The 144,179-nt window shown below is 43.2% G+C and overlaps 1 long non-coding RNA gene across 1 annotated transcript; it reads left to right on the forward strand.

Moving 5' to 3' along the window:
• Positions 1 to 5,036: 5,036 nt before the first annotated feature.
• On the forward strand, positions 5,037 to 66,095 carry LOC117357766. Its single transcript, XR_004538855.1, has 3 exons — positions 5,037 to 5,200; positions 21,654 to 21,819; positions 66,002 to 66,095. It is a non-coding gene; the product is annotated as an uncharacterized LOC117357766 (long non-coding RNA).
• Positions 66,096 to 144,179: the final 78,084 nt, after the last annotated feature.

Here is a 144,179-nt window from a genome sequence, read left to right on the forward strand (position 1 = left end):
AGGATCAGGGCACTCCCCGCAAGTGCCTCACTGCGCCACAGGCAGAAGGACCCAGACCCAAACAGTGAGCTAAGCTGCTTCTGTACACCCCTTCCCTGCCGCGACCCAGCACTAGGTGTGACCGTGCCAGAGTCCTGATCCTGCACCTGCTGCCAGTAGCAACCGCACGGGTATGGCGTCTCAGTGGGATGCTACAGTAGCAATGTCTCCAGACTGATATGGTGTCTAAGGATGAGGAAGGATCTATACTTCTACTAAGACTAAGTATCTTAATAAAAAACTTGGCCCTTGACTTAGCCTGTGTTTTAGATTTCGGCCGCCTATGCAATTGAGTTGACACTCCTGCTTTAGACAGTCGACCCAAAAAGGCAAGGGTGGTGTCTTTTCAACCGGTAATACAATCTTTATTCACCACATATAGTCCCAACAAGGAACCCTATTTCGGCGTATGGGAACGCCTTCCTCGGGGGACACTGGAAGAGATATCGCTAAAGTCCACTGAACCCGTGAGTGGTGAGTAGCAGAATAAACAGCTTCACTGCCTTGCCCTTTTTGTTTTGACTGTTCTTCCCGGATGCTATGAAGCACGGGAAAGACCACGCAGAGCCATTATGTGCACTGGAAGCTAAACTATTTTGACGCTAAACCGGTTAGAACGGGTTTAGTGTCGATCGTTAAAGGCACGGTACGTTTAGAACATCAGGGCCTCCGTGCTGGTACGTTTAATAGCACATTAGACATTGGCATTGGCTCGGGTCTGTGCTAATGTCTACTGCATGGTCCAACCCACACAAGCTGCTTAGCTCAGCTTAGTATAAGGGTTCTTTTGATTACATGTTAATATGAGCACTTTTCCCAGGTGTCTACATTCAACACTCAATAAAACCCAACATTTTCTAAATTAATCTTTACTTTTCCTTAATGCAACATTTCCTTTTTTTATCTGCAGCTTTATAATTTTTAAATTACAGCTCTAGGGATTTTCTATTACTTAATATTTTTCCTTTTTTTATATTTTGCAGGAATGAATTCCTTTTAATCTTCCTAGGAGTCCTTTTACAAACCTGAGGTAAAAAGTGGTCTTATCGTGCCCTTATGCAGATCTTCCAAGCGCACTTAGACCATTTTTTTATTACAACTCTAAAATGGCCTATTTTCTATTTTTTGGTATTAATGAGCATGCACTAATGTTGCCATTAGCACATGGTCATTTTAAAAAAATTAGTGTGTGAGCACTTACCACTAGTGCTGCCCGATTCAGGAAAAACAAATTTGATTTGATTCAGCCTATTGAATCGATTTTTCGATTTGATTTGATTTTCCTGCCCAATTGGGTGGTTTTTTTTCCAAACATCCTGGTGGGTTTATTTTACAGCCTCTTCACCCCCTTTGCCCTCTCCTATCCATACTGGTCCTGTGGTGTAAACAAAATAAACAAACAAAAAAGACTTTTCCTCTCTCTGTTAAATCCTAGCTCACGTTCGTGGTCTAACACCAGCACTGGAAGGATACACATTTCAAATCTGACATATAATCACAAAACAGAAAATAAAATTACAGTATTTTTCCAACCTTTTGTTGTCTGCTCATTTTTCAAATCATGTTGGTCCCAGGCTCTGATTGACTTCTGATGAGGCTCTCGCTCTTTCTTCTTTCTCCGTGCTAACCATCTATCTGCCATCTCTGTCCTCCCTTTCTGTTTCCCTTTCCTCCTCCTGAGGTCTGGCATCTTTCCTGTTTTTCATCTCCATCCCCCCGCAGCTGCAACGATGGACCCCACCATCCACAGATCCACCATCTCTCCTTTTCTCAACTACCCTTTCATCCAGCATCTCTCTTCTGTGTCCCTGTCCCTATTCTCCTCTCAAGTACTGTCCCCCTTGTGTCCCTGATCCTATGCTCCCTCCATTCCCAGCATCTTATATCTCCCCATATCCAGCTTCTTCTTTCTCTTTTCCTTACTTCCTGTATCCCCTTCCCCAGGTACAGGCTTTCTCCTACTATCTCTCCTGCCACCCTGCACCCTGCCCACCTACTTTGGAGCAGTATTTGTCCCTCTTGTCCCCTTCCCCTTGTGGTCTTGAATTTTTCTCTCCCTCTCTCCATTAGTCCAACACCTCTCCTCTTCTTTCCTCCCCCTCTTTTTGGTTGGGTCTCTCTCTTCCCTTCACTTCACCCCAGGTCTCCCCTCACCTGTCTTACTCCTTCCTCCTCCTTCCTCTGCACAGTCCTGTCTCCCCACCACGAAGGCACTCTTCCTCCTCCTCCCTGTGCACAGGCCTGCCTCCCTGCCACGAAGGCTTGCTCCCCCCGCGGAGGCACTCTTTCTCCTAAAACGGACCTCCTACTACAGCTCTTTTACCCACTACCTCCAACACCAACAGCCAGCTAAACTTTTCAAGTTCTCTGCCAAACTCAGACACTCACACTAAAATAGCCAGTTCTTTAGATGCATGCGCAATAGCTAGAGGCACGTGTAACCACTAGAGGCACGTGTAGCTGTCAGAGACATGTATAACTGTTAGAGGCATGTGTAATTATTAGATGCATGCGCAATCGTTAGACAACCGGTAGACATAGTTAATTATTAGAGACATGTGTAATGGTTAGATATATGTGAATGCGCTAGATGGGGAGATGGTGAATGCGCACTCCCGCCGCGAAGGCACTCTTTCTCCTCATCCCTCTGCACAGGCCTGCCTCCCCGCTGCGAAGGCCTGCTCCCCTGCGAGCCTGCATGTTCCCCCAGCTTTCCTGCTTTTACCTTGAGCTAATATGGCAGCCTGCAGGATCGCTGGTGCTAAAGCAATCCCTGCAGCTGCCATCGTCTTCAGTGGCATTTTCTCTCTGCCGTGATTCTGACCCGGGGGGAAGGGTCGGTCATCAAATCGGGAGGCTAATTTATTTTTTAATTGAATCAATTTGAATCAATTCACCTGACTGAAATTGGTGAATCGATTCAAATTGTGAATCGGGCAGCACTACTTACCACTACACATTTTGTAGGAAGTAGGGTCTCACGCAGTATTCCTGCAGATACGTTAACTGGTTAGTACAGGAATGCCCACTCTCTCCCCGACATGCCTCCTCAAAACAAAAATTAAACATATTTTTTTAGCGTATGGTTAGTGAGTGTACATTTGGTAGTTAATGTAGAATGACTGAGTGAAACCCGTGGTACTCCATTTTAAACTGTTTCAGGCGTGCATTAGCACTTAACCCAGCTTAGTGCAAGGGCCCCTTAAGTAAGTATGTTTCTTGGCGCCTACAGTTATGCACCAAGGGGGAAATTCTGTAAACAGCGTCTACATCGGCAGGCGCCTAGCAAAATGGCGGCCGCCACATGTCAGTCAAATATAGATGCTGTTTGCAGAATCATGCCTAGCAGTGTCTACACTGAGTTAGGCGCAGGTATGTTAAGCCAGTGTTTTCCTGGCCTAACATACCGGCATCTAGTAACTCAGATGCCTGCATGCATCGCCTACGCTCTGCCTCTAATCACACCTACTTTATGGGTAGATGTGGGTAGGCACTGCATGGATATCTGTGCACAATTTAATGTTTAATTTTTTTTTAAATTAGATTTCAATGGCATTTTCAATTAAAATGCCAATTATTCTAATATTTTAAAAATTAAGTTGCGAATGAAAATCGGCTAGGCGCCATTTACAGAATTTCTCCTCCCAAGTGTTATATAAGCTGCAGAATTAAGGCACATACATATGTGGACGCTAACTAATATTCCATAACTTTAGCATGAAACTTACTTAAGAATAAGAACATAAGAATAGCCTTACTAGGTCAGACCAATTGTCCATTAAGCCCAGTAGCCCATTCTCACAGTGGCTAATCCAGGTCCCAAGTACCTGGCCAAAACCCAAAGACTAGAAACATTCCAGTGTCTCAAAGAGTAAGCAAGACTCTGGAACCCCAAAGAGTAGAAACATTCCATGCAGAATCCCCAAAGAATAGCAAGATTCCATGCTACCGATCCAGGGCAAGCAGTGGCTTCTCCCATGTCTTTTTCAATAACAGACTATAGACTTTTCTTCGCTATATTATATTTACCTAGTATTATCAGAGGATGCTACGAAGCACAGAAAAGACCACGCAGAGCCATACATTCCATAGCATGGAATGTTGCTACTCTTTGTGTTTTGGCCAGGTACTAATGACTTGGCTTGGCCATCGTGAGAACGGGCTACTAGGCTTATGAGGGCACTGGTCCTAAGGGCCGCCGCGTGAGCGGACTGCTGGGCACGATGGACCACTGGTCTGACCCAGCAGCGGCAATTCTTATGTTCTTATGTACATTGGAAGCTAAAATATTTCGACGCTAAACCGGTTAGAACTGGTTTAGCATCAATCGTTAAAGGCACGGTAAGTTTAGAACATCAGGGCCTCTGTGCTGGTACGTTTAATAGCACATTAGACATTGGCATGGGTCTGTGCTAATGTCTACTGCATGGTCAAACCCACGCAAGATGCTTAATTCAGCACATAAATGCATAAAAGGGACTTGTAAACAGGGAGGTGCCTGGGTGCATTCACCATTTAAGCACATAATGTAGGTCTGAATTCTTTAAATAGCACCTAAAAAAATCATCGCCAAATAAAACCCATCTAAGCACTATTTTATAAACAGGTCCTAAAGTTAGATGTGGCTTATGAAATAGCACTTACACCTGGGAGCCACACCTAATTTTTGGTGTGACCATATTGTGGCAAGCCTAGGGTCGCATTGGTCTTGCCACATGGTACAAGCAGGAAGAAATTTCCCTAGGTATGAGGCTGCCTATCCCGACACAGAGGCCCTTAGCTTTAACTCCGCTCAGTATGAACAAAGTGGCCCTGTAGAAAGAGCCCATTTTGGGAAAAAGAAAACCCCATTTAAACCTGCCTTTAAACAGCCTTAGGTTCCCTAAGTGCTATTTTCAGCCTGGCCAAAAGGGGGAGCCAGAGGCAGTTTTGGTCCATGCCTTTACCTGAGAGCTTGGGGTTGCTAGAATATAAACCCCAGCTGCAGCCAAGGAGCGGAGGAGGAAGGAAGACAGCTTCACAGGGAGGGACAGAGAAGCATCAGGCTATGCAATGGGACAGACTTCAGCCTAAAGCCATTCCTGGAGAGGAATTGATGGAGCTTGGAGAAGCTGAACAACCCACACAGGCAGATTGGTCTGGAGCAGAGGAATGCATGGAGGTTGGTGAAAGTTTACCTTTTGACTCGGAACCAGCTGAGTCTATGGAGATCAATTAAGATAAAGCACTGCTGGGTTGTTGTTGTTTTTTTTTGTGTGCTATGAAGAGGATTTTCTGTGCTGCCTTGCTGGAAAAGGAACTGTGGTGTGTTGCAGTTTGGGTATGCTTTATTTAATACATAAACCTCAGAAAGAAAGAGAATTCTCTAATGGCCCAGCCTTTCATTGCTAGCTGTCAGCTGTCACCTGAACATTAAGAGGGTTTTTTTTTGCATTTTGTATTTTGGCTTGTTTATTGGAATCACTTTTGGGAACTATTGAATGACTGGAACTGAACTGCTATTGAAGTGAAACCCTTTTCTGTCATGGCTGCTGGAGTAGTGCAGGAACTGTTTTAACTACAGATGGGTTTTTTTTTAAATTTTTCCTGCTGTTGAGTGAAACCCCGTATCTCAGCATTTTTCTTGTGGGGAGACCTGATCAAGAACCATCAAGCTAACATTATTAATGAATGGAACTGTGAAATTATACTTGGGTTTAAACCCCACTGAGTGTTGGGGTTGTTTTTTTTTTCTGGGTTTCTTATGACCTTGAAACAAGTCCCCAAAGCAAAGGCAGGGCCTGATGTTTCAGAAAGCTGAAGGAAGCCAAGAAAGCAACTGTTTGCAAGCTGATAATTTATCATCATACTTACCAGTCTGAGTTGTATTGAACAAAAGTACTGTAATGTTTTGCTGATTACCTGCCTTTTGCATGGGTTGTTTTTTTTTTTTAACTGAACTTACTTTTGAAAACCTATTGCATTTTGAAGAACTTTGTGATAAAAGCTTACTACCTTTTTGATACCAAGGTTCTGGCCTCGTGTGGTTTTTGTGTGTGATCCTGGGTTGTCTAAGGAAGTGCCAGGGCAAGTTATCCAAAGCCCTGTATGACCCATCCCATCTTGGAGGGCAAGCCTAAAGTCATTCAGTGCCACCTAGTGGTGGGTGCCCGCAGAGCACATAGTGGACCCCCTGGCAGGCGACAATATGCACCAACAGAAATGTGGTACAAATCCTTGTGTATAATCAGGCGTGGAGGCCCTGCATTCTATAATTGCTCGCGTTTTGTTTATGTTGGGTTGTCTTTGTTATAAAGTCGTGTATGGTATCCAATTTATATAACTGACAGATTCCTTATAGCATCTTGTAAACACAGAAGAGGATCACATGCTCTGTTTCTTTTTCCATCTGTTCAGGGTTGTGAAAGCAAGAAATCTTTGGATCATACGTTGGCATGCCAAGCTGCTTCCTACAATAAGGAATTTCGACCTTTGTGGAGTAACGCTTGTTCTTACAAACATTTTAGAGCTCAATGGAAAACTTACCTTTTTTCAGAGTACCTGGTGAATTAATGTATACACTTCTCCCTCCGTATCCGCGGTTTCCGTATCTGCGGATTCGCTTATTTGCAATTTTTTGGCTGCTGACTCTGCCCCCCCCCCCTAATTTTCATCACTGAACCTGGCGTTTCACATTGGAAATCGCTGCTCCTGGTGGTTCATGGAGGAAATCGTTGCACGGAGCAAATTGCAGGTCGGGTTATTCAAGGTTTATTATCTTTTTTAGGTCTATTTTACCAAAAAAGTGTGAATAACATGCAAAAAAGTTATTTGCGGTTTTTTGATATTCACGGCTATGTTCTGCCTGCATCCCCCAGGAATACGGAGGGAGAAGTATATGTTTCTTATGTCATTTTATTATTAATCTTTTGTTAACCGCGTTGAACTTATGCAGTTTATAAGTACGATGTTATGTTATGTTAAATGTGAGAAATGCCCCTGATAAACCCCTGGCACAGATGTTATGCCTAAATTTATGTGCGTAAATTTAAATTAAATCCAGTTAACGCTGCCAGTTGCTTGTTAAGAAGCCAATTATAACACTAACTAGTCTTATAGCCCGTTACATTAACGGGTGCTAGAATATATGTGTGTGTGTGTGTCTGTCTTTATTTATTTTTCTCTCTCCTTAGCCGCTTTCTGTGTTTTTTTTTTTTTTTTGGGGGGGGGGGTTCCTTGGCTGTCCACAACCACCCCTTGCCTGCTCCCCATCCATTATCCCTTCCTTTTACCTCCCCTGTGTCCTCCACCTCTCCATCACTGCTCACCTTATCCAGCTGCAGCCCCTTTGTTTTACATCCCCCCTGTCCATCATCACCTTACATCAACGGGTGCTAGAATAGATTAGTCTTATCCAGTATGGCTATTCTTCTTATGTCTTACCCCCTCTATTCAGGCTCCCATTTCCCCTTTTACCCTCCCTATTTCCACCTTTTTTCACCAACTTAAAAATCTGTCCCTTTTCTCTGTCCTTCACCTCCATAGAACTCCCTCTTCATTCCCCCTTCACTTATTCTTCCAGCTCCTGTCTTCAGCCCCTTTCTCTCACATGCCCCCTTTTGTAGCCCCCCCTTCTCCCATCTCATCCTTTTTTCATCCCCAGCTCCCTTCTCTCACACATTCCTTTATAGCCCCCAAACCCAACCCCCTTCTCATACCTACTCTTCCAGCCCTCAGTTCTCCTCGAACGGTTGGGAGTGATCTATCCCTTCCCCCTTTTCCGGGCATCCGATCTTGCTCCAGGGGAGGTTACTTGGGGTGGGGGGGGTCACAGCCGCAGGCATCGGGAGTAGTTTTTGTTGTTGTTTGGGGGGAGGGGGAGGCGGGGGGTTCGGGAAATCGTGGGTAGTGCTGGTCTGTTACATGTGGGTGTCGTCCGGCTCCCCTGGAGCAAGTTACTGTTCCATCCGAAGGTGAACGCCAGTCCCAAGTCTGAGCGATCCTCCCAAACTGATTCCCCGCTTGACCTCCCTTACCCGGGTTGCGTTAGCCAGCGCTAATGTGCGCGAGCGGCTCTAGCACCGGCTTCTCCACCTGGACCCTGAGCACGCGCCGCGCTCCGCCCCTTAGCCACCTGGAAGTACCGGGCTTCACTCGCCTGCTCCCAGTAGGCCAAGAGAGAGAGGGGGGGGGAGTGGCTGCCGTGGTGATCTGGCCGACTCCCTGATGACAGGAGCCGCGGCGGCACCTTTAAAGTGAAAAAATAACTGTGGCAAGGGAGCCGGCCAACTGGCAGTTCAAGTTGGAGCTTTGGTCTGGCCTGCTCCCTGCCCGCCTTGCCATATTGTATTTTTTTATTTGAAAGACGCGGCGGTGGCTCCTCTCATGATCCCCACCTGCGTAGGAAGTCTGACCCAGGCGGGGATCGTGAGAGGAGCCACCGCCGCGTCTTTCAACTAAAAAATACAATACGGCAGGGAGCAGGCCAGACTGAAAAACAGCAAGGAGCAGCATAGTAAGGCAAGGAGCAGGGCAGAGGGAAGAACAGCACGACTGACAGCTGCCGCATCCGACATCAGCCTTGGGGAGGAGAGAGGACTTCAGGCAAGGAGCAGGGCAGAGCAAAAAACAGCACGGGCTGACAGCCGCACGGAAAACGGACGCACGCTTAGGAACTGCGCATGCGCGGCTTACCATTTTATTATATTAGATTGGCTCATTTTCAATTAAGTTGCACACGCAGTGGTTTAGTAAGGGTGGGCAGGGGGGAGTGGATCGCCCTGGGTGCCATCTAAGGGGGGGGCACCGGCACCTCCCGCCCCCCCCATGCCATGCTCGTGCCCTCTCTTCCCCGTACCTCTTTAAAATCTTCGCCAGTGCGAGCAACTACTCTAGCCTGCTGCTCGCACCGGCCTGGCTCCCTTTGAAATCACTTCCTGGTCACGGGGGCCAGATGCATTTGCAAAAACCTCTCTGTTGTTGAAAAACCTATGTAGTATGGATCAGCATAGAACCTGGCAAAAGTGACCTTCCAGGTCAGGTACTTCAGAGAGCAGATATAAGTAGCTCAACATGAGCTTTCATCATCTAGGTTACATCTAATGCACTGTAGGAGGCTTGATGGGAGGTTTCAATAGAAGCAAGCCTCTTATAAAGTGAACAAATGAAGACTAAGCAGAGATGATTTACCTTCTACTTGTAATCATATGCACCTGATGTACTAAAGTGAACATAATGGGGTTGGCTTTGAGACCTGTCTTCAAAAGACGTAGATGGTATACAAGCAGTTTTCGTATGAAGTAGGAAAATGGATTTAAGACCTTGCCTTCACACCAGATGTAAACTCCTTCGAAGAACTCCATACAAGATAGCCCCAACTAAACTTGTAAAAGTGGAACAGAAAAGCAATCCCTGGTTCTCGGACAAGCTATTAGCCCTAAGGACAAGAGTAAGAAGACTAGAGAGGGCCTGGAGGAAAAACCACTATGTCAATTGGAGAAGAGAAATACCATACCTACCATATCAACTCTTGTGTCCTGCAAATGTTAGCTAGGAATCATTGCGACTTGCACAATATTGGAATTGCTACAGAGACATAGATATTACAAAGAAATTTCATGGAAGATATCGTGCAGGGGACTGCATGGGAAAGTGTCAATGCAATGAGGAAAAAAGATGAGTTTTCAGTGCTTTTCTGAATTGAAAGTATGTGGGTGTTTGTCGAAGGCTGCCTGGGAGGTTGTTCCAGATTCCGGGCCCCTGAAACTCGAAGGTTGTCTCAAAGAGAGCCTTCCTTTGAACATGGCATGCAGAGGAGGGTGGTAGTTTTCATCGTTGGATTGTCCTTGAGTTGTGGAAGGGTTGTGTAATTTGGATGACGGATGTGGATCCAGCTGAATTTTCACCGTATTTGGCCTGCTACCTTGAAATGGACCCTGCTTCTGACTGGCAACCAGTATAGTTCCTTAAGGAGAGGTGTAACCCTCTCATATTTGTCTTGCATAAGATTAACCTTGCCGCTGTATTTTGGAGCAGTTGTAGTCTCTTAAGGTCTTTCTCAGCAAAACAGCAGTAGAGAACTACAGTAAAGCAATACAACTGGCAGTAGCTGAAGCTGGAAAGAATTCATTACAATACCTTGATTAATTAGTCAAGGAACTCATCCAAAGGTCTTTTCAGGATCTTTAATTCACTAATATCCACTAGGGATATTACCTCGCAGCCCTTTGATGAAGACAGCTAGACAGCTGTTTCCAGGGCAAGGTCAGGACAATAAGGGAATCATTTACCCATACATTACCCTATAAACCAGGGGTCTCAAAGTCCGTCCTTGAGGGCCGCAATCCAGTCGGGTTTTCTGGATTTCCCCAATAAATATGCATGAGATTTATGTGCATGCACTGCTTTCAATGCATATTCATTGGGGAAATCCTGAAAACGCGACTGGATTGTGGCCCTCAAAGAGGGACTTTGAGATCCCTGCTGTAAACCAATGAAGAGGAGAATGGCACACATCCTTGTGTAATAACAAACTGTGCAAGCAAATCTCAAAGGATCCCACAGTCAGCATAAAGGGATCCTTCACATGTTCATCTTCTAATGTGGTAGACATCGGTGAAACATACCAAATATTAAGAATTGCAATACCAACCAGGATGTCATCTCTGTCGGACAACGCTTTGGAAAAACTGACCACTGCACCAATGTTTTTATGGTGAGAATACTAAAAGGGAATTTAAAAAACAATCCAAGAACATAAAACCTTTGAAATCAAAACGATAAGGTATTTTGACACCTACTAGACAAGACTCAACAGAGGTCTGGGCTTTCTTTCCCACTATAAAGACATTTAAAATTGCTGCCCACCCACCCCCTCTCTTTTCCTATCCATAAAACGTTTTCATGTTTTCCTTACTTGTCTCCTTTACTGTCAAAATATTGTATTTCTTCCCTCATTTTCCCTTAGGGTCTGTTTTGTTTGTTGGTTGGCCTACATTAATGAGGTCGTCTCCCTGTAATGAGAATTGTACTACATGTTTTTAAACTTGTTCATCGCTTTGTATTATGATTAAGCGATCCATCAACTTTTATTGAAACTTGATATATACTATTTGTCAACATTTGCTTATTTCTGATCTGAAGAAGGGTTACCTTCGAAAGCTCGTCATAAAATGCATTGAGGTAGTCCAATAAAAAAGGTAGCACCTTATTTCCTTGTTTTATTTCTTTATACCACTCATACGTTAGAAAATTGCAGAGATGAGTGCTATACATGCCAATGTGAAAGAATGAATAATTCTGTACTGTTACCACTGTTACTGAAAAGGCTCTCAACGAAATGTTGCCATGGCTGCTGAAAAAGCAAATAGATTAGAGGTTATCCAAAAAAGGACACGGAGCAAAACCGAGAATATTATTGTGCCTCTTTTTAGGTCTCTGGTGCATCTACACCTTGAGTGTTGCATGCAATTCTTCTTGTCTCATCTCAAGAAGGATATTGCACAACCAGAAAAGGTTAAAAGAAAAGAACATAAGAATTGCCGCTGTTGGGTCAGACCAGTGGTCCTTCGTGCCCAGTAGTCCGCTCCCACGGCAGCCCTTACGTCAAAGACCAGCGCCCTAACTGAGACTAACCCTACCTGAGTATAGAAACATAGAAACATAGAAAGATGACGGCAGAAAAGGGCTACAGCCCATCAAGTCTGCCCACTCTTCTGACCCACCCCATCAAGTCTGAGTGCTAATGACCCAGATCCTTAGCTCGACCCCCATAGGGATCCCACGTGGATGTCCCATTTATTCTTAAAGTCTAGCACGCTGGTGGCCTTGACCACCTGCACCGGAAGTTTGTTCCAGTGATCTACAACCCTTTCTGTGAAGAAATACTTCCTGGTGTCACCATTAAATTTCCCTCCTCTGAGTTTGAGCGGGTGCCCCCTTGTGACCGAGGGTCCCCTGGGGAAGAATATATCGCTTTCCGCCTCGACACGACCTGTGATGTACTTAAATGTCTCAATCATGTCTCCCCTTTCTCTACGCTCCTCAAGAGTGTATAGCTGTAGTTTGCCCAGTCTTTCTTCGTATGAGAGACTCTTGAGTCCGGAGACCATTCTAGTGGCCATTCGCTGGACAGATTCAGCTCGAAGCACATCTTTTTGGTAGTGTGGTCTCCAAAATTGCACACAGTATTCCAGGTGAGGTCTCACCATGGCTCTGTAAAGCGGCATTATGACTTCAGGTTTGCGGCTGATGAAGCCTCTATTGATACATCCCAACATCTGCCTTGCCTTGGATGAGGCCTGCTCCACCTGTTTGGCAGCCTTCATATCTGCACTGACGATTACTCCCAAGTCCCGTTCTTCTGAAGTCCTAGCTAGTGTTTCCCCATTTAAGGTGTAAGTTTTGCATGGATTTCCGCAGCCAAGATGCATGACCTTACATTTCTTAGCGTTGAAGCCCAGCTGCCATGTCGAGGACCAGTTTTCCAACGTGATCAAATCCTGCGTCATATTATCCTTGAGATTGCTTTCACTTACTATATTACACAGTTTGGCGTCGTCGGCGAACAATGTTACTTTACCCTGAAGCCCTTGGGTCAAGTCCCTTATGAATATGTTGAAAAGGGATGGTCCCAGGACCGAGCCCTGCGGCACTCCGCTAGTCACTTCCGATGTCTCAGAGAGGGTGCCGTTGACCACCACCCTCTGAAGTCTTCCACTCAGCCAATCGTTGACCCATGCAGTTAGTTTCTCACCTAACCCCATCGACTTCATCTTGTGCAATAGTCTGCGGTGTGGGACACTGTCAAAAGCTTTACTGAAATCCAAGTACACTATGTCCAGAGACTCTCCCGAGTCTAACTTTCCCGTCACCCAATCAAAGAAGCTGATTAGATTGGATTGGCATGACCTACCCCTAGTGAATCCATGTTGACAGGGATCCCTTAGGTTCCCCTCGTCCAAAATCGTGTCTAGTTTACCTTTAAGTAAAGTTTCCATGAGTTTACATACTACTGATGTGAGACTTACTGGTCTGTAATTTGCAGCCTCTGCTCTGCAACCTTTTTTGTGCAGAGGAATGACGTTGGCTGTTTTCCAGTCCAGGGGGACTCTCCCCGTACTTAGGGAGAGATTGAAGAGTACTGCTAACGGTTTTGCCAAAACATCGCTTAGCTCTCTGAGCACTCTTGGGTGCAAATTGTCCGGTCCCATGGCTTTGTTCACCTTAAGTCTTGACAGTTCACTGTAGACATCAGCAGGTGTGAACTCAAAATTCTGAAATGGATCTTCCATGCTTTGCTTCATTTCCAGCCTTGGCCCGTGCCCTGGTGCCTCGCAGGTAAAGACCGAGCAGAAGTAATCATTCAGCAGTTTGGCTTTATCGGAATCTGTTTCCACATAATTCCCGTCTGGCGTTCTAAGGCGTACTATCCCATTTGTGTTCTTCTTCCTGTCACTAATGTACCTGAAGAAGGATTTGTCCCCTTTCTTAATGTTCTTCGCTAGAGTTTCTTCCATTCGAAGTTTGGCCTCCCTGACTGCTGTTTTGACCGCTGCAGACTTTGTCTTGTATTCAATGTTTGCTTCCTTCTCCCCGGTGCGTTTGTATAAGAGAAATGCTTTTTTCTTCTCCTTGACGCGGTTCGAGACCTCATCAGTGAACCATTTGGGTCTCTTGTTTCTTTGTTGTTTATTTACCGATTTAATGTAGCGGATAGATGCCTCATGAAGGGTCGACTTCAAGGTTGACCACATAGCTTCCACATTATTAGTTACTTCTTGAACCTGTAGTGTCTGATGAACGAAATCTCCCATGCGTGCGAAGTCAGTGCCCCGGAAATTGAGTACCCTTGTTCTTGTTTGAGATCTAGGGAAGCCTTTCCTAAGGTTAAACCATACCATGTTATGGTCACTGGTGGCTAGCGTTTCTCCCACCGAGACCTCCGAGACGCTTTCCCCGTTCGTAAGTACCAGGTCCAGGATGGCCTGGGCCCTAGTAGGCTCTAGCACCATTTGTTTGAGCTGTACTCCCTTCATGGACGCTAATATCCTCCTGCTATCACAAGTTGTCGCTGAGAGTGTGTTCCAGTCTACATCAGGCATATTGAAGTCTCCTGATAGAACAACATCCCCCCGCAAGGTGATATTCTCAATGTCTTCGATTAATTCTGCGTCTTTGTCCTCCGATTGTCTAGGAGGTCTGTATACCACACCAAGGTATAGGCATTTTTCTCCGCCTCTGGCCAGGTTTACCCAGATAGATTCCCCAGTATACTTGACATCCGTGATCCTGGTTGTCTTAATGTTCTCTTTGATGTAAAGTGCTACCCCTCCTCCTAACTTACCCTCTCTGTCTTGGCGAAGCAAGTTGTATCCTGGTATAGTCATATCCCACCCATGAGAGTCCGTGAACCATGTTTCGGACACAGCCACCACGTCTAAGTCTGCATTAACCATTTCTGTTTCCAGTTCTAGAAGTTTATTCCCCAGGCTGTGTGCGTTAACATACATAGCTCTCCACTCTTGGTGTTTACTAAGCTCCTTATGAGTTAAGGTGTCTCCTAGCGAATCTGTTGCAGTAAGGGTATTTACCTCGGACTTAGAAGCGGAGTTTTTGTTCGCCACCTCAGGATTTTTACTTACTGCTCCGGTGTAAAAGTGGGTACCCACCCCCGACTTACCTAGTTTAAAGCCCTTCGAAGTAGGCGGGCTAGTCGGTGTCCGAAGACGTTCTTACCTCTGTTGGTCAGGTGGAGTCCGTCTGGTCCCTGTAGTCCCTGTAGTGCCTCACCGTGATTCAGGAATCCGAAGTTCATTTCCCGGCACCATCGTTGTAGCCACTCATTCGTCTTCAGGATACGTTCGTCCCTGTCCCTGTCCCTGTCCCTGTCTAACTTTGTCTTGAATCCCTGGAGGGTGTTTTCCCCTATGACAGACTCAAGAAGAGCGTTCCAGTTTTCTACCACTCTCTGAGTGAAGAAGAACTTCCTTACATTCATACGGAATCTATCCCCTTTCAATTTTAGAGAGTGCCCTCTCGTTCTCCCTACCTTGGAGAGGGTGAACAACCTGACCTTATCTACTAAGTCTATTCCCTTCAGTACCTTGAATGTTTCGATCATGTCCCTTCTCAATCTCCTCTGTTCGAGGTAGAAGAGGTCCAGTTTCTCTAATCTTTTGCTGTACGGCAACTCCTCCAGCCCCTTAACCATTTTAGTTGCTCTTCTCTGGACCCTCTCGAGTAGTACTGTGTCTGTGTAAAGGGGGGAGGGAGGGGGAAGGAGCACCATCAGAACCAATTTTGTTTCCCTGTAGAAAAAAAACCCAAAAACCCTTGCCTTGATGGATCCCAAAATAGCATCTGCCTGCATCAGCATTGAAATCAAATCAGATAATCATATTGCCTAATCTGTAGTTTGCTGGCGTACTCTTGGGTTTCTTAAACATAGTCACTGATATCACTGTGCCCCATTAATCTTGGGGGCATGAATTGTAGTAAGAACATAAGAATTGCCGCTGCTGGATCAGACCAGTGGTCCATGGCACCCGGCAGTCCGCTCCCGTGGCGGCCCTTACCTGTTAAAATCTAAGCACATCACATCTAGCACTCTTCCTTGATCCAACTAGTGAAACCACACTGGATTCCAAAAATCTCACTAGTCTGTTTAGAAGCATTTCTCTTAATTTAACTACCACAGAGGGGCCTGTAGTTCCCAAATATCCTCTAATAATAGTAAGCTTCTACTCATTATGACAGATAACGAATAATTGGAAAAATTGGGATAGGCTGAGTTATAGCTTTTGGTGGAACTCTTTGTGTCACATATTTAAAATGGAAAGGGTAATTGCCATGCAGCAAGAAAATTTTAAGAAATTTCAGGATATTTGGGAGCCATTAACAAGATACTGTAAAGATTGAAATGACTGCATAGAATAAATATTAGTTTTTATTTTCTTTTTGTTCATACACGTCCAGGGTGGAGGGTGGGGTGTGTGGGAATATTTTATGATTTCTTTCACTTATGAATAATTGTTGGGTATAAGGGAGGGGGGATAATTGACGCAAGTTAGAATTTGAAGATATATTAAATGATGTTAAAGTATAAAATGTATGTATTTTATGTTAAAAATTAATAAAGATAAAAACAAACAAAAAAAAAAACTACCACAGAGGGGCCTTTAGTTCCCAAACTCCTCCTTAATTCTGCATTTGTGGAGAGGGACCACATTCACTCTTCTCCAGTCCTCAAAGACCACTCCCGACTGCCCATGGATGTATGCTATCCATCCCCATCGCTTTGTCTGTATTTAGTTCAGCTAACTCTTCACGAACACAATCCTCAGAAAATCATTCTAGTGATTTGGGGTTGCTGAATTCAAAACTGACCTTAATTTTTTCAGTATAACCCTCTGATATATGGCAAAAGAGCACTATAAAGCAAAAATGAACATTTTCATTCTATTTTCTAATGCTTGGAGTAAATATTACAACAATCTCTGAAATATTAAATCTAACAATTCATTTTCTCCACTCGCATCTGGATTTTTTTCCTTATTTAGAATATTGTGTACAATTCTGGAAACCGCACCTTCAAAAAGATATAAAAAGGATGGAATGTAGTCCAGAGGAAGGCTACTAAAATGGTATGTAGTCTTCATCATAAGGCGTATGGGGACAGACTTAAAGATCTCAATCTGTATACTTTGGAGGACAGGCAGGAGAGGGGAGATATGATAGAGACATTTAAATACCTACGTGATGTAAATGTGCATGAGTCGAGTCTCTTTAATTTAAAGGAAACTCTGCAATGAGAGGGCATAGGATGAAGTTAAGAGGTGATAGGCTATGGAGTAATCTAAGGAAATGCTTTTTTATAGAAAGGGTGCTGGATGCGTGGAAGTGTCTCCCGGAAGAGGTGGTGGAGGCAGAGACTGTGTCTGAATTCAAGAGGGCCTGGGATAGGCACATGGGATCTCTCAGAGAGAGATAGAGATAATGGTTACTGCTGATGGGCAGCTCTATGATCTCACAATACAGGTTCAAAGAGCCTTAGCCTATAGGAAGAGGAGATGCAAATATTAAGAACCGTAGCCAATAGGGAGAGGAGGAGATAATGGTTATTGCAGATGGGTAGACTAGATGGACCATTTGGCTTTTATCTGCCATCATGTTTGTATGTTTCTAATCTTAATAGTGTTAGTGATGAGCACGGGGAAAGGATTCACCAGGACATTGCTACAATGGAGAAACGATATCAGGGCAGATGGAATTCATCAATGCTGGCTAACTATTGTTGGACATTAATTAGAGGTGTTCCTAATCTCGTTTATCTAAACGCACTTCAACAGCAAAACGATTCTAGAAAATAATATTTATAGGAACTCTTAAATCAGTGCAATGCATTACATTATGACTTCTTGTGCTATAAATATTTGCGATTTGCTCAAAAACTATACGTGATAGGAGAAAACTGAGGCTATTTTCATACACAGGAGGTCAAATTCTATACAGTAAATCTCATTTTCTTCTTGCCCAAGAAAAAAAGTTAAAAGTTATTGTGCAGTGTTTACTGCAAACACAGTTTTCTCTGAAAGTGACGGGCACAATTTCAGAAGCTCCAGCGTTTCGGCTCTAAATATTTTCTGCGGGACCTGAGTGACAGATGGAGGACAAGAAATCAAACCTATTTTTGGCTGTTTTTACCAGTTTATTAGGAAATGAGTTTGCATAATTCACTCAAGAGAGTAGATACCATTCATTTATTTAAAAGATTTATAAACCGCTTTATAATCAAATCGTGTACATCATATACCCATTATTGAAAAATACCGAGGTCCATAACATAAACAAAAGTTTACATTAATATTTCATAATTTATAGGTTGGCGTTCTTACTTTGTCTACTTCTGCAATGTCATTCCTTAAGGATGGTGCATAGCCAGAATATCAATATTTCATCTATACCAGGGGCATCAAAGTCCCTCCTCGAGGGCCGCAATCCAGTTGGGTTTTCAGGATTTCCCCAATGAATATGCATGAGATCTATTTGTATGCATTGCTTTCATTGTATGCTAATAGATCTCATGCATATTCATTGGGGAAATTCTGAAAACCCGACTGGATTGCGGCGCTCGAGGAGGGACTTTGACACCCCTGATCTATATGTATTTACATAAAGCCGCCAACAAATAATTCGGATTTCAGTTGTTTCCTAAAATTCATACGATCTTTACATTGTCCCATAACGCCAGGAGTGAATTCCAAAGTTAAACCCATTATTGAAAACATGGTATCCCTCATTTTCTTACAGTGAATTCTGGTTTCTTTGTCATTCACCAGTCTCATACCACCCTTGGATCGTAACCTACAATTAGGTTGGTAGACTTCTCAGAGGGATTGAAAACATGCTGGAGCAGAAGAATATACCATAATATAACATAAGAAAATACACATAAAATAGGGTTACCGGACATCCAAGAAAACCTGGACATGCCCTCTTTTTAGAGGACTCTACGGGGGCCTGGAGGGATTTCCAATACCTGACAGTTTGTCCTGGTTTTGGAAGTCTCCAACCTCAGGGCCACATCTGGAGGGCATCTGCGCATGCATGGATGTTGACGTGATGAAGTCATAGGCATGCACGCAAGCACATGAAATTATCGTGTTGATGTCCAAACGGGCGCAGACGCCCTCCAGATGTGGCCCTGAGGTTGGGAACTTCCAAAACCCGGATAAACTATCAGGTATTGGAAATCCCTACAGGCACCCAGAGAGACTCTGGGCTCTTTTGGGAGGACGGGCTAAATAATAGAATAAAAATAAAATTCTGTAAAGCGGTGCCTAGAGGTAAGTGCAACTTAGGCTCCTCAAAAGTACCATCAATTGAGAAGTAGCCACCTGGGTTCACTAGGCGCTGTACTGTAACGTAGGGGTCTTTTTATTAAGGCGCGTTAAGTGATTTAGCACGTGCTAAATTCTAAGGCATCCGTTATATTCTATGGGCGCCTTAGCATTTAGCATGCGTTAAATCGTTTAGCACGCCTTAATAAAAGGACCCCATAATGCTTAACTGCAAGGGATTCCACCCATGGGCATGTTTTCCAGGTACATGCATAGTTTATAAAATACTATAAATCATGAGCGTTATTTGTTGCGCCCAACTTATGCCTGCCATTGGCATTGGCATAAAAGGGCACATCTACACATTGACACATCAATGGCAGCCTTATACCGATATTCCGTAATGGAATCTTGGTGCCAAGATGCCATTAGAGAATTGGTGCTAAGTGCATGGCATTGGGGTGCCTACGCCAAAGTGCCAGTTTATAGAATTGCCCCCTTTTACCCTTTTCTAGAATTGCCCCCTTTTACCCTTTTCTTTTCCATCCTAGTCCTTCCTCCCTCTCTGCGGAAGATGCTTCAATTGTGTTTTGAAGAGCAGAAAAAAAAGGGAAAAATGTAGCTGAGGTTTAGAGTAAATCCAAAAACAAGATGCAACATTGCGGAGAGGTAGGAATAGCATAATTATAACAACAATCTATATATATAAAATCGGAGGTGTGTATGTGTGTGTGTATGTGTGTATGTGCCGCGATCACGCAAAAACGGCTTGACCGATTTGAACAAAACTTGGTATGCAGATCCCTCACTACCTGGGGTGATATGTTCTGGGGGTCTCGCGGCCCACCTGCACACGTGGGCGGAGCTACAAACAGTAAATCAGATTTCACCCATTCACGTCAATGGAAAAAATGTAAAAAGCTGTGGGACCGATTTGAACGAAAATTGGTATGCAGATCCCTCACTACCGGGGGTGATATGTTCTGGGGGTCTCGCGGCCCACCTGCACACGTGGGCGGAGCTACAAACAGAAAATCAGATTTCACCCATTCAAGTCATTGGAAAAAATGTACAAAGCTGTGGGACCGATTTGAACGAAACTTGGTATGCAGATCCCTCACTACCTGGGGTGATATGTTCTGGGGGTCTCGCGGCCCACCTGCACACGTGGGCGGAGCTACAAACAGTAAATCAGATTTCACCCATTCACGTCAATGGAAAAAATGTAAAAAGCTGTGGGACCGATTTGAACGAAAATTGGTATGCAGATCCCTCACTACCGGGGGTGATATGTTCTGGGGGTCTCGCGGCCCACCTGCACACGTGGGCGGAGCTACAAACAGAAAATCAGATTTCACCCATTCAAGTCATTGGAAAAAATGTACAAAGCTGTGGGACCGATTTGAACGAAACTTGGTATGCAGATCCCTCACTACCTGGGGTGATATGTTCTGGGGGTCTCGCGGCCCACCTGCACACGTGGGCGGAGCTACAAACAGTAAATCAGATTTCACCCATTCACGTCAATGGAAAAAATGTAAAAAGCTGTGGGACCGATTTGAACGAAAATTGGTATGCAGATCCCTCACTACCGGGGTGATATGTTCTGGGGGTCTCGCGGCCCACCTGCACATGTGGGCGGAGCTACAAACAGAAAATCAGATTTCACCCATTCACGTCAATGGAAAAAATGTAAAAAGCTGTGGGACCGATTTGAACGCAAATTGGTATGCAGATCCCTCACTACCTGGGGTGATATGTTCTGGGGGTCTCACGGCCCACCTGCACACGTGGGCGGAGCTACAAACAGAACATCAGATTTCACCCATTCATGTCAATGGAAAAAATGTAAACAGCTGCCATTCTCACAGTAAATCTAAAACGGCTTGACCGATTTGAACGAAACTTGGTATGCAGATCCCTCACTACCTGGGGTGATATGTTCTGGGGGTCTCGCGGCCCACCTGCACTCGTGGGAAGGGTGGGTTCACCCAAGAATGTATATGTTCTTGCTCCTGGAGGTGAAACTAAAAATGTTGTTTATAATCAATTTTTGTGTTAGTTGAATTGTATTCATTTTGTCAAATATTTCACATTATACTTTGAATATTTTACTTTTTATAAAGCTGAAACAACATTATTTCATTCACCACTATAAAGTATCTTTATTTAAATCCATTTACAGTGTTATTGCTATAATTAAATACCCGTGCAACGCCGGGGCATCAGCTAGTAATGAACTATTTATTTACATTACTAGATATGCTGAGATCTTTTGTACACTATATACACTTCTTCCTCCATATTTGCTGTCATAGGGGACTAACAGAACCGCGAATACAGAAAAACCGCAAATAACTTTTTCATATGTTATTCGCTGTTTTCTATTAAAAACCATTGCGAACACGGTGAAACCATGAATAACAGGGTGGGAGACCTGGCCTGTTCCTGTTGGAGAGGCAAAACATGGTGAAGAAAGTGCTGTGAAATCAGCAATTTTCTCTGCAAACGCTTGAAATCGGCGATTTCTCTATGCAAGCTGACGTAATTGGGGGTGGAAGGAGAAGCCCGCAAGCCCGCAAATAATTGAAACCGCGAATGCTGAAACCGCGAATACAGAGGGAGAAGTGTAATCCAGAATGACAATGCTTAGGATGCCATACTTGTTAAATTTTGTACTGAAAAGGGTAATCCCCCACCCCCACTGACTGTAGAGAGAGAAGAGTATTAACAATGTTGATCTGGAACATTAGTACGGCAATTACACTGCATAACTTCTATGTGTTTACCTTGCAGACTTTTAACACCATTATAAAACTGAATTAAGTACGAGTAGAAGCTCTTCAGTGCAGTACAATTTGCACAGGAAGCTGTTAACCTGATAAAACCGCCAGAAATTGCGGGAAGAGACTTAAGCAGCACAGCTTGTAAGAGGCTAAGAGTATGAGCTTCACCAACTTAGGTAATGTACTTTCACTTAACTCAGCAGCAGTGAAATGCGAGAGTGATAATAATGTTTCATGGGGAGAAGCAATGAGGCATTCAGTCAAGCCCAAAATAACTTAACTGAATTCGGAGAGAAAAAACAAAAAAAAAAGCGTGGGTTAGTTGACTAAAGAATTCTATCTACAATGACTATGTAGAATGAACTGGGCATTTTTTTTTTTTAAATCATTTATCTAGTTTTATACGTAATTGAATATGAGTATCTGAAGACCCTTTTCATATTCTGCCTTTTTCACATACGGTAAAGTAGCATCTTTGAAGACATAAAGGACAAAACAGATTGTTGTCAGGGCTGCGGTGATATTGAAGCAAACGAGGCAACCATTTCTCATGGGGGGGGGGGAAGGGGGTGCTGGCATCTCTACTCTTCCTTTTCCGTAGCTGATCAGCTGTTTGAACTGTACAGGGCTCTAAAAGCTGGAGTAAATGGAAATTTGAGGTCTCATGAGAAGAATGGAAGCGTTGTCCTCAAAATCTCATACCTGAATAAACTGGTCAGTCTATAAGGCATCATCAACATTGTTTCCCCTAAGCCAGGGGTAGGGAACTCCGGTCCTCGAGAGCCGTATTCCAGTCGGGTTTTCAGGATTTCCCCAATGAATATACATTGAAAGCAGTGCATGCAAATAGATCTCATGCATATTCATTGGGGAAATCCTGAAAACCCGACTGGAATACAGCTCTTGAGGACCGGAGTTCCCTACCCCTGCCCTAAGCTGAGCGGCAGTCCTTCACCTACAGTCCTGTCAGTGGATGGTGCTATTTCATTATCACACCTTCAGTAGTGAGGGACAGGCAAGTTCTGCAGGACTCCTAGGAACATGCCTGTCCCTAGTGATTGAAAACACAATATTAAAGTACCGCCCCCTACTGGCAGCAATGCTGTTGAAGGACTCCCACTCAACTGAGAAGGAACAGTGATCATCAGCCTTTGTTACAAACTGGATTAAGTTACTCAGACAGTTTTCTGATTATCTGGACACAGGCAGTTGAATATTGACATCATAAATGTCTCACGAAATCATGGCATAATCGCAAGAGATCATGAGCCTCTGGGAAGCAAAGGTAGAATCAGAAACCAAGTAGACTCTGCAAACTTCTTTGGAGAACATAAGAACACAACAATAGCCTTACTGGGTCAGACCAATGATCCATCAAGCCCAGTAGCCAATCCAGGTCACTAGTACCTGGCCAAAACCCAAGGAGTAGCAATACTCAATACTACCTATATAGGGCAAGCAGTGGCTTCCCCTATGTCTTTCTCAATAACAGACTATGAACTTTTCCTCCAGGAACTTGTCCAAACCTTTCTTAAAATCAGCTACGTTATCTACTCTTACCACATCCTCTGGCTTAACTATTCTCTGAGTGAAAAAAAATTTCCTCCTATTGGTTTTAAAAGTATTTCCCTGTAACTTCATTGAGTGTCCCCTAGTCTTTGTAATTTTTGACGGAGTGAAAAATCGACCCACTTATACCCGTTCTACTCAACTCAGGATTTTGTAGACTTCAATCATATCTCCCCTCAGCCATCTCTTTTCCAAGCTGAAGAGCCCCTAACTGTTGTAGTCTTTCCTTTGTGATCTGTGAAGCCCCATTTTGAATAAGATGGCTAGATAGGTATATGGTTGTTTAAGTAGGGCTATTTTTTAGGGGTGGATTGTGAAACAAAATTGGCCTGGGCAGGGGAATCCCATTCCTGCCTTCTCCTTTCCCCTCAGTCTTTCTCTCCCTAGCACTCTTCTGGAGGCATATGTGAACTCCCGTAGTCTGGAGAGGAAATCCTTGTCGAACAGGAGCTGATAAGTTCAGAGAGTGGTAGAAGGTAGAGGAAGAAAGTTGAGGAAGAGAGGCTGCACGCCTATGGCGATAGCCACCCCAGTGAAGGTGAAGAATGCTTCGACTTTCTTTGTCTATGTTAAGCTGTGATAGGTCTTTGGGGCACACTGTCAGGAGCAATCATTAAGGTCTTCATAACTTTTAACCTTTCTCCCAAAAGGGAGCAGAGAAAGGGTTATCCTTTGATTATATTCTGGTCTATGGGGCGAGGTCAGGGTTAAGTTAATGGCAGCTCACTTATGGGTCCTTTTACTAAGGCGCCATAACTGATTTAGCGCGCGCTAAATGCTAATGTGCCCATTATATTCTATGGGCGCGTTACCATTTATCGCTTGCTAATCTTTAGCGTGCGCTAAATCGGTTAGCGCGCCTTAGTAAAAGGACCCCCTAGTTGTCATGCGCTTCTTCAAAGAAGAAAAATATATCCAATCACTAGTCAGGTCAATACTACCGGGACTTATTTCTGAAGGCATTAATTTTGGTGTTTTCTGATCCCTTGATCAACTCGTTAACACTCAATGGCTCTTATTTTAGAAGCACAACAACCCACAGTACCATCGATCCAACGGAGAGCAAAACCAGCCTGTGGATAAGATGTTCTTTTTTTTGTGTTTTGAAATCATGTTTATTGAGGTCATCCAGAGCAACAAAGGACATACAAGAAATACAGATGCCAACAAACACAAGCGGCTGGAAACAGATGTTCGGAAAATGATTTTTTCACTATAAAATCATAAAAATGTATTTGGATATATAATAATAATAATAACTTTATTTGTGTACCGCAATACCACAAGCAGTTCAGAGCAGTTTACAGAGGAAGAGACTGTACATATACATTGATGTTACAGAAAATATTGTCAAGTACATTGGTAACAAACTTCGATTACATTAGTACGCCTAGAGAGGATAGGTGTATCCGGAAATATGTCAAAGATACAGCTGGTAATTCAGTGATATAACAAGGTGGGATGGAGTCAGAGAAATTTATCAAAGAGATAAGTTTTATTTGATTTCCCGAAGGATTGGTAGGAGGGAGCACTTGTAATGATAGTCCAACCGGACCCTACACGGTCCGTGTTTCGGCAAACACGCCTTCCTCAGGGGTCCAGTTGATGTAAAAACACAAAACATAACAATAAAAAGGTCTAAAAGCAAAGAACTTGTCTTCCGTTACTTTCGGCTATCTGCACAAAGACAAGTTCTTTGCTTTTAGTCCTTTTTATTTTTATGATTTGTGTTTCTACATCAGCTGGACCCCTGAGGAAGGCGTGTTTGCTGAAACACAGATCGTGTGGGGTCGGGTTGGACTATTATATATGCAAATGAGTTTTTATGATTTTATTGTGAATAAATCATTTTCAGAAGATCTTAGCCACAGTCTGGTTTTGCTCTCTTATTTTAGAAGCTCCATTCATATTTTGCTTATCTGAAAACTGGCATTTAAACATCCATAGTGCACAGACATCGAAATCTGAGTTTTATAAAGCACAGTATACTGGGGCCCTCTTATACAAAGATGCGCTAAGTGTTTTAGTGCAGATTTAGCGCATACTACATCAACGTGTGCGCTAACCGCTAACGTACCCATAGGATAACATGCACACATTAGCGTTTAGCGCATGCTAATATTTATCACGCGCTAAAAGGCTTAGCACACCTTTTGTAAAAGAGGGGGTGAGTGTTGGGCAAAGTACTTAAGTAAAAGTGAAAGTACAGTGAAGAGCACATAATCTCTGCCTCAAACTGAAATCCTGTAACTGCACCTTGGATCCTTTCCCCTCCTACCTTAACGAGAACACTCCCCCCCAGGTCATCTCATCTCTTACCATTCTCACAAACTCCGCCCTCCATTTGGGTCTCTTCTCCCCAGAAATGGGCCATATCACTGAAAAAACCTGAGCTAGACCCCGCTCTACCATCCAGCTACCGTCCAATAGCTAACATTCCCCTTCTTACCAAGATGCTAGAGTCCATCATATCCACTCAACTCTCCTCCTACCTTGAGAAATTCACCATTCTTCAACCCTACCAATACGGCTTCCGTCCCAATTTCAGCATCGAATCCCTTCTGACCTCCTTAATCTCAAAAGTTCAATATCTCCATTCTTGCAACAAATTCTCCGTCCTTCTCCAATTCGACCTCTCTGCAGCTTTTGATGTTGTACATCATGATATTCTAATTTACCAACTCACCGAAATAGGCATCAACTCCACAGTCCTTGACTAGTTCTCGAAGTTCTTATGCTCCCGCTCCTACATAGTCAACATGAAGGGCACCTCCTCCTCCCCCTGGAACCCGATCTGTGGAGTCTCGCAAGGCTCACCTCTCTCTCCTATCCTTTTCAACATTTATATGTCCTCCCTTAAACTCCTCCAACTCTCCCCCCTCGAAACACTCTACACTTACGCAGATGACATCTTTGTCCTCCTCGAGACCGACCGAACCCTCACAAACCTCTCGGCGAACATAACCTCATGCATATCGAACCTTCAATCCTGGGCTCACATTGTGCAGATGAAACTGAACAAATCTAAAACAAAACTTATCTGGCTCGGCCCAAAACTGGACCAACTGCCCACCTCCATCTCACTGTCCTCGGGCCCTACTTTACATCTGGAATATTCAAGTAAAGTTCTGGGAGTCATCATTGACTCTACACTTTCCTTCAACGATCACCTCAACACCCTAGTAAAAAAATGTTTCTTCAGCCTCCACATGCTACGGAAAGTGAGATCCTGCTTCCATCAAAAACACTTTGCCGTCCTAGTACAATCCACCATCATTTCCAGACTGGATTACTGCAACTCTATCTACCTAAGCCTAACAAAGAAAAACCTTCAAAGACTCCAGCGGATTCAGAATACCGCTGCCAAGCTTATCTTCGCAAAAAGCAAATTCGACCATGTCTCACCGCTTCTGTCCAAGCTCCACTGGCTGCCGATAATCTCCAGAGTCCACTTTAAATGTGCCTGCCTCACTTTCAAGATCCTACACGGCATCCTCCCTCCCCTAATCCCTCTCGCTTGGAACTCCTCCAACCCTAATTCCACCAAAAATCCACCCAAAAAATGAAACTTTCCTTTCCCTCGCTAAAAGGCGTTTCCCTTGTAGGAAAACTCGGCTCCTCCCTCCCTTTCAGAATCACTGAGCTCTGGAACAACCTTACCTCCCCTCTCAGGATTCAGAGCTCTCTCCAACTCTTCCATAAACATCTGAAAACCTGGTTATTCTCAAAAATGTAACTCCTCCTCCCTCTCTGATCATTTTAGTCCTCTAATTCTTTTTCCCTCTTTTGCCCCCACTGGAGTTCCTTTCTACCCTAACTCTTGTTAACCGTGTCGAGCTTTACGAATGTAGAGATGATGCGGTATACAAACCTAAGGTTTAGATTAGATTAAAAATAGAGCTGCATTTCGATAAAAATTTTAATTCATGATTATTCGCTCAACTAAAAAAAAATTTTATCGCAATTCATCATACAAGTAATGGAATTGTATTTTTATTTATTTCATAGTTCCTAATACAGTTCCTTGCGATTCTGAGCAAATCACTTAGGACTCCTCTTACAATTCTAACTGCAGTATTTTGTAATGTTTGAAGGCATTTTAACTGAAATATCGGTAAGCCTAGATTACATTGCAGTAGTCCAATTCGGAGTTTATAAAAGCATAAAGTTTAAGTAATGATTCTTTTGTAATAAGGTTATGGATGGCCCTGAATTTACAAAGTGCAAAAAAGCCTAATTTTATCACAGTGGATTTTTATGTGGAGAATCAAAGAGCTGAGTCTATAGTTATTCCAAGATAGCAAAACAAATTAAATGCCTGTATTGATTTATTGAAAAGGTTTGGTGCATTAGATCGATTGTGAGCCCACCGGGACAGACAGGGAAAAATGTCTGAGTACCTGAATAAATTCAGGTAAACTGTTCTGAGCTCCCCTGGGAGAACATAGGGTGACAAGTTTTAGCCTCTGATAACCAAAGCTGGTATTGTGACATCATAAGACCTCATTCCACCAATAAGAGCCAACCTCATCAGTGATGTCACAATGGCTTCATTGTCCTATACTTGGCTCACTTTTACTACATTTTGATTTCTAGAATGGTGCAGTGGTTAAAGCTGCAGCCTCAGCACCCTCAGGTTGTGGGTTCAAACCCCTGCTGCTCCTTGTGACCCTGGGCAAGTCATTTAATTTCCCCATTGCCCCAGGTACATTAGATAAATTGTGAGCCTGCCGGGACAGACAGGAAAAAATACTTAAGTACTTGAATAAATTCATGTAAACCGTTGTGAGCTCCCCTGGAATAGCAGTAAAAAAAAAAAATTGAATAAATAAATTATTACAGTGTACCATAAACACACATATATGAACTTATCTCACAGAGGTGCATACTTTTTGAAAAATACATTTGTGCAATGATTAGCATTTCAAAGATGACCACTAGTTCTTGTAACTTCACGGTCGTTTCCTCGCAGAGTTGATCTATGAGCACAATTAAATAACTTTAAAAACTTTTATATTTGAATTGAAATTGTGAGATTAGGTGATATTTATTTGGCAGTTTTATAAGCTTTGTTGGATCAGTTCACTAGGAACACACTTGGGCTAATATGGGGGTCCTTTTACTCAGGGTTCCTTTTACAAAGGTGTGCTACCGCTTCCTTTTAAGCAGGTGATAATTTTTTGGCTAGCACGCGTTAATTTTGTGCGTGCGCTAAAAACACTAGCGCAACTTAGTAAAAGGAGCCCTAAGGCGTGCTAGCCATTTTAGTGCGTGCTAAACGCTAATATGTTCATTATAGTCTATGGATGCGCTATGGAGTCCTTATACTAAGGCGCGCTAACTAATTTAACACATGCTAACTGATTTAGTGGACGCTAATCAATTTAGCGCACGCTAAAACGCTAAGGCACCCATAGACAATAATGGGCGCCTTAGCATTTTAATGCTCACTAATCTTTAGCACGTGCTAAATTGGTTAGCGCCCCTTAGCAAAAAGGACCCCTATGTTTTTCCTATGTCACGGGTTTAGTCTTCAAAATCCACCCTTGGGAGGGTATGCTACATTCGGTGACGGGACAAAAGCGCGCCGACATTGTAGTGCTGACAATTCGGCGCAAGACCCCAGTGTGCTGCCGAAAAAGTTACTTTTAAAGAGCTCTGACGGAGGGTGTGGGGGGGACCCTCCACTTTACTTCATACTCTTTGCGCTGCTGTTGGGGGGGGGATGTGTGCAACCCTCCCATTATAGAGAAAACTTAACTTTTTCCTAAAAAATCGGGAAAAAATTAAGTTTACTCTATAATGGAGGGTTCCAATCCCCGCAACGGCAGCGCAAAGAGTATGAAGTAAACTGGGGGGGTTCCCCACTCACACCCCGCGTCGGAGCTCTTTAAAAGTCACTTTTTAGGCGGCGCGCTGGGGTCTTGCGATAAATTGTCTGCGCTACAATGTCAGCGCGCTGAAGTCTCACACGCGAATGACTATGAACCGCTACATTCCTACCGCCTTTTCATTAAAAAAAAAATATTTCCTAACATTTTCCATAGTCTTCCACCTTGCGATCTCATATTATGCTCTCTTCTAGAACCATTTTATGCCTGAATAGGGTTAGCAGATTTTACTATTGTAAAATCCGTACCCATAGCCCTGTCTCAGGCCCACCCAGTTCCACTCAGCTCTGCCCTGTTCTGCCCGTCATGCCCCGTTCCGCCCCCAGCCTCGCCCCCCCCCCAGCCGCACCCCCTCAACCTTTTCTCGTGCTCGGAGCTGTGTCGGGAGGGCGTCTACACTCAGACAGGTGTGACACGATGACATCACAAGCTTGCGCACATGGCCGTGATGTCACCACCTAGCATCTGCGCATGTGCAGATGCCCTTCCGATGCGGTCCCGAGGTGGAGGCTTTTCAACACCCAGACAAAGTGCTGGACGTCTGGTAACCCTGCCCCTGAAACTAAGATGTTTCTTGAGCATTAATAGTATCTTTCAGAAAGTTGAATATTTCTGTACCATCTCTCTTATTTCTGAACTTCCTCTTTCTCTCTCGTATGCATTCAGAATCTGTATAAAAATAATAAACCCCAAAACAATATCTCCTCTCTCTTTTTTTTTTTCTAATGGATGGTCATTACTCTATAAATGAAACAGTCATTAGTATTTTGCAGTTTCCAGAACAGACAGATTTATTAGCCACGTTTCACTTCAAAACATCTCTTAATGCACTGTTATTTAATAGGACATAGAAGGGCTCGGTTTTAACTGCTCAGCACCGTTACTAAAACAATAAATGCATTTATAAATCAGAATGGATACTGTTGTTGTCAGGATTGGAGATTCAAACAGAAGGTTGTGGTTAGAAACCTATAGTAGGTACTATTACAGGTCTATCAGGTCATCTACGTGTGATGGCCAAGTAGAAGCCTATTTCAAGTCTATTTGACAGACCAGGGTTCTCAAGTCAATTCTCTGGACACATCCAGCCAGTAGGTTTTCAGGCAAATCACCAAGTATATGGCTGAGATAAATTTGCATTTACTGGCTCCATTCAATACAGATCTATCGCATGCGTGCTCATTGAGGATATCTTGATAACCAACTTGGCTTGGTGTGTCCTTTGGACTAGGGTAAAACCCCTGTTTGGTAACGTGTGAGCAGTATGGGAGCAAAGCCTTCATAAAACACAGTTAGGCCAGGAGATTGAACAGACAAAAGAATAAGAACATAAGAATAGCCTTACTGCAGGGGTGTCAAAGTCCCTCCTCGAGGGTCGCAATCCAGTCGGTTTTTCAGGATTTCCCCAATGAATATGCATGAGATCTATTTGCATGCACTGCTTTCAACACATATTCATTGGGGAAATCCTGAAAACCCGACTGGATTGCGGCCCTCGAGGACCGACTTTGACACCTGTGCCTTACTGGGCCAGACTAATGGTCCATCAAGCTCAGTAGCCCATTCTCACGGAGGCCAATCCAGGTCACTAGTACTTGGCCAAAACCCAAAGATTTATAGAATTCAGGGGATCCACACCTAAGTTAGGTACGAGGATTTAAACCAAAGTTTGACGCAGTTCCTGGAACTGCGCATTATTCTATAAATGTCACTCAACTTGGAGTGCTGATTATAGAATAATGCTCAGCACCCGTTTTTTTTAAGTGCCCAAAATTTGTGCACTAAATTTAGCCCACACTGATTTTATAAAACTGTCACTTAGGCCCTGTTTTACTAAGCCACAGTAGAGGCTTCTACTGCAGCCTAGAGCACTAAGGCCCTGATTCTCTAAAAGTGCGTCCCGATTTTAGGCAGCTGTATGCGTCCTACAGCTGTCTAATCAGCCAATCGGGATGCACGTTTTAAAAAAAAAAATGCTCCCCAGGCAGGCCGCCTATATTGAAGGCAAGGCCCGCAAGACACCTAGGCCCTGATTCTGTATAGGATGCCCGGGAGAGGCGTCCTATTCAGAATCGACCTAAACTAAACCCCGATTCTGTAACCGGCGTCCATGTTACAGACACGGGTTAGAGAATCGGGTTAGATTAGACACGGCCAGCTACACTTATCGCGGCAAGGGATCCCTCCTGCCCGAAGACGCACCCCCCTCCCCGACACTACTGACCGCCCCCCCCGACACTACCGATCGCCCCCTTCCAACAATATCGGTCGCTGGCAGGAGGGTGCCCAATCCCTCCTGCCCGAAGACGCACCCCCCCCGGCGCTAACAACCCCCACTCCACCAAACCTGTTCTTACAGATGGGTCTTGCACGTCGAGCAAGCCATGGCCCGCTATACTTATAGCGGCAGAGAGATCCCTTGCCGCGATAAGTATAGCGGCCGCGTCTACTTACAATGTAGACCAGCATTTTGCTGGCCTACATTTTTAAGCTTCTCATCTACTAGGGAGACGCGTAGGGCCGCCTAGGTTCGGCCTAAGGCCCGCCTAAGGCCCTTAGACGAGCTTAGGCATCTTGCGGGTCTCCCTAGGCTCCCAGAGGCGCCTTCAGGCCTGCCTGGGGAGCATTTTTTTTTTAAAAACGTGCATCCCGATTGGCTGATTAGACAGCTGTAGGACGTCTACAGCTGCCTAAAATCGGGATGCACTTTTAGAGAATCAGGGCCTAAATGCTCCGATGCTCATAGGAATTCTATGAGCATTGGAGCAGTGTAGGAGCATTTAGCACTCTGGGCCATGGAAGAAACCTCTACCATGTCTTAGTAAAAGAAGGGGGTGGGGGGGTGTTAGGAGGTAATTTTATAAAATAAGCACTAACATTTATGCTGATGACACATGTAAATGAGTAGAATACCACCATATGTGGATATACATATGGGTATAAATGCCAGATACAAACCTATGCCCTATTCTGTAACTACATATGTACCCCCAGAATCTATATTTATTTATTAATTAAGATTTATTTACCGCCTTTTTGAAGAAGTTCACTCAAGGTAATTGATAGCAAGAAAAAGTCAGATATAAGAAACAGACAATTTCAGCAGTAAAAAACAAACAAACATTTGGATTACAATACAAAGTATGGCATAGTATATTACATTACAATGTCAACACAATGAGCGATAAAACATTTTAATAGACAGCATAGGGTGTAAGCAAAGAAAGAGTATTTAGATAGAAGAGATAGAGTAACAGAGGTTAGAAAATAAGGGACTGATTTTAGGAAAATTGTACATTATGTCAAACTGGTGCTTGAAGATGATCTCATCTAGTGTAGGAGTGGATAAATGTGTCCTATAATACGAAGGTAAATCAAAAAGTAAAGGCAAAATCAAATCGGGAAAGATTCCGGAAGACTGGAAGGTGGCGAATGTTACACTGATCTTCAAAAGAGGTTTGAAGGGAGATCCAGGAAACTACAGACCGGTGATTCCGACCTCGGTACCAGAAAAGATGGTAGAGGCGCTGATAAAGGACCACATTATTGATCATCTTGACGGACATGGTCTAATGAGGACCAGCCAGCACGGCTTCAGCAAGGAAGATCTTGCTTGATGAACTTGCTGCACTTCTTAGAGGGAGTAAACGGGCAGATAGACAAAGGAGACCCGGTCGACATTGTATATCTGGGTTTTCAGAAGGCGTTCACCAAGGTTCCGCATGAACGATTACTTCAAAAAATTGTGAGCCATGGAATCGAGGGTGATATACTCAAGTGGATTAAAAACTGGCTGAAGCATAGGAAACAGAGAGTGGGATTAAATGGACAATAGTCGGACTGGAAGAACGTCACCAGTGGGGTGCCGCAGGGCTCGGTGCTTGGATGCTCGGTGCTTGGACCCTTGCTCTTCAACATCTTTATAAACGATCTGGACATTAGTACGATGAGTGAGGTGATTAAATTTGCGGACGATACAAAGTTATTCAGAGTAGTGAAGACACAGGGGGATTGTGAAGATCTGCAACGTGTCATAATCAAGCTTGAGAGATGGGCATCAACATGTCAAATGAGGTTCAACGTGGATAAGTGTAAAGTGATGCATGTCGGTAACAAAAATCTCATGCATGAATACAGGATGTCCAGGGAGGTACTTGTTGAGACCTTCCAGGAAAGAGACTTGGGAATTCTGATGATGCTCTCCGTGTAATGAGCAATGGCGGCGAAAAGGGCAAACAGAATGCTAGGAATGATAAAGAAGGGTATCACGAACAGATCGGAGAAGGTTAGCATGTCGCTGTACCGAGCCATGGTGCGCCCTCACCTGGAGTACTGCGTCCAGCACTGGTTGCCATACATGAAGAAGGACATGGTACTACTCGAAAGGGTCCAGATAAGACCGACTAAAATGGTTAAGGGGCTGGAGAAGGTGCCGTACAGCAAAAGATTAGAGAAACTGGGCCTCTTCTCCTTTGAAAAGAGGAGACTGATTGAAACATTCAAAATACTGAAGGGAATAGACTTAGCAGATAAAGACAGATTCTTCACCCTCTCCAAGGTAGGGAGAACGAGAGGGCACTCTCTAAAGTTGAAAGGGGATAGATTCCGTATGAACGTAAGAAAGTTCTTCTTCACTCAGAGAGTAGTAGAATACTGGAACGCTCTTCCGGAGTCTGTTATAGGGGAAAACACCCTCCAGGGATTCAAGACAAAGTTGGACAAGTTCCTGCTAAACTGGAACGTACACAGATGAGGCTGGACTCATTTAGTGCACTGGTCTTTGACCTGGGGGCAGCCGCGTGAGCAGACTTCTGTGCACGATGGACCACTGGTCTGACCCAGCAGCGGCAATTCTTATGCTCCTATGTAACTGTGAGCTATTGAACATATCACTTTTCTACATAGTCATTATGCAAGACAACACATTTGTTGCATCGTTCGACTAGTTTCTCCATTCCTGCAGAGAAGACATTTTTCGACTGCTCCTGATGCTAGGCGAGCACCACTTCCTTTACTTCATCATGCTTTGTCTTTTGCTCGCAGTGATGCACCCATGTCTTGTTGTCGATGACAGTTCTCTCCAGAATACTCATATCTTCTTCATACTCTCTCAGGAACTGGGTCATTACCGCCACACGCTGTTGCTTGTGCAGATCAGTAAGCTGTTTGGGAAACCAACATGTACAGACTTTCCTATATCCCAAATCATCATGCATTATGGCAAATGCAGATCTATAGCTGATATCCAAATTTGCAACCAATTGAGAAACTGTTATCTGTTGGTCTTCTCTAATCAAGCTTCCACCCTATTAATTTGCTCTTGTGTGGGTGATGTTGATGAGCAACCAGAACGACCTTCATTGGTTATGAGTTCTTCCCTCTTTAAACCTTTTTCCACCACTCATAAACCTTTTGTTGATTCATGGTGCTATGACCATACTGAGTCAATATATGATGGCGAATTTCCATAGGTTTCACTCCCTCTACCTATTGAAAGCATGTTGTTCTTCGATGGTACAATCTTGCAATGGAGTGTCCATGTTTCTGACCTTGGGCTGCCACACAACTAAAGGCCAAGTGCTCCACTGTGTGTGGATGAACTATCCAACAGGCAATGTATGAGTACATAAGAACATAAGACTTTGCCTCCACTGGGTCAGACCAAAGGTCCATCGCGCCCAGCGGTCCGCTCCCGCGGCGGTCCATCAGGTCTATGACCTGTGAAGTGGTTCCTGACCATTTCTATAACCTACCTCTACTTCTATCTGTACCCCTCAATCCCCTTATCCTTTAGGAACCTATCCAAACCTTTCTTGAACCCCTGTAATGTGCTCTGGCCTATCACAATCTCTGGAAGCGCGTTCCATGTGTCCACCAACCTCTGGGTAAAAAAGAACTTCCTAGCATTTGTTCTAAACCTGTCCCCTTTCAGTTTCTCTGAGTGACCCCTAGTACTTGTGGTTCCCCACAGTCTGAAGAATCTGTCCCTGTCTACCTTCTCTATGCCCTTCAGGATTGTGAAGGTTTCTATCATGTCTCCTCTAAGTCTCCGCTTTTCCAGGGAAAACAACCCCAGCATTTTCAACCTGTCAGCGTATGAAAAGTTTTCCATACCTTTTATCAGTTTAGTCGCTCTTCTCTGGACCCCCTCAAGTACTGCCATGTCCTTCTTGATGTGCGGCGACCAGTACTGGACACAGTATTCCAGATGTGGGCGCACCATTGCATGATACAGCGGCATGATGACTTCCTTCGTCCTGGTTGTGATACCCTTTTTAATGATACCCAACATTCTGTTCTCTTTCTTGGAGGCTGTCGCACACTGTGCCGATGCTTTCAATGTTGAGTCCACCATCACCCCCAGGTCTCTTTCAAGGTTGCTCACCCCTAGCAATGATCCCCTCATTTTGTAGCTGAACATTGGGTTCTTTTTCCCTATATTGTGGTATGCGAGACAAGCCTGCTAAGATTGGGCCTAGTACAAACCCCATGCCTAGAGCAGGTAATCCCTATGCTGTTCAAGATAAAGAACATTTTGCCTTCTTGCCTGACTTTCCCACTAAATCCAGCAGAGGGAGCTTAGGGGTTGAATTCCAGACTTCCCCTCCCCCTCACCTTCCCAAGGTTGATGACCGGAAATGCTTTGCACCTGGGAAGGTTGGGCGGGGCTGTAAGTTGCTTAACCTCAGAGCTGGGCAGTTGGAAAGGCAGAGGGAGAACTGGAGAGCAGGAGAAAGGTCACAGGAACAGCACTGGCAGTCTAGCTCAGGACTGAGAGCTCTGCAGGATCTTCAAAGCCCTGAATGCATGGAGATTACTGAAGCTGATACTGACCTGACTTCTGACATCTCTGCAATTCCACAAGCCATGGAGTTGGGACCGGAACCGTGCTCAGAGGTACCGCTGGAAACACAACCCATGGAAATATGCTACTCCATGCCAAGTAAGGAAACTACCTATTGAAGATTTCCATTGCTAAGGAGTTTGCTGAACTGTTTTGTTTTTTTTCTTTTTGGGTCAAGCTGTGCTTTGTTCTCCCTGTTAAGTTGATGCAGGGAAGCACAGACTCTTGTGACTGAATGAACCTAAGTACATTTGTTGGTTATGCTTATTCCTGTTTCTGGAGAAAATAATCCTTTTTTTTTCAGCCAGTGTGGTGGGGGGATTTAGCCCCACGTTTTTGAGGTGGGATTGAGGGCTCGTTTGTGTAGCAAATATTTCAACACGTGGAGCACACCACCTGGCCAGCATTTCCATTTGCTGCAGGAGCACAGTGCTGTGTCACTGATTTATAGACCAGTTTCTATGAAAAGGAAGAGACTGTTTATTTTGGTTAGTTTTATTTTTGGTAAGAACTTTAAAGCTGAGACTCATGAATACAGAGTCCTTCTCACTTTACCTGTGAGTTTGAACTTTAAATCAGATAATATTGAAATTGAGTTTTTGAAGACTGCATGATTTTTGTTTGGAATCCTGATGAAAAGTTTGTTTTTGTTTCTTGTTTACTGCTATGCAGCAGAATAAAGTACATTCCTGATTTGCAAGAAAACTTACCTGACTTTTGGCAAAATCCTTGCTCTAAACCTGGTGTCTTTTTCTTTCCTTGTGGAGCCTTCCGCGGCTCACAAGGATACAAATCTTGCTCCCGCAGTCCAGGACCCATTGCCCTGAGAGTGCGGGTGACAATATGCATGACCTTGCATTTCTCTATGTTAAAACTCATTTGCCACTTTTTTGCCCATTCTTCCAGTCTCGTTAGGTCCCTTTGCAGGTTTTCACAGTCTTCCGTGCTTCTAACCCTGCTGCAGAGTTTGGTGTCATCAGCAAATTTAATAACCTCACACTTCGTCCCCGTCTCCAGGTCGTTAATAAATATATTGAACAGGAGCGGTCCCAGCACCGACCCCTGTGGAACTCCGCTCGTGACCCATTGCCAGTCTGAGTAATGGCCCTTTCTTGCATTTTGCTAGCTCTGTTCCAGTAATCGCGCAATATAACAATTGCCTTTAATTTTTGATTCATCATCGCTTGTACAAGAAGTGTACAGAGTTGAACACACAAATTTGTTCATGTGTCCAAGATGCATGCATAATTTAATTGAGAAATGTGCCCTGAACTAGCAATAATTGGACGCTACACCAATTACCGATGCTAATTGACACTCATTAAAATTTGCACATGCATTTGTCTATGTGCTATTCTTTAGGACAGGGCATCTAACTCTGCTAGTGAATAACTCAAAAGGAGGAATGGCCATGGGCATGTCGAAAAGTTGCATGTGAATTGATAGAATATGGTTTCAGTGCGTCTAACTTGGGCATTGGTATTTACACCTAAATTTAGGTGTAGGAATCGGCACATACCCTTTATCCTTTTAATTGGCCAATGGTGAAATGGTTGCTTTATGTAACTTGATGCTGAATGAGAGCAACAGCTATGGCAACAGGCATTTGGAGATTCAGATCCCCCAAAATAGCCATATAAAACAAATGTTGCTTCTGAGCAACAATGCCAAATAAAGGGTTATAGAATCATGCTTAATGCCAATGTTTTTCCGCCTCTGGATTATGAGCACATTTACAGATTCTGGGCCATAGCATGTACAAGGGGCCCCTGAAAAGTTCTCAGCCCAATCAAGAAGAGAATGACGTGGAGTCATGAAACTTACAAGTTATTCCACACTTTTCTTGTTAATGATATGAAATGAAACAAAAAGTGTCGAGAAAAGTGTGGAATAACTTGCATTGTGATGTCATAATGCCTCATTCCACTAATACCTCATTCCACTAATACCTAAGAGGCAACTTCATGGATGATGTCACAATGATTTGGTTTCCCTATACTTCTGCCCATTTACCAGATGCATTTGCCTCATGGAAACAAAAACTGTCAAGAGAAGTGTGGAATAGCATATAAGTTTCATGGCTCCACGTCATTCTCTTTTTGGTTGGGCTGGGAACTTTTCAGTGGCCCCTCATAGTTTGCAGGTGGGAATTCACATGGGTGGTCGTATGATACTTATTTCTAATGCTTGAACGTCAATGCCTTTCTTGTATCTTCTTTGTACTCATGACCAAAGCACTGGATGGGCTGGGCTCTCCTTCCTCCTCACTCCTTCCACATGTTCAGTTTATTCTATTGTGTTCTTCCTATCAAGTTGTTGATTTTTTTTGGCTAAGTAGTCTGTGAGGAGGATGGTCTTTATCCTTTTCTTGAACTTTCCGGTATCTTTTTCTAATTTTAGTTCCTTCGGGAAGGCGTTCTACCACCTTGGAGCCATCACTGAGAACATTCTTTTCCTGACGCTTTTGTATTTGATGTCTCCGAAGGAGGGAATTTCCAGCAGGCGATTTTGGCTAGTGCGCGTGTTGCTGTGTGCCGATACAGATTGGCCGTTAGAAATTGTGGTTCAGAGAAATGAGTGATTTTTGTGCGTCGGCAGTAGGATCTTGCATTTCACCCTCCTTTCAATCGGGAGCCAGTGCAATTTTTTCAGTAGCGGAGTGTTACTCGGGTGCCTCGATTTTTCCCAGCAGAAATCTTGCTGCTGCATTTTGTACCATTTGAATCGGTTTAATCATATATTTTGGAACACCCAGTAGGATTGCATTGCAGTAGTCAAAAATCGACAGTGCCAGGGTTCCTAATAATTTCAATGCTGCTTTTTGCATTGTTTGCAACCTCCTCAACTCTGCCTTCAAACAACCCGCATATACTACATTACAATAATCTAGTTTAAATACTTGTATAAATATAGAAACATAGAAACATAGAAATAGACGGCAGATAAGGGCCCACGGCCCATCTAGTCTGCCCACCTTAATGTCCCTCCCCTACCTTTGCCCTGTGAAGAGATCCCATGTGCCGATCCCATTTGGCCTTAAAATCAGGCACGCTGCTGGCCTCAATCACCTGTAGTGGAAGACTATTCCAGCGATCAACCACTCTTTCAGTGAAAAATAATTTCCTGGTGTCACCTCGTAGTTTCCCACCCCTGATTTTCAACGGATGCCCTCTTGTTGTCGTGGGACCCTTGAAAAAGAAGATATCTTCCTCCGCCTCGATGCGGCCCGTAAGATACTTGAACGTCTCGATCATGTCCCCCCTCTCTCTGCGCTCCTCGAGTGAGTATAGCTGTAATTTGTCAAGCCGTTTTTCGTATGGTAGATCCTTGAGTCCCGAGACCATCCGGGTGGCCATTCTTTGCACCGACTCCAGTCTCAGCACATCCTTGCGATAATGTGGCCTCCAGAATTGCACACAGTATTCCAGGTGGGGCCTCACCATGGATCTATACAATGGCATAATGACTTCCGCCTTACGACTGACGAAACCCCTTCGTATGCAGCCCATGATTTGTCTTGCCTTGGACGAAGCCTGCTCCACTTGATTGGCAGACTTCATGTCCTCACTGACGATTACCCCCAAGTCTCGTTCTGCAAAGCTTTATCATCAAAAATACCTTCTTTTCTTAAATATAACAAGGAAAATATCCCCTTAATCGCTCTAGTCCCCAATAATTAAGATCTAAAAGGTAGATAGCGGAATCAAGTACAGAAATCAAATAACTGAGGATTACATGATTGATCAGGCTGAGATCCAGTTGAAATAAACACCTCCATAAACTTAATTAGGGCATTTAAGTAGTATCTTTATCCTTCTCCAATCGCGACAATGAAAGGAAAGTAGTCAATTGGAAAGGTTAAAAACAAACAAACGAATAATGAATCACACATTTACAAGGGTAGCATAGGAAAAAAGTTGCCCCTAATGCCAGAACCCCAGGTTGAAGTAAAATAAATTCTTTCCGTCTTCTTTGGGTATCCCTAGCTAGCTCTGGGTACCTTTGTTCTTTTAAACCTAAAAATTCTTTCTTGAAGTATTGGAAATCTCTGAGGAACCTTCTTTATCTCAAGTTTATGACCTACCGGGAAAACTCATCAGCAAGTTGCTACTTCTGATATGGATGTAACAGCATTACTTGAACTTTCTGATACAGAATCAATTACGCCTGCTACGTTATTGACGGTGGCTATGGCCCCAGCTTATGAAAAATTTCTTTAAACATATGCAAAATACCTTCTAGCACAGTGGTTCCCAATCCTGACCTGTAGGACCACCAGGGCAGTCGGGTTTTTGGAATAGCCCTAATGAATATGTATGGGGCATATTTGCATGCCTGCCATCTTCATAATATGCAAATCTCTCTCATGCATATTCATTAGAGCTATCCCCAAAACCTGACTGGCCTGGTGGTCCTCCGGGGCAGGGTTGGGAACCACTGTTCTGCCAGAATGCAGCATTTCTCAAAGTAGTGAAGCCTTTTATAAAAATGTAACATACACTTATTTCTACTCCCACAAAGGTCTTTCTTCTGGGACTCAGATCAACATTCTTTTTCCCAGAAAAGACAAGCCCAGAGTGAGTTGAACTCCCTCGGAGATGAGATTTTCTCTACTCCACTGCTCGGTCCCTCAGGAACAGTGGCTTTCAGTGAAATGCCAGAAACACCATCCAAGGGACTGTACTATGTGGTCCCTTGACACCCACTGAAGTTTGCTTCTTCCTTCTGTAGCTCCTTTCTCAGACTAAAAGGTAGGAAACAGATGAAAAATATGCTTGAAGAACCCCTTTGCTCATATGCTACTTGGACAATACTTATACTGTTCCACTTTGTTAACTCCCTCATGAATGAACATATTCTGTTCTGTCTGACTACCTAGCATTCTTTTCTGTTTCTTTTATATTTTTAAAGATTTATCTTTTGTCAACCGCATTGGCCCACTGATTGGATTCGATGGTATATTTACAGCGTTCCCCTGCAAATTTGTGATTCGCGGACTCAGTTATTCACGGTATTTTCTGACTGCCTCTTCCGGTCAGAAAATATAGGGAATGAGCCAATGAATCAGCCAGTCAGCCTTCTGCACAGCCGATTCCTCCTCCTCTCCTCCCTGGTCAACCAATCAGCCTTCTGCACAGCCGATTCCTCCTCCTCTCCTCCCTGGTCAGTCAATCAGCCTTTTGCACAGCCGATTCCTCCTTTCCTCCCCCGGAGCATACCGGGTAGGATTTACTGCACCCGCCAGCACCCCAGCTGCCCTCTCCTGCCTTTTTACAGACTGAAAACCACATTCGCGGTTTTTTGAAATTCGCGGGGATTCCTGGAATGGAACTCCCGCCAATTTCGGGAGTGTACTGTATTTTTTTTATTTAAAAATTTATTAAAAATTATTTATAACCCCCTATCCACAAATCTAGGTGAGTAACATACAAAATAAGCTAAAAAAGAAACACAAACCAGCAAAACAAACATATATAAAAACAGAGGAAATCAAGCAATCTTAAAGCTCGAACCGAAAAAGCGCTCAAACAACAAAGTTTTCACTCCTGTTCTAAACTATAAAAGCATGTTAGATTGGCGTAAAGATAAAGGAAGGGCGTTCCAAAGCATCGGGCCCTGGACAGAAAGCATCGGCTTGCGGTTCCTCGTAAGTCGCACCACGATTTCCGCACAGTGGTTCACGCGATGGTGTTATCTAGACTTGACTATTGCAATGTCCTGTATCTTGGAATAACTAAGACAAGATGCAGGGCGTTGCAAGTTGTGCAGAACGCAGCAGCAGGATTGATAACAGGCGTATCTAAATACGATCACATCTCGCCCTATCTCCAACAATTGCACTGGCTACCTGTCGTTTTTAGATCTCAATGTAAAGCAATAATGATTTGCCATCAATTCTTGTATGGAACCAAACCTGAGTTGTTTAAAAATAAGATGTCAAACTATTTACCATCTAGGTCTCTGCGTTCTGAGAATTCAGCGTTATTAAAAACAAATGCTAAGACCAATAAAATGGTCTTTTGCTGTGCGGGGGTCAAACTGTGGAACTTACTAGTTGGTCAATTACGAAAATGTTATGACGAGGGTAATTTCAGAAAAAGGAATTTAGGGAAGTTTGGGACCCACTGGCAAAATTTTATAATGAATGAATATATACACCTTATCCTGTTAGTTATAACTGCTCATCCAGGGAGGGAGTGAGGGGTGGGAGATTATGATATGATTTTGGGATTGTGATGTGGGATGTGTGATGTGGTTTTCATGAGTGTGCTATAATAGGGGGAGGGAGCGGGGAGAAAATAATTTTGGGTGGTAAAGTATCAGTGCTGTTTTTATAAATGTTTTTGTATGTATTCCTATACATACTGTTTTAATTTCTTTAAAAATGAATAAAGATATAGAAAAAAAAGAAAACTATTAAAACGCAGTTATTTTTTTAATGCATTTTTCTAGGAACTGATCTTTGCGGTTGTTCTTTTAATTTGCATTTTGTTTGATTTTCTGATGATTATGGGCTCCATTTACGAAGCCGCATTAACGGCTTTATTGCACGCAGCTAAACCCTGCGCTAGCCAAAAAACTACCTCCGGAGAATTAGCATGTGCCATTACATGCGTTAAATCGCTAATGCGGCTTCGTAAAAGGAGTCCTATATGTTAATGTTTGATTTTATTTGTCTTACTGAATTATGTATGCAACGATATATAAATCGTTTTAGGTTTAAACGGTATATACATTTTTAAAATAAATAAATAATGACAGAACTTCTAAACAGATTTTGTTGGAAGACCGTAACTCACGTGAAGGACAATGCCACTGAAGCAAAGCACGAACACTTGACAGGCAGTTGAACTGAAGCGCCTTAAATATTGTGATATGCAAGGTATGCCTGCTAGGGCTGTTCCTAATGTAAAGCCCATTTCTAGAGCAGATAGTGCCCAAGCTGCTCTGTTTAATCCCCAAGGTAACCTTTTGCCTGCCATTACTCCTGGGTCCAGCAGAGGGAGTGCTAGTGCTAAACTGCAGGTTTCCCTTCCCCCACTTAGTCAGGGAAGGAAAATCAGGATATCCGGCACACCTGAGCATTTGGGGGCGTGGTTCCCAACTTCTAAACCTTAGGTCTGCTTGGCTAGAGGGGGAGGAGGAAACAGGGAGTGAAGCCAGGCAGTCGAAAGGCTCAGGGCTGGGAGCTCTGCCTAGCTGTTCAGTTCCTGAATCCATGGAACTGGTTGAGGCTGGAGCAGATTCACCAGTAGGCCCTTTGGAAGAAGTCCAGGGTATGGAACTGAATTTGGAGCTCCGGAGCCAGTGACAGAGTTACCATACAGCGTGCAGCCCATGGAAGTCAGCTAAGCCAAGGCAAGTGTTCAAAGCCTCTAAACCACAGGTGTCAAAGTCGGTCCTCGAGGGCCGCAATCCAGTCGGGTTTTCAGGATTTCCCCAATGAATATGCATGAGATCTATTAGCATACAATGAAAGCAGTGCTTGCAAATAGATCTCATGCATATTCATTGGGGAAATCCTGAAAACCCGACTGGATTGCGGCCCTCGAGGAGGGACTTTGACACCCCTGCAAACTGTGGATTATAAATATCCGTGTGTTTGCTGAATGGACTATTTTTGTTTGCATTGCAACTGTTTTGTATCATAGTGGATTACAAGTGTCCAGGTTTTCCTGGAAGGCCTATTTTTGAGCAGGTCGGACTGTGTTTGTTTGAAGGTGGTGGGGTTAGCCTCACGTTACATGTGGTGGGAGAGCTGGCCAATATTTGGCAAAATTTAATCACGTGAGGCACACCACCTTGCCCAGCACTTTAGATGCTGGGGGAAATCAGTGCCGTAGCACTGGTTTAAGTCAAGTCTGCTTAGAAGAGAAAGAAGGACTTGTGCTGCACCTTTTTCCTAGCCAGGCTAAAAGACACTTTACTGTGTGGAATTCTTTCTTAACAGAAAAGAACTCCTTTTGGACGTGGAGAGTTCAGGATACAGATTGTGGAGTTTGATTTTTCTCTTTTCTGTTTTGGCTGTGTTTTTTGTTTTTTTTAAACTCTCTGGTGGGAGAGATTATAAGACTAATGAATTTGTTTCTTTTGAACATTACAAGATTTTCCTATTGATGGTCATTTCCTGACAAGTTTAGTTTGTGATAACTTTGTTTTGAGGACTGATATTCAAGCTGGAGAGTGAAGCAACTATTTTGTTTTTGAATATTTCACATTAAATCCAGTCCAGGTTTTGGTTTTCTTACTTTCCTGTTTGCAGTGTTTTTTTTCCTTTTTGTGCTAATCCTGACTTATTTATCCTTGTGTCGCCAACCGCAGCACACAAGGGCCAAAATTTCTGTGTCCCAGTGAGACCCATTGCCCTGACCCCGCTGGTGACAATATCAAACAAAGAACTTTAAACAAACTGGACGTCCAATTTTTTTTTTCTCTAAATGACCTATTTGGACATCTTGTCCTCAGTGACAACTTGCCGTTGTTGTCGTCATAGGTGAAAGCAACACTTCAAGCCAGAAAATAAGTGAATAAAGCAATATCCCTTGGATTCTGTGAAGGCCCAAGTTTGGATACGCAGAGCAGATGCGCTTAAAATTAATTTGTACACGAGCCATTAACATTCGGTTACTAGTGTTAGTTAATACCAATTTGGGATTTACACACACCTCTGTCTATGCACTATTCTAATGTATAATGCTGCATGTCCAAAACGTCTTGCGTGCAAACCAAAAATGGGCATGGCAAACGGAAGGAGCATGGGCAGAGCAGGGGAGTTACAAACATTTAAGTACAGTGTCGCAGAATTCCTGGGTTGCATTGCAGGTCACAATGTAGAGAATGACATGGGAAATTTGTCCCCATCCCTGTCCCATGGATAACTGTGGGAAACCATCCCATGTTATTCTTTAGTGTCTAACTCAGTCCTTCTACACCAGCATTCTTCAGTGCAAGGCTTGAGGGTCAGTGGCTGAGCCCATTTATACTCTGATTCTTATGTGAGCCAAGTATAGAATAATGGAGCCATTGTGACATCACTGATGAGGTTGGCCCTTAGGCATTGGTGGAATGAGACATTATGACATCACAATTTCTGCTCTGGATACCAGAGACTGTCAGTCTTTAGTGTCTATCTCAGTCCTTCTACACCAGCATTCTTCAGTGCAAGGCTTGAGGGACAGTGGCTGAGCCCATTTATACTCTGATTCTTATGTGAGCCAAGTATAGATTAATGGAGCCATTGTGACATCACTGATGAGGTTGGCTCTTAGGCATTGGTGGAATGAGACATTATGACATCACAATTTCTGCTCTGGATACCAGAGACTGTCAGTCTTTAGTATCTATCTCAGTCCTTCTACACCAGCATTCTTCAGTGCAAGGCTTGAGAGACAGTGGCTGAGCCCATTTATACTCTGATTCTTATGTAAGCCAAGTATAGGATAATGGAGCCATTGTGACATCACTGTGACAATATACAACGATGAGATCTGCTGATTTAATAATAAATACCTAACCAAATGCTGTCCTGAAGAAGCTCTTGATAGTTGGAATAGAGAGAAATAGAGATCTTCCGTCGGGATGAAAGCCGGGCGTAATATTTTAACCCAAGCTAAGTATCATACAGCAACAGCATTAGTGTTATTGTGTGATTAAGTTCCTATTTTAAATAATAGTTCACAGATAAAATAAGACAATTTAAATTATAGCTCACAGAGAAAATAAGACAAATATCAATGATAGCCCAACTATAAGTACAGCAACTAAGATATGCTCCGGTGGCTGACTTTGGGCACTTGAGATATAAAGTCTTCGTCTCTAAGGGTGAGTAAGCTGTTCCTTTCATTCAACAGTCGGCCTTTATTTAGGGTATTTGAGTATTTATAATATTTATAGATTTGGAATGAGACATTATGACATCACAATTTCTGCTCTGGATACCAGAGACTGTCAGTCTTTAGTATCTATCTCAGTCCTTCTACACCAGCATTCTTCAGTGCAAGGCTTGAGAGACAGTGGCTGAGCCCATTTATACTCTGATTCTTATGTGAGCCAAGTATAGGATAATGGAGCCATTGTGACATCACTGATGTGATTGGTTCTTAGGCACTGATGGAATGAGGCATTATGACATCACAGTATCTACTCTGGATACCAGTGACTGTTATTCTTTAGTGTCTATCTCAACCTCAGTCCTTCTACACTAGCATTCTTCAATGCAAGGCTTGAGGGTCAGTGGCTCCATTCATACTCTGATTCTTTCCTCTCTCCCTAAAGAATGACATGGGGATTGTTTCCTGCGGTTAATCACGACGACGAGGACAAATTCTGATCCTGTGTCATCACTCATAAGTTTCTAGCAGGATCACAAAAGATAGATGCCTTGCTGCTTTTCCCATGGATAAGCTGCAGTATCCATCCCTGATGGAATGTTTTATTATCTATAGCTTCTAAGCTATGAAATGCAGACCCATGAATAATCCTGGCAGGAGAAAGCAAACCTCGATCCCCTGAAGCATGTTGTACCTACTCAAAGCAAAGCCAAATGAAATCGAAGACACTACTGTATAGACTGTTATATTAGAAGCAGTTCCTACATTTTTAAACAGGATGTACACTACATATACAAGTAATGTGATCTTTTCATTAGTATTACAATTATATTATTACTATTAATAATGGTACTGCAAGGTATTCCCTTGATTCTTCACTTTTCAGATATTACTGGTTCATATATTTCAGGCCTCGTGAAATTAAAGCATTTTAAGTTTCTTTTTAAAATCTCTTACCCTCCTAGTGTTCTCACCTTTTATGTCCTCTTTACTTTTAAGGATCAAATCAACTCTGTGGTCAAAAAATGCTTTTTAAACTTGCGTTTATTGAGGAAGGTTAGACATCTCTTTCATCATTGACATTTTTCCATATTAGTTCAGTCAATTATATTATCTCGCCTCGATTATTGTAATGTTATCTACCTCAGTATCACAAAAACCTGTCTTCACAGATTACAACTGATTCAAAACACTGCTTCGAAATTGATCTTTGGGAAACGTAAATTTGATCACGTGACTCCGTTGCTCCAGAGTCTCCATTGGCTCCCGGTTTATTTTAGAGTTCAATTTAAATGTGCTTGTATTGTTTTTAAAATGCTATATGGTATCTTTACTCCTCTCCTTCCTTTATCTTGGAACATTTACAGATTTTCCTTTGCAAGAGGTAATCAACAATTTAAATTATCTCTTCCTTCCAAGAAAGGGATAAAAGGAGTCAAGATTTTTGTTCAATCTTTTGACTTTTAAGCTTTCTCAACTTTGGAATGATCTCCCACTCCTTTTAAGGAGTTCCGGTTCACTTCAACTTTTTCGTAAATCTTTAAAAACCATTTTATTTGCTAAACACTTAGAAAATTAATCTTCCGAAACTTAGTCTCATTCCTCATGGTCTTATTCAGGGGTGGGAAATTTCATGGTGACACCAGGAAGTTCTTCTTCACCGAAAGAGTGGTCGATGGTTGGAATGAACTTCCGCTTCAGGTGATTCAGGCCAGCAGCGTGCCGGATTTTAAAAGGAAATGGGATACACATGTGGGATCTCTAGGGAGGTAATAAAATGTAGAGGGGATACACATGTGGTATCTCTAGGGGGGTAAATTCAAGGGGGTGGGGTTGTTAGAGTGGGCAGACTAGATGGGCTATAGCCCTTTTCTGCCGTCATCTTCTATGTTTCTATGTAAGTTAACTATTGTAACCGAGTCAAGCTTTCTTGGAATGATATCTCGGTATATAAAACCAAGCATTAGATTAGATTATTGTAGTTCTCCCTACTTCCCTCATGTATAAGTTTGTGATGTCCATGTTATTGTTGTACTGAGTTAATAATTGGAACCCCATTTTTAATTGTAAATTGCTTTGAATTTGTGATATTGCAATACATCAAAATTTTAATAAAACTGGAAAACTTGAAACATGTTTATGGTTTTTCAAAACCAATTCAGAACTGCAGAAGCAAGGGCTAAATGGTACCAGCTTTTGCACCAGGCCCGCATTAACCTATGAACCAGGGTGAGGCTTTGGCTCTGGGCGCCAAACGCCCAGGGTCATGATGTCACAGGCCCATAAGTTAAACTACCCTGCGGCTTTCTTCCCCCCCCCCCCAAAAAAAAAAAAAAAGAAATACGCTGACAGAATCCTCCAGGACCCCCCACTAATCCATTTAAACTAATAAACCAGTATTGCCAAAGTATCTATAGAGTTGAAGCCCTTTAATTGCAAACCTCAGTGATAATTCCAGCCTCAATCTGGAATACGGCGGAGCGCAAACAGTGTAGGAACAGATATTCTAGCTCATAAATGACAGCCAGTCAGAGGCTGCCTCTGATAAAGATAAATAACCTGTGCTCAGGGAAATTTTGTGCATCATTAAACCTGGCGAGCATATTAGCTAGCAGGGGGTGGAGTTGAATCCCGAAAGAGATAAATCTAAATTATGTTCTCTGCGGTGATCATAATGGGAAGGCTCCATATTGGCTAAGTAGCTGACATCAACAGGGAAGGAAATTTCAGCTTCAAATGAACCAGACAAAAGAACGCTGCAGCATGCATACAGATTACTAATTAATTGGAAAGCATTTGATATGAACTTTTCTGCCTTTATGTTTTTTCATTTTAGTTTACTTTTTGAGGAGTTCCACAAACATAAAAAGCTTAGAATATGCACGTCAGGCCTTGGATTTTCAGCTTCTCTTGCTTTAAATATCACCCCCCCCCCCCATACACACACATACAGCTTGATTAATTACCCTCTGTTTACTTTCCATTAATCTCCATCCTCAAGCATAGATTTTTGTTTGCCCTTTTACTTCTGAAATTAAGGTATAACAGTGCACAGTACATTAGGGACTGATGAGAAAAAAAAAATCCTTGAATATCTCTGAAATGTAGAAAAAAAGAAAGGTAAAACTTTTTCTGTGCCAAGTTTATTATACATTTGATATAGAGAATGACACGGTGACATAATACCATTCCTGTCCCCGCGGATAACCGCGGGAAACAATCCTGTGTCATTCTTACGTGTCTATCTCAACCTCAGTCCTTCTACACCAACATTCTTCATTGCAAGGCTTAAGGGTCTGTGGTTGAGCCCATTCATACTCTTGATTCTTCCCTCTCTCCTTGAATAATGACATCGAGATGGTTTCCCGCGGTTATCCACGGGGACGGGAACGGTGATGAATTTTGTCACCGTGTCATTCTCTAATTTGACATCCCGCCTTTCATAACGTTTAGGTGGATAACAATATAAATACACAGTCAAAACCAAAGGGGGACCCCCCAAACCTCCCCCCCCCTCAATACATACCGATATATCATACTGTAAACGTCAATAATAAAAGCAAAAGACAAGAACATAAAAATAGCCTCACTGGGTCAGACCAATGGTCCATAAAGCCCAGTAGCCACCAGTCCAGGTCACTAGTACCTAGCCAAAACCCAAGGAGTAGCAACATTCCATTCAGAATCCTAGAGAACAGCAAGATTCTGGAACCCCAAAGAGTAACAAAAGATTTCGGAACCCCAAATAGTAGCAACATTCCATACAGAATGCCCAAAGAGTATCAAGATTCTAGAATCCCAGAGGGTAGCAACATTCCATGCTACCAATCCAGGGCAAGCAGTGGCTTCTTCCATGTCTTTCTCAATAATAGACTATGGACTTTTTCTCCAGGAACTTGTCCAAACCTTTCTTAAAAGGGATAGGGAAATAATACAATATAAAAAAAGAAAAAGGAAAACAAAGGCCTGACACATTGGGAAGGGGTAAGAGTGATGAATTGCACTACCTACTACTAGGGAATTTCTTAAGAGGTAAAGGCATACAGAACTGACATTTATTTGATAAATACAGGGCTGGATTCTGTAACCGGCACTGATATCAGTGGCTGCCTTAAAAGCAGCTGCCGATCGCGTGCCAATCATGCATCAGCGCCAGGCGCTGGAAGTGTAGGCCTGGGTTTTCCATGCCTACATTTCCGGCGCCTACCTTTGTGTGAATCACACCTATGTAGGCGCTTTAGGCCAGATAACACCACTTCTGGTATTGGCCATGCCTACTTTTGCCTTTGGCAGCCAAAAGCACCTATATAGGTGCAATCTGGTACATTTACTTAGGTGCCGGTAGACACTTCTACCTCACCATTTTTGCTAGACAGGGCTGCAGTATCCTCTGAACTCCCCCCCTCCCCCCAATTCAGCTGAATATAAAGCACACTGGAGCTGAGCATAATTTTTTTTTCTTTATTTAATATAATAACCTGTGACTTCAGTGACTCCTCCGCTTCCTTTCTGGGATCCCTTGTTTAGGGTCTCCTCTCACAGGTAACATAAAGTTCATATCCTCCAAGCAAATAACAAGGAGGAGAGTGTGGCACAATGGTTAAAGCTACAGCCTCAGCACCTTAGGGTTGTGGGTTCAAACCCATGCTGCTCCTTGTGACCCTGGACAAGTCACTTAATCTCCCCATTGCCCCCCCCCCCCAGGTACATTAGCTAGATTGTGAGCCCGCAGGGACAGACAGGGAAAAATGCTTGAGTGCCTGAATAAATTCATGTAAACCGTTCTGAGCTCTTCTGGGAGAACGGTATAGAAAATTAAATAAATAAATAAAAATTCCTGAAGTACCCCACTGGAGGGTTATAGATATAGTAGAGTTAGAAAAGGTACTGAGTGGAGTGGAAAGGATAGATGGGAATCACTTGTTCACTCTTTCCAAAAATACTAGGACTGGGGGGGGGGGTCATGCGATGAAGCTATTAAGTAGTAGATTTAAAACGAACTGGAGAAAATATTTCTTCACACGACGTGTAATTAAACTCTGGAATTCGTTGCTGGAGGATGTGGTAAAATCAGTTAGCTTAGCAGGTTTTAAAAAAAAAAAGGCTTGGATAATTTCCCAAAAGAGAAATCCATAGGCCATTATTGAGATGGTTTGGGGAAATCCACTGCTTATTGCTAGGATAAGCAGCATAAAATCTGTTTTACTGGATGGGATCTAGCTGGGTACTTGGGATCTGGGTTGGCCACTGTTGGAATCAGGATACTGGGCTTGATGGACCTTCGATATGTTCCAGTGTGGTAATTCTTATATATTCTCTCGGGTCTCCTTTTATATTTAAATAGTGATAAACCAAAACTTTATAGCATAATATAGTTCAAGAAATCTAAATCTGAATACAAAAACAAACAGTTAGTGCTGAAAGTCCAAAGTCCAGTCACCCTTAGGCATTGTACCATTTTAGATAAACATAAGAACATAAGAATTGCCGCTGATGGGTCAGACCAGTAGTCCATTGTGCCCTGCATTCCGCTCCCGCGGTGGCCCTTAGGTCAAAGACCAGTGCCCTAACTGAGTCTAGCCTTACCCGCGCACGTTCTGAACAATACGGATGACAAGTCACCAGGCCACCCTTAGCACCCTAACTGGAACTCCTGGAGGGGTTTCCTTAAAGTGTACCTGCGATCTGCAGCGATGTGGCTCTGGTGCCGCATCATGGAACAGACAGGACAAAGATTGATCGGTAGATGATTCCATTGTCCCTGCACAGCCTGGAGATGTACTTGTAAGTCCTGTGCCTCGGGCAACGGCCAGATAGCACTGTCAGAATTCACGGTGGAGAAAGCAGATCTCAGGGAGCCCGAGTTTACTCTCGGATGCCATGCTGGGTGTTGGTTGGACTCCTCCTTTTACTCATTTGCTCGGTGTTACATTACATTACATTAGGGATTTCTATTCCGCCCTTACCTTGCAGTTCAAGGCGGATTACAAAAGAATTATCCAAGATGTATTACAACAAGAACTTACAAAAAAAAAAAAAAATTGGTCATTTTCAAAAAGAGTGAGAAATGGGTAAGGTTATTTGTTTGGGGTAGTTGGTTTTAGTGAGAGTTGGAGTTTGAGACTTGCGGTATTATTTCTTTTTTGAGAGTTTTCTTGAAGAGTATGGTCTTTATTTCTTTTCTAAAAGTCTTGTTACAGCAGGTTCAACACTGGAAGGTGGTGTTTCTGGATCCCCCAAGGACACCATAGCAAGGCTTTTGGGCAATAGGAGGATCCCCGCCACGGTACTAGCCTCACACCAATCACCCTGGGAGGCTGTGTGTTCCTGCTCTGATGCTTCTCCGGCTGTTGAGGGGACCTCTGATGGAGGGCCCTTCAACGTAGAGCTAGCTGGCTCGCTGTGGCTGGTTCCTCTCACTGGTTTCAAACAGACTTTCAGAGCATTTCTGGCAGGTCGGAAAAATGGGCAAGGGCTCATAGCAGTCTTGCAGTCCGGACAGTGGAACTGTCCCATTAGTTGCCCTCCCTCTAGGGCGAGGACATTTTTTCCCCTTTAGCTAGTATGCTCCTTGATCCTCCCTATCGCTGGCTTGGTTTGCACCCTTTAAGCTATAAGGCTGGAATCCAACATAATTATGTTATGTCACCAATTTCTATATCCATATATCAACTCGGTTCCACTTAGAACCCAGTGGTAGAAATGTCTACTAGATCCTCAGATGCACCACTCCACGTTCAAAAGCCTTTCATAACCAGATCCACTCTAATGGATATCTTATTTTTGATTTTGATTTTAAAGCTTGTTACTTTTTGAATTTATACTTGTTTAACATAATAAGTTATAATAAGCTAATTAATAAAGTATTCATAAGACTTATCTTATATGATTAGTGGTCTCTCCGTTCTAGGGACTTTCTGCTGCCAACATGTTTCGCTGGAGAAAGCTTTTTCAAGGCTGGGTCCCTGTACAAAAATTAACCGTATTTTAGACCAGACACACATCATCTAAAAGTTAATCTTTGCAGTCTAACCCATATTACTTACAAACCTATCAAGGAATAATGTTTTACCTAATTCTTGTACGCCATCCTCTAGTCTAGACCACTTCTTCTATGAGCATAAAGGTAATGGCAGTCGGCATTACTCCCCTTTTATCTAAATTTGTAAAATGGGACAGCTGAGTGAGGCGTACACCCCCATACGTGGTGACGTCATCACTAGCGGAGCCGATAGAGCAAATGTAACTCCATTAGTCTTGCCTTACTGAATGAAAGAGCACTCATTCACTGTAACTAAACCTATATAAACATCTCAAAAGAAAAATTAATTAAGATAAATACAAGTTTAATAGATTTTAGATCAGAGAGCCCCATTCCAATTCCTCATTTAACCCTTCTGGAGCTACCGTTTTCAATTGGTAGATCCATCTTTGTTCTTTATAGTTTAAAAACTCAATTATATTCCCTCCTACCCTGCCCTGTACATTGTCAAGAATCCTCCATCTTATATCACTGATGTTATGTTTCTGGAGCAACCAGGGTTGCACTAAGGGAGCTTTCATATTTTCTGTAGAGCAGGGCTGCCCAAGTCCGGTCCTCGAGATCTACTGGCAGATCAGGTTTTCAGGATATCCACAATGAATATGCATAAGAGAGAGATTTGCATACCAAGAAGGAAGTGCAGGCAAATCTCTCTCTTGCATATTCATTGTGGATATCCTGAAAATCTGGCCTGGCAGTAGATCTCGAGGACTGGACTTGGGCAGCCCTGCTGGAGAGAGTCTCGATTTATGCTCATTTAAATGCAAATGCATCGGGCGTTTAGTACGTCCGACAAACTTTTGTACATGGGCAAATGATAACATATATGACACTAGCTGTCTTACAGGTGGTGTTATTCTTGGCTTTAATAGAAGTCTTGATATTGATATCTATCCATTCTTCTCCTTCAATGGTGAATTGGCACCATTGACAATTTCCAGATTTCATATGAGAACCTGTACCAACCGGTTCATCCCTCTGTTGTTTGTGTTGGGTTAGAATTTGACCTAAAGATTTTCCCCTAGTAAATGTAAATCTAGGTATTTCCTCAAAACCTTTATGGAACTGGACTATATACCAATATTCTTTTATCCAACCAATAAGTGATTTTGCTGCTTCTGAATATGGTAAAGACGCAGGTCATTCTTTGATCTTCTTTTTGGATAATAGATTCTTTCAAAAGAAGTTGTCTCTGAGCAAATTTTGACCTTAAATATGCCAACTTTATAGCTTTATTCGGATATCCACGGTCCAAAAACCGACGTGTTAAATCATTGGCTGCTAATTGGAATCTCTCTTTTGTAGAGCATATTCTTCGTGCCCTCAAATACTGGCTGATGGGTAGGTTAAATTTCAACTTATAAGGGTGATAACTTGAAAAATGAAGAAAAGTGTTGCGAGCGACCGGTTTCCTATAAAGATCTGTTGTTAATTCCCTACCTTCTCTCTGGATGTGAATATCCAGAAAATCTATAGAGCTTTTACTATAGGTGATAGTGAATTTTAAATTAGAGGCCCTATTATTCAGCCAGATCATGAACTCTTTAAGTTCTTCTTCGGTGCCCAACCATATGAAGAAGATATCGTCTAGGAAACGCTTCCATATCTTAATTTTTTGATAGTATGTTGATCCATAATGCATTTGGGCTTCAAATCTACCTACATACAATGTCGCTACCGATGGAGCCAGCGTAGCTCCCATGGCTATGCCCTGAGTTTGTCTATAGAATTTCTAATCAAAACAAAAATAGCTATGGTAGATCACCCATTCTGCAAGTTTAGTCAAAAAAGTAGTGGTGATCCAGGGATGACCCTCCCTCCCTTGCAGGGCCTCAACAATCACCGACATGGCTCCCTCTTGGGGGATCAATATCTAGGCAACTTTGCCCTAAACTGCCTACCTAAACCCTAACCCAAAAGGATTGACAATCTAAACCCCCAGCATTACAAAGACCAATTCAGAACCCTGACCTAAAACAGAATAGCAGAAAATCATTGAACAAATTAATGAGGTAGATGAAGAAATTATATTGGTAACAGCTGATGTTACCACATCCTATATAATAAAGAGCTAGCCGCGCATGCGCACTCCTATTTGCGTGTTCTGTGCGGTGTAGGTCTGTTGCCGCAGGAGTGCGCATGCGCGAGTCCCCAGCCTTGTCCGCGGCTTGAGGTGTATGCGCCAGTTAGCTGCATCGGGCGACAGGAGCGGCTCTGGCAGCGGATGGCGGGAGGAGGGCTCATGGTTCTGCCGTCGCTGCCGCTCCTGTTCACAGCAGCCTGCACGTCGCCGACTCACCCCCTCCCGCAACAACCGCTACCGCTCTTGTTCTTCCCCTCCCTCCAGTCACTGCTGCTATTCCTATTTAAAACGGCCTGCTGAGGTTCGCGGCCGGCTGTAGCGAACCTCGCAGGCCGCTCTCCACGTGGTAGCACGTTACCTCTGACACGATCGCGTTAGAGGGAACATGCTACTGAGGTGAAAAGTGGCCTGCGAGGTTCGCTACAGCCAGCCGCGAACCTCAGCAGGCTGTTTTAAATAGGAATGGCAGCGGTGACTGGAGGGAGGGGAAGAGGAAAAAGAAGGGCCATGGAGCAGGCAAGAAAGGGGGCTGTTTTGGTGGGAGGGTTGTGCTGAGTGCAGATAGCGGAGAGTTGGGCCAACCTCTCCTTCCCACCGACACCAAAGAAGCTGCAGGCCCCGCTCCTTGTTGCGCTCTGAGCACTCACGATTGGCTAAAGGGTGTCGTGCCAGTGCTGCAGGTACAGGGGGATGCTTTTGTTGGAGAGGTGTGCTGGGGGGTAGACAGCTTTGCTCGGGGGAGAGGGGGAAGACACAAGGGGGTCAGGGAGAGGGAAAGGGGGCTGCTTTGGGGGAAGGGGTATGCTGGAAGCAGACAGCTTAGCTCTGGGGGGGGGGGCAGGGGAATGACACAAGGACACAGACACAAAGAATGACACACAGGGGACCATTGAGACAGACAGAAAGGAAGACATTCAGGCAGCGTCCAAGGAGAGACAGCCAGTGTCCATGGAGAGAAAAACAAATAAACATAGACAGACAGATAGCGGCCAAGGGGAGAGAGAGAAAGAAAGAAAGACAGACACACACATATATTCTAGCACCCGTTAATGTAACGGGCTTAAAGACTAGTTATGTACTAATATCCTCCAACAGTCTGCCATTGAGTTAGTATATGATCTTCTGGGTTCAACAGGAGTGATGGATAAGAAGAGGGAGTTTATTAAACAATTGGTGGAACTTGTTATACAGTGTAACTATTTTCATTTTGAACATCAGTTTTATGTACAGGTGAAGGGGGTAGCCATGGGGTCTGCAGCTGACCCATCTATAGCACGTATATACATGACCTGATTTGAAGACATGTTTGTGTATAATTCCAAATATTTCGGGGGGGTTTCCTTATGGAAATGATACATTGATGAAGATATTTTTTTTTCTGGAATGGATCTACAGATCATTTATATGAATTTATGGATGAATTAAATTCATATGATTCAAATATTAATTTAACATTTAACATTTAATAAACCTAAAGTTTCATTCCTGGATATTATGGTGGTTAAGAATCAGACATACTTAAGTGCAATCATATTCACTAAAACATCCGATAGAAATTCTTTGTTGCAGTCCCAGAGTTTCCATCCGAAACCCCTCCATCATGGAATTCCAGTAGGTCAATTCCTTTGCCTTAAAAGGATTTGTTCCAATGAACAGGAATTTAAGGTTGAAGCACAAAAACTGTATTATAAGTTTAGATAAAGTGGCAGGAGAGATTGGCTATCTCTCTTGCCGCGATAGCGATCCGAAGTGCCGCAGTTGACGACACTTTGGGATCGTTTTTGCGGCAGGGGAGATGAACCATTTCTCTTGCCGCCATCGTTGCTGGGATGGGGTGGATTCTGTTGGGCGTTTGGGACTTAGGTTTTTTTGGGGTTCATTATATGTGGTAAGTGTAGACATAGTGGTGATCAGGGAATTTAAACAGCTGAATGTAGAGGCAGGCCATTATCAAAAGAAACCTCCCTTTGGACTTTTTTTTATAATGGACATTTTCCTTGCTTCCACTTTCAACGTTTAGGGCCTTAGGCCAAAAGGGGACTTAGATGTTTTTTTTTTTATTATGCCCCTCCACGGCGCTTATTATATTCTATGGGCACCTTAGCAGATAGTACACACTAAATCGGTTAGTGTACCTTAATAAAAGGTCCCCATGGTTAACTCTGATGATAAACTCCTCCCTAGCAAGAGGATGGTTTTCAGAAGCATTCAGCAAAATCTTATTCATCCCCATCCAGAATGGATCAGATATAGATCCATCCCTAGCAGACAATATACTGTATAGACCGATTGCCAGTATACCTTTCATAACTAAACTGATCAAATTCATAGTTGCAGCCCAACTAAAAGATTACATTGCATGATGGAACCTGCTACCAGGAACTTACACAATACAGAGACCTGTGTAATAGGTTTGGTATCCAGAGCAAGAATGGCACTAAGTAAACAAGTGCTATTAGCACAATTTGATGTCTTGGCGGCATTTGACATGGTAAACCACATCCCTTTTACTAAACATAAGAACATAAGAAACGCCTTCACCGGATCAGACCAAGGTCCATCTAGTCCGGCGATCCCATTTAGGTGCTCCTTTTTGGAGACCCGGTTTTCCCGTATCCCTCAATATGATCTGCAAGAAGGTGTGCATCCAACATGTGTTTGAAACCCAGCACAGTATTTTCTGCCACCACCTCCTCCGGGAGAGCATTCCAAGCGCCCACCACTCTTTGTGTGAAACGGAACTTCCTGACATTTGTCCTGAACCTACTGCCATTCAGTTTTAGGCTATGACCTCTTGTCCGCGTCACATCTGAAAATGTCAGTAATGCTGCTTCCTGGTCAATGTGATCAAATCCCTTTAATATTTTTAAAGTCTCTATTAGATCCCCATGCAGTCTTCTCTTTTCGAGGGTGAACAGTCCCAGTTTTCCGAGGCGTTCCATGTAGCTTAAATTCTCCATGCCTTTGACTAGTTTCGTGGCTCGCCTCTGTACCCTCTCCAACAGAATTTTATCCTTCTTAAGTTATGGAGACCAGTGTTGGACACAGTATTCTAAGTGTGGTCTGACCATTGTTCTGTAAAGTGGCATTACAACATCTTCCGACCTACTCGTGATCCCCTTCTTAATCATGCCTAACATCCTATTTGCTTTCTTCGCCGCCGCCGCACATTGAGCCGATGGTTTTAGGGTTCTGTCTATCAGCACCCCCAAATCCCTTTCTTGTTCGCATTTGGCTAATGTCACCCCCGACATCTTGTATTCATGTTCTTTGTTTTTCTTTCCCAGATGCATCACCTTGCATTTGTCTATGTTAAAACTCATCTGCCACTTTATCGCCCACGTTTCCAGCTGATTTAGATCTTTCTGAAGATCCTCACAGTCCCTCTGAGAGCCAACCGCCCGACATAGTTTTGTATCATCCGCAAACTTGATTATATTACAAGTTGTTTCCTCTTCCAGGTCATTTATAAAAATATTAAACAAAATGGGACCAAGAACCGAGCCCTGGGGCACGCCGCTGGTCACCTTTTCCCATTCCGAGAATTTCCCATTTATGGTTACCCTCTGCGTTCTGTTCTCTAACCAATTTCCGATCTATCCGTGCACTTCTCCTCCTATTCCATGATTTAATAGTTTACTCATAAGCCTTGCATGCGGAACCTTGTCAAACGCTTTTTGGAAGTCCAAGTAAATTATGTCCACTGGATCTCCACTATCTATTTGCTTGTTAACCTTCTCAAAAAATTGAAGAAAATTTGTCAAACATGACCTCCCTTTCCTGAAGCCGTGTTGACTATCTCTCATTAGGTTGTGCTTATCCAAGTGTTTTACAATGCGGTCCTTAATTAGTGTTTCGATTATCTTCCCAGGAACCGATGTGAGACTCACCAGTCTGTAGTTTCCTGGTTCACCTCTTGATCCTTTTTTGAAAATTGGGATGACATTTGCTATCCTCCAGTCGTCTGGTACTTGCTCGGTTCTAATTGACATGTTAGCTAAAGATTGTAGTAGTTCCCCAATTTCTATCTTAAGTTCCTTTAAAACTCTCGGGTGAATCCCATCCGGTCCAGGGGATTTATCACTTTTTAGTTTGTCAATCTGAAAGTAAATCTGATCCAACTCCACATTTATTGATGTTAGGCTCTCCTCTATGCCTCCGGTGAATACCCTCCCAGTGTCTGGCATTGTTGTAATGTTGCATTGTCTGGCATTGTTGCAAAGAATGAATTTAACCTATCAGCAACCTGTTTGTCTTCTTTGATTGACCCTATCATTCCTTGGTCGTTGAGAGGGCCCACAGTTTCTCTTGCTGGTTTGTCTGATCTAGGATTCACTGGACATGTCTTACTGGACATGTCTTACAATGGTTTTGAGGGTTCCTCACTAACAGATGATACAGAATCCTGAAGGATAAAATCTACTCCAATTACTGGACCCCACCATGCAGAGTACCCCACCAAGCAGAGTACCTCTGGACCCCACCATGCAGAGTACCTCAATGATCCCCTATCTTACCCCTACTGTATAACATCTTTGTGACCACTCTTAACTCGATTAAACTAGACCCTCGAAAGTGTCCAGAGAAGAGCGAGTAAGATAGTTAAGGGGCTAGAGGAGTTGCCGTATAGCAAAAGATTAGAGAAACTGGGCCTCTTCTCCCTCGAACAGAGGAGATTGAGAGGGGACATGATCAAAACATTCAAGGTACTGAAGGGAATAGACTTAGTAGATAAGGACAGGTTGTTCACCCTCTCCAAGGTAGGGAGAACAAGAAGGCACTCTCTAAAATTAAAAGGGGATAGATTCCATACGAACATAAGGAAGTTCTTCTTCACCCAGAGAGTGGTAGAAAATTGGAACGCTCTTCCGGAGGCTGTTATAGAGGAAAACACTCTCCAGGGATTCAAGACGAGTTAGACAAGTTCCTGCTGAACCAGAACGTACGCAGGTAGGGCTAGTCTCATTTAGGGCGCTGGTCTTTGACCAGAGGGCTGCCGCGTAAGCAGACTGCTGGGCATGATGGACCACTGGTCTGACCCAGCAGCGACAATTCTTATGTTCTTATATGCAGATGACATTCTTCTGCTAATCCCCGTAGATCTAAATCAAATTAACCTAAATATAGTATGAAAATGGACAACAAAACACCATCTTAAATGTGCTACTGTACTGGTGATTTTTGCTTTTCCTCAGGACCGGGACCATGTTCTGAATGCACAACCCCAAACAAGAACAATCAATTAAGAATGAACTTCAATAATCAGAACATGTTCCAGCAATTGGTGGCTCTGTAGTTTCTTCAATCCATTCACCATTATAATATGCTACTTATCAGTACAGGAACTTTACTAATACAGATGAAAGAAAACATATAAATAAAAAGTAAAAAGCTGTATACAAGAAAAATAAAAATAAAGTCCGACCCACCCTCTAATGGAGCTTATTATCCACAGAAGTAAAGAGCTCGGAAATTATTCTTGACTAACCCAATATGTTTCTCCCTCCAGGAATGATAGCTAGCCCACCGGGCATGAAATTTAACAATCTTACCACTTAGACACTGCTAGGCGCTATTCTATAAATGGCAAGGTTAAATTGTTTCTAAGGTCATTGACCCTGGTATATGATCACTACCAGGAGATTTTAATGATAGGCTTCCAGGACTGTTCTTCAAATAACACACCAGAAATTGTTTAAGCAATTTCACTGGTTTAAGTATCAAAAAGAACAGATGTGGAGATTCTGATACTATATTCAGGTGAAGTGATCCTATCATTATATCTAATTGGCATAATCAATGAAGTGTTTTATTCCTACAGCGCCAATTGATGAAGCTTATAAGTAATGAGTAATGGGTTAAAGCACATCCTAGCAGTTAATACCCTATTGGGAGCCCCTGAGCGTGGGGTTCCCATAACAAAGCTAAAGACCATTAATCTAATAAGAAATAATTAATGACCTGAAAATGTCTAACAGAAAACTCATCGTTGTGGTGATTATGCCGAATACGACAGAATGGTAGAAATGAGCTGAAAATAATGAATTGTTAATGTCCTTTTTTAGAGAAAGGTTAGACTGCTGAGACAATGAGTTTTCCCCATTGATACTCTCTCTTCGGAAGATCTCATTCCGTCAGTCAGAAAACAGCATTCTAATTTGACTCCTAAAGTTTGCAATTTAGAAAGTTTGTCACCTAACAATAACAAATGGCCCAGAAATGTGGGTTTTCTTTTTTTTTTTTGTACTGCATATGATATAGGGGTGCATAGGCTAGATATTTTCATTTTGTTTAGGTTGTTTAACAAATTCTTTTTTAAAAAAAATTCTCTTTTCAGGGGGTTACAAATCTAAAGAAAATTTGGCCTAATTTGGGATTAAAAAGAGACATATTTAAAGACCATATAATCATTATAACACAAGTCACAAATGTACATCCACTCGTCTTAAATAAGCATTGATCCCATTGAAACTATTTTGATATCTGTCCTTTATATTGTTTTTAGCAAATGGTTTATACTAGAAACATAGAAAAATGAAGGCAGATAAAGACCATATGACCTGCCCAACCATGCCATCTATTATCTCCTCCTCTCCCTTAGATACAGTCTTCATCTCCACCACCTCCACCGAGATGCTGTTCCACGCATTCACTACCCTTTCCATGGAAAAGTATTTTCTGGGGTTACTTCTGAATCTATTCCTTTTCATCTTCATCTTATGCCCCCTCATTCCAGAGTTCTCTTTCAATTGAAAGAGACTTGCCTCATGCCCATTTATTCCACATAGGTATTTAAATGTCTCTATCAAGAGTGACCCAGGAATGAACCTCAAGCAATTGAAAGAAGCCGTGGAAAACAGGGAAGCATGGCCTACAGAGTATCCAAGGGTCGGACATGACTGAATGGATAGAAGAAGTATCATATCTCCCCTTTCCGCCAAAGTGTACATATTGAATCTTTAAGTCTGTCCCTGTATGCCTTGTGATAAAGCCCACCAACCATTTTAGTAGCCTTCCTCTGGATGAACTCCATCCAGTTTAAATCTTTTTGAAGGTGAAGTCTCCAGATTTGTATACAATATTTCTAATGAGTTCTCACCAGAGTCTTATACGCACTACAAAAATTCATGACTATCTAGGTTCCTTCCGAACATCTACTGTATTCATGTGCTGGCTAGCACCAAATGTCTAGCACCAAAAGTCTTAATCCCTGAAAAAGTCTTAACACCACCAGTACCTCCTTCTTCCCATATTCTTCCTGACTCCCTGAACCTACCTGATCTACTCTTTACTTTCTCTGGAAATGACCAGAGATCTTCTTTTGTAACCCACCTTCTATAACTCTTTTGTAATATGCCTTGAACCTCAAGGTAATGGCAAAATAGAAGTCTCTAATGTCATGTAATGTATATTCAGGCGTGAACTAATTTTATAAGACTCTCTTTTATGCATGCAAATTAGCATTTTACACACAAATGGTTTCTATAATTATCCCTTTAGGGCTGGATTCAGTAAATTGTGCGAAAAAAAAAATCATGCTTCAACGGGGACTTTATTGCACTAAAATAAACTTCAGACTCAACACAGCCTATGTTCCGGTACCTTTATGCCTTCCTCAGTAGTCAAACTGTTGATATATTCTGTTGTTTGGTGAAATACACTTGAGTGGTATGCTTACTGGTAGCTTGATTCATTTGGACATAAGACTCTCTTTGACTCATTTCATTTTTTAAGTGACACTGAATTCATATTATGGTGTTTGGGCTTTTTTTGTGTATATGACGTATCATTCTCCAAACAACAGAATATATCAATAGTTTGACTCCTGAGGAGAGATCCTCTAAGCTAATAGTGTCATTGTTGTATGTTATCATATGTTGGGGTTGCTTGCTGGTTGACAGTTCATTCGTTATGTAGGTGTGATTGAATGTGATCAGATAGTTATCAGACCAGTGTATTGGTTGGGTAGTGAAGGCTGGGGTTTGTGTAGTGTCCTTTTGAATAATGATTAGGCCTAGGTTGTGGCCTGCAGAGTGAGTCGTCGAGGAGATCATTTGCTTGAAGCCTAGATCTGATAATGAAGTGATGAAGTCTGCTAGGGATCCGGTTACATTTGGGTAGCTTGCGAAGTTAAAGTCTCCAAGTATGATGACATGGTTGTATGTGAAGACCAGTTTCCTAAGGATGGATAGCAGGTCATCTAAGACAGTCATTGGAGAGGATGATTCTATGTATATCAAGGCAAAGGTTAGGTCTCTGTTGTGACCCACCGAGAAGGTGAGGCACTCTAGTGGTGTCTATCAATTTTGGGTTGAGGTTGGATGTAATGATGGTGGCTACACGTCCATCTCTAGTGATGGTGTGTAAGCAAGCTATTGCTTGGTATCCTAGTGGGCAAAGCATACCCAAGGTAGCTCCATCATTGTCTTTGAGCCAGATTTTGGTAATAAGGAAGATGTCCCAGTTACTGTCTGTGAGGAGGTCATTTAGTATAGTTTCTTTGTGATTTACAAACCTTGCATTTGCCAGTGCCATTCTGAGGTTATTGGGTGAGAGTGAGGGGGGGGGGGGTAGAGATAGGCTTAAGGTAACAGGGTTTGTGTGGTAAGGATTTCCTGTGGAGAAGGTGACAGAGGTCACCATATCTACCCTGGCTTGTGATGACAGGGATGGAGGAATACACGTTGGCAATGAAAGTAATTGGCATGAAATAGGAGAACACAGATTGTTGCATTGGTATTATGAAGGTAACATAGAAACATAGAAGATGACGGCAGAAAAGGGCTACAGCCCATCAAGTCTGCCCACTCTGCTTACCCACCCCCTGTCTATGCCCTAATGACCCAATTTCCTTATTTTGACCCTCGTAGGGATCCCACATGGGTATCCCATTTATTCTTAAAGTCTGACACGCTGTCTGCCTCGATCACCTGCACTGGAAGCGTGTTCCAATGATCAACCACTCTCTCTGTGAAGAAATACTTTCTGGTGTCGCCATGAAATTTTCCGCCCCTGAGTTTGAGCGGGTGCCCTCTTGTGGCCGAGGGTCCCTTGAGAAAGAAAATATCATCTTCCACTTCGATACGTCCCGTGAGGTACTTAAATGTTTCGATCATGTCTCCCCTCTCCCTACGTTCCTCGAGAGTGTAGAGCTGCAATTTGTTCAGTCTCTCTTCGTATGAGAGACCCTTGAGCCCCGAGATCATCCTGGTGGCCGTCCGCTGAACCGATTCAATTCTGCGCACATCTTTACTGTAATGTGGCCTCCAGAATTGCACACAGTACTCCAGATGAGGACTCACCATGGCCCTGTACAACGGCATTATGACTTCATGCTTTCGGTAGTGTAACTTTGAATGACTGTGGTGGCTAGGTTTGGGATATAGAGCTTTGGTAGGATTTGGTTGGGTATCAGGTAGAGTGTGCTGGGGATGATTGGTGGATATGTCTATAAATGTAATGTGATCCTAGGGTGGGTGGGTTGAGGGGGTGGATAGACTGGATGGACCAGGGAGGCCTTTATCTGCCGTCATCTACAATGTTAAATCCCTGCAAGCATCAATTAATTTCATCTGGGTTAGTAATTTGCAGGTTCATTAGTGTGTGTGCTAACCTAAGAACAGCAGCAATGGGGAATCTATCCATAAAAGCAATTACTGCCTTAGTTCAAAGGATAAGAGCAGAAAAGAGGAAAAAAAAGGGAAGACGATGCGATTTCCAATGAACTCGCCAACCACAGTACTTTAGGAAAGATACTTGTAGCCTAAAGGTACATTTATATTGTGGTTTCATTGGAGCTTCAGGACAGAATTCATTTTGCAATGTATGGATGCGGAATTTCCAAATGCCAATCATCCTGCCACCTTTAAACCGTTCGGGATTTGTCCCACTGTCATTTGTATGACATATGCCATTCATTTCTGAGAAAGTTAAATGACAAAATCTCACGTTTGACTCTCTTGTAATTGGTATTCTGCTGCTCAGGGAATCGCACTTATCTCAGGTAGATTATACTTATGAAAGAGGTTGGAGGTTATGCATTGTACAAAGGGAGAGAAAAAATGAACAGAAACCGCGTTTCCTCCATGGAATCAAGCAATGCACTTCTCTCCCTTCTTTATATACTGCTGTGCTGTGGTAGATGCTTCTGGTATATATGCGAGATATGATTTAAAGCCAAAATAATTTTTTGAAAAAATGTATTGATAACTTTGTTATTCATATTTTCCCAGCAGCACTTAACCAGACTTACCCCCCTCTTTTGCTAACCGGTTAGCCTGCGCACCCATAGACTAACATTTGTTTGTCTACCTCTTCTCCCTTTGTTTTCCCTACATGAAACAGCATTTTTGTCCAGTGGGTCTTTCATAATTAGATTGCAAGCTCTTGTGTGTTTGAATGTACGGAGCTGCGTGCGTCTCATAGCCCTATAGAAGTAATAAATAGTAGTCGTCGTAGTCGTGCTGTTCATGATGATACTAACCAACGTCTTCTCAGGTGTACCAATTTGGTCGGTTTGAATTTGTTTTGGGGTGGGACCCTGTCTTCTGACTGAAGCTCAGTGAACACCGAGGGTTGCCTTCTCTTTCAACTCAACCCCCGACCAGGAACTCATTTCAGAGGGAAGGCTCAGGTTGGAGCGAACAGAAGGTTAGACCATTTGAAGAGGTAGGTGGGTGGGCGGAGAGGTGCCGGCGCCCCTACCAAGGCAGCACCAGGGGTGGTCTGCACCCCCCCACCTCCCCTCGCTTAGGGTTGCCAAATTTTCCTTTTGGAAAATCTGGACCCCCCTAGCCCCACCTCAGGCCCACCTAGTTATGCCCATCCTGCCCTAATTCTGCCCCAAGCCCACCCTAGCCCCGCCCCTGCTGCCTGCTCTTGTTGGGCAGGGAAGAAGTCCACGCATGCGCGGACTTCCTCCCTGCCCAACACAGAGTTTCAAAACCCGGACAAAGTGCCAGGTTTTGAAAAGCCGTCCAGAACCCGGCCATGTCCTCAAAAGGACCTCTGGACGTCTGGTAACCCGACCCTCGCTATGCCATTGCATCTGTACCCAAGACTCCACTGCAAGCCGCTCTGTAAATAAATTTCTCTTTCAGAGAGGACCATCACCTCAAGCTACCCTCCGCGGACACAGGGCCTCCTTCACCACGCCAACCAAAAACAGCATTAAGAAGAAAGAACACATCTGGGCTTTAATCAGAGTGAGTTCCTACCAATCCAGCATAATTACTAATTCAGATTTATTTTGTGGCATGATCCCTAAACTGTGAGCTAAAATTACTGTATCGCATAGTAACATAGTAAATGACGGCAGAAAAAGACCTGAACGGTACATCCAGTCTGCCCATTAGTTATATCCATTAAAAATATATAATTAAATTAACTTGTCTCTTCTTTGATATTTCTGGGCCATAGACTAAGGAGTCTGAGGAGTGTGGCGCAGTGGTTGGATCTACAGCTTCAGCACCCTGGGGTTGTGGGTTCAAACCCCGCGCTGCTCCTTGTGACCCTGGGCAAGTCACTTAATCCTCCATAGCCCCAGGTACGTTAGATAGATTGTGAGCCCACCGGGACAGAGAGGGAAAATGCTTGAGTACCTGATTGTAAAAAAAAAACCGCTTAGATAACCTTGATAGGCGGTATATAAAATCCTAATAAACTTGAAACTTGAAACTAAAGTCCACCTGGTATTGTCCTAGGTTCCAACTGCTGAACTTGCCATCTAAACAAGCCATTGTGATATCACTGATGAGACTGGCTCTTAAGCATTGGTAGGATGAGGCATTATGACATCACAATCTCAGCTCTGGAATGTTGCTACTCTTTGGGTTTCTGCCAGGTAACATAGTAAATGACGGCAGATAAAGACCTGAACGGTCCATCCAGTCTGCCCATTAGTTATACCCATTAAAAATACATGATTAAATTAACTTGTCTCTTCTTTGGTATTTCTGGGTCATAGACTGTAAAGTCCACCTGGTATTGTCCTAGGTTCCAACTGCTGAAGTTGCCATCTAAGCTCACTCCAGCCTATCCAGCCATCCTGTTGTTTGCAGGATGTCTACTGTAAACTCTGTCCAGTAATGTCCTCGTGTTCCAAATTAGTGGAGCTCCCACTGATGCCCTCCCCAGGCCATCCCTCACCGAATCACCATATATGAGACACAAACCGTAGAAGTCTGTCCAATACTGGCCTTAATTCTTTAATTTATACCATTTGTTTTTTAATTAGAGATCCTCTGCATTTATCCCACAGTTTTTTGAATTTTATCACTGTTTTCCTCTCTATCATCTGTATATTGATGTATATAAACTTACTCTGTCCTGTAGAAGAAGAATCTAGTCCTTCCTTAATGTTACATAGTAACATAGTAGATGACGGCCGATAAAGACCCGAATGGTCCATCCAGTCAGCCCAACCTGATTCGATTTAAATTTTTTCTTCTTAACTATTTCTGGGCAAGAATCCAAAGCTCTACCCCGGTACTGTGCTTGGGTTCCAAGTGCTGAAAGCTCACTCCAGCCCATCTAACCCTCCCAGCCACTGAAGCCGTCCCCAGCCCATCCTCAATCAAAAGGCCATATACAGACACAGACCATGCAAGTCTGCCCAGTACTGGCCTTAGTCCTTCAATATTTACTATTACCGTATTTTCACGTAGATAACGCGCACCCGTGTAAAACGCGCACACGGGTACAGCGCGCGGGAAACACAAATTTATGTAAAGAAATTTTTATATACCGCGCTCACGGGTATACCGCGCATGCCGCCCCAACTCTCCTCTGGCTGCCCCGACTCTCCTTTCACCCGCCCTGACTTTCCTTTCGCTGCCCCGACTCTCCGGTCACAGCCCCGACTCTCCTCTGGCTGCCCCCCCTTGAAGTCCTGTCCACCCTTGAAGGTCTGCCTGTCCCCCCTTGAATTCCTGTCCCCATCCTGAAAGCCTGATGCCCCCCCCGACGCCCGATTCATCATCCGGAAGGACCGCTCGCACCCCCACCGCTCGCACTCCCACCCCCGATGGACCGCTCGCACTCCCACCCGAAGAACCGCTCATACCCCCACAGCCTCCCCCCCTCCCCCATGGAGAAGCTGTCTACCTTGTTTCCGGATGCCAGTGCGCTACGCTGCTTCCTCTTCCGGCGGTCCCGCCCCTTCTCTGACATCAGAGAAAGAGTGGGACCGCCGGAAGAGGAAGCAGCACAGCAGGGCTCAGAGAAGGGGCAGGACCGCCGGCAAAGGAAGCAGCTGGGCTCACTGGCATCCGGAAACAAGGTAGACAGCTTCTCCATGGGGGAGGGGGGGAGGCTGTGGGGGTGCGAGCGTCTCTTCGGGTGGGAGTGCGAGCGGTGGGGGTGCGAGCGGTCCTTCCGGATGATGAATCGGGCGTCGGGCGGGGTGAGAACTATGTAAAAAAAATTTTATATAGCGCGCTCACGCGTATACCGCGCAAGGTTATGCACGGTTTGTAAAAACACGTATAATGCGCGCGTTATATGCGTGAAAATACGGTATTTTCTGATTCTAGATCTTCTGTGTTCATCCCACGCTTCTTTGAAATCTGTCACCGTTTTACTCTCCACCACCTCTCTCCAGAGCGCATTCCAGGCATCCACCACCCTCTCCGTAAAGTAGAATTTCCTACTACGGAGGAGAGTGTTTATGAGCAACTTGAAAAACTGAAGGTGGACAAAGCGATGGGACCAGATGGGATCCATCCCAGGATACTAAGGGAGCTCAGAGAGGTTCTGGCGAGTCCTATTAAAGACTTGTTCAACAAATCTCTGGAGATGGGAGTGATTCCTGGGGATTGGAGGAGAGCGGATGTGGTCCCTATTCATAAAAGTGGTCACAGGGATGAAGCAGGAAACTACAGGCCGGTGAGCCTCACTTCAGTTGTTGGAAAAATAATGGAAGTGCTGCTGAAAGAAAGGATAGTGTACTTCCTTGAATCTAAAGGGTTACAGGATCCGAGGCAAAATGGCATTACAAAAGGTAAATCATGCCAAACGAACCTGATTAAATTTTTTGTTTGGGTGACCAGAGAGCTGGATCAAGGACATATGCTAGATGTAATTTACTTAGATTTCAGCAAAGCCTTTGATACAGTTCCTCATAGGAGGCTGTTGAACAAACTTGAAGGGCTGAAGTTAGGACCCAAAGTGATGAACTGGGTTAGAAATGGGCTGTCGGACAGACGCCAGAGGGTGGTGGTTAATGGAAGTCGCTCGGAGAAAGGAAAGGTGAGTAGTGGAGTCCCTCAGGGTTCAGTGCTGGGGCCAATCCTGTTCAATATGTTTGTGAGTGACATTGCTGAAGGGTTAGAAGGAAAAGTGTGCCTTTTTGCAGATGATACCAATATTTGTAACAGAGTAGACACCGAAGAGGGAGTGGAAATATGAAAAAGGATCTGCAAAAGTTAGAGGAATGGTCTAATGCCTGGCATCAAAAATTCAATGCAAAGAAATGCAGAGTAATGCATTTGGGGATTAATAATCGGAAGGAACCGTATATGCTGGGAGGAGAGAAGCTGATATGCACGGATGGGGAGAGGGACCTTGGGCTGATAGTGTCTGAAGATCTAAAGGCGAAAAAACAGTGTGACAAGGCAGTGGCTGCTGCCAAAAGGATACTGGGCTGTATAAAGAGAGGCATAGCCAGTAGAAGGAAGAAGGTGTTGATGCCCCTGTACAGGTCATTGATAAGGCCCCACTTGGAGTATAGTGTTCAGTTTTGGAGACCGTATCTGGCGAAGGACGTAAGAAGACTAAACTAAACTAAACTAAACCTTAGGTTTGTATACCGCACCATCTCCATAGTCGTGGAGCTCGGCACGGTTTACAGGAATTGTGGTGAGAAAGGAACTCCAAGGAAGGGCTAGATGAAGATCGGAGGAAAGAAGAATGTTAGAGGGCTAGGATGTCAGATGAAGAGGGAGTGTTAGATTTTTGAGAAAAGCCAGGTTTTTAGATGTTTACGGAAGGGTTGGAGAGAACTCAGGTTCCGAAGAGGGGAGGTAAGGTAAGTGGTCCAGAGGAGGGCGACGATAATGATAGGAGGCTTGCGACAGAAGACGTATGAGGAGAGACTGGAAGCCCTGAATATGTATACCCTAGAGGAAAGGAGAGACAGGGGAGATATGATTCAGACGTTCAAGGAAAATGGTAAAAACCAGAGGACATAATTTGAGGTTGAGGGGTGGTAGATTCAGGGGCAATGTTAGGAAATTTTACTATACGGTAGTGGATGCCTGGAATGCGCTCCCGAGAGAGGTGGTGGAGAGTAAAACTGTGACTGAGTTCAAAGAAGCGTGGGATGAACACAAAGGTTTTAGAATCAGAAAATAAGATTAAATATTGAACTAAGGCCAGTACTAGGCAGACTTGCACGGTTTGTGTCTGTATATAGCCATTTAGTGGAGGATGGGCTGGGGAGGGCTTCAATGGCTGGGAGAGTGTAGATGGCTGGAGTAGGTTTTAATGGAGATTTCAGCAGTTGGAAGCACATACCGGGTAGAGCTTCTTGCCCAGAAATAGCTAAGAAGACCATTCGGGTTTTTATCTGCCGTCATCTACTATGTTACTATGTTACCATTGCTCTTGAATCTACCACCCCTCAACCTCAAATTATGTCCTCTGATTATACCATTTTCCTTTCTCTGAAAAAGATTTTGTTCTACGTTAATACCCTGGGTATATTTCCATAAACATTATACTGCCCAGGTAGTGCTATTGTCCAAATTAACATCAATCTATCTATGTATCACGTTATACACTGAGCAATGCCGAATGTGGTGAGAACTGAAATACAATGGCAAGCAAAACAGAGTTTGCTATTTTAGAGTTGAATCATGGCAATGTGGCTCAGGAAGGGAAGAGCAAGCTGACAGGTGAAAGGAGAGCTGACATCATGAATCATGTCAGAGATTGAATTTAATGTGCTTTAGAACCAATTATATTTTTAATACACTCTATCCACAGCAGGTCCTCAAGAGACAAAAAAAAATAATGCAGGGGCTTTCATTAAGATTCGCCAAATGACTCTAAATCTTTGAGCGGCAAATATTTCTAGTCATTTGTAAATTTAATTAGCAGGTCCATGGTCTGGATTAACATATTTTAAAAATAAAAGTATACAAAAGTACAGTACTTCAATATTGTGCCAAATAACTTCTATATTGGCAAATCTGTACAGGCGGTTGCTCACTTTGACCCGTAACCCACTCGCGATGTACTGAAAATGTACAGCATATTTTTGTGATAAGGTAAAATACTCAATTTGTTTTGTTCTCGCTGTACCCTGTTAATTAAACATAGCACAGTGCATAATATAATTTACAGTATGGCACATCTGTAAAGTCAGAAATTTACAAGAGCTATACTGTATATAAATCAGAAAAAAAACCTAAACAAAATCATTCACCAGTATGGATCCCTATGGAAAGACACCTGCAACATCAAATACGACAAAAGATTGTGGAGAAAAAAAGACCTCGGAAATCACAGTCATTGGTCTCTTAAAAAAACACAAAACCCTCCACAACAAACCTTCACTAAAGTCATCAATAAATGCAGTCTACTTAGACGCAGGAATACTGCAGGACATAACCCATCAAGAAAAGCGTAGCAAAAAGCTGACACTGGCAGTTGGCAAAAATAGAAACCCAGCAATCATTCAAACGCAATTCCAAGAGGCAGACTCAACAGCGGGCCTGTTTCGAGAGTCCTGGCAAATTACTCTTTCACTTCTGTTTCTAACCAACTAAAGCCATAAACAAAGAAAAAAAAACCCAGAAGAAATTGTCCCAGTGGCGTACCTAGCATATGTGACACCCGGGGCCCATCATTTTTTGACTCCCCCCATCTTTATTAAAAATATGATTTTTAGTAACAATCCACATATCGCACAACAAGAGTGTACCTAGGAAAAGGCAGCGTCTTAAACACTGCAGTGAACACTAACACATACATTGTAAAATTAAAGAAGCCAGATCCCGCACAGTCAATTGATCCTGCAGTCAATGCCAACTGAAAACTATATTCTTTTCATACACACAGAACAGAGATACACCCTAGCCCAATGTGGAATAATCACAAACTAAAAATAGAAATATGTAGACAAAAGTTAAACTGAACCGCCAAGAAACCAGACTCTGCATACAATGCAACACCACAACACCATAAAAACAGTAACACATGTAATACTGTGCAAAATATAAAGACAGTAGATATAAATTTGAAAAAACTGATACATAACAATCACCACTTTACAAATTAACAAATAAAAATAAAACAAATAATGAGAAGTAAGAAAATACCATTTTATTGGACTAATCCCTGTAAGCTCGGTCCCCCATCCCCGCAAACCACCTGATTCCATCCACACAAGCCTTGAATTGTTTTATATTGAACTTATTATATTAAAGTATAGAAAGAAACAATATTCTGTACAATTGTCAATTTATAAATCAGCGTCTTCTCTCCACTCTCTCTTCCCCATTTCCCTTCAGCGTCCTCAGCCCACTCTCTCCACTTTCCTTCAGCGCACGCACATAAAAACAAGCAAGTAATTTTATATCATTTCATTCTATTCATTCATAGAAATTAAAGTCTAAATAATGCCAGTCACATAACAAAACATGATTTTTCAAAAATAATTCCCTGCACAGTCAAGCCTGCAAGGATTACTAGATGTCTTTCAGCAGCTCCCCTCCCCCTTAACTTTGTAGCCAAGTCAAAATGATCTACCAACAATACAATTTTAAAAACACAAAGCACACTATACGTAGAGAAAATGTTAATTATCATTTATATTCCACAGGTTTTCAAAGAGGTCAAGGCAGATGACTTTATGCAATGTCACCTCAGTAACAACTATACAAAAATAGACAAATATACCCACTCCCTTTTTACTAAACCGTGATAGTGATTTTTAGCACAGGGAGCTGCGCTGAATGCCCCATGCGGCTCTTGATGCTCATAGGCTCCTTACGCTAAAAACCACTATTGCAGTTTAGTAAAAGGGGGCCATAGTGCAAAATATAAACAGCATATATCAATTCTCAAAATGGACACATTTTGATCACTAAATTGAAAATAAAATCATTTTTCCTACCTTTGTTTGGTAATTTCATCAGTCTCTGGTTGCACTTTATTCTTCTGACTGTGCATCCAATATTTCTTCCCTTCTTTCAGCCTCCTATATGCTTCCTCTCCTCCAGATCTCATTCCCTCCCCCAGGCAGCGATTGGCTAGCCCAGAACATCCTCTCCGACGTCAGAATTGACGTCGGGTGGCGAGAGTTGGTCGGCTCAGCGGGAAAGAAAAGCAGGGAGAACTCGGCGCCGGCTTGTTCCTGATGGCGGCAGCCTATTCCCCGGTGGGTGTCCAGTTGTGCCTATACCCCCCCGTCCCCCCTTGGTACGCCACTGAATTGTCCTGTTAATTAGCTCTTTTTTTTAAAGAGGATATGAGCACACACAGTCAAAAGCATACATGTGGTCACATCAGTTTTTCTTTTTAGTTCAAATCTTTTTATTGGAATTATAGGCAACAATACAGAAAAAGAAAACAATACTTATACATACATGTTTAACTCTGCGTCAGCAATGAGCAAATACAGCATAGCTAATATGAAGCATCAACAAGGCAAAGTCAATTTTCTAAGCTCAACATAGCTATACAATAAAGCTATGGGAACCTGTAAGAAATTATTGTAACTATTAGTTTCCTGTGCACTCTCTCATGACATTTATATGATACAAAGCTGATTACTACTTTCAGATCACCCTATTTTTGGCAACTGATATATTACTATTTATGTAGGCATTTCTCTTGAATCATAAATATGGTAATACTATAGCACAGTGTTTTTCAACCTTTTTACACCTATGGACCGGCAGAAATAAAAGAATTATTCTGTGGACCGGCATCGGTCCGTGGATCGGCGGTTGAAGAACACTGGGCTAAGTCATGGGCCAGATCCCGCCCATCTCTACCCAATCTCCACCTCAGACACCGCCCCCATAATAGTACTAATTGCACCTTGCACGTCCCATGCCTCATCTGGAAGCCTTCCCTCTGACATTGCAACGTCAGAGAGAAGGCTTCCGGTTCAGGCGCAGGATGCCCGTAGGAGCCGCTGCCCGTGGCTTTGTGCACTGAATCAGTTAGGAAGAGGGAGCTGGCTCAAAGATAACGCCGCATCGATCGCACCGTGGACCGGCAGTTGAAGAATACTGTTTTGGGCCTGATGCACGTGCTGGCCCTGTGGACCGGCAGGAAATTTCTGTGGACCAGCACTGGTCCGTGGACCGGTGGTTGAAGATCACTGCTATAGCACACCTTACCCCTACATGAAGCTATGTTTTCTTTTTAATGTAAGATCTGTGCTGACAAAGTGATACTTTTTCTATGGAGAATTTGATGTACACCTCAATATCAAAAAAAGCTCCAAAGGCGCTTACTTACTATAGAAAGCCAAAAGAGAGCTTACCTGCTAATAACAACTACATTACATTAGGGACTTCTATTCCGCCTATACCTTGCAGTTCAAGGCGGATTACAAAAGAGCTAACTGGACATTTCCAGTGAAGTTACAACAGTTTTGGGTTTTTTTTGGTTACAAGGGAGGAGAGGTAGCTGGATTAATTCCAGAAGAACTTGCAAATTGGATATTAAATTGACTGTACGTTACTGTGTGATATAACAAATAGATTACAGTTAGAGTACAAATAAGATTATGTAACATTTCAGGGATCCGATTACTTGGTTGGTGTTTTGGGGAAGAAGAGATTATTTAAGTGGAGGTTTGGGGGGAGAATTTATCTAGGAGGAGGGGGAAGGATTGGGTTAAGATATCTGGATAAATTTTTTGAAAAGTAGGGTTTTGATTTCTAAATTAGGGGTCCTTTTATTAAGGTACGCTAACCTAACACAGAAACATAGATTTTTCCAATATCCTTACCCTATTCTAATTAATAATGCCCTCCCATCCTCCCACCCACCCCACATGTAAATACTCACATGTCAAAATTAGGACAGAAATATCCCCCCACCCCCACCCTTCCCTGGATGTGCACAAAAATAAACAAAAACTGTCTCATAATCAAAGACCTACTACAGTAAAGTAATATATGATGTCAACAGGCCCCCAAACCAATTTAAATAAATTACTGTGCCCCAAACTATCAGCCTTCATTTTTTTTCATATCTATAGCAAGAGCATAAATTTACCCACTAGAAAGGAAAATTTAGGCGGTCATAGTTTTTTCAGTTTTGGGTGACCATCTGCTTGGCTATCCCAGTCATGACAAGAAAAATACGGCATTTATATCGATCCATAGGGGGGTTTAACATGTAATAACGTTCCACATATGTATCTGTGTTATATTGAATAATCACGGGGTGGATGGGAGAAAATGGTTTGGTTATGTATATCTGTAAGTTGAATGTGCTTTTGTTGACTAATTGTATGTAATTTATCTGTATATTGCACTATTGCAGTTTGGAAAATCAATACTGTAAAGAATTTTTTTTAAAAAAGGTACGCTAACCTATTTAGTGCGCACTAAAGATTAGTGCGTGCTAAATGCTAAGACATCTGTTATATTCCTAATGGCATCTTAGCATTTAGCTTACACTAATCTTTAGTGTGCGCTAAATCGGTTAGTGCACCTTAATAAAAGGACCCCTTAAATGTTTAATTCACTTTTAATGCCACCTCAATAAGTAAACCAAAGAGTATGAAAAGCCTAAGGGCTCCTTTTATCAAGGGGTTAGCGCGTTGGACATTTCATCACGCGCTGACCCCCGCAGCAAGCCTAAAAACTAACGCCTCGTCAATGGAGGCGTTATCGACTAGCGCGGCAGGCGGTTGAACGCCCGGTATTCCACGCGTTAACCGCCTACCGCACCTTGATAAAAGGAGCCCTAAGTGTATGTACGAGGGTCATACAGAGGAATGAAAAGATCCCTCCAAGCTCCCTCTCGGTCATCGGCACAAAAACCTCCTTCTGGTGCTCAATTGCATTGGATTATGAATATTTAAATTTTTACTTTACGTAACTTCTTAAATGTCTTTCAAAGAGACTCAGTTTGAAAACTCATTTGCTTCAAAAACAAACTCAGTTCAAAAATATCAGCGTTCGAAAAAAAAACAGCTAAATTTTTTTTTTTTTGTTAAATCTTTATTGATTTCCAAACTTCCAATGTGCAAACAAACAATTTCAAAATACATAATACAAGAAAAGCACATTAAACTTATAGACATTAATGAACAAATATTTCCCCCCCCCCCACCAAATAATCAGACAGAAGATGCCTACAAGAAACTACCCATATGTTCCCTGAATAAAACTGCAATGCAAACCCCTCCCTTCCCACCCTTCCTGGATGTCTATGCTGAAAGGTCAAGAAAATTAAAATAAATTATCATTCCTTACAATACTTAGGGGTCCTTTTATCAAGCTGCGGTAAGGGTTTAACACGCGTGATAAAATGTCCGACCCGCTAACCCTGCTAGCTTGGCTTGATAAAAGGACCCCTTAGCCAATGGTTCCCAAAATCCATAAAATTCTTGTACCGTCCCTGTTGTATGGCCATCGATTTTAAACGTATAACACAGAGATTCCCACCAGAATGTATAATTCAACCTATCCCAGTTCTTCCAGTTCTTCATAATGAGTGGTATGGCAACCCCTGTCATTATAAAGAGCAGTTTAGTGAAAAAACAAACTCAGTTAAAAAAAAAACCCCAGCTCATTTCAAAAAATCTAAAACGGTGAAAGGTACAAAATCGGTTCTCAGCTTGAAAAGCCTCGCTTATTATTGCATACTTAGATTGAAAAGTCTCACCTACTGTATAGTTGCAATTACTCCAGCCACCGGAGAGATCACGCCTGTGAACACGTTGATTCTATCTGACGCTGCCAATGTTTTCGCAGCCTCCATCACCACTGCATCAGGGAAATGACTGGTTTACAAAACGATCTCCTGAGGAACTGAAACCTCAGCATTAATCTCTCACGCTTTTACAGACATGTTAAACATTATTTATAAAGCACTCATTTGATGAGCAGTCAGGATTTGACAGTAGGCAAAGAGTATGGAAACCGAAATGTATCCAGATAGCAGCAGATTTAAATTTAGCAACTTAGGAGGATCGCACCAGTAGCGGCCCTAAGATAAGTGGGTGATATTCATGTAGGTTTTGAAGCTATATAAAGCAGCGCTACCTTAAAGGAACCCAGGCCACTAAAGCACCCTAGCGCAGAGTTGTTCGGACTCTTTATGAAGCTTCAAAACTTTCAATGGTTCAACCCCATGACTCTTCCTGGATTTTATCCTATCAGCGCTGAATCTGCCACCATCAGCCCTCTTTAACTGCCTTCACTTTCCTGTCTACACCAATCTCTCTCTCTCTCTCCCAAACCCAACCAATATCCATTAATCCCCCTCTCTCTCTCTACAGCCAGTCCCCATCATTCTCAGTCTCTCAACCTCAGCCAACTTCTTTTTCCCTATTCCCAGTAAGTCCCCAGCAGTCTCCCTTTCTAACCTTATATAAGAACATAAGAATAGCCGTACTAGGTCAGATCAATGGTCCATCAAGCCCAGTAGCCCATTCTCATGGTGGCCAATCCAGGTCACTAGTTCCTGGCCCAAACCCAAACAGTAGAAACATTTCAGCATCTCAAAAATAGCAAGATTCTGGAACCCCAATGAGAGCAACGTTCCAGAGCTAAGACTGTGATGTCATAATGCCTCATTCTACAGTACCTCAGAGCCAACCTCATCAGTGATGTTATAATAGCTTAATTATAAGAACATAAGAATAGCCTTACTGGGTCAGACCAATGGCCCATCAAGCCCAGTAGCCCGTTCTCACGGTGGCCAATCCAGGTTACTAGTTACTGGCCAAAACCCAAGGTGTAGCAATATACCATGCTACCAATACAGGGCAAGCAGTGGCTTCCTCCATGTTTTTCTCAATAAGACTATGGACTTTTCCTCCAGGAACTTGTCCAAATATTTCTTAAAACCAGCTATGCTATCCACTCTTATCACATCCTCTGGCAGCGCGTTTCAGAGCTTAACTATTTTCTGAGTGAAAAAAAATTTCCTTCTATTTGTTTTAAAAGTATTTCCTTGTAACTTCATCGAGTGTCCCCTAGTCTTTGTAATTTTTGACGGAATGAAAAATTGATCCACTTGTACCCGTTCTAATCCACTCAGGATTTTGTAGACTTCAATTATATCTCCCCTCAGCCGTCTCTTTTCCTAGCTGAACAGCCCTAACCGTTTTAGTCTTTCCTCATACGAGAGGAGTTCTATCCCCTTTACCATCTCGGTCGCTCTTCTTTGAACCTTTTCTAGCACCGCTATATCTTTCTTGAGATAAGGAGACCAGAACTGAACACAATACTCCAGATGAGACCGCACCATGGAGCGATACAATGGCATTATGACATTCTTAGTCTTGTTAACCATCCCTTCTTTAATAATTCCCAGCATCCTGTTTGGACGGCAGGTTTCATCGTATTGTCTACAATGATACTCAGATCCTTTTCTTGGGCGCTAGCCCCCAAGGTGGACCTTAGCATCCGATAACTGTGATTCAGGTTATTCTTCCCAATGTACAATGCGCAATTGTCCTATACTTGGCCCTAACTTACTTTATATCAAGGGGTAACAATGAGATATCACCTCCACTCCCATCAGCTTTAATAGTCTGCAAGAACTTTCCAAGTTTTGCTTACCAAGTCGCTTGATGAGTTGTTCCACCAAACTACTTGAGACCAGCTTCGACGGTGCATTCTCGAGGCTCTTGCAGCCTCTCCCTGGGTTGGCCTGGCCTTTCTTCCATGACAGGCTGCTACCCTTCAATAGACATTCCACCAACTCAAAATACCTGTGTGTAATCTTTTACTTTTCCACTATTGAATGGAGTTATGATTTGAGTCGTTTTAAAAGTAACTTAAAGAGTTTCCTTTTTAAAGATGCTTTTAATCTTTAAATTATGTTCAAATTTTATATTAGTTTCTTCCAGGTTTCCACTTTTCCCTCCCTAATGTTCTTTCCATTTATGGTTCTCCTCTGTACTTTAAAGCATTGAATTGTAGTTCTGTCCCTTTTTACCTTGTGTATTGATTAGTCTGTAAGTCTGTTTGTCTAACCCATTATTTTAAATGGTATGTCTAAATATATGCCTATATTTTTTTAGTAATGTTGTATCTTGCTTAGTAAAACTAAATAAGCGATTCATCAAACTAAAATAAAACTTGAAACTTTTCTGTAATTTAGATTTATAGTATAACCAGGGCCGCCATCAGGGCAGTACTACCAGTCCTGCATTCAGGGGCCCGGGCTCCCCCAGGGTCCTAGGCCACAGTTCTTCAACCGCCGGTCCGCGGACCGGTGCCGGTCCCAGTGGCGTACCTAGGATGGAGGGGCGGTCTGCCCCAGGTGAACAGGAGAGAGCTGGACGGGGTCCCGCGGAGTTAAATACATCTCGAGCCGCGAGGCTCGTCTTCTGTTCCTACCTGCCCTGCCGCTCACATATAGCCGATCGCAAGTGTTCCCCGATGTCAGCGCTGACGTTGGAGGGAGGGCTTAAGCCTGCCCTCCGACATCAGCACTGACATCGGAGAATAAACATAGAAACATAGAAGATGACGGCAGAAAAGGGCTACAGCCCATCAAGTCTGCCCACTTGCTTACCCACCCCCTGTCTATGCCCTAATGACCCAATTTTCTTATCTTGACCCTCGTAGGGATCCCACATGGGTATCCCATTTATTTTTAAAGTTTGGCACGCTGTCTGCCTCGATCACCTGCACTGGAAGCTTGTTCCAATGATCGAGGCAGACAGCGTGCCAGACTTTAGGAATAAATGGGATACCCAGTGGGATCTCTACGAGGGTCAAGATAAGAAAATTGGGTCATTAGGGCATAGACAGGGGGTGGGTAAGCAGAGTGGGCAGACTTGATGGGCTGTTGTCCTTTTCTGCCGTCATCTTCTATGTTTCTATGTTTATTCTCTGACGTCAGCACTGACGTCGGAGGGCAGGCTTTGCTTAAGCCCTCCCTCTGACGTCAGTGCTGACATCGGGGAACACTTGCGATCAGCTATATGTGAGCGGCAGGGCAGGTAGGAACAGAAGACGAGCCTCGCGGCTCGAGATGTGTTTAACTCCGCGGGACCCCGTCCAGCTCTCTCCTGTGCACCTGGGGTGACTATTTGTGTGCGGCAGAGCAGGCAGGAAACAGGAGACAAGCCTCTCGGCTCGAGCTCCGTTTTGCTGAGAAAGTTGCAAAGATGGGCTGGGAGGCAAACGCGGAATACAAAAGGGGGGAGGGAGTGCGTTTTGGACACAAGGCATGAACTTGGGAGAGAGGAAGGGAGGGAAAGAGATGCTGAGGTGGGGGAGGGAATGGGTTTTTGGACACAGAAGGCATGGACTTGGGAGAGAAGAAGGGAGGGAAAGAGATGCTAAGGTGGGGGAGGGAATGGGTTTTTGGACATAGAAGGCATGGACTTGGGAGAGAGGAAGGGAGGGAAAGAGATGCTGAGGTGGGGGATGGAATGGGTTTTTGGACACAGAAGGCATGGACTTGAGAGAGAGGAAAGGAGGGAAAGAGATGCTGAGGTGGGGGATGGAATGGGTTTTTGGACACAGAAGGCATGGACTTGAGAGAGAGGAAAGGAGGGAAAGAGATGCTGAGGTGGGGGATGGAATGGGTTTTTGGACACATAAGGCATGGACTTGGGAGAGAGGAAGGGAGGGAAAGAGATTCTGAGGTGGGGGATGGAATGGGTTTTTGGACACAGAAGGCATGGACTTGGGAGAGAGGAAGGGAGGGAGAGAGATGCTGAGGTGGAGGAGGGAATGGGTTTTTGGACACAGAAGGCATGGAAGAGAGGAAGGGAGGGAAAGAGATGCTGAGGTGGGGGAGGGAATGGGTTTTTGGACACAGAAGGCATGGACTTGGGAGAGAAGAAGGGAGGGAAAGAGATGCTAAGGTGGGGGAGGGAATGGGTTTTTGGACATAGAAGGCATGGACTTGGGAGAGAGGAAGGGAGGGAAAGAGATGCTGAGGTGGGGGATGGAATGGGTTTTTGGACACAGAAGGCATGGACTTGAGAGAGAGGAAAGGAGGGAAAGAGATGCTGAGGTGGGGGATGGAATGGGTTTTTGGACACAGAAGGCATGGACTTGAGAGAGAGGAAAGGAGGGAAAGAGATGCTGAGGTGGGGGATGGAATGGGTTTTTGGACACAGAAGGCATGGACTTGAGAGAGAGGAAAGGAGGGAAAGAGATGCTGAGGTGGGGGATGGAATGGGTTTTTGGACACATAAGGCATGGACTTGGGAGAGAGGAAGGGAGGGAAAGAGATGCTGAGGTGGGGGATGGAATGGGTTTTTGGACACAAGGCATGAACTTGGGAGAGAGGAAGGGAGGGAAAGAGATGCTGAGGTGGGGGAGGGAATGGGTTTTTGGACACAGAAGGCATGGACTTGGGAGAGAAGAAGGGAGGGAAAGAGATGCTGAGGTGGGGGAGGGAATGGGTTTTTGGACACAGAAGGCATGGACTTGGGAGAGAAGAAGGGAGGGAAAGAGATGCTAAGGTGGGGGAGGGAATGGGTTTTTGGACATAGAAGGCATGGACTTGGGAGAGAGAAAGGGAGGGAAAGAGATGCTGAGGTGGGGGATGGAATGGGTTTTTGGACACAGAAGGCATGGACTTGAGAGAGAGGAAGGGAGGGAAAGAGATGCTGAGGTGGGGGATGGAATGGGTTTTTGGACACATAAGGCATGGACTTGGGAGAGAGGAAGGGAGGGAAAGAGATGCTGAGGTGGGGGATGGAATGGGTTTTTGGACACAGAAGGCATGGACTTGGGAGAGAGGAAGGGAGGGAAAGAGATGCTGAGGTGGGGGATGGAATGGGTTTTTGGACACAGAAGGCATGGAAGAGAGGAAGGGAAGGAAAGAGATGCTGAGGTGGGGGAGGGAATGGGTTTTTGGACACAGAAGGCATGGACTTGGGAGAGAGGAAGGGAGGGAAAGAGATGCTGAGGTGGGGGATGGAATGGGTTTTTGGACACAGAAGGCATGGGAGAGAGGAAGGGAGGGAAAGAGATGCTGAGGTGGGGGAGGGAATGGGTTTTTGGACACAGAAGGCATGGGAGAGAGGAAGGGAGGGAAAGAGATGGTTGTGTACACGGGGAATAGAAGAAAGGAGAATTTTTGGTCATAGGGAGGGAGTGAGGTACAGATAGTGGCATACCAAGGTGGGGGGGGGCGGTCCAGGTTTACGTCCCAAGGGGGTGCACAGCTGGCCACCCTCCAGTGTTCTCCCTAGGCCGGCAAACTGCGGCTCTTTAGCCACTTGAGTGCCACCACCGCCATCGGGAACAGGCGGGCGCCAAGTTCTCCCTGCTTTTCCCTGTGGGGCCGACCAACTCTCGCCACTCGCGTCAATTTTGACGTCGGAGAGGACGTTCTGGGCCAGCCAATCGCTGCCTGGCTGGCCTAGAACGTCCTCTCCGACATTAGAATTGACGTCGGGTGGCGAGAGTTGGTCAGCCCCGCGGGGAAGAGAAGCAGGGCGAACTCAGCGCCGGCCTGTTCCCGATGGCAGCAGTGGCAGCCTATTCCCCAGTGGCGGTGGCAGAATTATCCCAATGGTGGTGGCATAGGGGAGGGCAGGGAGAAAGAAAGAAAGAGGGGGACAGGAAGCCAGAAAGAAAGAAAGGGGGCAGGGTGAAACAAAGAAAAATGGGTCACGGAGAGAGAGAGAAAGACAGACATACAGAACGAAAGAGGGTGTGGAGAGAAAAAGAAAGAAGGGGGCAGGGTGAAAGAGAGAGAGAAAAACAAACATACAGAAAGAAAGGGGGTATGGAGAGAGAGAAAAAGAAAGAAGGGGCAGGGTGAAACAAAGAAAAAGTTTGGGGAGGGAATGAGGTCTGGAGGAACATAAGAACATAAGCAGTGCCTCTGCTGGATCAGACCAAAGGTCCATCATGTCCAGAAGTCCGCTCAAGCGGCGGCCCATCAGGTCCAGGACCTGCATATTAATCCTCTTTCTATACCCTTCTATCCATGTTTCCTTCAGGAAAACATCTAATCCTTTCTTGAAACCCAATACCATACTCTGTCCTACCCCTGCCCTCTGGAAGCGCATTCCAGGTGTCCACCACCCTCTGGGTGAAGAAGAACTTCCTAGCATTGGTTCTGAATCTGTCTCCTCTTAATTTATCTGAATGCCCTCTCGTTCTTGTAGTCTTCGAAAGTTTTAAGAATCTGTCCATCTCCACTTTCTCTATGCCCTTCATGATCTTGTAAGTCTCTATCATGTCCCCTCTAAGCCTCCGCTTTTCCAGGGAAAAGAGCCCCAGTTTCTCTAATCTTTCAGCATATGAAAGGTTTTCCATACTTTTATCAATCACGTCACTCTTTTCTGAACCCTCTCGAGTATCGCCATATCCTTCTTAAGGTACGGCGACCAATATTGGGCGCAGTACTCCAGATGTGGGTGCTGGAGAGGAAGCATATAGGAGGTTGAAAGAAGGGAAGAAATATTGGATGCACAGTCAGAAGAATAAAGTGCAACCAGAGACTGATGAAATTACCAAAGGTAGGAAAAATGATTTTATTTTCATTTTAGTGATCAAAATGTGTCTGCTTTGAGAATTTATATATGCTGTCTATATTTTGCACTATGGCCCCCTTTTACTAAACCGCAATAGCGTTTTTTAGCGCAGGGAGCTTATGAGCGTTGAGAGCAGCGTGAGGCATTCAGCACAGCTCCCTGCGCTAAAAACCGCTATCGCGTTTTAGTAAAAAGGGAGGGGGAATATTTGTCTATTTTTGTATAGTTGTTACTGAGGTGACATTGCATAAAGTCATCTGCCTTGACCTCTTTGAAAACCCGCGGAATATAAATAATAATTAACATTTTCTCTGCGTACAGTGTGCTTTGTGTTTTTAAAATTTTATTGTTGGTAGATCATTTTGACTTGGCCACAAAGGTAAGGGGGAGGGAGGGAGGGGAGCTGCTGAAAGACATCTGTTGGGCATGATAAAGAAAGGAATCTCGAGTAGATCGGAGAAAGTTATAATGCCGCTTTATAGGGCAATGGTCAGACCACACTTGGAATACTGCGTCCAACATTGGTCTCCCTACCTAAAGAAGGATATAAAACTGCTGGAGAGGGTGCAGAGACGAGCAACAAAACTGGTGAAGGGTATGGAAAAACTGGAATACGAGGACAGACTTATAACACTAGGATTATTCTCCCTTGAGAAAAGGAGACTGCGTGGGGATATGATCGAGACCTTCAAAATACTGAAAGGAATCGACAAAATAGAGCAGAGAAGATTATTTACGTTGTCCAATTTGACACGGACTAGAGGACATGTAATGAAGCTAAGGGGGGACAAGTTCAGGACTAATGTCAGGAAGTTCTGCTTCACTCAGAGAGTGGTTAACACCTGGAATGCCCTCCCAGATGAGATTATTGCGGAATCGACCGTCCTAGGCTTCAAGAGCAAACTAGATGCATATCTCCTTAAGAGAGGCATGTAAGGATACGGTGGACTATAAATTACGACAGGTGTACACCTGGCAGGGCCTCCGCGTGTGCGGATCGCCGGACTTGATGGACCGAAGGTCTGATCCGGAGATGGCATTTCTTATATGTTCTTATATATATCTAGTAATCCTTGCAGGCTTGACTGTGCAGGGAATTATTTTTGTAAAATCATGTTGTGTTATGTGACTGGCATTATTTAGACTTTAATTGTGCGTGCGCTGAAGGAATGTGGAGAGAGTGGGCTGAGGATGCTGAAAGGAAATAGGGAAGAGAGAGTGGGGAGAAGACGCTTATTTATAAATTGACAATTGTACAGAATATTGTTTCTTTTTTATATTCATCCATAGCTGCATGTTAATGATGTACTCATATGCACTTATTTATCATCATAACATATACATCATCATTAACATGCAGCTGTGGATGTGTAAGGACAGGCTGAGGAGGATGGATGGGAAGGAAGAAAGGTGCACATATCAACATATCGTACATTTTTAACATGCATGATGCAGCTATAGGCAAGCCAAGGAGGATGGGATCATACAGATGTGTATGTTTAGATATGCGCTCAGATGTGTAGTTTTTTCTGATATATTTATTAAGCTTACAGTTTTTATAAAAACACATTTAATAATTGTTACAAAAAATATTGTGCAATTGTGATCTACTTCTGGCCTACAAAGGTCAAAAGAAATCCTTAACTGAGATTTTACATTCAAAAGTGAATTATAGCTACTAGCACTATTATTTATTAGTTATTTATTATGCAGATGTTTGTTATTAGTTCAGTATTAGACATATGTTAGTTTAAAATAGATAGGTATAGATTAGTTTAGTTTAGGTTAGATTAGGGCCCTGCTGAAAGAGTCTACCTTGATGTGGTTGCAGGCTTACAAATCTTTTGGTCAAAGAGTGCGGCGAAAGAGAAAAGTATGTGTGTATTCGGCCCATGGAAGAAGGGGGGGATCGGGGGGGGAAGGGGTGCGTGGGGGGCCCAATAAGTTTGCTTAGTAAGGGGCCCAGAAATTTCTGATGGTGGCCCTGAGTATAACCACTTGTATGGACCTTTGTCCCTAAGTGGATAAGCAAATGCAATAAACCTAAACCTGAACTCTGTGCACGCTGTCGGTCACTCTCCCCTGATCATGAGCTCAGAATGACACCTGCTGCAGGACTTGGCATGGCCTTTCTTCTCCTAATCACTCGAAGATTGTAGCCCTTTCAAACTCTTTGAGATTTGGAAACAAAAAGTAGACGGAGCAAGATCTGGTGAGTAGGGTGGATGGTCTATGCACTGAAACCTCCAAATAACGAACGACACTGTGGGTTTGGTCTACGTCACAGAGACGGTCCTACCCACCTCATTTTATTATTTTAATTCGATGACTGACTGTTTTTGATTCTTTGTTACTGCATCTCAAAGACCCCTGAGGAAGGCTATGTAAAGCCGAAATACAGAGTCCAGGGTCTGGTCATCGTTTTTGCAGTGCTATTATTATATTTGTTGGAAATAGTTTTTGTGATATATTTTATTTTATTTTTTTAATCTTTATTCATTTTTGAAATCCAATACATAGTGCAAAAGATTATCAGGAAAATAATATAGTGAACAGCACACTAAACCATCAAATAATACAGAATTACTTAACAACCCCTGTCCCTCCCACCCGCCCCCTGGATGTGTACAACATTCTTTTATGAAACAAAGGGAAATTGCGAGTAAAAATTAAAAATGTCTTCCAAATTTTGTTAATGGGCCCCAAACCTCCTTGAATTTACTATGGTGTCCCCATTGTAACAAATTCATATTTTCAAACTTATAAATTTGGGATAAGGATTCCCACCACAAACTATAATTTAAGTTGTCCCAACTTTTCCAATTTTTCATTATAAGCTGCATAGCCACTCCTGTCATGATGAGAAGTAATTTATTTTGGAATGCGTTGATCGGATTCTTGGGTAATAATAGTGTTCCAAACAGCACTATATCATATGACAATGATATTGTAACTTCCAATATCGTATTAATTATTTGTTTTATACACCAATAAGCTTTGTAATTTTAACTCTTGGAAGTCCAGGAACTGGTTCCACATATCTTCTCTTCTATGCACTGAAACCCCAGCTGCTTCAAAACATCCATCGTTGTGCCGGCCTTGTGAGCAGGTGCATAGTCTTGCATAAAGAGAACTCCTTTTCACAACTTCCCTCTCCTTTTTCCTTTCAATGCCTCCTTTAATCAGCATAGCAAGCTACAGTGGTATTCTGCATTAACTCTTTGGCCTCTTGGCCCCAGTCATTACAACACCTTCCTGATCTCAAAACACCATGGCTGTGACCTGTCGTGCTGTCTTCTGGGTTTTGAATTTCCTTGGCCTTGGAAAATATGAGTGCCACCATTGCATGGACTGTTGTTTTGTCTCAGGATCATAGTAGTATAACCATGTTTCATCAGCAGTAATTAGTTGTTCCAAGAAGTAGGCACCAGGTTGCTGAAAATGCTACAAAATCAACCTTTAAGTGTCTACTTGACATCGTTTCTCATCAGCATTCAAACATTTGGGCACCCACTTAGTTGACAGCTTCATTATACTCTGCTGCTCGTGGATTATACACCCAACACATTCACCAATCTGCCAAAATCAGGTCATGGACATAGTCAATAATTTCAAGAGCTGGCATCATTTGAGGCCTCCTAGACCTTCCTGCATCTTTGGTTTCTAAATCTTCATGCTGAAAGCTTGCACACCATGTCTTCACTGTGGAGTATGATGTCATTCAATGCTTGCATCATACATTCATGGATTTCCTTTGGAGTTTTCTTCTGTAGGAATAGGAACTTTATGATGCCTTGGAGTTCCACACTTTTCATTGATCAATGATCTAAAACAATGTAAAAACATAGCATTATGATTCTGCAAACTGGCACAGGGTTCCTTTCTGGTGTCTTTATTGTGGAGAATTATTTTTGTATAGGTATCTTCTGTGATGAAAACTGGCAACTATCCTTTGTCTTCACTATTGTATGGCAAGTCACTATCCATCCCTCTTTGTGTATCTCAATAAAGTCATGTTTAATTTCTATTAGTTCATGACAAAGATGACATACAATATGTTACTGATTGAAATTAGGTATATCTTGTGCATTAAATTTATATTGTGACTGAGATCCTCCAGTTTGATTCTTCCTTGTTATTAATGTCCCCATTTTTCCTATAAACTGCTTAGATATTTTATGATTGGAGGTATATCAAATAAAGATTACTATTAATTATTAAATATGAACTGGCATGGTATGGGTTGTACAATAAAAATACAAAATAAGTCAACAATGTTAAATACTCTAGAGTAGTAATAAACTCAAGGGAGAAACCTAATTGGCATAAAAAACCTCCTCTGGAATATCTAAAGACTCTGTGCATGGAGACACATTCATGAGTCCCACATCAAAGTTTTCGATCGGGCTTAGTAGACTTAGTAGATAAAGACAGGTTGTTCACCTTCTCCAAGTTAGAGAGAACGAGAGGGCACTCTCTCAAGTTAAAAGGGGATAGATTCCGTACAAACGTAAGGAAGTTCTTCTTCACCCAGAGAGTGGTAGAAAACTGAAACGCTCTTCCGGAGGCTGTTGTAGGGGGAAACACCCTCCAGGGATTCAAGACAAAGTTAGACAAGTTCCTGCTGAACCAGAATGTACGCAGGTGAGGGTGGACTCATTTAGAGACCTGGGGGCTGCCGCATGAGTGGACTGCTGGGCACGATGTACCACTGGTCTGACCCAGCAGCGGCAAATCTTATATTCCCCAAATTCCCCATCTAATTACAGACCGATCGCAAACATCCCCCTTTTCACCAAAATAGCAGAAGGGGTGGTAAAGACTGAACTCTCCACTTACCTAGAAAAATTCAACATCCTCAGCGACAATCAATCAGGCTTTCGCACGGACCACAGCACCGAAACCATAATTGCCTCCCTCCTCGACTATCTTCACACGCTCTTCAGTCTAGGATCAAGTGCCTTGATCATACAGCTAGACCTAAGCAGTGCCTTTGACCTGGTCGACCACACCATACTCCTCGAATGCCTGGCACACATTGGCATATCCGATCAGGTCCTCAACTGGTTCCAGGGGTTCCTAAAAAATAGATCCTACAAGGTACTCAAGGACAACAATATCTCACATAGCTGGGACAACACCTGTGGCGTCCCGCAGGGCTCCCCCCTCTCCCCCACTCTATTCAACATCTACCTGGCCTCCCTAGGCAACCTCCTTCACACCCTCAAACTCAAATTTTTCATATATGCAGACGACATCACAATAGCCATCCCCCTTACCAATTTCACACCAGAACTACTTGACTACATTACTAACATTTTCAACCAGATTGAACGTTGGATGTTATCGTTCAGGCTGAAACTAAACCCGGACAAAACAAAATTTTTTCTAGCCACCCCCAAGGAAAAAATCAAAAACACCACAATTCATCTGAAAGGAATGACCTTCCCCCTAGAACCCACCTTAAAAATACTGGGAGTCATCCTAGACAAAAACCTATCCTTAGAAAACAACACAGACCTCATTGTCAGGAAATGTTTCATGGTACTTTGGAAACTTCGTACCATAAAAAAATTCTTCAATGACACCTCCTTCCGCCTACTAGTACAATCCTCCATTCTCAGCATTCTGGACTACTGCAACATTATCTATCTGAGCGCCACAAAGAAAACCACCAGGAGACTAAAAACGATCCAAAACACCGCCATTCGCCTCATCTATGGCCTGAAGAAATGGGAACACATCTCCCCATACTACAACCAACTTCACTGGCTGCAATTCGAATCCAGAGTTCTTTTCAAATTCGCATGCATATGCTACAAATCGATAAATGGTCTTTCGCCAAGATACATCACTCCCCACTTAAATCTTCACTGCACCAACAAGAAATCCCGCAGAATTCAGCTGTTCGCATACCCTTCGCCAAAGCTTTGTCAACTCAAAAGATTCCTTGATAAAACCCTCGCCTTCCAAGCAGCCAAGATGAACCCATGGCTAGCCCAAATGATACTCGAGGCCCCCACCTACCTCGACTTCAGAAAATCACTCAAAACCCACCTTTTCAGCAAACAAAACCCTTAACTGACCCTTCAGATAATCTCAAGGCCCCCTACCCGACTCTTCTCCTTCACGATAGCTCCTATCTCCCCCTGCTTCTCCTTCCCACTTCCTTCAAGTCTGACCAAATCTGTTGTAAATCCGATTAATTTGCTGTAATTCTGCCCTCTTCATCTACGAAGTTGGCTAAACTTGTTGTAAATTTCCCTTTTCATCTGCCAAGTTTTGGCTACAGTTGTTGTAAATCCTATAAATTTGTTGTAAATCTACAAGTCTATGCGGATCCTAATCTAATTTAATGTAAACCGCCTAGAACTCGCTGGGTATGGCGGTATATAAGAATAAAATTATTATTATTATTATTATTATTATTATTATTCTTATGTTCTTGTATATTGAGGGCAGGCTACACTCTGAGGCAGTAGAATTGTGAAACGTTGGCCACTGTTGGTGTACCGATCGTGGAAATAAGTTATTCATTTTAAGGGCTCCTTTTACGAAAGTGCGTTAACTATTTTAGCGCATGCTGGCCAAAAATCTACCGCCTGCTCAAAAGGAGGTGGTAGTGGCTAGCGCGCATGGCAATTTAGCGCACGCTATTCCGCGCGTTAAGGCCCTAAAGCGCCTTCGTAAAAGGAGCCCTAAGTTATTCATTTTCTTACCTATCTTAATCATTGCACCATACAAAGCCTTTAGATATTCCAGGGGAGGTTTCATATGCCAATGAAGTTTTTGCCCAACCACCTTAAACCACTATTGTGCGGTGAGAGGGTTTGTCTCTGAGGCTTTTTCCTCCCTTTAGTTTATTATTTTTGGCCTGTGCTTGTGTTGTTTCTCACTGTCTTTACCTTGCACTATCCACGTGAAAGTGCTGTATATTATTACTGGTGGATTTTCATTATATCTGCGTTATTTAGAGATAAAATACTGAAGAGCGGTGGTTCCCAACCTGGTCCTGGAGGACCACCAGCCCTAATTGAATATGCATGAGAGAGATTTGCATATAATGGAGGTGACAGGCATGTAGATCTTCCCCATGCATATTCATTAGGGCTTCCCTGACAACCTGACTGGCTGGTGGTCCTCCAGAACAGGGTATGGGAACCCCGGCTCTAGAGTAGACCAGTGTAAAGAACTTTCACAAGTTTTAAGTGCATGTTTTTATTTCAAAGTCCACCTTCATAGTTACAGGTAAATTCAAAGTAGTATTTATCACTGCTGGCAGCTTCAAGTTCATAACTTGTCACAAGCCATTTCCTTTTCAGGTAAGTGATGGGTTTCTGTGGTGACATTTCCTTGTCTTGTTAAAATTTTCTCTGACAAGATTGAGGTATCACATTTTTTAATGAGTCATATACTGGCTTCGGGAAAGATAATATTAAACCCTATGACTTTGACCTATTCAGTATTCCGCAATTTGATTCATGGGCTAGTCTCATTTTCCCATTTGCAGTGTCAAACCTGCGAGGAGAATATGCAGGAGCCATATTATGGATTGTCCCCTATGCCATCATGATTTTTCTTTAATACACTAATTATAGACTACTGCTTAGGAAAAAAAAAATATTAAAGGTTTTACGCTATAGAAAAATGAAAAATGGAGGAGACATTTCCAGAAACCTAAATACACAAAAGCACAGGAAAAGGAGAGGCGAACGTATGAAATGACCACATTGAGAGTCCTTTATAGCAGGTTGTCCAGATTGGGAGGCCAAGGAGGGCATCTGTTTTTAACCGAGTTGTAGCTCAATACGGGGAATGTAAAATTTGAACCACTTGGTTCAAATGTTGCCTTTCGTACCAAAGCAGCAAGGAAAGTAGCTGCGGCTTCACGCACCACTATATAGGCTCCTTTTACAAAGGTGCGCTAGTGTTTTTAGCGCACGTACCGGATTAGTGCGCGCTAGCCGAAAAACCACCGCCTGCTCAAGATGAGGCGGTAGCGGCTAGCGTGCGTGGCATTTTAGCGCGCTTTAAGGCCCTAACGCGCCTTTGTCAAAGGACCCCTATGTCTCTGAAAAGTTGTCATTACTCCGGGTATGTTTTGTCTTTTTAAAACTGTATTTTAACCAATAAATGGTTTTACCGTTTTTGCACACCGCCTAGAAGGCTTGATTAGGCGGTATATGAAATTTTAAATAAACCTGAAACATATCAATTCATATCGTCTGTTTATTCTGCGCTGATTCCGGAAATCGCTGTTCTGTACAGGAATCTTCAGATTGCCTCGGGTGTAGCTTAACGCCTAGCGGCCGCAAAACCTCATTAATATCTTGTATCACGGTGTTTTCAATAACTCCATTTTTTTGTGTGCTCATTTGGTGGCCATTTCATCTGGTTTAACTTTTTATATATTTTTTATACTTTTATATATGTGAACTTAGCTCGATTCTGCGGCTCCAACAGTGACTCATCTCCCCCCCTCTCTCTCTGACGCATTTCGATGACTTTTTCAAGGTCGGGGGAAGACAGTCAAGAAAAGGAGCTCTTAGCGTCAATGCTGTCCACAGTTCAACACCGCCGGTACCATAGCGGCGTTACTGGCGGTTTTCAAATCCAAGCTAAAGGCCCACTTTTTTGAAACTGATTTCAACTCTTCAATTCCCCCTTACTGCTGTCAGATACCTAGCCCCACTATAACCTCCCCAACCCTGAAATGTCCTGTCTAAATTAGATTGTAAGCTCTTCTGAGCAGGGGGGGGAAGTGCGATTCAGAAGTCTGATTGAGGGAGAAATTGTGACAAGACTGCTACTGGAGTTGTAGGGTAGGTGATTAAGAGTGGCTTTCGGTTGTGGTTGCTGGGAGTGGGTGAACTAGGGGTTAAAACTGCAGTTGCTGTGGATGGGAGGGCAATGAAGAAAAGGCTAAGGATGCAGTTTCTTGGAGTAGATGGGTGGGTGCACCACCCACCCCACCCGCTCACCCTTAGCAACTTTAGGCTTAGCTTCTCCCCCCCATTGCCCCGGCAATCACAGCCTAAACTCTCTCTCCATTGACAGTTAAGCTGTAGATGGATCGGTGTCAGAGGGGAGGGGGCAGTAGCCTCTTATGCCCTCCTTTTCTGATAACTTTAATAAATAACTTGCTGTGCATTAGCGCAAACAAATTATGAATGAGCAATTTATATGTAACTTAGTAACATAACATAGTAGATGACAGCAGATAAAGACCTGAATGGTCCATCCAGTCTGCCCAATCTGATTCAATTTTAAGTTTTTTAAATTTTTTTCTTAGCTATTTCTGGGCAAGAATCCACAGCTCTATCAGGTACTGTGCTTGGGTTCCAACTGCCGAAATCTCCGTTAAAACCTACTCCAGCCCATCTACACCCTTCCAGCAACTGAAGCCCTCCCCATCCCATCCCCCACCAAATGGCCATACAAAGACACAGACCGTGCAAGTCTGCCCAGTACTGGCCTTAGTTCAATATTTAATATTATTTTCTGAGTTTAGATCCTCTGTGTTCATCCCACGCTTCTTTGAACTCAGTCACCATTTTACTCTCCACCACCTCTCTCGGGAGCGCATTGCAGGCAGTCACCACCCTCTCCGTAAAGTTGAATTTCCTAACGTTGCCCCTGAATCTACCGCCCCTCAACCTCAAATTATGTCCTCTGGTTTTACCATTTTCCTTTCTCTGGAAAAGATTTTGTTCTACGTTAATACCCTTCAAGTATTTGAACGTCTGAATCATATCTCCCCTGTCCCTCCTTTCCTCTAGGATATACATATTCAGGGCTTCCAGTCTCTCCTCATACGTCTTCTGGCGCAAGCCTCCTATCATTATCGTCGCCCTCCTCTGGACCGCTTCAAGGCTTCTTACGTCCGTCGCCAGATACGGTCTCCAAAACTGAACACAATACTCCAAGTGGGGCCTTACCAATAACCTGTACAGGGGCATCAACAACTTCCTTCTACTAACTACGCCTCTCTTTATACAGCCCAGCATCCTTCTGGCAGCAGCCACTGCCTTATCACACTGTTTTTTCGCCTTTAGATCTTCGGACACTATCACCCCAAGGTCCCTCTCCCCGTCCGTGCATATCAGCTTCTCTCCTCCCAGCATATACGGTTCCTTCCTATTATTAATCGCCAAATGCATTAGTCTGCATTTCTTTGCATTGAATTTTAGTTGCCACGCAATAGACCATTCATCTAACTTTTGCAGATCCTTTTTCATATTTTCCACTCCCTCTTTGGTGTCTACTCTGTTACAAATCTTGGTATCATCTGCAAAAAGGCACACTTTTCCTTCTAACCCTTTAGCAATGTCACTCACAAACATATTGAACAGGATCGGCCCCAGCACTGAACCCTGAGGGACTCCACTACTCACCTTTCCTTCCTCCGAGCGACTTCCATTAACCATCACCCTCTGGTGTCTGTCCGACAGCCAGTTTCTAATCCAGTTCACCACTATGGGTCCTAACTTCAGCCCTTCAAGTTTGTTCAACAGTCTCCTATGAGGATCTGTATCAAAGGCTTTGCTGAAATCTAAGTAAATTACATCTAGCATATGTCCTTGATCCAGCTCTCTGGTCACTCAATCAAAAAATTAAATCAGGTTCGTTTGGCACGATTTACCTTTTGTAAAGCCATGTTGCCTCGGATCCTGTAACCCTTTAGATTCAAGGAAGTACACTATCTTTTCTTTCAGCAACACTTCCATTATTTTTCCAACAACTGAAGTGAGGCTCACCGGCCTGTAGTTTCCTGCTTCATCCCTGTGACCACTTTTGTGAATAGGGACCACATCCGCTCTCCTCCAATCCCCAGGAACTACTCCCATCTCCAGAGATTTGTTGAACAAATCTTTAAAAGGACTCGCGAGAACCTCTCTGAGCTCCCTTAGTATCCTGGGATGGATCCTGTCTGGTCCCATTGCTTTGTCCACCTTCAGTTTTTCAAGTTGCTCATAAACACCCTCCTCCGTGAACGGCGCAGAAGCCACTCCATTTTCTCGTGTAACTTTGCCAGACAATCTCGATCCTTCTCCAGGATTTTCTTCTGTGAACACAGAACAGAAGTATTTGTTTAGCACATTTGCTTTCTCCTCATCACTCTCCACATATTTGTTCCCAGCATCTTTTAGTTTAGCAATTCTATTTTTCATCTTCCTCCTTTCACTAATATATCAGAAAAAATTTTTGTCTCCCTTTTTTACATTTTTAGCCATTTGTTCTTCCGCCTGTGCTTTCGCCAGACATATCTCTCTCTTGGCTTCTTTCAGTTTCACCCTTTAGTCCTTTTTGCACTCCTCTTCTTAGGTTTTTTTATATTTCACGAACGCCTTTATTTTCTCCGCCACTAGTTTGGAGAACCATATCGACTTCCTTTTTCTCTTGTTTTTATTGATTTTCTTCACATAAAGGTCCGTAGCCATTTTTATCGCTCCTTTCAGCTTAGACCACTGTCTTTCCACTTCTCTTATGTCCTCCCATCCTAACAGCTCTTTCTTCAGGTACTCTCCCATTGCATTAAAGTCTGTACGTTTGAAATCTAGGACTTTATAAATAAAAGGTCCAGTGGTTTCAAGTCTTGTTCCTAGATGCTACAAAACTCCGTTGAGCCCTGCACTAAACACACCCCTTTGTGGCTCCTAAAATGAGGCACCTGTTTTTAGAACTGCCGCCTCAGATTTTATTAGATCTGGGGACAAGGGAATGGCCTGGTTAGGCAGGGCTTTTACACCCTATGGAGGCTTCGATCTCTCAGGGCATATGTTGATGCCTCATCATTCAGACCTGTGGTCCAGTCTTTGGTCCTCAAGTCAGCTGGATTACGATAGCATCATATACTTGGCAGTCATTCAGAGAAATGTGCGGAGATTACGAATTGTCCAAAATGCAGCAGTCAGCCTTATTTTTAAGTTTAAGACGTATGATCGTGTTACACCTTTTTTTCCAAGAGTTGCTTTCGCTGGCATTGGAGGCTCGGCTAAGGTTCAAGTTTGGCTGTATTTGTTATAAAATCATGTTTAGACAAACTCCTAATTAGCTTACAAATCTGTTCTCCTTCAATAATAGTAAACACACTAGACACTCGCATGCAAACTTCATTTTTCCATCCGTTAAAGGGTGCAAACTTTAAAACATCATCGCCGCCTTCTATTTTATCAGGCAGTGCTCTGGGGGTAAAGATGTCGACCTTCTAACTATGACCTCCAGTACCTATTTAGAATATAGAAGACATTTTAAAACGTACTTGTTTACTAAATATTTGAGCAACGAAGCTATTCCATTCAATTGTAATAATTTTTTTCTTTTTGTAAACCGTATAACATAAGAACATAAGAACTGCCGCTGCTGGGTCAGACCAGTGGTCCATCGTGCACAGCAGTCCGCTCACGCGGCGGCCCTCTGGTCAAAGACTAGCACCCTAACCGAGACTAGCCCTACCAGCGCCTGTTCTTGTTCAGCAGGAACTTGTCTAACTTTGTCTTGAATCCCTGGAGGGTGTTTTCCCCTATAACAGCCATAGGAAGAATGCTCCAGCTTTCTACCACTCTCTGGGTGAAGAAGAACTTCCTTACGTTTGTATGGAATCTATCCCCTTTCAACTTTAGAGAGTGCGCTCTTGTTCTCCCTACCTTGGAGAGGGTGAACAATCTGTCCTTATCTACTAAGTCTATTCCCTTCAGTACCTTGAATGTTTCGATCATGTCCCCTCTCAATCTCCTCTGTTCGAGGGAGAAGAGGCCCAGTTTCTCTAATTTTTCGCTGTACGGCAGCTTCTCCAAACCCTTAACCATCTTAATCGCTCTTCTCAGGACCCTTTCGAGTAGTACCATGTCCTTCTTCATGTACGGCGACCAGTGCTGAACACAGTACTCCAGGTGAGGGCGCACCATGGCCCGGTACAGCAGCATGATAACCTTCACTGATCTTTATCATTCCTAGCATTCTGTTTGCCCTTTTTGCCGCCGCCGCACATTGCGTGGACAGCTTCATCGAATTGTCGATCAGAACTCTCAAGTCCCTTTCCTGGTAGGTCTCTCCAAGTACCACCCCAGTCATCCTGTATTCATGCATGAGATTTTTGTTACCGACATGCATCACTTTATACTTATCCATATTGAACCTCATCTGCCATGTCGATGCCCATTCCTCGAGCCTGATTATGTCACGTTGCAATCTTTGAAATCCCCCTGCGTCTTCACTACTCTGAATAACTTTGTATCGTCTGCAAATTTAATCACCTCGCTTGTCGTACCTATGTCCAGATCGTTTATAAAGATGTTAAAGAGCACGGGTTCCAGCATCGAGTCCTGCGGCACCCCACTGGTGACGCTCTTCCAGTCCGAGTATTGTCCATTTACCCCCACTCTCTGTTTCCTATGCTCCAGCCAGTTTTTAATCCACGTGAGTATTTCACCCTTGATTCTATGGCTTGTAATTTTCCGAAGTAGTTGTTCATACGGAACCTTGTCGAACGCCTTATGAAAATCCAGATATACAATGTTGACCAGATCGCCCTTGTCAATCTGTCTGTTTACTCCCTCAAAGAAGTGCAGCAAGTTCGTCAAACATGATCTGCCTTTGCTAAAACCGTGCTGACTGGTCCTCATCAGCCTGTGTCCGTCAAGGTGATCAATGATGCTGTCCTTTATCAGCGACTCTACCATCTATTCCAGTACCGAGGTCAGACTCACAGGTCTATAGTTTCCCGGATCTCCCCTCAAACCTTTCTTGAAAATCGGCGTAACATTTGCCACCTTCCAGTCTTCCGGAATCTTTCCCGATTTGATTGACAGATTGACTATTAGTTGAAGCAGTTCCTTGATGACCCTTAGATGGATGCCATCTGGTCCCGGGGATTTATCGCTCTTAAGCCTATCAATCTGCCTACACACCTCTTCTAGACTGACCATCAATCCTGTCAGCTTTTCATCTTCATTTCCAGCATATAGCCTGATGGGTTCCAGTATGCTGTGTACATATTCTTTGGTAAATACAGACACAAAAAAATGTGTTTGTCGGCGATTGCTTTGTCCTCCTTTAGCGCTCCCTTTATTCCATGGTCATCCAACGGTCCCACCTCTTCCTTGCGGGTCGTTTCCCCTTAATATATCGAAAGAATGGCTTGAAGTTCTTCGCCTCCTTGGCTATTTTTTCCTCGTAGTCTTTTTTGGCCCCTTTTACCACCTTATGGCACCTGCGTTGATGTTGTTTGTGCTTGTTCCAGTTTTTGTCCGTTTTTGACCTTTTCCATTCCTTAAATGAAATTTTCTTGTCTCTGATTGCTTCCTTCACCTCTACAGTGAGCCACACCGGTTCTTTGTTCTTTTTCCTCTTGGATCCCTTGTTGATACGTGGTATATATAGATTTTGCGCCTCGGTGACTGTGTCCTTAAAAAGGGACCAAGCTTGCTCTAAGTCCCTTTTTAAGGACACAGTCACCGAGGCATAGAGCTTTACGGTCCTGTAGTATAAAAGCCGATTATTATGTTGTGTTATTAATGCACCTCAGTGGAAGCAGCCTTGAGCTACTACTGAAAGATGTGAGCTAAATAAAGAAACAAACCCAAAACCAAACCAAAGAATGAAAACAGCAAAGTGCTCAGTAATCCCTAATTTGCGTGTGTTTCTTCATTTATAAATACATTTATGTTTTCTCATGCTAAAATCTTTTTGCAGGGGGGAGAGTGTGGCACAGTGGTTAAAGCTACAGCCTCAGTACCCTGGGTTGTGGGCTCAAACCCACACTGCTCCTTGTGATGCTGGGCAAGTCACTTAATCCCCCCATTGCCCCAGGTACATTAGATAGATTGTGAACCCACAGAGACAGACAGGGAAAAGTGTTTGAGTTCCTGAATAAATTCAGGGAAACCATTCTGAGCTCCCCTGGGAGAACATAGTGTGACAAGATTCATAAGAACATAAGAACATAAGCGTTGCCTCTGCCGGGTCAGACCAGGGGTCCATCGTGCCCGGCAGTCCGCTCCCGCGGCGGCCCCCCAGGTCCATGACCTGAAAGTGTTCCCTACCTAACCTGAAATATCCATACCCTATTCGCTCAATGTCCTGTACGGTAAACCTCTATCTGTACCCTGTTATCCCCTTCGCTTCCAGGAAGTCATCCAGTCCCTTTTTGAACCCCAGAATTGTACTCTGTCTTATTACCTCTCCGGGAAGCGCGTTCCAGGTGTCCACCACCCTCTGAGTGAAGAAGAACCTCCTTGCATTCGTTATGAATCTGTCTCCTCTCAGTTTTTCCGAATGACCTCTTGTTTTAGTTGTCCCTGCTAGTCTAAAGAATCTGTCCCTCTCCACCCTCTCTATGCCTTTCATGATCTTATAAGTTTCTATCATGTCCCCTCTCAGTCTCCGCTTCTCCAGGGTAAAGAGCCCCAGCCTGTCTAACCGTTCGGCATATGAAAGGTTCTCCATACCCTTTATCATCCTCGTTGCCCTCCTCTGGACCCTTTCGAGTATTGCCATGTCCTTCTTGAGGTATGGCGACCAGTATTGGACGCAGTATTCCAGATGTGGGCGCACCATTGCTCGATACAGTGGCAGGATAACTTCTTTTGTTCTGGTAGTGATACCTTTTTTGATAATGCCCAACATTCTGTTCGCTTTTTTTGAGGCCGCTGCACATTGTGCCGCCGGCTTCATTGTGTTATCTACCAATACCCCCAGATCTTTTTCCTGGCTGCCTTTCCCGAGTACCCTCCCTCCCATCGTATAGCTGTACATGGAGTTCCCCTTCCCTATGTGCAAGACCTTACATTTCTCCACATTGAAGCTCATCTGCCATTTTTTTGCCCACTCACTCAGCTTGTTCAGGTCGCTTTGCAATTCTTTGCATTCCTCAACAGTTCTGGCCCTGCTGGAGAGTTTTGTGTCATCCGCGAACTTGATAACTTCGCACTTTGTCCCCGTTTCTAGATCATTAATAAATATATTGAACAGCAATGGTCCCAGCACTGACCCTTGCGGAACACCACTTGTGACCCCTATCCAGTCAGAGTAGTGCCCCTTTACTCCTACCCTCTGTTTCCTGTCCGCCAGCCAATTTTTGATCCATCTGTACACGTCCCCTTCCACCCCGTGACTCCACAGTTTCTTCAGTAATCGTTCATGGGGCACCTTGTCAAAGGCTTTTTGGAAATCTAGATATATAATGTCTACTGGGTCACCTTGGTCCAATTGCTTACTTATCCCCTCAAAGAAATGCAGTAGATTTGTCTGGCATGATCGGCCTTTACAGAAACCATGCTGGCTCGATTTCATCAGATTATTTTTTTCTATATGCTCATTGATACCTTCCCTGATCATTGATTCGACCATCTTCCCTGGAACGGAGGTTAAGCTCACCGGTCTGTAGTTTCCCGGGTCGCCTCTCGATCCCTTCTTGAAGATCGGTGTAACATTCGCTATCTTCCAGTCCTCCGGGATTACCCCTGTTTTCAAGGACAGGTTGCAAATATGCTGCAGTAACTCTGCTGTTTCATCTCTGAGCTCTTTCAGTATTCTCGGGTGGATCCCGTCTGGGCCCGGAGCCTTGTCCGTTCTTAATCTATCTACCTGCCTAAGAACGTCTTCGAGGCTTACCTCCATGCATGATAATTTCCCCTCTTGATCTCCCCTGAAGATTTTTTCCGGTTCTGGCACACTGGATGTGTCCTCTATTGTAAAGACCGACGAGAAGAACTTGTTTAGCCTACCAGCCACCTCCTTTTCCTCTTTCACCACTCCCTTCCGGTCACCCTCATCCAGGGGCCCCACCTCCTCCCTCGCTGGCTGTTTCCCTTTCACATATCTGAAAAATGGTTTGAAATTTCTTGCTTCCTTGGCCAGTCTCTCCTCATACTCTTTCTTGGCTTTCCTGACTACTCGGTGACATTCTTTTTGTTGCTTCCTGTGCTCTCTCCAGTTTCCTTCAGTTTTGTCCTTTTTCCACTTCCGAAATGATTTTTTCTTGTCTCCTATCACTTTCTTTACTTCACTGGTTATCCATGCAGGGTCCTTTGTCTGATTTTTCTTGGAACCTTTCCTAAATCTTGGTATATATAGGTTTTGCGCCTTGTTTACTGTGTCCTTGAATAGGGACCAGGCTTGCTCCACAGTCCGAGTTTCCTTGGAGCTGTTTCTGAGCTTCTTTCTCACCATTTGTCTCATGGCATCATAGTTCCCTTTCTTGAAGTTAAATGTTATTGCCTTGGTTCTCTTTCCCATAGGTACTCCTACTTGCACTTTGAACTGAATCATGTTGTGGTCACTGGTTCCTAGTGGTCCTATGATCTCCACATCCTTCGCGGGGCCTTTCAGCCCATTGAGGATCAGATCCAGAGTCGCTGATCCTCTCGTTGGTGCCTCGACTAGTTGTTCCATGAAGCAGTCCTGGATTGCTTCCAGGAACTCCATTTCCTTTGCACATTTTGAATTTCCAAGACACCAGTCTATCCCAGGGTAGTTGAAATCTCCCATAACTATGGTGTTTGGGTTCTTGCATTCCCTTCTCAGCTCGGCTACCATTTCTGTATCTTCAGCTTCAGTTTGCCCAGGTGGACGGTAGAACAATCCCATCTTTATCTCAGATCCGTTGCTTCCTGGTACTTTGATCCACAATGACTCCAGTTGGGCATTTGTCTCTGCTGTGTCCACAGTGGTTGAGTGAATGGTATCCCTTATGTATAGTGCTATTCCTCCCCCCTTCTGGTAAGTCCTGTCTTTTTGGTAGAGTTTGTATCCTGGCAGTACTATGTCCCATTTGTTTTCCTCGTTCCACCATGTTTCCGTGATCCCTATGATGTCTAGTCTCTCATTTTTGGCCATGACTTCTAGTTCCCCCATTTTGTTCTTTAGGCTCCTTGCATTAGTATACATGCAGTTCAAGTCCTGGCATTTTCCCTTCCTTTCTATTTTCCCTTGCATTTCCTGCTTCATTCTGTCCCCTTCCTGGCCTGCCAACTCCTGAGTATTGTCTCTTTTGTCCTCTCTTTGTGGTAGATTCCTATTGCCTTCCCCTTGTGGCGTGTTTCTACTGTCCTCCTCTTGTTCTTTCTCATCATCCAGTCCCGTTTTGACTTCCCCTTTCAGTATGTTCCTCCTTTCCCCCTCTCGCTTCATCTGACTCCCTTGTTTGTTCATAGTCTGTTGTTTGCCACTTGTGTCTTCCCCAAAATCTTTCCCCTCAGTACCCTCACTGGGTACTGTTTCCCGAACCGTCGATACCAGGTCGACTGTCGGCTTTCCCCTACTACTTAGTTTAAAGCTTGCTCTATCGCTCTTCTGACGTTATTTGCTAGTTGCCTAGTTCCCGCCTTGCTCAGGTGTAGACCATCATTCTTGAAAAGCTTGTTCTTTCCCCAGAACGTTGTCCAGTTCCTCACAAAGAGAAATCCCTCTTCCTCACACCATTTTCTCATCCATGCGTTAATTGATTGTAGCTCTGTCTGCCTCTTCGTTTCTGCCCTCGGTACTGGAAGGATCTCTGAGAAGGCTATCCTCTGGGTCCTCATCTTCAGTTTCCTTCCTAAGATCTTGAATTGTTCAGTCAGTGCATTTTTGCTGTAGTCCCTCCTGGTGACATCGTTCGTCCCGACGTGGACTATCACTGCTGTCTCTTCCGTCTCTGCTCCTTCCAGGATTCTCTCAATCTTGTCAACGATGTCCTTTGTTCTTGCTCCTGGGAGACAGGTCACTAGCCGATCCTCTCTCCCTCCTGCTATGTGACTGTCAACGTGCCTCAGGATTGAGTCTCCCACCAGGATTGCAGATTTCCCTTCTTTCAGCCTCCGTGTCGGTCGCAGGTCTGTGTCCTTGGTGTTCTCTGTTTCGTCAAGCAAGGTTCCTCCGTGGGTATCCTCTACCTTGGTGTCAGATGTTTCTTGTCCTCTGCTCTGTGTGTCTTCCTCCCTTCCGTGCTCATGTTCTTCCACTCTCCTGTAGGCATCCTCGATGAACCTCTCGAGCTCCCTGATTTGTTCCTCGATGCACCCCTCTCGCATGGGGTCTTCGGCTGTCTGGAAGGGGGCTTCGGAGATGTAGAGTCCCTCCAGCTCTTGGATCCTGATCTTCAGTCGGCTGACTTCGCTCTTCAAGCTCTCCAGTTCCTGGCATCGTCCGCACACATATGACTGCTGCCCGGAGGGGAGGTAGTCATACATGTGGCAGTCCGTGCAGTACACTGGGAAGCACATCCTTCGGGTTCCTTCCGCTTCCATATTTGTCCGCTCTCTAGGAGTCCTGTTGCTCTTTGCTAGTGTGTTCACTCCTGTGCCTGGCTCTTGCTTACCTTCTTCGTCTTTCGCTTCCTCTTATTTATGCGCTTGTGCTATTTGCCCCTTGCTTACACTCTGTGGTTGCCTTCTCCTTTAGCTCGTGTTCTCTCTTGAGTCCGCCTTTTCTTGTCCTGCTGAGCTTGTTACTGCTGTCTCTGTGTATGTGTGTGCGCTACCTTCTTAGCCTGCTTCTACCTTGTCTTTTGCCCTTGCTACTGTTCTTCAGTGCCTTCCTTGCCTGTCGTTCCTTTGATGTGTGGTCCTTCCTGGGCCTACTCCTTCCTTCTTTTCTGTGTTTGCTTCCCTTTTACTTGTGTGTGTGCGTGTATGTGTTTACTTCCTTACCTTGCTGTCTTCCTTTCTTGGAGTCCTTGGATGTAGTGACCTGGCCTGCCCTTCTTAAGGCCCTTCGCAAGGGCGCCGTTGGCTCCCCTCCTCTTTAGGGGTGGTCCGGCCTCTGGCTCCGCTGGTGACGCGGTGCGGGTGGGCGGAGCTTACTCTCGCCGCTGCCCGCCCTCGCCGCCGCTACCTTCTGCTCCTCAGCCCTCCTTTCTCCCGGCTACCTCTCTCCGACTACAAGCCTCCACGCGGCTTGTGCTGCCCTCGCGCCGCAGCTCCCCTCCTCTTTAGGGGTGGTCCGGCCTCTGGCTCCGCTGGTGACGCGGTGCGGGTGGGCGGAGCTTACTCTCGCCGCTGCCCGCCCTCGCCGCCGCTACCTTCTGCTCCTCAGCCCTCCTTTCTCCCGGCTACCTCTCTCCGACTACAAGCCTCCACGCGGCTTGAGCTGCCCTCGCGCCGCAGCTCCCCTCCTCTTTAGGGGTGGTCCGGCCTCTGGCTCTGCTGGTGACGCGGTGCGGGTGGGCGGAGCTTACTCTCGCCGCTGCCCGCCCTCGCCGCCGCTACCTTCTGCTCCTCAGCCCTCCTTTCTCCCGGCTACCTCTCTCCGACTACAAGCCTCCACGCGGCTTGTGCTGCCCTCGCGCCGCAGCTCCCCTCCTCTTTAGGGGTGGTCCGGCCTCTGGCTCCGCTGGTGACGCGGTGCGGGTGGGCGGAGCTTACTCTCGCCGCTGCCCGCCCTCGCCGCCGCTACCTTCTGCTCCTCAGCCCTCCTTTCTCCCGGCTACCTCTCTCCGACTACAAGCCTCCACGCGGCTTGTGCTGCCCTCGCGCCGCAGCTCCCCTCCTGATAACCAGAGCGTGTATTGTGACATCATAATGCCTAAGAGTCAACCTCATCAGTGATGTCACAATGGCTTCATTGTCCTATACTTAGTTCACTTTTACTACATTTTGATTTCTAGAGTGGTGCAGTGGTTAAAGCTACAGCCTCAGCACCCTGTGGTTGTGGGATCAAATCCACACTGTTCCTTGTGACCTTGGGCAAGTCACTTAATCTCCCCATTGCCCAGATACATTAGATAGATTGTGAGCCCACCAGGACAGACAGGAAAAAATGCTTGAGTACCTGAATAAATTCATGTAAACCGTTCTGAGGTCCCCTGGGAGAACAGTATAGAAAAATCAATAAATTTAAAGTGCATGGCCTTTACTTTTATTAATGTACACATGTACTTTAATTAATACATTTTTAATAATGCACTTTTATTATTGTATACACTTTTTTTTTTGCATTGGAATTGATTCGGGGATTTTGTTAGGTAGTTTCTTATGGGTATTTATTTTCTTGATTACTAGATGGGAGGATGGGGAAAATAATTACTTATTAATATCTGTAACTTTATTGTGCTTTTCTTGTAATATTATATGTACATGAATTATTTGCATGCATAATTGTAGCTTGAAAATTTAATAAAGATTAAAAAAAAAAAAAAGTACACATGCATAGGTCTCATAGGGGCATAAGGGACAGATCCATAACTGGGCACTTCCTTTGAGGCACGTAGAGGGTGCATTTATAGAATATGGGCATAAGTGGGCATTAACCCATCTAATATACAGGTGCTCCTTCTTAAACCACCTGTAGAGCTGGTGCAAGTGCAAAAATCTAACGCCCACATTCTATAAGTGGTGCTCAAAATTGCAGATGCAATTCAATTGAGTTACGAGCTAATTAGCACCAGTCATTGGGTGCTGACAATCAATAATTGGTGCTAATTAGCAATGGATTGGATTTATTCTTTTGATATACCACTGTTGACAGACAGTATTAAGCACAACATGCTCATAATTTAAACAATTACAATTGCATTACATATTACAATATGTTATAAAAAATTCATAAGCCAATATCAAACAATCACAGTATATATTGCATGCCTCATGCTAGGTGGTAGTCTATGACGACGCACATGTGAAAAGGGGGCGGTGGCTATGGGAGGGGCTTGGACGGGTCAGGGGTGTTCACTAAAGATATGCACGGAATTATAGAATACAGGAGATCCACACCTAATTTAGGCAAGAGGTTTTGCACCAGGTTTCAGGTGGCGTAGAACTTTGCTCCCCAAACTGGGCTATTCCAAATGACCCTGAGCAAGTCACTTAATCCCCCATTGCCCCGGGTAAATTAGATGGAGCATAAGCCCACCGGGACAGAGGGGAAAAATCCACTTAGGCTATAAGTAGTATATCAATCAATGCTAAAAATAAATAAATATTCTAATGCATAAAAGCACCCAACTCAGAGCACTGTTTATAGAATAGGGCTTGGTCCTCATGGTTTGTTTGTTTTTTGTTAGTGTATTTATTTAATAATTTATATTCTACATATCCTACGATTCTATGCGGATTACAAATTATTCAGGTACTCAAGCATTTTTCCCTAACTGTCCTGGTGGGCTCCCACTCTTATCTAATGTACCTGGGGCAATGGGGAGTAAGTGACTTGCCCTGGGTCACAAGGAGCAGTGTGGGATTTGAACCCACAACCTCAGGGAGCTGAGGCTGTAGCTCTAACCACTGCACCACAGACTCCTCCCCCCCCCAATATGGCTGCCATTTATGGAATCTAGTCCTAAGTATTCTGTATGTTGCGTAGGTAAGTGGGCGCTCCACCTATGCACTTCCAAAACGCTGAGATATCCACAGCCTATAAATCACTACTCACGTTCTAATCAAGTCTGGTTAAAACAGTAGATTCATGTAATTGAGGAAAAGGGACCTCAGAAGCTGTCGCTGCAGACAATAACTTATGATCTTAATCTGTTAGTTACTGTGGTTCCTTTGTTTCAAGTTTATTAGAAATTTGATGAATCGCTTATACATAATTTACTAAGCGAATTACATTAAAATCCAGTATATGCATACAACATACAATTTAAAAAGGGAACAATAAAGGGAAAAAAAACATAAGGAGGGGTATCCATTTTTTTGCTTTCTTTTATTTTTGATTTTTGGTAAAGAGTCTACTGCACTGTATATATTCCAATCAGAGGCTAAAAGCATCTTTGAACAAGAAGGTTTTTAAATTATTTTTAAAACGGCTAATGTCTTTTTCATCTCTTATGTAATGGGGTAGAGAATTCCAGACTTGGGGGGCTACTATTGAAAACATATCATGGCATCTAGTGCCAATCACTTTTAAAGAAGGGACTACCAGGAGACCTTGGGCCATAGAACGAAGAGAGCGGGATGTGTTATACGGAATAAGTATCCTATTTATAAATTGCGGCTCGCTCGTAGATAAGGTCCCAAAAACCACTTAGCTCCCCTTTTATCAAGCCGCGTAAGGGTATTTTTTATTGCTGACCACTGCAGTAAAAGCTCTGATGCTCATAGAATGAGCGTTGGAGTTTTTTACCGCAGCGGCCGGTGCTAAAAGAACCCTAAAAAGGGGTCTTAATTTTTTTATGATGCAATCATAATACCCAAAAATTTTTTCATGTCTTCTTCCAGACAATTTCATAGACTATATAGTGGTCTCCATGAATGCCAACATTAATTGATTGGTCAACCCTGATGAAGCCCGAGAATTTGTATGAAACGGGACCCGTTGGAGAATTCTAAATACAAATACAAGGGAGATATTTGAATATACACAAGCAGTGGCGTAGCAAAGGTGAGTGGCGCCTGGGGTGGTGGCACCCCTCTGCCGTCCTCTTCCTCGCCCCTCCCTGCCATGGCGCAAGCAGCCACCAACTTGCTGCCCGCGTCGGCTTTGGCGCTTTCTCTCCGATGTCACTTCCCAGGGGTGGATCACGGAAGTGATGTCATAGACGGTGCTGAAGCCGACGTGGGCAGCAAGTTGGCAGCTGCTCATGCCGAAGTTATGAAGGTACTGGGGGAGGGGCACTCGCACGGCAAGAGGAGGGGTGGGAAGGGGGGGGTGCATATTTAATTGTACCTCATATTCTCGCATCAAAATATTTACCTTTGCTAAAGAATCTGACAATATCCTCTGCAATCCTTCCTCACCACCACAGACAGGGAAAAAGAATTGGACGTCATCAGCACATAACCGATAGCTGATCCCCATGTCACCAAAACCTGACATAAGGGTGCCAAATAATAGTTTATTTTTATATACCGTCAAAGCATCAGTTCTTGGCGGTTTACACAATAATAATTACTACAAGTAATTAAAATACAGATCCAAATAAAAGTGTCTTATAAAAGAAAGTCAACAAAAATAAATGGCTTTAATATATATAATTTATGAGTGAAGGCAATAATCCATCAATAGTCAACTTAGGGCTCTTTTATCAAGCCACGCTAACGGTTAAACGCACGTAATAGCGTGCGTTAAACTGCCAGCTGCGCTAGCCACTACCGCCTCCAATTGAGCAGGTGGTAGTTTTCAGCCAGCACGGGGGTTAGCGCGTGATGAAAAGTCACGCGCGTTGACCCCGCTAGCGCGGCTTGATAAAAGGAGCCCTTAATTTTAGACATACACGGAGCTATCTTTGAAACGACACATAATGCGAAACGCTGAATTCACGTCGGAGCCCCATTCAGTGTAAAACTGAATGGCAGCAGGTTCAGGACAAATGTCAGGAAGTTCTGTTTCACACAAAGAGTGGTGGGCGCTTGGAATGCTCTCCCGGAGGAGGTGGTGGCAGAAAATACTGTGCTGGGTTTCAAACGCATGTTGGATGCACACCTTCTTGCAGATCATATTGAGGGATATGGGAAAACCGGGTCTCCAAAAAGGAGCACCTAAATGGGTCTCCGCGTGTGCGGATCGCCGGACTAGATGGACCTTGGTCTGATCCGGTGAAGGCGTTTCTTATGTTCTTATGTTCTTAAGATGAGCTAAGTCTTTCTATCTATTTATTTAAATTACAGTGGTGCCTCACACAACGAACTTAATTGGTTCCAGGAGCAAGTTTGTTATGCGAAAAGTTTGTTATGTGAAACGCGTTTTCCCATAACAATACATGTTAAAAAAAATAATTCGTTCTGCAGCATAAAATATGCTAAGATGACATAAAAAAAGATAAATTTGTCAAAATGGTGAAAATGGTGGTCTTGCTGAGGCCAAACTCTTTGACAAGGTCACACTGTTTTACCCCACATTCACTCCTTCTAATTATTTCCCGTTTCATTTCAACAGAAATCACCTTCCTGCTTTTTTTAGAAGCCATGATATATAAAAAATATTGAGTTTATCTTAAAAGGACGACTTTATACAGTGAGAGAGGGCAGTTAAGCGCAGTGACTAACGACTGCCTGCAGTGCCTGCGCGGAAGGATGCAATACATCGGCAGCTCGGGCGACTTCGTTGTGTGAAACGAAGTTCGTTGTGTGAAACGAAGTTCGTTGTGTGAAGTTCGTTGTGTGAAACGAAGTTCGTTGTGTGAATCAAGACATGAAGTTCGTTGTGTGAAACGAAGTTCGTTGTGTGAAGTTCGTTGTGTGAATCAAGACATGAAGTTCGTTGTGTGCAGCGTTCGTTGTGCGAGGCGTTCGTTATGCGAGGCACCACTGTATATGCAAAAGTTTTTAGAAAATTGTTCTATAGGCCAATGAGGAGGCTGGCTACTGATAGGCTCGAGCGTTACATGAAATAGGACGCCCGAGTGTAGCCGCTAAGGCCATAGAAAGTCTGATGAAATATTTCTACAGTGATCCAGGAAGAGATGAAATAATATATATGAGATGAATAAATATCTATGAAATTCCTGTAAGCAATCAAGTGTGGCATGAATTAAGTTGACTATTTATAAAAGAAAGCAACACAGTTCAAAAAAGATACTAACAAAATGCGACCCTAACTTATTCAGAGTCATTTATGCACAATACAAATATTTATAGTATATATAGGTAAGAAACTATGATATTAAACAGCAGAAACAGTAGTGCTGACCCCTATAGCACCTCCTTAATCACTGAAACTGCTTATGAGAAAGCCCCATCGCTCTTCACCTTCAGCAAAATACTTTTAAAACCAATATGAGGAAATGGTTTTTTTCACTCAGGGAATGGAACGCGTTGCCAGAGGTTGTGGTAAAAAACGGTAGCGTAGCTGGTTTTAAGAAAGGTTTGGACAAATTTCTGGAGGAAAAGTCCATAGTCTGTTATTAAGACTGGATTGGTAGCATAGAATGTTGCTACTCTTTGGGTTTTGGTCAGGTACTAGTGACCTGGATTGGCCACCGTGAGAACGGGCTCCTGGACCCAGTAAGATATTCTTATGTTCTTACATGAGCCAAGTATGGGACAATCAAGCCATTTGTGACATCACTGATGAGGTTGGCTCTGAGGCACTGTGGAATGAGGCATTATGACATCACAATCTCAGCTCTGGAATGTTGCTCTCATTGGGGTTCCAGAATCTTGCTACTTGGTTTGATGGGCCATTGGTCTGACCCAGTAAGGCTATTCTTATGTTCTTATGACATCTCTTTTGAGAAATTAGATATGGATGCTGAGCACTTATCTTATCTGAAATTTATATGTGTCTGTATTTATGGTTGTATTACTATAATGGTTGGAGAAAGATTTTATTCTCATCTTACAAGAATAACTAAATCTCCCAGTGGGCCATAGGAACTACAGGGCAGGTATAGAACATGCTCCAGATAATATACAGTACTGTTTTCTAATATGTGTGATTACAGCAGACAAGACTTGCAGGTCTCATTTTTCTTGTCTCATAACAGAGTTTGTGTACGAGAGGAAAATGTTTTAATTTGCTCGTGAGGTCTACAGTCTTTTCCATCAGCATCTTCTCCCCCATCTCTCCATCAAAAATTATGTCACATGACAAGATGTCAACATTTGATGAACACAAGCGGAAAGAATGCATTCAGAATGACTTCTTTCCTCTTTAGAAAACAGTATATAACAGGATTTAAAAAAAAAAAAAAAATAAGCCACCGGAGAGGCCACAATATGCCTTTGATGTACAGTTGAAAGATAGATTACTTTTATTAAGATATCATGTCAATCCAGGGTCATTATATGCTGTCAGAAACCAGCTTGTACTTAAATAAAGAATGCGTATAATCATGAAACAAAACATTGGAAATGCATCCCAGACACTAAAAAGTAAAGAGAAAAAAAATACTTGCAAAATGCACTCCATCCATGTTTTTTTCCAGTTTTCTAATTTTATATTTTTGGAACATTTCTTGATTGTTTACTGTCTGATGTGTTTCCAGATTGTTCCTTTGGCTCAGAAATACACACACAGTTTAGCTGATTGCAGATTTTTTTTTCACGACGGTGGTAATTTGTGAAGACCCTCAGATTGCATGGTCCAATTTTCTGAAATGCTTTTCATCTATAAATAGCAAATGTGATGCTGCTGCTTTTTGGTTACTTAGAATGCATACAAAGTCCTTTCTGGGAAGCTTTCTCATCATAGTTGTTCACCACTAATTCCAGTCTGGGAACGGTCCTCTCTCTGTGGTTCTTCCTCCAGCACAACTAGACCCAGTTCTTTATGTGTTCTAGGAATCGGTCACCACTTATTATATTTTATATGCATTCTCACATACTGTACAAGTTCAAAATCTGGACCTTCTGAGAATCCGAACTATAGTGGAAAGAGAGAGAAAGACGGTGATGTTTGAGCTTTTTGCAGTAAATATTACAAACAGGAAAACTGAACATTCAAAAATAAATCTTACAGTTCACATTTTCCTTCGGTTTTCGGGTAATCGGCAGTTTTCCCCCCAACACGAGCGTGAACACTTGTCAGCATACTGACTTGACAAAGAGCACAAGCTTCTTCATATAAGGCTTCATATAGGCTGTTCATATATATAGAAACATAGAAACATAGAAAGGTGATGGCAGAAAAGGGCTACAGCCCATCAAGTCTGCCCACTCCACTGACCCACCCCATTAATTCTGAGTGCTGCTCGACCCACGTAGGGATCCCACGTGGATGTCCCATTTATTCTTAAAGTCGAGCACGCTTGTGGCCTTGATTACCTGCGTCGGAAGTTTGTTCCAGTGATCTACCACTCTTTCTGTGAAGAAATACTTCCTGATGTCACCTCTAAATTTCCCTCCCCTGAGTTTGAGCGGGTGCCCCCTTGTGACCGAGGGTCCCTTGGGAAGGAATATATCGTTTTCTACCTCGACACGACCTGTGACGTACTTAAAAGTCTCAATCATGTCACCCCTTTCCCTGCGCTCCTCTAGAGAGTACAGCTGCAATTTGCCCAGTCTTTCCTCGTATGAGAGACCCTTGAGGTTATAAGTACATAGTAACATAGTAGATGACGGCAGATAAAGACCCGAATGGTCCATCCAGTCTGCCCAACCTGATTCAATTTAAATTTTTTATTTTTTTTTATTTTTTCTTCTTAGCTATTTCTGGGCAAGAATCCAAAGCTTTACCTTGTACTATGCTTGGGTTCCAACTGCCGAAATCTCTGTTAAGACTTACTCCAGCCCATCTACACCCTCCCAGCCATTGAAGCCCTCCCCAGCCCATCCTCCACCAAACGGCCAGACACAGACACAGAGTCAAGACTCAGACTCCCAAAGTAGGCCCGTGTATCCGGAACACGTACGTGTCGAGTCTTGATGGATACAATAAAGAAGGGTAGGGGTATCATAGGGTAATTTTTAGATATCAGGTGGGATTCTGGGGTGGGGTTTGTGTTCTCATTAAGATTTTTCATTAAAAAAACAGGAGATACTACCTTTTCAAGGAAGAAAGTCAAGAACAACAGCAAAGGCGACCTGAGGTGCTCAATTTCTTTATTGGGTCAATCAAGACTCGACATGTACGTGTTTCGGCCACATGGGCCTGCTTTAGGAGTCTGAGTCTTGCCCTTATAACATTAAATAATATCATCTATATGAATATCCTTATTGTTATGGCTTCTTGAAACAGGAAAAATGAAGAAGCTTGTGCCCTTTGTCAAATCAGTATGTCTTGATTGATGTGGCTGAAACACATACTTGTCGAGTCTTGATTGACACAATAAAGAAATTTCACCTCAGGTCGCCTTTGCTGTTGTTCTTAGCTTTCTACCTTGAAAAGGTAGTATCTTCTGTTTCTTAATGAGACCACACCCCCACCCCAGAATCCCACCTGAAGTTAAAAAAGTACCCTTTGACACCCTTCCCCCACCACCCCTCGGTTTCAAACTTGCCAAATTAAAATTGCCAAAATTTCATTTTAGCAGCACAAAACGTGTGTCCACATCATTTAATATCATAAAATAGCAACAGAAGTCATCAAAATATGGTACTTTTCACATTTACACAAACTTTTTCATGACTAGTGCCATGAGGTAGAGTGGGCGGAGCTAGGGGAATGACAGGGTGAGGTTGGGCGGGGCTGAAGGTGTGCCTTAAAATCTCCCTCTCAAAACTTGGGTCCCCTTGGCACCTTTCGCTCTCTCCACCACTCCCCATCATCCCCCAAACCCCTCCCCTTGCATATGCTGCTCTCGGCCTCCATCTATGTGCTTTCCCTGACCCATGGTGAATCTCTCTGGCTATTCCCTGCTGTCTGATTGTCTTTAGCTTTCTGGATCTGTGGATGATCATATGTGCATGTGGCCCACAGGTCGCCTTTGCTGTTGTTCTTGGCTCACTAAGATTTTCACAGCTGGAGTGTTGGGCTTTCGGACAGCCTTGTGGCTCGCTCTTCCACCTCTCTGGAAGCATAGCAGCATACTCCATGTGAGGGCGAGGAGAGGTTACAAAGCTTCTTGAGTTATAGTTAAATTTCTCGGAATAATGTGTCTTCTAGATTTTAGTGTAAGCCATGTTCTCACTGGCTTCCAGTCACACACCGTATAATTTATAAAATCATACTGCTCTCTTTTAAAATCAAACTTTCCCACTTGCCTTTATTTCTCGATAAATTATTAATACCTCAAAGTTCTCCCCGTTCCTTACGATCTACTGACCAAAAACTTCTTTTTATTCCTTCTTTAAAAGAATCCTACTATACAAGGAAAACTAATTTTGCTATAACAGCCCCCACACTATGGAATTCTCTCCCTCAATCTCTCCGGAATGAAATTCACTTACCTAAATTTAAAACTAATCTTAAAACTTTCCTATTTCAGGATGCCTTTGACAAATCCTAATCTTTTCTTTATCCATTTATATGCTCATCTTTTTCCCTAACAGTTCTCTTTTATTTCAGCGCATATCTTTTACACCATGTACCCTTATCCTTCATGTCCTATCCCTTCCCTCTATCTCATTTCTTCTAATATTATGTAACTTTTTCCTTCCTTCCCATTTATCCTCACGGTCATGTTTGTTAGTGTATGTCTAATATGTTTTCTCTAACTTTTCTAATACACCATTAACTAGTTTTTACTCTCTTATTTTAAATTTTTTATTGTTAACCGGTCAGATATTTGTTTTATGATCGGGATATTAAAAATCAATAAACTTGAAACTTGAAACTTCTGTTTGTCACATAATAATGAATTGCTTTGTACACAACACAACTCACATTCTACAGCACATTAGGCCTCAATTTTCCTGCACTGATGTACATACATTTACTGCCAATTAGCATTGGGGCCCTTTTACTAAGCGGAAGTAAGCACTAATGCGCACTTACCCTTGCTTATAAATGGCACTAGTGGGCCACACTCAGGAATCGCGTACTAACTGTGGATTTAATAGGAAGGGTTCACACACTAATGGCCATACTCTAATTTCAAAATTAGCACATGGCCATTAATAGGAATCAATCCAAAAAGATAAAGGAGATACAATAACAAACTCAGGATACTCAAACCATCAAAACCTAATTACATAAGAGAATCCATAATCTAACAAATCTTAAAAGAGTATTTTATTTATTAAATATATCATTAAAATTCACAAACATACAAATAAATGTATATATCCAAAAGGGAATGTTACAAAAATTCAAAAGGGGAGCTTCAAGTCGGATCCTCTTTCCAGTTTAGCAGCCTCGGCAGCCATTGTTTGTTTGTAGGCTGGTTTCTCCTCCATATTCGTTACTATCTTCCTCTTGACAAAGAGAAACTCGAAACACGATCTATGTCGAGGAAGTCAATTATATTGACAATGAAGACTAAGGATTGACTGCCTTGGGACTTTAACTGTCACTGTTATGAACATGGTTTACACTTCAAGCACTTGTTTCACTTTGGCACGAGCACTTTGTTTGGACTTGTCTTGAACTATTTTGAACATTCAAGTTTTCAGAAGGGTTCATCGTATCCCTTTCCAGCTCTTCCTATTGGACTCACTGCTACAAAACCTACCATGATTGTATTGTGCTATTACCATCCTGGAATGTTTTCAGATAAGTTTATTTTATTTTATTTCTATTGCTATGTGTTCTTTGGTTGGGTGGTTGTTGGGCAGTAATTGAATATGAGGATGTAAGTTGTGGGATTCAACTTGAGCTCCCCTTTTGAATTTTTGTATCATTTCCTTTTGGATATATACATTTATTTGTATGTTTGTGAATTTTAATGATATATTAAATAAATAAAATATTCTTTTAAGATTTGTTAGATCATTAATAGGGAATGCCAAATTATAGCCATTTTTAGATCCACACCAAAAAAGTGGCCTCAGCAGAGGGGTAGGGCTCCAGAAAAAAGGAGGATGGATTGAGGCATCCAGGTTTTACTTCCACTGAAAACAATTGGAAGTAAGAAGGACAGATTGAAACATCTGGGTTTTACTTCCATTGAAAGCAAAATGTAAGTAAAACCCGTCTCAATCCATCCTCCTTGTCCACCCTATGTCTCAATCTATCCTTCTTTTTCTGGAGCCATATGGTAACCCTACACATGGGTAACCCACATGCTACAAATAGCACAGGCCACTTTCTAAGACAGCTTAATAAAAAGGCCCCATTATTTGGAATAATGTATATTAATGCGATAATGCAGCTTTGTAAATAGGCCCACGGTGAAAGAGAAAAATCCCCTGTCCCTCAATCATACTACTTCCTAGGCTATGTAACAAGAGGCCCCCAACTTCCAAACCGAAGGATAGAATGAGAAAGAATGTAAACTTCTCAAGAATAAATTATAGAATGGCATAGAGACAGCTATAGTTCTATCAAAGAGTGACAGAAAACCAGTAGCAAAAATATCAAGAGAGAAAATGTCTTCTCAGGTCAAGCAACTCTATTAAAATGCCCCTTACAATCTTTAAGAAGTTACCCAGAGGAAAACTGGCAATGCGAAAAAAAAAAAAAAAATAGTTGAATTAAGATAAATTGCACACAAAGCTATCCTCCAGCAACGAATGCGATGAAGAGCTGCTTCTCAAAAGATTAGTGGAATGCAAATGACCCACGAGCCCTGGTTTCCCTTCCCCATGTGTTCGGCCTGGCTCTGGACCACTGCGAGTAATGTTTAATAAATAGCAACTCATAAAAATAGAAAAATCTTTCTTTATGTTCATAGGCAAGACTGTGTGAGGAGGATTACCGTATTTTCACGCATATAACGCACGCGTTATACACGATTTTACAAACCGAGTATAACCATGCGCGTTATATTCGTGAGCGCGTTGTACAAATTTTTTTTTACATAGTTCCCCCCCCCCGACGTCCGATTCACCCCACAGGACCGCTCGCACCCCCACCCCGAAGGACCGCTCGCACTCGCACCCGCACCCCCACCCCGAAGGACCGCTCGCACCCCCACAGCCTCCCATCATGGAGAAGCTGCCTACCGTTGTCCTGCTGCTTCCTCTGCCGGCGGTCCCGCCCCTTCTCTGAGCCCTGCGTCTGCGCTGCTTCCTCTTCCGGCGGTCCCGCCCTTTGGGCGGGACCACTGGAAGAGGAAGCAGCGCAGACGCAGGGCTCAGAGAAGGGGCGGGACTGCCGGCAGAGGAAGCAGCGCAGATTCAGGGCTCAGAGAATGGGCGGGACCGCCGGCAGAGGAAGCAGCGCAGACGCAGAGCTCAGAGAAGGGGCAGGACCGCCGGCAGAGGAAGCATCAGGACAACGGTAGGCAGCTTCTCCATGATGGGGGGGAGGAGACTAGGGGGTGCGCGCGGTCCTTTGGGGTGGGGGTGCAGGTGCGGGTGCAAGTGCGAGTGCGAGCGCTCCTTCGGTGTGGGGGTGCAAGCGGTCCTGCGGGGAGGTGAATCGGACATCGGGGGGGGGGGACATCAGGCTTTCAGGGTGGGGACAGGACTTCAAGGGGGAGAGGAGAGTCGGGGCGGGCGAAAGGAGAGTTGGGCGGCGACGGGAGAGTCGGGGCGGCATGCGCGATATACGGGTGTGCGCGCTATATAAAAATTTCTTTACATAAATTAGTTTCCCGCGCGCTATACCCGTGTGCGCGTTTTAGACGGGTGCGCGGTATATGAGTGAAAATACGGTATACCAAAACAAGGTTTTAGGGCTTCGTGGCACAGATGGTGCAATGGACTCAGTCGCTAAGGTCTTCTTTTTCTAGGCTGTGGTAAGTAATAGTTTGGGCTTACTGTATAGGATTACCAGATTTTCCCTTTGGATGATCAGGACCCCTAGACCCACCCCCCCAGGCCCGCCCAGTTCCACCCATCCCCGCCTCCAATCCAGTCCCCCCGCTGCCTGCTCTCGTTGGGCAGGAAGGCATCCGCGCTTGCGCAGATGCCCTCTTGCCCGACGGCAATTTGATAGAAGCTTTTCAAAACCCGGACAAAGTGTCTGGTTTTGAAAAGCCGTCCAGACCCCTCAAAAGGAGGCCAAGTTTGGGGAAAATCCGGAAGTCTGGTAACCCTATTACTGTAGGACACACTAAATTCCAATTGTGCAGGCACAAACTTTGCACTAAACCCCCCCCCCCCCATTTTTTTACATTTTTTTGTAGAGGGCGCATGTCTGTGAGTATTTCTGCGCTAATCAGCTAGCGTACCTATATTGCCACAAGCGAACTGATTAGCGCATGAGCCGCTGCTTCAAAGATCTTTCCTATGAAAATGGCGACCCGGCGTCTGGCTCTGCTTTTAAAGAGACGCGCTGACGTCCTGCTAGACCAATCATAGCACAGGTAGAGGAAACAACCAATCGTTACAAGGAAAATTAAAAAAAAAAAAGGCTCTCCACTCTACTCGGGCATTTAAACCCGTCGGAATGCAAGTTTGTAATTTAAAAAATCCATTTCTGTTCTCGCTTCCGTAGCAATGATTTAAAGTCCCCTCCTTTCTCAGATGGAAAAATGATCCAGCAGTGCATGTCTTCGAATGAACGATGTCGATCTAAACAGGGTTGCACCATAGCTGCCTCTATCCTATTACACGATAGGCAGGAGCGGTGCTCAATCATTCTGGTTTTAAACGGTCTTGAGATCTGTCCTATGTACAATAGATTGCAGGGACATTGCACTGCATAAATTACCCCACTGGTTCTATTGTACATAGGACAGATCTCAAGACCGTTTAAAACCAGAATGATTGAGCACCGCTCCTGCCTATCGTGTAATAGGATAGAGGCACCTATGGTGCAACACTGTTTAGATCTACATCATTCATTCGAAGACATGCGCTGCTGGATCATTTTTCCATCTGAGAAAGAAGGGGATTTTAAATCATTGTTACGGAAACGAGAACAGAAATGGATTTTTAAATTACAAACTTGCATTCCGACGGATTTAAATGCCCGAGTAGAGTGGAGAGCCTTTTTTTTAGTTCTTGTAACGATTGGTTGTTTCCTCTACCTGTGCTATGATTGGTCTAGCAGGATGTCAGCGCGTTTCTTTAAAAGCAGAGCCAGACGCCGGGTCGCCATTTTCTTAGGAAAGATCTTTGAAGCAGGGGCTCATTTCTTTAACTCTAAGCTCATATCGGAATGCTGTTTTTTTCTACAGTAAGTACTGCGTATATTAACTTGGATTTCCTTTGTTTTTTTAGAAATTCCCCTGATGCAGCATGGTTGCGAAACAGGGCCTGTCGGGAATTTCTTGCTAACCTCCAGTGCTATACCAGATTAATTGCAACAGCACCGAGGGATTTTTGTTCACTGCACTGCAGTGATCTTGCCCACACCAGAGGACAGAAAGAAACCTTAAAGATAAGTGCAGGTTTTCTATGTTAAAAATTGTTGGTAATTGGCTCTGCTGAGGATAACTTAGAACGGAGTTTTTCTAGACCAAGGATGTGTTTCCTATGACAATTTCATAATTGTCATAGAAGTTCCCTGAGTTTCTCTCTTGGAACACTGAGGTCTTTTCTCCATATACTCTAGATAGCTGCCTAATTAAAGTCTCTGGTAAAGGGGTATAGTACATGAATATCCTTTTAGTGGCTTTATGATTTTTTGATATTCAGTTTGTGTGGAATTATTGTTTATAGAAACATTGTAACATGAAGGCAGATAAAGGCCAAATGGCCCATCTAGTCTGCCATCTGCAGTAACCATTATCTCCTCCTCTCCCTATTGGCTAAGGTTCTTAACATTTGCATCTCCTTTTCCTATAGGCTAAGGCTCTTTGAACCTGTATTATGAGGTCATAGAGCTGCCCATCCGCAGTAACCATTATCCCTTTCTCTCTCTGAGAGATCCCACGAGCCTATCCCAGGCCCTCCTGAATGCAGACACAGTCTCTGCCTCCACCACCTCTTCCGGGAGATTGTTCCACGCCTCTACCACCCTTTCTGTAAAAAAGTATTTCCTTAGATGACTCCTGAGCATATCACCTCTTAACTTCATCCTGTGCCTTCTCATGCCAGAGCTTCCTTTCAAATGAAAGAAACTCGACTCATGCACATTACGCCATGTAGGAATTTTAAACGTGGATAACGCCGATGGCATAGACAGCTACATTTTGGTGTGATACAATAAATTACTGCATCACGAACATCAGCTCCACCGTCTTCTCTTCTTGTTCCCTCTTTATAGTGACATAGCAGCAAATGGAGATAAAGACTAGCACAGTCCATTTTTTCTGCCCAGTAATGTGGCTAGGGTTGCGCTTGCCTCTCTGTGTAGAACAGTGTATCTCAAACTGTGTGCCTCCCGAGATTCCAAGTGTGCTGCGGCACACCAAGGAGAAAGAGACATCCCTATGCGGTAAGGCGCCAGCGCTGCCCGATTCGCCGAATGCCTGCATGTTTTTCCCCCTTCTCTCTAGTATCCTCCGGTTTCCCCCCTGGCCTCCCGGTCTCACCTTTAAAGCTAATTACAGCAGCCTGCAGAGGATCGCTGGTAGGTAAAATAATTTTATTTTCAACATACTGATTGAAATGTGTCAGTTGTGAGAATTTATATCGGAAAAATGGATGGAAAAAAAATTGCATTACAATTAGTAAAGGGGATGGGATCTGGGGCAGAGCTTGGGTGGGCCTAGGAAGGTCTATGGTTGGAGTACTCGGTTGATATTAGAGAATGACACGGTGACAGAATTCATCACCGTTCCCGTCCCCGCAGATAACCGCAGGAAACCATCTTCATGTCATTCTTTAAGGAGAGAGGGAAGAATCAGAGTATAATTGGGCACAACCTCTGACCCGCAAGCTTTGCTGATGTAGAAGGACCGAGGTTGAAATAGACACTAGAAAATGACATGGGATTATTTCCCGCGGTTATCCGCGGGGACGGGAACGGTGATGAATTTTGTCACCGTGTCATTCTCTAGTTGATATTTGTCAGACTTAGGGGGTACTTAGCTTAAAGTAGTCGAGGAACACTGCAGTAGGCAATCAGCTGGCGCCAATGCCTCTCCTTCTCTCCAGCTCTCTTCGATGCTAGCACACCCTACTGCCGTCTCAGGGCCCATCACCACGGTGACATCCACACTCTTCTGGGTGTCTCAAACCATGGCCACTACCTTTAGTGTGCCCCGGCTCTAGAAAGTTTGAGAGACACTGGTGTAGAACACGCAAGTAACCTCCTCTTTGCCTTTGTTTAGGATTTAATGCAGGTTACACCCCTCCGTGCCATTCATTTTGCTTTGTTCTCATCCCCTTGTTCCTTTTAATATTTTCAGCAGCCTTTGTTCAAATGCTCTTTTAGCCTCCCTGTTCATTGTATTGAAAGCTAGCTGAGCAATTCTTGCATCAAAGAGGTGTTTATTTTTTGTGAGATGAAAAGTGTCTGCTTTAAGGACAGCTCTTACAAAAGCTGCAAATTGCTCTGTTGTAGCGCAGAATCTCTCCGAATGCAGATAACTATAATAATAACAATTACATTTTGTGGCATTCCAGAACAAATCATACCTGCGGGGCACCTGTGGATTTTGAAGGTCGAGTTATTATTCAGATCTTGGATTTGATTGTTCTTTTCTTCGTCTGCCATTAATTAAAGTAAATACACCCAGAGTGAAACATGCCCTTGGCACCTGCGGCTTTCATTGAATTAGAGGAATGCATCAATGAAAATCGTGAAGGGCAGCGGCCAAAGAAACCTTGCATGGACCTGGAAGAGGACACGATCAGTAAAAGAATTGTTTTGTAGAGAAGTCTTAATAGGACGCCGTCCTCTCAGATTTGGGACTTCAGCAACATTTTCCAGAAGAGAGACATTTGGTATTCTAACACCGCCCACTCTGGCCCAAGCGATGAAACTCCTTTTTTTCAGTATATCTGTAGTCGTGGTATACGAGTGGCCAGCTCAACACTCAGACAGAGGTGGCGGGAGTTCAGATAAATAACACTAGCCACTCCTAAATTAATAAATTATTTAGGAGAACCTGACTAGGACTAAAGATGGATTAAGAATCAAGTCAGATGTAGAGGTCTGCACAGGAACGGGGATCGCGGGAATCCCGCGGGAATACCCCCTAACCCACAGGACTCCCATGGGGATCCCCCTCTGGCCCATGGGACTCCCATGGGGACCCCCTTCTAGCCAATGGGACTCCCAAGGGGATGGAAGGCTTTGGAAGCAGGGTTCGTCCATATAATATAATGGACACGTCAGCCTTAGTAAAAGAGGGGGCTTATAAGTTAATTTCCTGAACAGAAAACAAAAAAAGGGTTCCACCAAAGAGATTCCACAAGGAAAGCAGCAGCGCAAACACAAAAGAAACTGTGGAATTGATGATCCTGTCAGAAGTAATTGCTGCTTTTTATGGGGACAGGCGGGGATGGAGGTAATTCCTTGCGGGGACGGGTGGGGATGGAGAGGATCCGGGTGGGGACGGAGAGGATCCTGGCGGGGACGGGCGGAGACGGAGAGGATCCTGACGGGGATGGAGAAGATCCTGGCGGGGATGGGCGGGGACGGAGAGGATCCTGACGGGGATGGAGAAGATCCTGGCGGGGACAGATGGGGACAGAGAGGATCCTGGCGGGGATGGGCGGGGACGGAGAGGATCCTGACGGGGATGGAGAAGATCCTGGCGGGGCCGGACCGGGACGGAGAGGATCCTGGCGGGGACAGGTGGGGACGGAGAGGATCCTGGCGGGGACGGGTGGGGAAGTAGAAGATCCTGGCGGGGACGGGCGGGGACAGAGAGGATCCTGATGGGGATGGAGAAGATCCTGGCGGGGACGGAGAGGATCCTGGCGGGAACGGGCGGGGACGGAGAGGATCCTGGCGGGAACGGGCGGGGACGGAGAAGATCCTGGCGGGGACGGGTGGGGACGGAGAGGATCCTGGCGGGGACAGGCGGGGATGGGTGGGATTTCTGTCCCCGCGCAACTCTCTAGTCAGATGTTACAAATGAATAAGAAACTTTGGGCACCTTTTACTAAGTTGCCCTAGCATTTTTAGCGCAAGCAGGATATTACCGCGTGCTACGTGGCTAGAACTAACGCTAGCTCAATGCTGGTGTTAGGGTCTAGCGCGCGGGGCAATGTACCGCACGTTAATGCCCTAACGCAGCTTCGTAAATGGAGCCCTTTTTTTTTTCTATTATATAGAATATTTTGGATTCCAGTAACGCTGCAAAACCTGGATAACACAGAATCGAATAGATGCTGGCACTGTCATCTTGAAGTGGGGACATTGGATCATCTTTTATTTTAATGTCCATTGATACTTAATTTCTGGAATTCAATGTGGGGTAAAATTAATTTAGTTTTAGGTGTCTCTATTCCGTTGTCATATGATGTGATTTTATTTGGGACATCGTTAAAACCTAAAAGTGCAATTGACAAAAATAAAGATAGACTTCTTCTTATAATGACTGGGGTGGCCATACAACTAATTACCAGAAATTGGAAAAATTGCGATAGACTGAATTTTACTTTTTGGTGGGAAACAATTTGTTTATATTACTGTTATAAAAGAATGTTAGCGGAGCAATCTGGGAAAATTAGGAATTTTAAAGAAATTTGGAACCCATTAGAGTCATTTGTTAAGAACATAAGAATTGCCGCTGCTGGGACAGACCAGTGGTCCATCGTGCCCCAGCAGTCCGCCCCTGCAACTTTGTCTTGAATCCCTGGAGGGTGTTTTCCCCTATAACAGCCTCCGGAAGAGCGTTCCAGTTTTCTACCACTCTCTGGGTGAAGAAGAACTGCCTTACGTTTCTACGGAATCTGTTCCCTTTCAACTTTAGAGAGTGTCCTCTCGTTCTCCCTACCTTGGAGAGGGTGAACAATCTGTCTTTATCTACTAAGTCTATTCCCTTCATTATCTTGAATGTTTCAATCATGTCCCCTCTCAGTCTCCTCTTTTCAAGGGAGAAGAGGCCCAGTTTCTCCAATCTCTCACTGTATAGCAACTCCTCCAGCCCCTTAACCATTTTAGTCGCTCTTCTCTGGACCCTTTCAAATAGTACCGTGTCCTTCTTCATGTATGGCACCTTAATTACTATTCACCTACCAGATCTGATCTTAGTTCCACGTGCATTCAGGAAGGGAGGGGGGGAGGGAGGAGGGGGAGGGATGGGTAACATACATAGTAACATAGTAACATAGTAGAGGAAGGCAGATAAAGACCCGAATGGTCCATCCAGTCTGCCCAACCTGATTCAATTTAAATTTTTTTTTTTTTTTCTTCTTCTTAGCTATTTCTCGGCGAGAATCCAAAGCTTTACCCGGTATGTGCTTGGATTCCAACTGCCAAAATCTCTGTTAAGACTTACTCCAGCCCATCTACACCCTCCCAGCCATTGAAGCCCTCCCCTGCCCATCCTCCTCCAAACGGCCATACACAGACGCAGACCGTACAAGTCTGCCCAGTAACTGGCCTAGTTCAATCTTTAATATTATTTTCTGATTCTAAATCTTCTGTGTTCATCCCACGCTTCTTTGAACTCAGTCACAGTTTTACTCTCCACCACCTCTCTCGGGAGCGCATTCCAGGCATCCACCACCCTCTCCGTAAAGTAGAATTTCCTAACATTGCCCCTGAATCTACCACCCCTCAACCTCAAATTATGTCCTCTGGTTTTACCATTTTCCTTTCTCTGGAAAAGATTTTGTTCTACATTAATACCCTTAAATATTTGAACGTCTGAATCATATCTCCCCTGTCTCTCCTTTCCTCTAGGGTATACATATTCAGGGCTTCCAGTCTCTCCTCATACGTCTTCTGGCGCAAGCCTCCTATCATTTTCGTCGCCCTCCTCTGGACCGCCTCAAGTCTTCTTACGTGTTTCGCCAGATACGGTCTCCAAAACTGAACACAATACTCCAAGTGGGCCCTCACCAATGACCTGTACAGGGGCATCAACACCTTCTTCCTTCTACTGACTACGCCTCTCTTTATACAGCCCAGAATCCTTCTGGCAGCAGCCACTGCCTTGTCACACTGTTTTTTCGCCTTTAGATCTTCGGACACTATCACCCCAAGGTCCCTCTCCCCGTCCGTGCATATCAGCTTCTCTCCTCCCAGCATATACGGTTCCTTCCTATTATTAATCCCCAAATGCATTACTCTGCATTTCTTTGCATTGAATTTTAGTTGCCAGGCATTAGACCATTCCTCTAACTTTTGCAGATCCTTTTTCATATTTTCCACTCCCTCTTTGGTGTCTACTCTGTTACAAATCTTGGTATCATCTGCAAAAAGGCACACTTTTCCTTCTAACCCTTCAGCAATGTCACTTACATACATATTGAACAGGATTGGCCCCAGCACCGAAACCTGAGGGACTCCACTAGTCACCTTTCCTTCCTTCGAGCGACTTCCATTAACCACCACCCTCTGGCGTCTGTCTGACAGCCAGTTTCTGACCCAGTTCACCACTATGGGTCCTAACTTCAGCCCTTCAAGTTTGTTCAACAGCCTCCTATGAGGAACTGTATCAAAGGCTTTGCTGAAATCCAAGTAAATTACATCTAGCATATGTCCTCGATCCAGCTCTCTGGTCACCCAATCAAAAAATTCAATCAGGTTCGTTTGGCACGATTTACCTTTTGTAAAGCCATGTTGCCTCAGATCCTGTAACCCATTAGATTCAAGGAAATACACTATCCTTTCTTTCAGCAACACTTCCATTATTTTTCCAGCAACTGAAGTGAGGCTCACCGGCCTGTAGTTTCCTGCTTCATCCCTGTGACCACTTTTATGAATAGGGACCATATCCGCTCTCCTCCAATCCCCAGGAATCACTCCCGTCTCCAGAGATTTGTTGAACAAGTCTTTAATAGGACTCGCCAGAACCTCTCTGAGCTCCCTTAGTATCCTGGGATGGATCCCGTCTGGTCCCATCGCTTTGTCCACCTTCAGTTTTTCAAGTTGCTCATAAACACCCTCCTCCGTGAACGGCGCAGAATCTACTCCATTTTCTCGTGTAACTTTGCCAGACAATCTCGGTCCTTCTCCAGGATTTTCTTCTGTGAACACAGAACAGAAGTATTTGTTTAGCACATTTGCTTTCTCCTCATCACTCTCCACATATTTGTTCCCAGCATCTTTTAGCCTAGCAATTCCATTTTTTATCTTCCTCCTTTCACTAATATATCTGAAAAAATTTTTATCTCCCTTTTTTACATTTTTAGCCATTTGTTCTTCCGCCTGTGCCTTCGCCAAACGTTTCTCTCTCTTGGCTTCTTTCAGTTTCACCCTGTAGTCCTTTCTGCTCTCCTCTTCTTGGGTTTTTTTATATTTCATGAACGCCAACTCTTTCGCCTTTATTTTCTCAGCCACTAGGTTGGAGAACCATATCGGCTTCCTTTTTCTCTTGTTTTTATTGATTTTCTTCACATAAAGGTCCGTAGCCATTTTTATCGCTCCTTTCAGCTTAGACCACTGTCTTTCCACTTCTCTTATGTCCTCCCATCCTAACAGCTCTTTCTTCAGGTACTTTCCCATTGCATTAAAGTCCGTACGTTTGAAATCTAGGACTTTAAGTATCGTGCGGCCACTCTCCACTTTAGCCGTTATATCAAACCAAACAGTTTGATGATCGCTACTACCCAGGTGAGCACCCACTCGAACATTAGAGATACTTTCTCCATTTGTGAGGACCAGATCCAATATCGCTTTTTCCCTTGTGGGTTCCGTCACCATTTGTCTGAGCAGAGCCTCTTGAAAGGCATCCACAATCTCCCTACTTCTTTCCGATTCCGCAGACGGAACATTCCAGTCCGCATCCGGCAGGTTGAAATCTCCCAACAGCAGAACCTCTTCTTTCCTTCCAAACTTTTGGATATCCACAATCAGATCCTTAACAATTTGCTGCGATTGAGTCGGAGGTCTGTAGACTACACCCACGTAGATAGAAGTTCCATCTTCTCTTTTCAGAGCAATCCATATCGCTTCTTCCTCTCCCCAGGTCCCTTGCATTTAGGTCGCTTGGATATTGATCTTTACATAGAGAGCTACTCCTCCACCTTTATGACCATCTCTGTCCTTCCTAAAAAGATTATATCCCGGTATGTTTGCATCCCATCCATGTGATTCACTGAACCATGTCTCTGTGATAGCAACAATATCTAGATCTGCCTCTAATATCAGGGCTTGCAGATCATGAACTTTGTTGCTTAGACTGCGAGCATTTGTGGCCATCGCTTTCCAGCTATTTTTCAGCGATAATCTCCTTTTTCTTATGGATTTTTGTGTCGTTTCACTTTCCGTTGCAATACTAAGAAATGAGTTGCTGATATTGCTTATGTTGCAGCCTTTACTACTATCACATCTTTTCTTTTGCCGGGGGTGGTCTCTATAATTGTCCTTCGTACATACACCACCCCCACCTTCTAGTTTAAATGCCTAGAAAAATATTGTCTAAATTTCTCTGCAAGGTTTCTTTTTCCTGCTGTAGTAATATGTAGCCCATCAGTGCAATATAGCTTCTTGTCCTTCCATGTATTTCCCCATCCTCCTATGTACCTGAAGCCTTCTTGATGACACCAGGCTCTGAGCCATCTATTAAAGTCCTCTGTGTTTTTCACTCTTTGCTCTCCTTTTCCATATGCAGGCAGTATTTCAGAAAAAGCTAAAGTCTTTACAAAAGGTTTCACGCCCTCACCAAGCTCCCGAAAAGCTTTCTGTGCTGCAAGTGTGGAGTTGTTGGCCAGGTCATTTGTTCCCAGATGGATAACAACATCAGTGTTAAAATCCTTAGTTTCTTCCTTAATTATAGTCAGTATTTGCCTGGAACTCCTGGTAGCTGAGGATCCTGGAAGACATTTCACTATTTTGGTCTCCTCGCCCTGTGTTCCAAGCTTAATGCCTCTGATGATGGAATCCCCCAACAGTAATAGTTTTCTGCTTTTGGCTTTTTTATTTGTACTTAGGGTGCTCTTGTTCTCTTGAGTTTCCTTCATTGGTTCAAGTAGGGTAAATTGTTTCAGTAATTTGCAAGTATGTAAGTGCTGTTTATTGAATTTTTGAATGTATATGTGTTGTACTTTTTATATGCTTAATAAAATCAATAAAAAAAATTTTTAATGAATAAGAAAACTTTGTTGTGAAGTGTGTATATAAATTTATTGCACTTAATAATAATAACTTTACTTTTTATATACCGCCATACCACAAACAGTTCAAAGCGGCTTACAGGGGAAGAGACTGTATACAGACAGCGACATTACAGAAAACTTTCGAAATTACATTGGCATGTTAAGGTTAGTCAAGTTTATCTGGAAGTGTTTTGGAAGTACATCAAGGTTGAAGTGGGGTCAGAGAAATTTTTAAAGATTTTTAAAAGATTTTTAAAAATCAGTTTTAAAACAGTTAAAATTTAACAATAAGTTATAAAGTGCTCTTCATATTACAATTGTATGCCTACCTAACTGGATCCAGTGCATTTCCACTTTAATGGAATTTAATTTCAGGTGAGTATTACTGTTCCTCAAGTCTTTTCTATCCCAGGACAGCTCTAAAATATATTTATTTGTAACTAAACTAAAACGTAGGGCTCCTTTTATGAAGCCGCGTTAGCGGTTTAACGCTTGTAATAGCGTGCGCCAAATTTCCGGCCGCGCTAGCCGCTACCACCTCCTCTTGAGCAGGCAGAAGTTTTTCGGCTAGCGCGGGGTTAGCGCGTGATAAAAAGTCACGTGCGATAAAGCCGCTAATGCGGCTTTGTAAAAGGAGCCCTTAGCTTTATATACCGGGTCATCAACCAAAGGAAGCTCAACTCGGTTAATGATAATTAAAAAATACTAAAAAGATAAACAATCAAGAATTTCAATGGGGCTAATTTCCAAAGTGTTTAGCAAATAAGAAAGTTTTTAAAGATTTGTGAAACTGCTGGAGAGGGTGCATCGACGAGCAACGAAGCTAATAAAAGGTATGGAGAACTTGGAATACGAGGAACGACTTAAGAGACTGGGATTGTTCTCCCTTGAGAAAAGGAGACTGTGAGGGGATATGATCGAGACTTTCAAAATACTGAATGGAATCGACAAAATAGAGCAGGAAAAAAATTATTTACAATGTCCAATGTGACATGGACAAGAGGACATGGACTGAAGCTGAGGTGGGACAAGTCCAGGACAAATATCGGGAAGTTCTATTTCACGAAGCGGGTGGTGGACACCTGGAATGCTCTCCCAGAGGAGGTTATTGAGGAATCCACCGTTTTAGGATTTAAAAGCAAACTAGATGCACATCTCCTTACGAGAGGCATAGAGGGATATGGGTGACTAAAATTACGCCAGGTGTACACCTGGCTGGGCCTCCGCGTATGCGGATCGCTGGACTTGATAGACCGAAGGTCTGATCCTGAGATGGCAGTTCTTATGTTCTTAAAACATGGAAAAGGGCTAGGACCCCTCAAAATTAGAGGAAGTTCATTCCATAATTGAGAAAATTTGAAAACAAAAGATTGGCTAAAGTTCTTAATTCCTTTAACTCCTTTTCTTGAAGGAAGGGAAAATTTGTATTCTTGGATGCCACTTGCATAGGAGAATCTATAAACATTCCATAACAGATGAACAAGAGGAATGAAGATACCATATAGGATTGTAAAAGTAATACATGCACATTTAAAGTGAATCCTGAGATAAACCAGAAGCCAGTGAAGGCTTAAAAGCAAAGGAGTCACATGGTCAAATTTACTTTTTCCCAAAAATCAACTTTGCAGCGGTATTCTGAACCAATTTTAATCTTTGTAATGCCGAAATAGATAGCGTTACAATAATCTAACCGGGATAATATGATAGATTGGAACAAAACAGAAAAATGTTGTTGATGGAAGAGAGTTCTAACCTTCCTCAGCAAAAAAAATGGTCTCCTAGGACAATCCCTAATTTTGGGAATGCTGGATTATTGCAACATGTGTAGAACCAATGATAAAACAGTAGCAAACTCCACAAAATACAGCACTAAGATTCATCTTTTCCATGAATAAATATGACCACATAACACCAGCCTACCTAAAAACACATGGGCTCCCAGTGAAAGGCCAAATCTTATTCAACTTCTATTGCCCTTTGTTTAAAGTACTACAGGGTTATGCCCCAATATACCTGAACAATAGAATCTCAATCAAATTTATATCCCGCATATCCAAAATCTACACAGGTTACAAAATCACACTCATTAAATAAAACAATACAATTACTCAATAGCACAACATAAACACAGTACATAATTATTTCAACTTATAATATTCATCATACAACTCATAAAATAGAACCATATATGAACTAAATCACTCGCAAATCATGAAAAGCATTTCTATAAAGATTAGCCTTCAAACTCTTTTTAAAAAAAATTCTTTATTGATTTTTAATCTAAAATAGTGTCATACAAATTAACAAACAGTAGGTACGTACATTACACTAATATCTGTACAAGTAACATATGTATCATTCAAGATTTTCAGTTATCCTACATATAATAATAATATAATATAACATAATATATAGTATAAATAAAGAATAAAGTTACCCAAATGTCTCCATCAATATTTATTCCCCCCCCTCCAACCCCCCACCCCCCATGGATGTGTAAAGGTAAATGAACAAAAGGAAAGATAAAATAAATATAAATTATTATAATTTTACAAATTTAGTTAATTGGCTCCAAACTTTATTAAATATACCACTAAATCCCCTACACTCTGCATTAATTCTTTCATATCTGTATGTGCTGCACACATTCACCCACCAAAAAGTATAACTTATTCTGTCATGGTTCTTCCAATTACTCGCTATCAATTGAATGGCTATACCTGTCATGATCATAAATAGTCGACTCTTATATTTATCTAGAATGGGTTTCACATGTAATATCGTTCCACAAATTATAGCCTCATATGATAGTAATAATAATAATAATAACTTTATTTTTATATACCGCCAACAATCTTGCGACTTCTAGGCGGTTTACAATAAAAGAAGCTGTTTACAATACAAGGAACTGAGAATACAATAAATATAAAGAGAAACTTTACATACAGCGAATTGAAGAGTATAACAGTGAATATCCCGTACAGCGAATTAAAGAGTATTGCAGTGTACATCTGATAACATTAATTATGTTAACGTCAGTCTGTGTGTTGTGTGGCCAGGAAGTGCCGTGTTGTTTAAACAGAAGTAGAAATGTTCCGTAAGTTGAATAGAGTGTTCATATTTAGTGATTGCAAGTTCAGGTATGTGGTGTTGTTACAAGGGGGGTTGATGTTCCGGTTCGTTACTTAGGTATTTCAGGAATAGGTAGGTTTTTAGGTGTTTCCTGAATTCTTCATAGTTGTTTGTGTGCGCGATTAGTTTTCCTAGGTCTTTACCCCATATGGCTGCTTGATATGATAGCAGTTGTTGATGGTGTCTCTTATATTTGCACCCTCTGGCCGGTGGGGAGACAAATTTCATGTGTGTTTTTCTTTCATGTTTATTGGTTGGGAATGAGAAGAGGTCTGTGATGTATTTTGGGGCTAGACCGTTTAATACTTTGAAGCAGAAACAGCCTAGCTTGAACTTCGAGCGCGCCTCCATCGGCAGCCAGTGTAGGAGTCGGTAGGAAGGGGTTACGTGATCGGACTTCTTCAGCCCGAAAATCATCCTGACTGCTGCATTTTGTATCAGTTGTAGTCTTTGCATTTGCTTCCGTGGGATTGTTAGATGGGTGATGTTGCAGTAGTCCAGGTGGTTTAGTATTAGGGATTGTACTAGGATTCTGAATGCTGAAGTGTGGAAGTACGCCTTAATGGATTTAAGTTTCCAGAGAGTGAAAAACCCTCTTTTGATTAAGGAGTCTATGTGGTCTATGTGGTCTATAGTGGAACATTTGAATCCAAAACTAAATTTATTTGTCCCCAAATTGACTTCCAAAATATAAATATAAAAGGACAAAAATATAGCAGATGATCCAAAGGCCATATATCAATATGACAATGCCAGCATCTATTAGACTTAGAACTATCTATTTTATTTAATCGAACTGGGGTCCAGAAAATCCTATGTAATAAAAATAACCATGTTTGTTTCATAGATGCTGACGCTGTACATTTCAATCTCCAAGTCCAAATTCGTGACCAACGAGACACAGAAATATACTGTTCTATCTCGATGCTCCAGATGTCTCTAAGACATCAATTTGTACCACTGGGCAGCCTGATGTCCTACTAGATCAGTTTGGTAGCAAAGGATCTACAGACTAAAATAAGTTTTTAAATGTTCCATTCAGGAACCCCACTCTGAATAGCCTGCTTCAACTGCAACCATCTATATTGTTGAGATTTTAAAATTCAAAATGAATGTTGCAATTGTGAAAAATCAAGCAGATTTCCACTAGGTTTAACTTCATCTAATGTCCGAATTTCTGCCTGCTTCCAGTTCTTCCAAGCGATCCAGCACCGCCTATTTGAATCTTGGAGTTTAACCATAAGGACTGCAAAGTAGATTTCATTATAGGGACATCTGTTAATTTATCAATAAATTTAATTGTTTTCCAGGTGTCCAATAAAATCACATTGTCCTTAGCATAACTAGATATTTTAATATTTAATATATGAGATAGTCGCATTGGGGACATGATTTTCCACTCCAGATATCACCAGTCTGGCTGATGTTCCAAGCGCTCAGGGAGGATCCAATACATACCTGGAGGAACTACTATTAGTTGTTTAGAGACTGCGAACGCAGCGAGCGTACGGGCACATATGTCTCCAATATTGAATCAACCACTTCACGTAGCAGACCATGGACTGATTTATGTACCAAAGTCAAAATCTTAAATTGAATGGAGAATCTATGGTGGTTTCTCTCGAATAGCTGCTTTTACAACAGTTGCACTGCACGTTTTCGGTTTATTCATCCTCCAGAGGTCAAAAGGACACACGTTTGACAAGAACCAGAGATGTTAAAGCAACGTTTTTAATTTTTTTTTTTTGACATTCAGAGGAGCTCAGCAGTTGGAAAAGTAGTTATATATAAGAACGAGTTTAACATTTAAAGCCACCTGGTTATTTAAAAAGCAATTTATGACAAAGATTTATTGTCCTGAAGGTGCTCAGAGGCTCGAAAATAAACTCCCTATGAAATATATTAGTTGTTCAGAGTCACTTACTGACTTGGAATGAAAAAAAACAAACAGCCCTTTAATGAAACAATTCATTAATTGGCCAGAGCAGCTTAGTAGCTGGAAAAGCTAAATGTTATAAAATATTTATTGTCTGAAGCAGCTCAGTAGGCTGAAAAGTGATTTACAAAGTGCAGTATTTATTGAATGCTGAGAATTAGATATAGGGAAAATAATTTTGTGCTCAGCAGTTGGGAAAAGCACTGCATGCCAGTGGCTTAAAGTACATAGGTGACTGGACTGCAGAGTTGTAATGAGGTGCCCCACAACGGCACCTCTCATTGTAATATCACTAGAAATGCAGCTTAAGGAGGGAGGTGCATGTAGGAAGCAAAAACCCGAGGGAGGGATGTTATTGAGTGAGAGTACCCAAGAAAGGGACTTGGGGGTAATAGTAGATAAGACAATGAAGCTGTCGGCACAGTGAGCAGCGGCCGCAAAGAGAGCGAATAGAATGCTAGATATAATCAAGAAGGGTATTACAACCAGAACGAAAGAAGTTATCCTTCCATTGTATTGGGCGATGGTTCGTCCGCATCTGGAGTACTGAGTCCAGCATTGGTCGCCGTACCTTAAGATGGATATGGCGTTACTTGAGAGGGTTCAGAGGAGAACATGCATTGAAAGCAGTGCGTGTAAATAGATCTCATGCATATTCATTGCTTCATAAACAGAAAGAGCTATATTATTATCACTAATGCTATAAATATTCACTACATGCACAAATAATATACTCAAAAATTTATTCCATCATACTTTTTAAAATACATTAAGACAACACATATACATATGTATCATACCACTTAAATATATCTGAAACCTACACAGACTACCTAAACCCCCCCCCCCACTAAAAGTTCATTCCCTAAGTGCAACACTGTCCATATAATTTACTAAAAGTTTTCTTTTCTGTATTAACTTTCACTTTGTGGGTTTGTTCTTTCTGATATAGTTCTTCTTCATGTGTCCTGCACCATTCTTCCCCAATAGACTGAGCAATTACGCCCATCACAAATCTGTGTTTCGCCCTTCAGCGGCGTCAGGGGCTTTAGATTGTTCTCAGCTTCAGTTTTATCACATGTTCTATAATACATGATATATATTCTTTATTATCATTGGGGAAATTCTGAAAACCCGATTGGATTCCAGCCCTCACGGACTGGAGTTGCCCATCCCTGATATAAGCAGTATACATATAAATAAAGTCATGTTTACAATCCTTCATAATTGTAACATCATCTTAAGTAGATCCGTGGTATAGAGCAGTGGTTTCCAAACCTGTCCTGGAGGACCACCGGGCCAGTCGGGTTTTCAGGATAGCCCTAATGAATATGCATGGAGCATATTTGCATGCCTGGCATCTCCATTATATGCAGATCTCTCTCATGCATATTCATTAGGGCTATCCTGAAAACCTGACTGGCCTGGTGATCCTCCAAGACATGGTTGGGAACCACTGGTTCTAGAGCAGGGGTAGGCAATTACGGTCCTCGAGAGCCATAGGCAGGTCAGGCTTTTCAGGATATCCACAATGAATATGTACGCGATGGATTTGCATGCACTGCCTCCTTGAGATGCCTATCTATCTCATGCATATTTCTTGTGGATATCCTAGAAACCTGACCTGCCTGTGGCTCTCGAGGACCGGAATTGCCCACCCCTGGTCTAGAGTAACTCGATTGTTTGGTTTCCTTTGTTGGATTGCAATGATCGACTCCTCTTCGGTACTACTCGAAAGGGTCCAGAGAAGAGCGACTAAGATGGTTAAGAGGCTGGAGGAGTTGCCGTACAGCGAAAAATTAGAGAAACTGGGCCTCTTCTCCCTCGAACAGAGGAGATTGAGAGGGGACATGATCGAAACATTCAAGGTAATAAAGGGAATAGACTTAGGATGATAAGGACAGGTTGTTCACCCTTTCCAAGGTAGGGAAAACGAGAGAGCACTCTCTAAAATTGAAAGGGGATAGATTCCGTACGAACATAAGGAAGTTGTTCTTTACCCAGAGAGTGATGGAAAACTGGAACGCTCTTCCAGAGTCTGTTATAGGGGAAAACAACCTCCAGGGATTCAAGACAAAGTTAGACAAGTTCCTGCTGAACCAGAATGTACTAAGGTAGAGCTAGTCTCAGTTAGGGCACTGGTCTTTGACCAGAGGGCTGCCGCATGAGCGGACTGCTGGGCACAATGGTTCACGGGACTGACCCAGCAGCAGCAATTCATATGTTCTTTTCTTAACATGGGCTGATATAATATGTATGCATGAAAAATTTCAAAGGAAAGAAATGTAGATTAATATAATTAATTTGAAGTCCTCTGTACAAAGATGATCTGAGCTCTTATGAAGAGAGAACAAAGCAAAAAAAAAAAAAAAAAAAAGTATGTTAGTCTCACTGGCATGCAGGTAATTTCCTTTAAATTATAAGACATCAAGGGAGTAATTCCATAAAGGGGAGGGGGACATTTATATGCTGATTACATTCATAAATATTTAGATTATCCACATACAGGCATGGTTTTATGCACATATTAAAATGTCAAAAATCCACCTACTGTAAGTGCTGTTCCTTAAATACAAGCTATACATTATGTGGTAAAACACATTTCTTAAATAATGAGACTAGGATTTTTGCCAAAACCTATTCTAACCCCAGCCACCATAAAAAATGTTTTTAAAAAGGATGGATCCTCAGATGGTCAACAGAAAAATATTTTCATCTGTCGTTCCCATATGCCTACGGCCTGGCTGCCCTGGGTAGGCCTGCTTGTGCTACTGGAAGCTATGCAGAGTCAGACCTGGATGGGGGACCACTGGCCCTATGTTGGGCATCAGCAACATAGTGGAGACACACACTGTGCAGGAGAAGACAGTGGCAAACCACTCCTATACTCTGCCTTGGAACATCACAGGGAGGATTCCTCACTGTGAATGCAGCCATGGGTTGGTGGTCAACTCAAAGGTATACACATACACATTTCCATATTCTTCATCGATCCAAATAAAGGTATGGACAATTTCCTGGAGGAAAAGTCCATAGTCTGTTATTGAGAAAGACATGGGAAAGCCACTGCTTGCCCTGGATCGGTAGCATGAAATGTTGCTTCTCCTTGGGTTTTGACTAGGGACATGGATTGGCCATCGTGAGAATGGGCTACTGGGCTTGATGGACCATTGGTATGACCCAGTAAGGCTAGTCTTATGTTCTTATGTTAGCATTCCTCAGTTAATGAAGGGTAACCTCTTCCATTTGTCTTACTGATGGTTTAAATATGGTAACCTCTCTCTACATGACTTCATGTTTCAAGAATTCTGCATCAGTCAAGGTGCCTACAAAATAATATACAGTGGTACCTTGGAATCCAAACTTAATCCGTTCCAGAACCCCGTTTGAGTTCCAAAACGTTTGAGTTCTAAGACAATTTTTCCCATTGAAAATAATAGAAACTGGATTAATCATTTCCTTGGTCCCACAAACTCAGCAAGATCGGGCCCCCGCCGGCATAGGCAGCAAGATCGGCAACGGCAACTGCAAGCGTTGCTCAGCCCAAAGCTTCCCTCCCAGGCAGAAACAGGAAGCTGCGTCAGAGGGGAAGCTTTGGGTTGAGCAACGCTTGCAGTTCCTGTACGTTTGGATTCCAAAACAGCATTCGGATTCTGGGACAAAATTTAATTTTAAAAAAAAAGTTCAGATTTCAAGTTGTTTGAGTTCTGGGGCGATTGGATTCCGAAGTACCACTGTAATGAGAAACCAATCTTCATTATAACTGTATAATATATCTCAAGCAGAAGCATAGTCACCAAAAGCAAGGTTCATTAAGGGTTCAAACACTGCGTATCAGTTTTTCAATAACAGAGACTGAGTTTATCTCTGGCATTTAAACTCCCAAGGTCTCAAAGGCATTTCAACTTGACCTTGTTTGCATATGACGTTAGATCAACATCATCCATTCACGTTAAAGTAAGTACACATATCTTACACAATGTACAGTATATTTTACAGGTATTCATAGACAGAATCTGGGTAGAGAGTAGGTGGGAGGGGCTAACATTTACATGCTGATTATATTTATAAATAGTTAGAATATTCAAATACAAGCAGGTTTGTATGCACATGCATATTAAAATACTACATCCCCCCTCCCCACCTAGTATATGTGCTATTCTGTAATTACATATCTTAGTGAATATTGTATAGATAGGTGTGCACATAACCCACTACTACTTTTTTTTCTATTATCACATTGAGACATAGAAGAATCTAATCTAATCTTCAGTTTATATACCAGGTCATCTCCCGAAGGAGCTCGACTCGGTTCACAATTGATTAAGAACATAGGAACATAAGAAATGGCTTCGCCGGATCAGACCCTAGGTCCATCCAGTCCGGCGACCCGCACTCGCGGAGGCCAAGCCAGGTGTTCCCTGTTGAGAAACCTTGTTTACTCATATCCCTCAATGTGATTTGTGAGAAGGTGTGCATCCAACTTGCCCTTGAATCCCGGAATGGTGGTCTCCATCACGACCTCCTCCGGGAGCGCGTTCCAAGCGTCCACCACTCGTTGTGTGAAGCAGAATTTCCTGATATTTGTCCTGGGCCTGGTGCCCCTCAGCTTCAGTCCATGACCTCTTGTCTGAGTCACATTGGACAATGTGAATAACGATGTTTCTTGCTCTATTTTGTCGAATCCTTTTAATATTTTAAAAGTCTCTATCTTTTCTTCTCGAGGGTGAACAATCCCAGTTTTCCGAGGCGCTCTTTGAGGCTCAAGTTCTTGATACCTTTAACTAGCTTCGTGGCTCGTCTTTGCACCCTCTCCAGCAGGGTTATATTATTAGAATGACATAAGAGTAGGCCTGAGAGAGAGTGTGCTATTGGTGTATCATTTCCAGAAACAACACTGGTAATTACAATTGAAGGTGTAAAATTAAAAAAACTAAAAGAGTAAAATATACTATTACTAAAGTACTTCAGCATGTAAGCTTTCTAAGATATTGTGTAAACAACCAAGTTTTTAGATCTTTCCGGAATTGTTGTAACTGACCTATCAATCTGATAGAATCAGAATGTCTATTTCAAATTTTTACCAGTTTAAATGCCATAGATTTACTAAACTTCCCCTCTTTGAAAAAAATACTGTATTACTTATTTTTTTCCCCATTCAGTTTGGGGAAATACCACTGGAAAGTTGGTGCTAAGAAGGAATTGGATTTGTGGAAGGAGTTGTGAGAGAATATTCATCAAAGCCCTGTGTGTTCTTATTCCAGCGTCCCGCATGGGAGCTCTCAAGCTCAGACCCGGGAAGCCTCACTTCTCTAAGGAGGATTCTTCTGATCTCCTGGTTCACTACTTCTTGCCACAGAAGAAAGGAAACTTTTTATTTAATAATATTTCTACTATACAGTATGTTAAAGGAGAACATTACACTAGAACGCTTTGGTAAAACCAATAGTTAACATCGACAAATAACATGTACACTTCTCCCTCCGTATTCGTGGGGGATGCGGGCGGACCATAGGCGCGAATGTGGAAAAAACCGTGAATAACTTTTTATATTTCATTTGTGGTTTTTAGAAAACATCGCCGTTTTTATTATTAAAACAAAAATTCTGGAATCTCTCGAGGCACACACAGAATGTCTTCGGGGTACACTACTATACCAGGGCACACAGTTTGAGAGTCACTGCTCTGTTCTAAAGAAATGAAATATACACAAAATCTCCTCAGTGACCAGTCAAATTAGTCTTAAATATAACTGTAACTACGAATTAGAATAAAATAAACATATAATAACAAAAAGAAGTGTAAGAGAAGAAAAGAAAAATAAACAGGGAGAATTTGGAAAGGAAGGTGCAACTGCCCAGGTCCAGGAAAAGTCGGCTCCATCACCAGAAGCAAAAGTTCACAGAGGCAGGAGAGGCCCACGGCATCCGAAGGCAGGCTGAACCCAAAGCTGAAGCTGGAGTGCAAGTACGTCGAGGAGAGAGGAGGGAAGGCGGGCCACAGGAGATCCCGGGTGGATTAATTAAAGACAAAAAAAAAGGATCGATCAAAATAAAATAAAATTTTAGTATCCCAAGATCGTGCTATAGTTTGCCAATAATTTCAGAACTCCCAGGAGACGCCGCCACCAGCTTCAAAAAATGCAACAGAACATTATTGGATTAAAAAAAAAAAAAAAAAAAAGAGGTCGTGATGACTTCCGTGCAAAACCCCGTAACCTGGGGAGAATGCCGGATGGATTGAGCCAACACCTCAATGACAAACCCCCTCTTCTTTTTAACGATATTTAAATATTGTTATTCATTTTCAAACTAAAAACAGTACATACAGATACTCATACAAGTTACATGAAAAACAATACTATCATCTTTCAATAACATTCATGAAAAATATTTTCACCCCTTCACCCCCCCAATCTCAGGGCTCCTTTTACTAAGCTGTGTTAGGGCTTTAACGTGCGGAATAGCGCACGCTACAATGCCGCGTGCACTAGACGCTAATGCCAGCATTGAGCTGGCGTTAGTTCTAGCTGCGTAGCGTGGGGTTAGAGTGCGCTAAAAACGCTAGCGCGCCTTAGTAAAAGGAGCCCTCAGTGTAAATAAGTAAACCATGCAATATTATGTCCATTTATATAATTCGATAAATCAATCCCAATTTCCAACCCCCCCCCCAGATGTGTAACTGATATCCAGAAATAAAGGAAATAAAGGAATAGTGAACTGTTCAATTAGAATCAATAAAATTAGTCAACGGGCCCCATATCAGATTGAACCACTTATTATTACCTTTTTGATCAGAAAACGTTTTCTCATATCGGTAACTCAACCATAACGAATTCCACCAGAAGGTGAAATTTAATGGGTCATAAGTTTTCCAATTTTTTGTAATCATTTGGATGGCTACCCCAGTCATTATGCCCAATAACCTGTTTTTTATGTCCGTCTATTGGAGATGTAGAAGATAACAGCGTGGGAAAAGCAAAACCAAAGTGGAATTGTCCAATCAGAATGGTGCACAAAAAAGTGTCTTTCAACTCATCTGATGAATTCAATATCTTTATTTATCCAAAGTAACTCAATGACTCGACATGTACATGTTTTGGCCTCCCGGACTGCATCAGGAGTCTTTGGGTGTAAAATGGGGTATGAGGTCTTATACCAGCCAATCAATCCGTTGCTTCAAATCTTTGTAGCACTGCAAAACGCCGCGGCTTTGCTGCAAGTGAAAACCACTTGGTTGAAAGACACTTTTTTGTGCACCATTCTGATTGGACAATTCCACTTTGGTTTTGCTTTTTTTTGAGTTTTGTGGATTTGTTTCCTCTGTTCTTGTGTGAAGATAACAGCGTCCCACATAGCGCAGTTTAATATAAAAGAGCCAAAGTTGAACAGTAGCAAAGAAAGAGGATGACCTTGTCTTGTGCGCCTCAGGATCCGAAAGCTAGAAGAGAAACATCCATTCAACAGCCTTCTCGCTTGAGAATTGTACTACAAAAGTCTAACCCAATGCACAAAGCCTGCTGGAAAACCGTATTTGTCCTGAGGTGCAAACCTAAAGGTCAAATGCTTTTTCAGTATCCAACGATAACACCAGATTTGAAATTGAAGTGCCACCTAGTGGTCTTCATGACTGAAAGAAAGCCTTTTTATTTTTATTAATTAAATTTCCCTGAATTCTATTGTTTAATGGTTTCTCCCTTCTATTCCTTTTTACATATTCTTTTAATTCATTTAGATATCATTTACATAGATGTAAAATTTGGGAATTTCTATGAAATATTCTACATGCTTCTCTCCTCTCTTTCCTGCCCTCCATAGTCCTCCCCTCCACTCCTTCCTGCCCTCAATAGTTCTCCCTCCATAGTCCCTCCCTTCTTCTAACCCCTTCCTCTGTAATGTCGCCTAGAGCTTGTATAGGTATGTACGACGCACAAATGGAAGAAATAAAATAAAAATAAAGAAAGAAAGTATCATTTTTACCTTTTGTTATATCCATTTTAAAATTTGTAATTGAAATGTAGATTGCTGGTATGATTATGGTAAGAAGCGGTTAATCAAATTAAATAAATCAGATCAAATTAAAAAGCAAAATACTGTAGGGGCTCTCTTACTAAATGATATTTAGGCCTTAACCCAGCATTAGTGTGGGAAAACAGGCTACCACAAAATGTATTAAAACATTTTGCAGTATTTATGGTGTTTTGCACATGCTAACTCATGCATTAAGAGGCTCATAATCGAAACGGAAGTACATCTAAAAACTGGCCTAAATCGGCACTTGGACGATCAGTAAGACAAGTCGTCCAAGTGCCGATAATCAAACCGGGTTTTAGACATATCTAAAAATGATTTAGGCCTTTTCAGTGCTGCTGTATGATCAGAGCTAAAAGGGACGTTTTAGGAGGAGTGGTGAGGGCTGGATTTGGGTGGGATGTGGGCTGATCTAAACTTAGTCATACTGCAAGTATAACCGAAAGTTTAACGAGGCTTCCTGGACTTAAGTCATGTAAAACTAGGTCTAAGTGCCAAAAAGGTATCCAAAGTGACCAGATAAGCACTGCAGACACAAAGTATAACCCCCCCCCCACACTGCCCTAGTGATCACTGACCCCCCCCCCCCACAACACCATAAAAATCAGAATAAAAATGTACATACCTGCCTCCAGAACATCAGCACCAGGCATAGCAAAGCCTAGTAGAACAGCACAGAAGTAGTGACTTAGGCCCAAAACGGACTCAGACGTTTCTTTCGATTATGCCCCTCCGCGTATTTAAAAATAAATATTTTTCAGATTTGCTGTGTCTTGGGTGGAGAATGGTCATGGAAGTGTTAACGAGCTAGTGTGTTATAATTAATGCATGCTCACTGGTTCATACAGAGTTAACGTGGGAGCACTTAGGAGGTGGTATGTTCCCCCCACTTTAACTCCCAGCAATAAAAAATGAGATATAATAAAAAGCCCCAAAAGTGCCACATTAAGGGGGAATTCATCAAGAGGGTGCCAACTCTGTAGAAAAGGTGATGGCGAAAGCTAGAAGGATGCTAGGCTGCATAGGGAGAGGTATGGCCAGTAGGAAAAAGGAGGTATTGATGCTCCTGTAGAAGACTCTGGTGAGACCTCATTTAGAATATTGTGTGCAATTCTGGAGGCTGCACCTTCAAAAAGATATAAGAACATAAGAATTGTCGCTGCTGGGTCAGAGCAGTTTTCCATTGTGCCCAGCAGTCCGCTCACGCGGCGGCCCTCTGGTCAAAGACTAGCACCCTAACTGAAACTAACCCTACCAGCGTACATTCTTGTTCAGTAGGAACTTGTCTAACTTTGTCTTGAATCCCTGGAGGGTGTTTTCCCCTATGACAGATTCCGGAAGAGCATTCCAGTTTTCTACCACTCTCTGAGTGAAGAAGAACTTCCTTACGTTCGTACGGAATCTATCCCCTTTTAACTTTAGCGAGTGCCCTCTCGTTCTCCCTACCTTGGAGAGGGAGAACAACCTGTCCTTATCTACTAAGTCTATCCCTTCAGTACCTTGAATGTTTCGATCATGTCCCCTCTCAATCTCCTCTGTTTGAGGGAGAAGAGGCCCAGTTTCTCTAATCTTTCACTGTACGGCAGCGCCTCCAACTCCTTAACCATCTTAGTTGCTCTTTTCTGGACCCTTTTGAATAGTACCGTGTCCTTCTTCATGTACGGAGACCAGTGCCGGAGTCGGTGCTGGAGTCGGTCCAGAGGAAGGCTACTAAAATGGTGTGTGGTCTTCATGATAAGGCATATGGGGACAGGTTTAAAGATCTCAATCTGTATATTTTGGAGGAAAGGCAGGAGAGGGGAGATATGATAGAGACTTTTAAATACCTACGTGGCATAAATGTGCAAGAGGCAAATCTCTTTCATTTGAAAGGAAGCTCCAGAATGAGAGGGTTGAGGATGAATTTAAGATGCGATAGGCTCAGGAGTAATCTAAGGAAATACTTTTTTCAGAAAGGGTGGTAGATGAGTGGAATAGCCTCCTGGGAGAGGCAGTGGAGACAAAGACTGTGTCTGAATTCAAGAAAGTGTGGGACAGGCACATGGGATGTCCTAGGGAGAGGAGGAGATAGTGGATGCTATGGATGGGCAGACTAGGTGGGCCATTTGACCTTTATCTGCCATCGTGTTTCTATGTTAACAAATTTAAAACATGATAAATGTTAAGATGACAATTATGTTCCTATGAGCATCTTAGAATTTAGTATACACTAACGGAGTTAGCACCCTTTGATAAATCCCCCCTTAAATCTGGGCTTAGCCTGTGCAAAAGTCTTATACTATAATGAGTTAAGCCCAGATTTCAGTACGCTTTAGTAAAAGAGCTCTTCAATTTTTGGATCCCCTACACCCTCAAAATTCTACATAGATTCATTTTCAGCACCAGATGAATTTTAAAGAATCAAGAATTATACAGATCATCAACAGGAAATGCAATGAATGTTCCCATTACTTATTTGGGGGTTTTAATGTTCACTTTATTATCCCATGCCTAGGGTGATTTATAATTCTAACAGAACCCAGCACTCTAGACAGGGAAGAAAAGCATATATTTGTGTGATTTATGCTAACTTTGTACTTTCTACTTTTAGGTTTTTGCAGCTGTTATATTAAATAGCTTAAGGCCGCAGTAAAAAAATAAATAAAAAAAATTAAAAGATCATAAAGTCAGACACATTGTATTGTTAGAAACCATTTCACAATATACAAATATAATAACCTTTCTGATAAACAAAATTGTGATAAGCATGTTCTCTTTAGATGCCACAGGCAGAAAGATTATCAGAATGATATTTTAGATGTAACCTTAATGTCGAGAAAAAAAAAAATCATTTCAGGTCTACTCTTTTTCATTTTTAAAATAAAAGGAAAGAAAGAGAAAAAAAAACCAAAGCTGATAAACTTCAAGCTGATTGGCAATAAGGAGGAAAGAGCATAATACTAGAGTCATCAATTCAGCCACAAAAGAACATTCTGGTATGTTTTTCATTTTTTTGCCGCTTCAGATCTGTCATAGCAAAATCATTCGTGTTGACTTAAAAAAAAAAAAATAGGCTATGCTCCTATTGGTGGAGGTGCATTTAGGGCTCCTTTTATAAAGGCGCGCTAGGGCCTTAACGCGCGCAATTGCGTGTGTTAAATTCCCAAGCGCGCTAGCCACTACCACCTCCTGTTTAGGAGGTGGTAAATATTTTCGGCTACCGCGCGCTATAGCCCGCGGTAATTTTGTGCGTGCGCTAAAAACCCTAGCGCACCTTCGTAAAAGGAGCTCTTAGCATAGAATGTTGAGATTGGAACTAGAGAATGATATGGTGACAAAATTCATCACCATTCCTGGATAACCGCGGGAAATAATCCCATGTCATTTTCTAGTGTCTATTTCAACCTCAGTCCTTCTACACCAGCATTCTTCAAAGCAAAGCTTGCGAGTCAATGGTTGTGGCCATTCATACTCTGATTCTTATGTGAGCCAAGGATAATGAAGCCATTGTGACATCACTGATGTGATTGGCTCTTAGGCACTGGTGGAATGAGGCATTATGACATCACAATATCTGCTCTGGATACCAGAGACTGTCATTCTGTAGTGTCTGTTTCAACCTCAGTCCTTCTACACCAGCAATCTTCAAAGCAAAACTTGCGGGTCAGTGGTTGTGGCCATTCATACTCTGATTCTTCCCTCTCTCCTTAAAGAATGACATGAAGATGGTTTCCCGCGGTTATCCGCGGGGACGGGAACGGTGATGAATTTTGTCACCGTGTCATTCTCTAATTGGAACTCAGATGGCCAAGTTGGTCCATGTTCAACTTCGGTACTGTTTAACAAAAGACCGCTGTACTGCACATGAAGGGGCTGATTCTATAAAGGGCGCCTCTTTGGCGCCTAACTTAACCCCCCCTTTTTACAAAACCGCAATAGCGTTTTTCAGTGCAGGCCGGCACGCTGAATGCTCTGCGCTGCTCCCGACACTCATAGAGTTCCTGTGAGCGTTGGGAGCAGCGTTCAGCGGTTTTATCCTAATATGACCTATTGGGATCTAGTACTAATATACATTTCTCTGGAATTCATTGGTCAAGGGCAGGTCATGACTGTTACCTCTCCTTTTTTGTGTGTACGGGAGCCTGC

The sequence above is a fragment of the Geotrypetes seraphini genome, chromosome 3, assembly GCF_902459505.1.
Source record: "Geotrypetes seraphini chromosome 3, aGeoSer1.1, whole genome shotgun sequence".
NCBI lineage: Eukaryota > Metazoa > Chordata > Amphibia > Gymnophiona > Dermophiidae > Geotrypetes > Geotrypetes seraphini.